Source organism: Podarcis pityusensis (assembly GCF_964106645.2).
Source record: "Podarcis pityusensis genome assembly, chromosome: 3".
Classification (NCBI taxonomy): domain Eukaryota; kingdom Metazoa; phylum Chordata; class Lepidosauria; order Squamata; family Lacertidae; genus Podarcis; species Podarcis pityusensis.
Genome location: NC_138026.1, coordinates 2173827 through 2295722, shown reverse-complemented (window position 1 = coordinate 2295722; position 121896 = coordinate 2173827). Strand labels below are relative to the sequence as shown.

The window sequence follows — 121896 nt, the reverse complement described above, 5'->3', positions numbered from 1 at the left end:
ATTGGACTTAGAAGAATAGTGTGGCTGGGGAACCCAGCCAGATGAGTGGCTTTAAATAATAAATTATTATTATTATTATTATTATTATTATTATTATTCCTGTTTTATTTTGCAAAGAGCTCTCCGCGGGCATCATTTTTGCCTTGATTACTCAGCCAGTTTAAGACAATTTAGTGGTACTGCATTCTTGGAAGGTGCATTTGCTGCAGAGCCCTTAGGAGAAAACAACTGGGAAACTGCTTTTGCATTAGATTTATTCGAAGATTTTGCAAGGCTGCTTATTGGATAGGTAGGATCTATGAAGGGGAGTCAAGGGTAAAAAGGATTCTATGCAACTGTAGCCATGATTTTTCTGTGTGTCCCTTTATGTTCCTTGAAAGTTAAACCATGGTGGGAAAATAAGTTCCCACTTTTTTTTCTTTGCTTTGCTTTGGTTTGAATGTAATTCCAGTGCAGCTGTTTTTAACTCATTTTCTGAAGTCATAGAAATGTTTGGGGGAAAAAGAAGTGGGTTTTGACTTGTATTCACTGCAACTCTAAGTAAGTGTCCTGTTAGTGAAAGGGTTGACTCTTGCTCAGTGAGACTTTCCTCCCTGAAGGGAAGCTTGCTTGATCAGTGGTGCATTGGATACAAGCCTAAAAGCTTATGTAGGCCAGCTCCTATTTGTTGGTTTTTGGGAAGGCTGGGGACTCTTGTGAACCTTCTGGCAAGGCTACTCAAATGATTTCTAGCCACATCTTAAATACTTTGAATGCAAATATATTGCAATGCAGAAATCTTATGTGTTATTCAGATAGGCCTTTGCTATTTGAATTCGTTTTACCAACCAGTACAGTGGTACCTCGGGTTAAGAACTTAATTCGTTCTGGAGGTCCGTTCCTAACCTGAAACTGTTCTTAACCGGAAGTACCACTTTAGCTAATGGGGCCTCCCACTGCCGCCGCACGATTTCTGTTCTCATCCTGAAGCAAAGTTCTTTGATATGATAGCTATGTTCAAATATATAAAAGGATGTCACATAGAGGAGGGAGAAAGGTTGTTTTCTGCTGCTCCAGAGAAGCGGACACGGAGCAATGGATCCAAACTACAAGAAAGAAGATTCCACCTAAACATTAGGAAGAACTTCCTGACAGTAAGAGCTGTTCGACAGTGGAATTTGCTGCCAAGGAGTGTGGTGGAGTCTCCTTCTTTGGAGGTCTTTAAGCAGAGGCTTGACAACCATATGTCAGGAGTGCTCTGATGGTGTTTCCTGCTTGGCAGGGGGTTGGACTCGATGGTCCTTGTGGTCTCTTCCAACTCTATGGATTCTATGATTCTTAACCCGAGGTACTACTTCTGGGTTAGCAGAGTCTGTAACCTGAAGCATCTGTAACCCGAGGTACCACTGTATTTATTGATACTGTAATTGTGTATGATGTATACTACCTTGCTATATTTTTGTGAATGTGTGGTTTATAAATATTTAAATACATGCATGCATACATACATATGCACAGAGATGAATTTGTATTGCAACATGGGAATAATCATCCCGGGTTATATTTTTCTTCCCATAAAATGCTGTAATACAGACACCAAGTAATTTCCATTTTAGGGAGGGGAAATGAATTGACTATGGCCTTTTGCAATGGTACAGTATGTATGAGCATGTACAAAAATACATCTCCATGGTATCCTACTGTGCTCCAGTATCCGTTCCTAATCTAATGTACAGAACCTTCCTAACTCACTTCCTGGCTCTCTTTTGTTTCTCCCAGTAGAGGAAGAAAACTGAACACCTTGTATACCTTGGTGTTTTCTTTTTTATTTAAATAAGCATAAACCCTTCAGTGCTGCAAATGCAAAAAACAAGGCAACAAAAAACAAACCAAATACATAATATATAACATGGAGGGAGAAAAGAACTTAATTGAGGGCAAATTGCATATTCCAAGTATCAGGTAAATGTTATGTGACCAGTTCATTTTGTTACAGTTCTACCAGACAGAGAAAGAGAAAGAAAAAACAAGGATTTTATCAAGTAATCCAACATGTAGTTAAGCACTTCAAAAAGCACATCAATTTAATTTGCTTTAGTTATGTTTTAAAACCTGCTGCTTTTCTACCAACTCAATATTGATTTAGTCTTTTACAAAATAAAGAAAGCTCATCTATCATATTCCCATCTCCTACCCTTTCCTGATCCAGAACTAATCTACACATCCAGTCAATGGATGCAACACACAACTACCATGCTACTCTATCCAAGTCACCTAGGATAATTTTTCATAGCAAAGATAAATAGAAAAAGAAGTTACTATACATGTTGCTCTATCTTACATGTTTGTATCCAAGCTGTAAACTCATATCCTTTTGAACTGATCACTTTCACCCCTCAATTATATACTTTTTAAAAAGACAAATTTTAGATATTAAAGGCATGTTATTCAAATCATTTACATTGAAGGCAAAGAATGTTATCTTTTCCATCTCAAAAATGATGGGCTAGGAACTACCTTCAGTCTGCTCCAGCTATCCACCACCAATCTTTCCTACATAACCAGCTTCATCCATTATCTACAGAGGAATTCACCACTTAAATAATAAGTATTCTTCATCTCAAAGTAAACTGTCAAAGCCCAGAGAATGAAATATAGTTGAATTTAAGACGGCAGTTCATTTGAAATTAGAATCTTTTAGCTTATGTATTTAAATGCAGTTCTCAGATAACACAAGTTAGTCAAGCGGTCCTTGGAAAATAAGTCTGATGTAGCCTTGTTCACCAGAAAGCTGATGTGCGCAGAACGGACAGGCTGCATGAAAAGTGTGGGTACCATGAGGAAGAGGTATTTGGGACCAATAGGCAGTTGTCTTTTCTGAGCACACATGTCCACATGGGCTGAATGCGTGAGTTGGAGGGCCAGCATCCACATAAAATCCAGCTTCACATCCAAGCCAGAGCGGCACATAAGGGCCAACAGATCGGCACATGGGGCATTCCCGGTCCTTCCCATCTCTCTCTTCTTTGTTCCCCCAGTTGTGGTAGCCATGGACATGGCCACAGTTCAGGTAAACCCAGGGTTGCTTTTCATCTACAACGTCTTTCCTCTTCATACTAGGAAAGGCTAGTGTGTTAAAGCCCACAGGGCACTGAGGTCTAGCGGCATTTATTTCCTGTCTTAGAGCTTCCAAGTGCTTCACGGTGGGAGTGCGCGAAAGGCCTTCTGCAGTGCGCCACAGTAATGTTGCTCCACAGAGGTCAATCAACGAACCATCCTGAAGTTGGTTTGTTTCATTTTCAACCTGGAAGAGAACACAAATACAAATTTCACCAACGATGACTTAATACTTAATGACTTACTTAATATTTAAGGCTGAGGCATTTAATTTAAAACAGGCACAGGCAAACTCGGCCCTCCAGATGTTTTGGACTACCAGTGGTACCTCAGGTTACAGACACTTCAGGTTACAGACTCTGCTAACCCAGAAATAGTACCTCAGGTTAAGAACTTTAGGATGAGAACAGAAATCGCGCGGTGGTGGTGCAGCAGCAGCAGAGGGAAGCCCCATTAGCTAAAGTGGTACCTCGGGTTAAGAACAGTTTCAGGTTAAGAATGGACCTCCAGAAGGAATTAAGTTCTTAACCCGAGGTACCAGGTGCTCATACTAACATAGATCCTCATCCTGCAAATATCTAGTAGCGGATTAGATGCTCGTGGAAATAGGGCAATGTACTCCAAATGTAGCAAGACATCTTCACGGACGCTGTTTACAGCTGTCTGGCAAACTTGCTATTTTCTCAGACCTACCATTTTCCCCCTCTGCTGAGCAGATCTTGTTTCACGAAGACTGAACACATTCCCACACACAGATATCTCCCTCCATACTCCGGGCTTGGAGTCTTCAGTGAATCCATTGCGCGGATGCATAACAAGAACCCCATTTGTGGTTAACCCGTCCATCTGCCCATCCAAAGTCTTCCACTTGGCAGCTTTCTCCTATGGGGAAAACATCAACAAGACAGCTTTCATTCAATGGTTCTTTGCAGATCAGTTGAAAAGCACGCTAATATGTTAAAACCTGCATTGAGAAGCAGAAGGAAGCAGCCCCTTACCCCTAGAAAGATGTTTTTGGAGGAGTCAAAGCCAGCGGCATATATTCTTGCTGTGAAAGGAGGATTTCGTTCACATATGATTCTGCAAGCAAACCTTGAGATAGTGCTCTGAACAGACTGAGTCTCTGAATTGCTCTGGCTTCCGGGAACAGTATCTGTCACTACGAAGTCTATAGGGCTCTCTGTTGATCGTCCAATCTGACAAAAACAAAATGGATAATAGATTTAGATACAAAGCACTCTAGTGAAAGTCAACAATTAATATTTCATCCCTGCCCTAACTAAGTCTCAAGCATGCTACCCTATCTCAATCATTTGACTTTTAGTGCTTTAGTACTGTAACGCAGACTCAAAGAACAGCCCCTTGGGATCTTTGGAGCAATGGGAAAGAATACTATCCATCTATTCATTGAAGAAAGCATGCAGAAATTCCCAATGCAGTCATTCTAATATGGCTGAGAACTACTGCCTAAAACTGTAGGGGAGGGGAGGTGCCCCCCGAAAAGAGTTCCACTTCAGCAGAAGAACTGACCTAAGACTGATATCTTGCATCAAAGTTATGGAACAGTAGTATGTATTCTCAAGTTCAAGATTTTTTTTTGTACTGGGTTGTGAATCCAAAGCTACATTCCAGCAGCAGTTCTTCAATTAATGCCCTTGCTGTAGTGAATCAGAGAGCACATGTATTGTTCAGTCTGAGAACCTGGACACATCCCCGCCACGTGGTTGGGGAAACGGTAGCCTGAAATTAGGAATGTTCTTTCAACACGCATATGGTCAGGACACAGATAAGCTACTCAGTTCAACATAAACACAGATAGCCTCACACCTTTTTTAATGGCTGAAAACAATGGGTTGCCAGCTGCTCTTGGCTGCAATCCAAGAATCCCCTATTAGGTAAAGCAAGCAACACTTTTCAGGTTTTATCAAAAGCTTCTGCAAAACCAAAACATTAATGCCCCTTAAAAAGGGGGGGGGGGGTATTGCAAGGATGTAGCCCAGCAGATTCTCCCCCAGCATAGCTGTTGAGTAGTTACTGAAATGGGTCCAAATGGGCTTTAATGTATCTATGTGGGCTTTATTGTTTTGTTTGTTGGTTTGCTTGTTTGTAAGTCACTTTGGGTTGCCTTGGGCAATGAACAGGTTTAATAAATAAATAAAAATAAATTGTTTGAGCAGCTATTGGAACCAGCACATCTTAAATGTTGTGTTTTTTAACCACCCTCTGTCAAAGTGACAGCCTCATTTCTGTCAAACCCACCCCCATTTCGAAAGCACCAAAGACGGCACTTTTATTTGCCCTGTTTTGAAGTGATCAAGAGCCAACAGGTTCTACAAGTTGGTCCACACCCGAAGGATCACAGGCAAAGTGTTTTGACACCCTCAGCCCATCATGTCAAACAGCAACTGCAGACCTCTCCTGCTCCTGTGATAACCTTTGGCCACTCACCTGGACTGTGTTCCTGGGCCAATTTATGCTATCAAAAGTATCAACATAGGGATAAAAGAAGCTCCTTTAGACTGAGTAAAAGCATTGGTCCACTTAGCTCAGTACTGTCTACACTGGGTGGCAGCGACTCTCCAGTTTCAGACAAATTTGAGAGCTTCTGCAAGCCACTGAGATGAAGCGCTTCAAGCAGCAATGCTTTTTACAAGGCTGCTTTGTTTCAGGCTATGATATGCTGGAAGGCTTTCCAAAAGATTAAAGTTCCTACAGATAAAAATGGATTATGATGGGGTGAAGGCTGGACTAGAACTCCTTGGTGTACTCATTTTCTATCTGATTTTCTTGTAGGGGATCATTTGAGGCATGCAACTGCCACTTGCAGGCTGAACTGGTAAATTTGAGGGGGAAAGCTTTACCACTTTGATTCTTCAGATTGTTTATGGTGTGTTTCTTTTGTGTTCCCTGCTTGACAAAAAAAAAATCTTATCAGGATCAGGTATGTGGCTTGCCAGTGTATTTCATGAGAATGCATTTACAGCAGCTACTTAATTTTGTAGTCCTGTGACAGGCCAGGGCCTTCTCCTGACACCTCACAGCTCAGCTTTCCTCAACATGGTGTCTTTCAGATGTTTTGGACTACGCCTTCCATCATCCCAGATTATTGGCTGGGGCCAGTGGGGCAGCACAACATCTGGAGGGCACCGGCTTGGGGAAATCTGGCACACTGGAGAGAGGCTGTTACCTATGAAGATTCATGCCACAATAGGACAGTTTGAACCGACACAGTACTTTTTGCCCTCTCCCTGCCGCAGCTATTTTTCATGGATCTGAATTTAAAAGTGCCTGTAGTCCACATTATAACTTACAAAATCTGCAATGTAAAAGTCCTAGGAAGGTAAGACAGAAGAGTAGTATATTTTGGGTGCCATTATAGTAATAGAATATTAATAGATCTTTGAGGAAAAATCATTAAGTTTAATCCAGATCAGAAATCAGAACAAAACTCAAATCTGAAGAGCATTCTCTCTTCAGAAATAGTTCACTGTACCCAGCAAGACAGCTTTTCATTAACGTGTAGTGATTGTTTTCAGCTGAGAGAAACCTCAAAATTTGCTTGTGAAGGAAGTTCCTTTATAGAAGGGGGGTGGAGGGTGATACACAAGAAAGGAAGAGAAAGATCAAATTACATGGCCCTAAAAAATGTTTACTCTGGCTGTCTGTGGACAAGAAGAGAACAAAGCCCTGATCCCCTGGCTCTTTACAGGGACTTCCTTCCCATCTCCATTAGCCAATAAACCCCCAAAGGTCTTTACTAGTTTTACTTTTCTCAGGGTTGTTGAGTTGCTGGTGTTATATTAGCGTTAATGGCCTGGGCAAGCAAAATAAAAAACCTTATTTTTTCATGTTACTGCAACTGTAGTTGCTTCTTTCAACACGAGAACAAGTTCTGATGGCCCCAGCAGTCTTAATCCCGGGGTGATCTGTAACTCAAGCATACTTTATATACCTGAAACATGTCTGTGTTGCTGTCATGCGTATATTCAACCACCACTGTTTGAACTCGAGATAAGGTGTAGGATATGCTGTGCTGGTCCTTGTTGCTTATTGCCTGTGGAAAAGAAAAGGTGTATTTTTGATTATGATAAACCAGACAGATAAAATAGATTAGCAAGAGCAATTCTTCATCCTAACAAAGCACATTCCTGCTAGAATAAGGCTGGTTTTAAGGCAGAATTTTGAATGGTTAATAGTTAACATTTTAAATGTCTATTGTTTTAATACTGTGTGAACTACATAGAGGACTTTGTTGATAGGGCAATAAAAAAAGGTTCAAACACACACACAGTTATGATTTTCCAAGTCTCACTATTTCAGATAAGTGTTTTACAGGTCACGTAATGAAACTGCAGTACTCCATCTCAACTTCCTAATGACCTAGGTTAGGAGAGAAATACTTCAGGATATGATTTCAGCCTAACCAATATGACCATTTAACTTCCACTATTACTGCTAAAAGGTACATGGGTGGCGCTGTAGTCTAAACCACTGAGCCTCTTGGGCTTGCTGATCAGCGGTTCGAATCCCCGTGATGGGGTGAGCTCCCATTGCTTTGTTCCAGCTCCTGCCAACCTAGCAGTTCGAAAGCACGTCAAAGTGCAAATAGATAATAGGTACCGCTCCGGCGGGAAGGTAAACGGCGTTTCCGTGTGCTGCTCTGGCTCTCCAGAAGCGGCTTAGTCATGCTGGCCACATGACCCAGAAGCTGTCTGCGACAAATGCCGGCTCCCTCGGCCTACAGAGCGAGATGAGCGCGTGACCCCAGAGTCGTCTGCGACTGGACCTAACGGTCAGCAGTACCTTTACCTTTTTATTACTGCTAAAACCTTCTGATATCTCAAGTTCTCAATATTTGGCCAAGAGCTCTGACATTAAATAATAAATAGTAATGTCACGACTTTCTTAATACATGCTAACTGCATACTTCTCTTTTAATTTTATGCTTATTACCAGCATTTTATCTCACTTACTCACACACACACACACACACACAGCCTGCCATGGCAGTGATCCTACAATATCACCCGACCAATGATATGTCTCAGCATGACCATGACTCTTCTTCCTTTTGTCTGTAATGGAGGCAGCTGATATTTTGGAGCAACCATGGGAAGATGGCCCATACTGTATTCATTTGAACCAGGGCTGGAGAAGCAGAGGCCTCACAGATGTTGTGGGATTCCAGTTCCTATCAGCTCCAGCCAGCACAGCCAAAGGTCAGGGACTACAGGAGTTGTAGTCCATCAAGAGCTGGAGCCAAAATTTCCCACCTCTAATGCAAGCCTTACTTTCATCGCTACCCAAACCTTTTGTCATTGCTGCTGCCATCCAGGAAGACTATGACACACCCCTCTCCTTACACCATGTATCAGAGAAGTGGGCTGGGCTCATGCTACGTTAAATTGCTGCGCATGGCAGCATCCTGCTCCAGCAAAGCCAAGCAAAACAAGCAGGAGGTTTGCTTTTACAGTATAAGGGGTGGAAGCACTCTGCTAACCTCAGAGAATTCATCTGCTTCAATGACAAATAAATCATTATGTTACCGATTGCTGTTATACTGATCATTGTGGCAGCAGCCTTCAGTCTCCTGATTATTTTTTGGCACTGTATTTTTAAAAATACTTTGATGCAATTTACCTGTTAATATTATCACATGTGTTTTTGTGAGCTGCTTTGCATTTTCTCTTTTTAGTGAAAAAGCCAACATGTTAATAAATATTTTAAATAAATGAATGAAGGCAAGGGCTATTGGTGGAGAAAGTCCGCATGTCCTCTGCTCTGTACCATGCTTAACATTTACTTTGGTTTTCTTGTAATCTTTGAAAACCAACCGTTCAAAGAAAGGGTACAAATAGACAGCTCAAACAATGCAGTGCTTTAAAGTCACCTTAGCTCTACCATTCTGAGTATGTTAAGCACATTTCTTGGTTACTTTCTTAAAACAGCAATGAGCACAACCCTAAGTTAACTGAAGATGACACACAGATGAGAGTTCAGACGTACTCAACATCACATACTATACCTCAACGCAGGCTTCAAGGAAGGAAACTAAGGCGCAAAATGAACACTCGAGCCCTTCAAGATCCCATTAAGCAGGATTGCTTCCCAACGATTCTTAAGGACCATCTGCTTTCAGAGTTCCCTATAACATCAAGGAACACTGGACCAAGCTAAAAACATCCTTTACTTCAGCCTGTGAACAAACCACTGGATACCAAACCAAGAAATACCAGGACTGGTTTGATGAGAAGGCCAGTGAGATTGAACACATTATTCACAAGAAAAGGAAGAGCTTTCAGATCTGGCAAAGAGATAGAAACTGTGCCACTAAGAAAAAAACCTATGCCAATGCTGAGGTTCAAAGAAGAACCAGAGAACTAAAGAACACCTGGTGAATAAAAAAAAGCTCAAGAGATCCAGCACTGAGCCGACATTCATGATGTACAGAGTTTCTTTAAAGCCACAAAGACCACCTATGGGCCAATAAATCATGGCACATGCCCCCTATGCTCAGCAGATGGTACCACACTTCTAAAAGATAAAAAAGCTATTGCACTGCTCTGGAAAGAACATTACCAGCATCTCCTTAACCACAACTCCCCCATAGCTGCTGAGGTCCTCCCATAAATTCCGCAAAAACATATTAGAGATGAGCTTGCAATATCTCCAAATCTGGGAGAGTTGTGTACAGCTATTAAGCAAATGAGAAACAACAACGCCAGCGGACCTGATGGGATACCTGCCAAAGTCTTCAAATTTTACATATCACTTGGGAAGAAAGGCAAACTAATGCCAGTGTACTGAAAAAAGGAAAAAATGTTGATTCTTCAACATCAACTTCATTGGACTGGTCATATTGTTCAGATGCCTGATTGTCTTCCAAAGCAACTACTCTATTCTCAAGAATGGAAAGCAAAATACCGGTGGACAACAAAAGAGGTTTAAAAACTCTCTCAAGGCAAATCTAAAAAAAATGTAGTATAAACACAGACAACTGGGAAACACTGGCCTGCGAGTGCTCCAGTTGGAGAACAGCCTTTACCAAAGGTGTCATGGACTTTGAAGACGCTCAAACTCAGGACAAAAGGGAGAAACATGCTAAGAGGAAGGCATGCTTGGCAAATCCTCACTGTGATCAACTCCCACCCAGAAACCTATGTCCCCGCTGTGGAAGGGCGTGTGGATCCAGAACTGGCCTCTACAGTCACTTACGGACTCACTGTTATGACCATGTTCATGGGCAGGCAATCTCACTCAGCTACCAGTGATAGAAGAAGAAGAAGAAGAAGAAGAAGAAGAAGAAGAAGAAGAAGAAGAAAGAAAGAGAGAGAGAGAGAGAGAGAGAGAGAGAGAGAGAGAGAATGAGAATCTAACCATTCTGAAGGCCTTGTTCTTGATAGTTTCATAACCTGCTACCCCCTGATGTTGCTGGAGTCCCCCTTCCAGCAGTCACAGGCAACATGGTCAATAGTTAGGGATGATGGGAGTTGTAGCCTAGCCCCTCCACCCAATAAAGGAGAGCGGCAGGTTCTGCATTCCCTGTTTTAATGAGTGCTGGTGAAGTGCTGCAAGGTAAGTCCATTTTGAGCAACTATGGAATGAAATGCTGCTATCCTCTCTGCACAAAACCCACCCACCTCCCTTAGCACAGCTTTGGAACACGAAGAACAGAGAAAACAGATTCATAAGAGTGCTCTACACATATTGCTTTTATTTTATTGCTAGACGTTCCAGCTCTTTCTGGAGATGCTGTGGAGATACTTCCATCACTACCAGCACAGAGATATAAAGCATACATTCAGAAGCCAGCATTAGCAGCCTCCTGTTGAGTTCACTGAAAGCCTGAACTCAAGAGATGCTAATTAGGTGCAGGTGTGTCACTTCACAACTATGAATTACAAACCTTTTTTTTTAACTGCATGACTGATCTATGCAACAAAACAGACCCAACTGGTCCCACTTACTGCTTCACAACAGATCACATGTTGCTATGGAACAAGCATATTAGTCATGCCTACTGTTAGCCATATGCTGGCCTAGACACCCCGAGTGATTAAGATCCTAAGGATGATTAAGTGTCACAAAGGATGAGACACAAATGGTGATGGCTGACAGAGCTTCCTCCCCCATCCTTCCAGCTATTACCACTGGGGACATGGGGAAGAAAAGTGGGGTTTATCAAAACAGGCCTTTTTACTTAAATACCCTGTGGTGATTAGTAAGTCACTTGGACAAAATGGGAGACGCTAGAAAACAAAAGGAAATAGAAATTTATTCAGTGCAGGTTGGAATAAATTAGCAAAGCACATTAAGCGTGCTATTTGACAGCCTGGAATTGGTGAATGTGATGGTAACTTGTTTTGCAAGATAATGCCTGGTTGTCTATAACTGATCAGACACAGACCACTGTGAGAGCTTCAAACTAAGGAGGGCTATATGTACAAAGCAATTCTGACTCTTCCCAGTTCATCTTTCACTCTGTATCTTAGTGCGTGGTTGGAAACGAACCTGCTCCTGCCATTTCAGCAGTCAGATCACAGTCAGCTTTCTAAGGAGAATACCAGCATTGTCTGTATCAGGGGTGGGTGGCCCTTTAGATATTGCAAAACTCTGACTCCCATCAGACTTAACCAAGATTGGGGAGGATGGGAGTGGGGAGTCCCACAGTTTCCTCACTCCTGGGCTATATGAAAAGGAGCCACACTTGCTAAAAGGACCATCAAAGCTCCCTCACTCATGGAGGTTAGTAGGAGCAGTAGGGCTGGGTGATATATCCCAAACCAGTTTGAAGTTCACATTGTGATAATTGTTTCATAATATTTGAACTGGCAATATATCGCGAATCACAATGTGTGTAAGGGCTAAGTGATATCTGGTTTTCAACATTGTGATATCACGAATCACAATGTGTGTAAGGGCTAGGTGATATCTGGTTTTCAACATTGGGATAACTAACCAGCTAAACACCGCAATGTTATCAGCAGCTAAACCTCACAATATCACCTACTAAACATTGCAATCCAACACAATGTCTGAATTAAGGATGGAACCATACAGGGGCGAATAGGACAATGTCCTGGCAACTGCTACTACTTAAGGGTCCAAAATGGATAAGCAACAATATTATCAATCATCACACAGTTTCATCAGCAGGCAAGCAAAAATGCATCCCAATAGGACTTTTGGTTTTGGGCTTGGCTACCAAATGGTGGTATTCAGGATAATCCAAAGTACGGCAATGAATCATAGTGAATACAAATAATCTGGGACTGCCAGACTGCCAGCAGGCCTGCTAGGAGGCAGAAGCAGCAGTGGCAGAAACAGTCTGCCATGACCGCGGTACGTGTCAGCAGTAGCAGCGACAACCTGCAAGGCCTCGCGGTGGTGGCACAATCAGTGGTGGCCCACGAGTCCTCGTGGAGGCGACGGGAGGGGGCAGCAGTAGCAGCGGCATCCTTGAAGGCCTCGCAGCGGAGGAACAAGCAGTGGAGACTTGTGAGGCCTCACAGCGGCGACAGGAGCTGGTGGCAATAGCGGGGGCAGCCTGCTAGGCCTCGCGGCGGTGATAGAGACGGCAATGATAATGGCAGCCTGCGAGGCCTCATGGCAACACAAGCAGTGGGGCTTGCAAGGCCTTGCCATGATGGCAAGAAGTGGCGGCAGTCTGCAAGTCCTCCTGGGGCAGTGGGAGGCGGTGGCAGAAGCTGTGGCAGCCTCCCTTAGCAAGGCCTTGCAGGCCACCCCTGCTTCTGCTACTGTCTCCTGCCGCCTTTGGAGGCCTTGCAGGCCGCTACTACTGCCACTGCCATGGCAAGGCCTCGTAGGCCGTCACCACTTTTGCCGCTGCCACAAGGCCTTGCTAAGGGACCACTACTGCCGACACCACGACAAGGCCTCCCAGGCCGCAGCTTCTGCTGCCGACACCCACTGCCACAGCAAAGCTTCGCAGGCTGCTGATTATTGTACCACTGCTGCCAGGCAGCCACTGCTTCTCCCCCTCCCCTGTCATGGTTGATTCTGCCACCACCAGGCTGCTGCCGCAAAGCAGGCCTGCTGGCTGTCCGACAATTGCAGATGATTTGTATTCACTATGAGCACCGTACTTTGGATTGTCCTGAATGCCACCATTTGGTAGCCAAGCCCCAAACCAAAAGTCTCATTTAGATGCATTTGTTGGCTTGCCTGCTGATGAAAGTGACTGTGAGGTGATTGATAATATCATCATTTATCAATTTTAGACTCTTTAGTAGCTGCAGTTGCCAGGACATTGTCCTGTTTGCCTCTGTGTAGTTCCTTCCTTATTTCAGATATTGTGATATATCAATGTATTTCTATGTTTAGCTAGTGATATATTGCAATATTGAAAACCAATTATCGCCCAGCCCTACTGAGAAGAGCATTTTCTTTAGTGGTCCTCCTCTGGGTGCTCCCCTCCATCTAACTGTACCGCTCGTTTCAACACCTCATTTGTGGAATGATCTCCTGGCACCATTACAGTGGCAGTCTGCTAGACAAAGATGACGGTGATGATGACGACGACGACTACTACTGCTACTTTATTATTAGTACCCCGCCTATCTGACAGGGTTGCCCCAACCACTCTGGGCGGCTTCCAGCATACTGTATATTAAAACATAGTAAAACATGAAACCTAAAAAGCTTCCCTATACAGGGCTGCCTTCAGATGTCTCCTAAAAGATATACAATTACTCATCTCCTTAACATCTGAGGGGAGGGCATTCCATAGGGAGGGCACCACTACCAAGAAGGTCCTCCATCTCATTCCCTGTAGCTTTACTTCTCGCAGTGTGGGAACCGCCAGAAGGCCCTCCATGCTGGGTCTCAGTGTCCAGGCTGAAAGATGGGGGTGGAGATGCTCCTTCAGGTATACTGGGCCGAGGCCATTTAGGGCTTTAAAGGTCAGCACCAACAATCTGAATTGTGCTCAGAAACGTACTGGGAGCCAGTGAAGATCCTTTAGGGCTGCTCCCAGTCACCAGTCTAGCTGTTGCATTGTGGATTAGTTTAACTTTCCAAGTCACCTTCAAAGCCCCACATAGAGTGCATCGCCACTCTGGTGAGGCAGTGCACAGGCAGGTAGGGTCTCAGCCTGTGTACCAGACGGAGCTGGTAAACAGCTGCCCTGGACACAGAATTAACCTGTGACTCCATGGACAGCTATGAGTCCAAAATGACTCCCAGAAACAATATTTCTGTCTTGTTGGTATTCAACCTCAATCCGTTGGTGGCCATCACTACCCTTTGTGGAAATGAATTCCAGAGGTTAATTAATGTGCTGTGAAGGACATTCCTTTCTCTGATTCTTCCAGCTTCACTGGATGGCCCCAAGTTGCAGCATCTAAAGAGAGAAAGATTCTCCCTATCCATTCTCTCCAAACCATGCATAATTTTATACACCTCCATCATATTTTCCCATCTTATTCACCTTTTTTCTAAACTAAAAAGCTTTCTTCACATGCAAATTGCTCCAATCTCTTAATCATTTTGGTTGTCCTTTTCTGCACTTGTGAGATCTTTTTTCAGGCTTGCTGACCAGAAATGAACACAGCAGTCCGAGTCGCAACAAATATTGATATAATGACATTTTGGTACTGGTATTTTTATTTCCTAGCCCTTTTCTTATTATCCCTAACACAGAATTTGCTTTTTCCACAGGTGCTGCTGTATGAGCTATAGTCTGATTAAATAAATAAATAAATCATATTTCCCACTGGCTGATTATAAAAAGTCATATGCATTACAACATTTATTTTGTGGTGGTTAGCTGAGCTGCTTTCGCACCACAGTCCAACGGGGTGGGGGCTGCCCAGACAGGAGGGCCTAGGAAAACATGAGCAGCCAGGGAAGGGGAACTACAAGTGGCACAGAAGAGGGAGGGGAAGAGTTCCAGGGGTGGTTACAAGAATTCAAAATTCAGAAATTAAAAACGGTTAAAACAAACTACAGTCACAGAAACACGGTGGGTCCTGAAAAAAACACATCTCAAGTGCCAAAGGCCAGAGATTGGCCAAGCAAATAAACTACCTGCTAATATTGCCTTATCCTAACCTCAGTACCAGTTTAAACACTGACAGAACCCCTTCAAAATAGGAGATGCATTGTTGCATTTCCCATACAGTACCCACCACAAGTGTTACATGAATGTGGGGAATAGTGAGCAGTGCTGCTTGAGAAAATGTTTACTCTTAAGAGTGAACGTTTTCAAGAGGCAGTGGGTTGCAGAGGTTGAAGCTTTGGATTTTGGCCAGCTTCAGATTCCAATCTCTCCAGGAGTTCCAGACAGGAGCGTTTTCCCGGCACTGCCTGGAGATGCCAAGCACTGAACCCGGGACCTCTACATGCAAAGCAGATGCTCTACCTCTGAAGCTCACTCGGCGGATCTTAGGACACTCCTGCTCTCAGCCCAACCTGCTTTGGCAGGGTGGTTGCAAGGACCAAGTCCAGGATTCACATACATGGACACTTCCATGACTTCAGTGGAGAAGCGCAGGATGCAAGTGTAAATAATATTATTGAAAATGTCTTCATTTCCATGAGCAAGATTAGCTTTTTCAGAAGAACTGGCTTTGCATTGCAATACTTCAGTGAACTTAATTATCAGAATTTGCTGCAAGTGCCGCTGCCATATAACGAAACAAATGCTGGCCTTTGGAGACGAAAGCTCATTAGTCAAGCTTACCTTTGCTGCCTGAGGCGTACAGGCAATGTGCACAGTGCTAGGTTTCACCCCATTTGCTTTGGCTCTTTTAAATAAAGCAAATCTGCTTTTTCTTCTTCCTCGATCTCCATTTGGCAGAGAGCCATTGTACCTGTGGAAAAAGGGTGAATGAAGACATTACAGAGGGTATTTGTGGATGGGTTGCCTCTGAATTAATTTGGACATATTACCACAAACCTGTGGAATTAAAGATCTTTTTTTTAAAAAGTGTAGGTTTTTTATTATAAAAAAGTTGTGCATCACTCAAGTAGATCTATGCCTTTATGGCTGAAATGAACTGATGTGGGCAAACAAACTGAAGCTTAGTCCTGACACGGTGGTCACAGTCAGTAGAACTGACTCAGTTCTTGGGGTTTAACCTGTGTTGGATGTGGCTACACTCCCCTTGAAAATGCAGGTGTGTAGTGTGGGGATTTTTCTGTATGTGGCCTGGACCCTGGCTGCCCAGGTGTCTGCCGAGGCCAGAAGTGCCTTTGCCAAGCTGAGACTTGGCCACCAACTGTGCGCCTGGAGAGGCAGAGCTGGCCATGGCACTAGCTGCATTACATCTGGATTACGGCAATGTTCTATACATGGATCTGCCTTTGAAGAGTCCATGGCCAAGTTGTTAAAATTGAGCATGTGCTTTTCAAACCTAAACAGCTGCAGTAGCTTCCAATTTGTTTCCAGGAACAATTCAAAGTGCCGGTGATTCCCTTTAAAATCCTTAATGGTTTAAGACTGGGATATCTGAAGGACCTCCTTCTCTCCTGTATAACATGATCACCATCAAAGGCCCTTCTGTGTGACCCAGAATCCCTTGCAGTATACTTGGTTAGGACTAAAAAGAGGGGCTCCCCCCTCCCTGTGGCTGAAATTCCCTCCCAAGAAAGTAACACCTTATCGTCTCTTTAATGGCATTCTGAAAGCTAGTAAAAACCTTCCTTTTTAAGAAGGCATTCGGTTTGTAACTGATTGTTTGCCAAAAGAATGGGCAGTGGAAGCAGGGCAGTGGAAGCAGGGCAGGTGGAGATATCTTGGCTACTTAGAATCATAGAATTGTAGCGTTGGAAGGGGCCACGAGGGTCATCTAGTCCAACCCCCTGCAATGCAGGAATCCTTTGCCCAACATGGGGATCGAACCCACGACCCTGAGATTAAGAGTCTCCTGCTCAACCCAAAATAAAAGTCTTTGTATATTTGGAATAATTTTTACTGCTGCTGTATTACTGATATTTGGCTGTTTAGTGCTATTTACCTACTGTTGCTTTAGTGTTTTAATTATTTTGTAACTGATTTTTAAATTGTTAATTTATAGTATGATTTTTTTTGGTTACGACTACTTGTGCATTTGAATGATAGGGGTGCAAATGATTTAAATATATACATATAAAACACCCCTGGAGATAGTATTACAAGTCTACTGAGGTCCTTCTAAAAATCATTGCAGAAATGTAAAATTTATGTGAAACTGTCAACTCAGATACACTGAAGGGTAGCCTATAAGAACAGATGCTCTCTCTTGCTAACAGGCCTGTTACTTATAGCCTAATGTACCATAAACCAAATACCTTCATAATAAATGACACAATACAGCCAACATTAAGCCCTATTGATTTCAGTGAGAAGCTTACATATATGTTAAATCTCTCCTGCTGGAACTGATGGAGCTTAGACATGTTTAGTGGTGGTTGGATCATGTCCAAAGTCATGAACAATAGTAAGACCATGAGGGCATATCCTAACTAACCATGTCGTCCAACATTAGTATGATGGCTTTAGCTTGAAGTCAGGGTGCAAGAAGAAAATGGCAGTGGAAATAATCTTCACAGGTCCAGATTGCATTGCATATAGTGACAAGCAAAACTGCTTTTCTTCACAGAGTTAAATACATGTTCACTGGGTCTCATTTTAATAAGAAATACTTACCCCAATACAATCAGTTCACCATATTTCACTGGTGCTTTTGACGGATGGTTTTCTTGATCAGGCGAAAACATGAGCCTAGTTAGTTCCTTTATCTCAAAGTCCACTTCTCTGATCAAGAACCTTGGCAAACCTTTTTCATTATTTCCTGAGGAGAGTGGAGAAGTTAAGACATAAATTGGAGTGGCTTAGGAGAAATTAGTTTCACCTATCAGTTTTGCCAAGCACTGCAGACTGACCAACAGTATATTGTTCACCTTCCAGGCCTACTTCATTCATTACAGGAGCTAAAGGGTGCCCTTTTTTCTTTGCTCAGCTTTTCTCTGTGGGTTGAAAACTAACTAGAGTCATGTACGGTGGTACCTCTGGTTGCGAACAGGATCCGTTCCGGAGGCCCATTCGCAACGTGAAAAGCCCACAACCTGAAGCGCTGTATCTGCGCAGATACGTGGCGTGATTTGATGCTTGTGCACATGTGTGAAGCGCGATTTAGCACTACTGCACATGTGCGAGCGTCGAAACCCGGAAGTAACTTTCCGGTACTTCTGGGTCACTGCAGGACGCAACCTGAAGAAACGTAACATGAAGTATGACTGTATTACAAAAAGAAATGACAACAACTAGCTTTCTTTCATCTGCTGTTGAGCCCACTTGTGCAAAAAGGATCCTGTATATTGCCCAAGCCTCCCATTCACAGGTTGCCTTGGATATCATTAATAATGATGACATTTGCCACACTTACAGAGAGACAGTGTGCTGTAGTGGTTACTGTGCTTTGCTAAGAATTGAGAGACTGGGGTTCAAATTCCGATTCAGATATTAAATTTACTGGGTGACCTTAGTCCCGCCACCATCTCTTAGCCTATCACACCCTGACCACATGGGGTTGTTGTGAGGATCAAATGGGGAGGTGGAAAACCATGAATGCCACTTTGAGCTCACTGCAGGAAAAGTGGGACAGAAATATAATTATAAATAAATGCAGTTAAGATACATGCTAGAGTAATCTTAACAACAGTGTCAGTAACATGATAGATAGGTAGACAGATAGATAGATAGATATAGATAGCTAGATGATAGATGGATAAAGGGGCATTCCCCCTCAGTCTTTTACGGCTACAGATCTCATCAGCCCCAGCCAGTATGGCTAGGTAGTCCACAAAGTAAAACCTACACCCACACCCACAATGTTTTAATCATAAGCATATTTATTCAGAAGTAGGTAACAGATTTATAACCAAATATGGATATTGTATACACAATCACACTCTGCTATTCTATATTCAGCCTGGAATCATGGGCCTATGAGCCACATTACTCTTTCAGTTCCTCCCTATTCAAACCTGGGTGGAATCTGAATTGCCTCGGAGAGTTGGGGCCTCTAGAACTCTCCAGTCCCAAAGGCAAAAATGCCAAAAGACAGAAAAGACAGTGTGCCAAAATGAGAGAATGGATCTTGAAGCAGCAGCTGCAGTCAGAGGAAGGGGAGTGGAGAGTTCCTTGAGACTCATTTTAGGCCTATTGTATTGGCAGCTGCTGAGGCTTTCCCCTCCCTGTGACCATTGATTCGTGCTTCTTTTTCTTCACCCTACCCCAAGTCAGGACAAGCAGCAATGGCTGAGAATACACTTGCCAAAACGCTCTGGCAGCTTTGGTGAATGGGTGTGTGGAATGTGGGCAAGGCAGTATGTGGACATCTGCGCCCCCTTAGCCCCTTGTGGCAATGCCTACAGACTGCAAATATCAGGGTGAAAACAAGTTTTAAGTGGAAACCACAATATTGTACTGACTTCTACAGGCAGCCACATCTGAAACGCAAGTTGGGTATGATAAAGGAAACTAGCTTGGAAGATGAAATGATATTTGCATTATTATGTAGTCTAAGGGGCTTAAAGAAAATAACTACTTGAGGACCACTTTCACAATTACTGTTTAGAGATGCATTTTTAGCTATAGTATCCTGCTTCTGAATGGTGCTAAAGGAATAGAAAATAGAAGATTCAGTTTTGAATTGAGTGCACATGTTACATTTGAAGCACAGAGGTGAAAAATACAGAAACCTATTTAAGAGCCACTTGTCAGAATAATCTCCATCTTACATAAAGTGATATAGGAAATGCACTTAACATATAGAACTGGTACAGATCTAATGCACCCTGATCACTAATAATCAATCAGTAAATGGGAACAAGGCATTGCATTCTTCCTCTTAACCATGATTTTTTGTAGTGGGGTGGAAACGAACAAATTATTCTACAGCCAGGATTTAGGAGTATCTTTATTGTAGTTAGCACAGGTCGTGTGAGGAAGAGGGAAGGCACAAGAAAGATATGATCACCCAGCCACTCCTGTGGCATAGTAATGTTGAGTTTTATGTCTGCACTGCATAACACTTGGGGAGTGTTATTTCTGCGCTGGAGAGAGAACAAGGCTTCTTTCAAAGGCTGCATTCAGATGTGGGATTTATTGCATTAGTATTACTGGATATGCTGCTAGTGCTTCTGTTCTGATTTCTAATGCTCCTTTTACACTGTGGTGCATGTTGTGTTATGGGATGGTGGCTTTTTGGTCCATATACCACCATCTCACACTAAATTTTGAACAGAAGGAAAGAACTGCATGCTGGGATACTACCCCAAACTTTATCATGTGAAATTACAATGATTTGAAATCCAGTGATTTGACAGGGTTGAACTGGATTTTTTTCTGGAAGCAATTGACAGAGAAATAAGTGCTAAACTTCTGCTAGATTCTACAAGTGGCTTGTAGGTTATTTGATAGGTCACATAAAGCATGAAAAATAACAAGTATTAATCAATCAATCTCCTTTACTGGCATAGAAAGAGTGTGTTGTATATATGGATCAGAACACAACATGGGTAATAAAACATAGTAAGAGGTACGTTAGGATAAAACCGTCCGGATGTCGTGAGATACAAAAGTGGCTCTTAGGACCTATGGTGACGGAATTTCATGGCATCACTCAAAAATCTTGCCACATTCCCCACAGCATCAATCCTACAATTATTCAGCAGATAGGACACCCTGGAAGAGTCAGTGTGATAGATCCCCTCCTTCAATAAGGGGACCAAATATTTATTTATTTATTTGCATAAAATGGGCAATGAAATAAAACATGTGTGATGGATTCGACCTGTTTTGTGCCACAAGGGGAGTGCTTTTCAGCATATGGGATTTTAGAGAATCTACCTTGCAAAACTGTAGATGGCAAAACATTAAATCTTGTGAGGGAAGAGCTCTGTGTAGGTGGGGATTGTAAAGATGTAAATATGGAGTGCCCTGACCATACGAGGATGGAATTCCTAACCCCAATGGGGAACGGGTTTTATTGGCTGTGCGGCTAAGAGTTTGGAATTCAATCTCTAGAATTCTACGCCTGATTGTCTAGAATGCTTCCAATTGTGGGAGCACAAGCAGCGACTCGAGTGACAGGATATTCGAGTGGTGGAATTCTGCTAGCATATGAAAAGTCAGACTTGAAATGTAGGCGGGGCCAGAATTTTATAGTGGTGAGTCACGCTTTGGTTTCCAGAAGCCCGTTTCCAGACACATGGCTGCATACAGCACACTTTGGCAGCCCCAGGATTTTGCACAGAAATTTTGATTGGATGTGTTTCAACAACTGGTTAACTGCACCAATCCATAATGGGATGCCATGCGTAGGTTTTGGGCCTACTTTTGCATTAAAGACCTTTAGTGCAGCTGGGATGTATTGATTCCCTCTGCTGAAGAAGAAACAGGTACCGTAATAGCCAGAGCAAAAGTATCCACCCCATTAAGTGTGAGCTTACAATGGTATTTTCAGGAGGCGTTGTATTGGAAGTGGGGTGCCTAGGTATTTCAAATTTTTAACCTGTTCCAACAGATTACCACTGATCTCCCACCTGTGAGGCTTCCAGATTTTGAAAAAACATGCACTTTTGATTTTGTGAAATGAAGTTCCAGGCTGTTAAGGTAAAGGTAAAGGTACCCCTGCCCGTACGGGCCAGTCTTGACAGACTCTAGGGTTGTGCGCTCATCTCACTCTAGAGGCCGGGAGCCAGCACTGTCCACAGACACTTCCGGGTCACGTGGCCAGCGTGACGAAGCTGCTCCGGCGAACCGGCACTAGAGCAGCACACGGAAACGCCGTTTACCTTCCCGCTATACAGCGGTACCTATTTATCTACTTGCACTTAAGGGTGCTTTCAAACTGCTAGGTGGGCAGGAGCTGGGACCGAACGACGGGAGCTCACCCCACCGCGGGGATTCGAACCGCCGACCATGCGATCAGCAAGTCCTAGGCGCTGAGGTTTTACCCACAGCGCCACCCGCGTCCCTTGTCCAGGGTGTTAGCTATACATTATTCCTGGCAGCAGCACAGAAGCTGCTTCAAGTCAACCCTTGTGCAAGACAGAATGACTGCACTGTTGACCTATAGTAAGATGGGAACGTGGATGGAGCTGAGCTTTGGGCAGTGGCCACCCACCCTGCGTAAATAGGTCTTTTAGGAAAAGAATGAATTAATATGGGGCTAAGATGCAACCCTGTTTTATCCCTTTGTAGACGAGGATTTTTGGGGTTAGCCTGCCTAATTGAGAGCATTTCACCTGGCGCCTCATGGAAGTGTGTAGTTTTCTAAGGAGAAAAAGTAACCTTTAAGTGGATGTTCATTTTGGACGGTTCATTCCAGAGCAACTCCCTCGGGATTGAGTCAAAGGCTTCTTTTAGATTCAAAAAGACGGTATAAAGTTTTTGATTAGGAACCCTAGAGTATTTGTCCACTAGGTGAGAAAGTATGACACAATGATCCAAGGTAGTTTTTCCTTGACATAAACCCAACTGCTCAGAGCCTGGTAAGGCAAATTGGGACATCCACTGGGTAAGCTTTCCCAAGAGATGTTTAGCATATAGCTTCCCCACTATAGAGAGGAGGCTTAATGGTCTATAGTTAGGTGGTAATGTGCACTCTCCCTTATTGTATATTGAAATGATAATTGTGCTTGTCCATGCCTCTGGCATAAGTCCAGTCATATCTACCCATGTGAACAGGTTGGCCAGCAAGGGGCCCCACCAGTCAGGGTGTAGTTTAAGAACATTGGGGCCTATCCCATCTGGGCCAGTGGCTTTCCCTTGCTTTAACTGGCCTATCAACATTTTTATTTCATCTGATGAAACTTGGGGCCACTTGGGGGCATCCATTTGAATAGAATGATGACAAGTCGCTCCACTGGAATGTTCCTCGTGCAGGACACCTGGAAAGTAGTGGTACGAACCACTAGGCAAAATGGGTGGAGGGGAGAGGTAAGTAGTATTGAATGCCCCAGAAACTAAGGACCAGAATCTCCTTTACTTGTTTGAGGTTATGGTATAAAGGAGCTGTTCCTATTGTTTGTTGGTATGTTCAGATCTCTTTTTTCAATAAGATGCTGCAACAAATTTTAAGACCTGAAATATTATGGGGATAGGGCGGTTGCCTCTTCCTTATGATGGTGTCAATAGATACTCCGGACGTGTGCTCCGAGTGCTCTGCATTCTTTATCAAACCAGACAGCAGCAAAGGCCTCCCTGGATTGTTTCTGCATCTTGAATTGTTGTTTTGAAAACTCATTTAGAGATCTTATTAGGATTTCAAATGTTTCAATAGCTTCTTGGGGGTTTACTGAGTTAATTATAGAAGCTCTGTATTCCAACATGGTCTCACTTTAGAACTGTTGGAGAAGTTTGTAAGGTGAGTCTGTGGTCCAAGGGATCCTAAGCACAACATCTTTGCTTGCATCAGGGAACAGAGGCAGAGGCGCAAGCGTGGGACTGTCAAATTTGGTGGCCAAGGTCAAAGATGAATAATCGCTAGTGGTGTGGTCGCTCACGGCAAAGTTCATGGCTCAGGCTGAGTCACTTCCATTGACAGGGGGTTCCTGAAGGGGGCACATGGGAAAGGGGGAGTTGATAGCTAAGATCACAGAGAGGCGACCGCTCTCCATGTGGTCTACCACCTGAACTTATCAGTGCTGAGGACCCTAAGATGTAGTCGAACACACTATTTCCTCGCCAGGAAACAAACGTGAACTCCCCTGGCAGGTCACCTGGTAATGAACCATTCAGGATCACCCTGTCAAAACACACACACACAACTTGGCAAGGCAAACTTCAGCATCATTTATAGGAGTGTCTTTGGAATGTTGCAGGCCAGAGAGAAGCTCAGGCAGGGGATCCTGGGTGTCAAAGCCCAGCTCTCTCGCAAGCTTGAAATTGTCATTAACCATCCTTGTGTGGTAATTAGCAGATCAATGGTGGGGAATTTGGTCTCCAGTTTTTCCAAAATTAAAACGTAAGTATCAGGAAGATGGAATAAAGAACTGTCTGAATGCAGCCAAATAAATTTCAAGCCACTGGCCAAGCAACTTTTCTGAGGAAAAGCTATAGCTTGCCAACACACAGTCTCCCCACCACACCCTTCAACAGGGTGCCTCCCATGCACCAAAATTTGTGGATATTGAGTTATCCTGATAGTGGTTATTCTTGAAGCATGATTTACAGAAGCACCTCAATGGCCACCTTAGTTATAACAACCATAGTTGTCCTAGGAGAGTTCAAAGTCACATTTTCAATTTTACAACTTTCCTAACAGGTTGTTTGGGCTAAGTGACTTGCCCAAGGTAAGCCCAGGGAGCTTCGCAACTAAGCAAGGATTTGAATCTTGGCTTCCCAAATCCAAAACTCTAACACTCTTAACCATTGCTTTATGCTGTTTTAAAACTAGTAAAGTCAGCCATTTTTACTAGATGCAACAAAAGGAGGGGGGTAGGAGGAAGATACAGCGTGGAAAAACCCAGTTTCTAGGAAGCTGCATTCCCCCCCCCCCTTTCCTGCCTGATACAAAGCTATAGCTCTTCAAAATGGAATGTAAGGAGGTACACATTTGTAAAATAGTTACAAGTATATGCATGCAACTTTCCTGCACTAATCCTGAGCATGCCCTTATTGTGCATGACAAATGTATAGGATATTATTTAGTGTTGGTTATCTTGTTTACTGGTGCTTTGGCTCCTTAAAAAGCTATTAAATGGTTTAAGAACATGTTTTGCTACTGGGCTTAACTCCACTCACATAATTCTATTTGACTGCATAAGAACTAAGCATGCAACATGCAAGGGTTTCACTTTGATAAGAGAGGTTGGCTTATGGAACTACACAACACTGGACACTATTAATTCCATTTCTTGAAAGTTCTAACTTTCAAAATTGTGCCAAGCATTTCTACTTCTTTGATTATCTGGTTCACATAACACTGCCCTGGAAAGTCCTTCTCTTTTAAACTTTCTCTCCTCTTGTCCCTCCTCTCCTCTAACACACTAACACACACACACACACACACACACACACACACACGCCCCTTTTGTTTAGAAGCATCCTGCATGTTCCCACCTCAGAAGCCTTTGTATGGCATAGCTTTAAAGTTACATTCCTCTTGTACAGTTCAGGTTGAAACAGCCTCAATTCACCCAGTGCAGGCAAGGTTTAAAAAGATAGCAGCAGTAGGTGGAAGTGGAAGTATAACTTTGACACCAGTAGCACAAATTCACCCTCTCTTCCCTTTGGAAGCATACTAATTTGAAATCTTTAGAACCTAAAAAGTCTCCCATGGCCCACTTTTGTCAGCCAAAAACAATATGCCAAGGGGAAATTCAATCACATATCTATTTAAAGGAATTCCTAATTCCTAATGGACAACACTGAGTTTCCACGCTGTTTTTTAAAAGTTGATAATTCAGTACCATTCTGCTGCTTAATTCAGAATCTGGCAGACTCTCTGAGCACACACATATGAGGGCGACAAGAAAAGAATGCAAAGCCCTAGCATAGCAACAAGACAGCCTGTAAGACTTGGCAGCTCCTTTGCAAGTGTGCTTGTTCTTCATTAGCATTGTGAGCCTACACCACTTGGCCAAGCTCCCGAAGCAACAAGCAATGCACTGGGACTGAGGTTTCGCACTGCAATGGAAACAGGTACTCCTCTTGCTGGGGAACAACCCTCCCCCAAAACCTATGCAAAGGGCTGCCATAGCCAGTTCGTTACATTAAGGGTTGTTCCTGCTAAATCTGTTCAACCTTATTTTGGGAAATTCATGGACCTGAGAGAAATCTGTAACATCCAGGCTAACTGATCCAAGTGGTTACTCTATCACAGTGGCCTACTTGATCTGTTTATTAGCACATGGCCACCACTGCAGAGCATACACGAATGCTGAGGTAGATGGAGCAAGAGGTTAACTCAAATAGAACTGCTGCACTTGTATTTAAAAATCAGTACCACGGTAATGACTCTGGTGAAGCAGGTTTCCTTTCTCTCTCTCAGTGTCTGCAAAGTGCCATCTCATAAAACAGTTTCAAAAGTAGGGGATGGCCTGACAAATTGAGGGAATCTCTCTCTCGATGGAGCCTACATTAGGTCCATGCACTGAACAAAGTTTGCCAGACAATGTGTGTGCATGTCAAACCACTCACCAGGGATTCAAACACCACCATGCAACTTTAGCCTGGTTTATATAGATTAACTTGCATTAGTTTATCCCACTGATACAAAAGAGGCACCTAAACAACATAAAGGGGCCCAGAAGCAAGTTGGAATCCTATCTTATCTTGCCCATCCTAGTTTGACATTGATTTGTCTTTTGCCATTGTCTTTTGCCGTTGCTCCATGATCACTGCAGATGGTGACAGCAGTCACGATACTAAAAGATGCCTGCTCCTTGGGAGACAGGCAATGGCAAACCTAGACAGCATCTTAAAAAGCAGAGACATCACCTTACCAACAAAGGTCCATATAGTTAAAGCCATGGTTTTCCCAGTAGTGATGTATGGAAGTGAGAGCTGGACCATAAAGAAGGCTGATCGCCAAAGAATTTATGCTTTTGAATTATGGTGCTGGAGGAGACTCTTGAGAGTCCCGTGGACTGCAAGAAGATCAAACGTATCCATTCTTAAGGAAATCAGCCCTGAGTGCTCACTGGAAGGACAGATCGTGAAGCTGAGGCTCCAATACTTTGGCCACTTCATGAGAAGAGAAGACTCCCTGGAAAAGACTCTGATGTTGGGAAAGATGGAGGGCACAAGGAGAAGGGGACGACAGAGGACGAGATGGTTGGACAGTGTTCTCGAAGCTACAAACATGAGTCTGACCAAACTGTGGGAGGCAGTGGAAGACAGGAGTGCCTGGCGTGCTCTGGTCCATGGGGTCACGAAGAGTCGGACACGACTAAACGACTAAACAACAACAATTGCAAAGGAGGAAAGGAAGAAAGGGAGCACACGTGTGAGCGAGTGCTACTGATTCCTCCTTTGCAGATAGAGTTTGCAGCTTGAATCTCCCGACATAAAAAGATGACTGACAGGTGGGCAGTCCCACTCCCCTGTCAAAGTGGCCTATGGAGGGTTGGCCAGATCCTATTATTCACCCCTGCTTTAGAGGTTGAGGCCAAACACAAAACCTATATAAAGTCTATTAACCCGGGAACATTTTGCTGTTATGCAAAAGCAACAGATGATCCTACTCTGAGGAAATCACAACACCATCCTACGTATTATCTGTGATGTTCTCAGCTTCCCACACACAATGTCACAGAATTACATGTATCTTTTTGCACAAGGTGGCTATTTTAAAGTCAGCAGTGTGCTATTACCATATACCTTTAACTGTGAGTATGCCTCTGTGGCACTTCTACCTACATAGTTCCTTGCCGGGGGGGGGGGGGGAGGTGCAGTTGGGCACAAATTTGCAGTTGGGTGGGAAGGAAGTGCAGATGGATCAACTGGGGTGGGGGAGAATGAGACACATTAGGTGTATGTGTTAAATGACACACAAATTACACAAAGGCTGAATGTGCTCCGTTTACATACTTAAACTGCCCAAACTATATTAACACACCTTATTTGGGGCTAGGGCCACCTCTACTTCACCCTCAGGCAGGTAATGCTTTGTCACCCATGCTAACACATTGCAATGGATGCAAAATTTCTGTTTCCACGGGCAATTGGGCCCTGCTTTTACTTTTGAGCACAACCCTTGCAGATTGTGCTGCAGCTGCTATAAATTGAGAGAAGGGAAGACCTTGCAGGCAATGAAGATTGGGCCTGTCTTGCGGTATTTTCCTAAATACAGAGAACAAACACTGAATCTCAGTGTAAGAATTTAGCAACACCAGGGATGCAGATTGAGCAAGAGGCCACTTAAGGACAGAGAACTGTAGCTTTTGGAGATTCTTTGCTGGCTAGGACAAGCACAAACCAGAGTCTGCGTTTGGCACAGCACAGGGATGTTTTCAATCAGGAGGGGGGGGGTAGTTATCCTGCTTTCTATTCCTTTTTTTAAAGCCACGTGTATGCCCTAAAACCACAAACAACCAAACAATAATAATACCACATGGCACCAGGAGATGTTCTCCTTCCTCTGTGAGCTAACAGTAGTCAGTACTAAAAGTCTGTACTACAAGCGCTACTGACTGCAGCGTAAAACGAAGCATCTTAAGCAACCAGCCAAGTTGAGCTCAGCAGGTAAACTTGGTGAAAGCTGGAGAAGTCCAGTGCTTGAGAGGTACCAGTTTTGGCCACACAATTCTCATCAGGCAGCAGGAATAGATATCAGGATGGGATGATCCAATGGACCTTCCACCATTGTGTCATTGAGTTAAGATTTACACCATTGCAAAGCTGTTGGATTGTCCTGTTAGTTACAGTATTGTAGATAAGAACTACTGGTTCCTATGGAGAAACCACCACTGACACAGACTAAGCAGGGAGCAAAACATGCGTTGTATTCATTTGACTTGGGGGGAGGGCGTGTCTCACAGGGAATTTTGCAGCTGGAAAACCTGATTTCAAAACACCATGGCTCCTTGGTGGCCAGCCTGCCATCAGGGCATGAAGGCAGCAGCCTTCCTCTGCTTCATGGCCCCAGAGTCTGAACATCTGATTTAGCAAATCCCTGGCAAACTGGCATGGAAAAACATTCCTTTCTATCCCTTCCCTCAACATATTGACATTACTTTCCAACTTACTCACTGAAAATACATACAGAATTGTCTGTAATCTAGAGACCAAAAGTGCAACTGAGATAGACATAAGTTATTAGAAGTATGTTTTGTTCCAATTAGTTTTATACATGATATGTCTACTTTTCAGAACTGTTGTACTTTCATTTTCATTCTTGTTCTAACCTCTCTTATTTCCACTATTGTTTATTGTTACTGTTATTAAAATCCCAATAAAGTACTTTTCAAGCGGCAGTTTGCTTTTAGCTCCATAAAGGTAAAGGAGCCCTGACAGTTGAGTCCAGTCGCAAACGACTCTGGGGTTGCAGCGCTCATCTTGCTTTACTGGCCGAGGGAGCCGACATTTGTCCGCAGACAGTTTTTCTGGGTCATGTGGCCAGCATGACTAAGCCGCTTCTGGAGAAACCAGAGCAGCACACGGAAACGCTATTTACCTTCCCGCCTGAGCGGTACCTATTTATCTACTTGCACTTTGACATGCTTTCGAACTGCTAGGTTGGCAGGAGCAGGGACTGAGCAACGGGAGCTCACCCTGTCATGGCGGGGATTCGAACCGCCGACCTTCTGATCGGCAAGCCCAAGGGGCTCAGTGGTTTAGACCACAGCGCCACCCGCGTCCCTGGCTTACAAACAGTAAATAACAATAACAGAACAGACCATCACAAATACAGCACAAATCATATAGAACAATTAACAAATTGTCAGTAAAGCAATTACAATCCATAAAGCACCATCAGCAAAACAACTAAAAAAAAAGCTAAACAACACAATTACAAATGATAAATTATAGGATTCACAAAGGTACTGTAACATTTATAATCTACAGAACACCAACAACATGAACAAAATAGCAACCAAAAAATAAACCGAGCACTGCTGAGTTCATACACACACTCTCCCCACCCCCAAGACTCATAACCTTTCACTCTGTTCAGTGATTTGAGCGCAAAGCTTCACTCCAGTCAGAGGAAGTATGCTTCTGAATACCAGCTGCTGGGTATCACAAGTGAGAAGAATGCTGTTGCCCTCAGGTCCTGCTTGTGTGGCCCTCCTGTTTTGACCTGATCCAACAGGGCTCTCCTTATATTCTTAATTCCCCCTTGTGTGCTCTGTGCGAATATTTGCCAAGTTAGTGTAAGGGGCATATGTGCTACTTTGGTTCTTCATGTAGATGTATGGATACTGTTGTGTGGTGATGCCACTTTACTTTGCAAATAGGCCAAATATGGTCTTGAAGCAAATTCCTGTTGTTCAAGATCTGTGGAAAGCATTATCCTGAAACTCTTTATGCACAGACATTATACCCACCAACTTGGGGAGCTCTTTAGCATGCTTCCCCTGCGTGTGTCATGGAATGTCGTGGGTGTTCAAACATGGGTAGGATTCAGTAGCAAAAACACTGCTTCTTCTATCCCTCCGCCCCCACGGCTGCCAAGTTTTGCGTGGTCGAGTGTCTTGTTTTTAAGATAGTATCTTTTGGTAAAATATAGGGGGGGGGAATTAAAGTAGAAGTGACAAGGGCAACACCAATATGATTGCAACAACAAAAACTGTGCTGAAGTTAAGAAAATTGAGGAGGGAGGATTGAGTCGGGGCTCTCCATTCCGTTTCAGTACTCAAAATAAATTCCTGGGTTCAGACTTCTTATAATTTTACACATGTGCTTTTTGCAACTGGCTCCAATTAGTGGATCTGTGGATTCTCATAACCAAAGTATTGTGATAATGGACGCCTTTTTAAAAGTGTTTATTATCACACTCATTGATCAGGTCACAGTGGGGAGACATTTCTCATGTAATAAATGACTGAGTTTTAAACTACTTGGTCTTAGAGCCAGCAAAAGGAAAGGTAGTACTTGATTTAATACTGAGTGGTATCCCGGCCCATGTTATAGTGATGTAATTGTTGTTTACCCACTTTGAAATAACAACAACAACAACAACAAAAATGAATGTAAAGTGTGGGAAGCTGTCTGGAAAACACATCAACACATTTAGTTTTGGGAGGGAATATATGAGTTTTAATTTAAAGCAAGTTGAAGGAGAAAGTTAGGAAGATAATATATTTTTAAGATGTTCAGAAATTATTGTTACGAAACCCTGGTGCCTGCCCCTCTCTTTGCCAAGTGGTGGCAAGAGCGCATGGAGTCACAGGCACACACACAGGATCTGTGTCCCTTTAGAGAATAGAAGACACGGCGGAGACTGTCATGCCTTAATAAATATGGTTTATTCACCTATTTACACCTTCAGTCTGCATGGAGGTAGTCCAGAGCTCACAGCATGACCCATGGCATTGCAGGCAACCTTTCATCTCCTCCTCCAAGATGGATCTCAGCCTTACTTCCTCCTCCTTCTGCCCAGAAGCCCCTGTTTCAACACTCCCCTTTTCCTGTCCCTCTCAAACACACAGTTCCCCTGGGCAACCTTTGTGACATCTCACTCCCCAGGCCAAATGACCCTTCTGTGGCCCATCAGCACCATTTTGTAGTGCTAACAGTCTGCTCTTCCCTCAGCCAGCCAAGCTGGATTGCATAACTCAGCCCAGGAATTCATTTGCAGCTTGCATTCTCCCTTCATACCACAAATAACAAAAATCATAGCATTTATTAATTTCTATGTTTGTCCTGTCTATAACACTATTTAAAACCACTATAACAGAGGCTCAGATTAGGAATGTTTCACACAAGTCCAAATGGATGCCAGTGTGGCTAAATAGCCGTGTGAATGAAGCAATAAAAGAAGTCGTCCTGTGAAACAGGGGGAAATTGAAAAAGGATAATAAACTGGGGGGGGGGGGTGTAAGTTGGATAATAATATGACCAAGTCAGGAATTTTAGGAGCATATCGTTGAAGGTGCAGAATCAGTGAATATTCCTTTAAATATATGAAAAGCAGGAAATCAGTCAAGGAGGCAGGATTTTTAGAACGTAAAAGTCTGAATGAAGTATTGAAGGAAAACAGGGAGATGGCAGAGAAGCTAAATGAATCCTTTCCCTCAGCCTTCACTGTGGAAGTGTTTGGAATATTTTGTGAACTATTTTTGGAAGCCGAATGTCTGACGGGGCTTCCGCGGCTTCGAATTGGCTGCAGAAACTTCCTGCCACCAATCAGATGCTGTGCTTTAGTTTCTGAACATTTTGGAAGTCGAACGGACTTCCAGAATGGTTTCTGTTCGACTTCCAAGGTACAACTGTACATGCATAGGCTATACTAAACATCAATAGGGATGACACTTGTTACACTGAAACTCCTGAGTCCCCAGTTTGAAGTTGGCACATGCTGGTCACTAGCCACAGGCACTGCTACCATACTTCAATGAACTTCCACTTAGGAAATGTCAGAAAAAGCTCTGTGTGTGCAGATATAGGCATGGAAAGCAAAAGGAACCCTCGCTGGCATGTATATCTCTATATGTACAATGAGTTTTTAACAGTGTTGTGTAGCGGTTAGAGTGCTAGACTAGGACCAGAGATACCACAGTTCAAATCCCCCTTCAGCCATTAAACTCATTGGGTGACCAACCACCATCTCTCAGCCTAACCTACCTCGCAGGGGCTGTTGTGAGGATAAATTAAGGAGTGCAAGAACCTTGAGCTTGTTGGAGAAAAAAGTAGGATATAAATGCAAAACATTTTATTTCTGGGATCGTGGTGCTAGTGTGTATATATGGGGGTGTATGCATACCCTTTTAAAGAAGGGTTAAAACATTCATGGAGGATGGGTTTATCAGTAGCTATGGACACGGGTGGCGCTGTGGTCTAAACCACTGAGCCTAGGGCTTGCCAATCGGAAGGTCGGCAGTTCGAATCCCCGCAATGGGGTGAGCTCCCATTGCTTGGTCCCTGCTCCTGCCCACCTAGCAGTTCGAAAGCACGTCAAAGTGCAAGTACATAAATAGGTACCACTCTGGCGGGAAGGTAAACGGCGTTTCCGTGCACTGCTTTGGTTTCTCCAGAAGCGGCTTAGTCATGCTGGCCACATGACCCGGAAAAACCGTCTGCGGACAAATGTCGGCTCCCTCGGCCAGTAAAGCAAGATGAGCGCTGCAACCCCAGAGTCGTTTGCGACTGGACTCAACTGTCAGGGTTCCTTTACCTTTATGGAGCTAAATGGCATTTCCGTGTGCTGCTCTGGTTTGCCAGAAGCGGCCACATGACCCGGAAGCTGTATGCCAGCTCTGTCGGCCAATAAAGCGAGATGAGCGCCGCAACCCCAGAGTCATCCACAACTGGACCTAACGGTCAGGGGTCCCTTGACCTTTACCTTTTGAATGAAATTCATTTGAAATTAATTTGAATGAAAAGTGCCATAGAAATATAATAAACCCAATCAATCAGATCACTTCCCTAACTGTACCACAGGAATAAGTCATATTTCAACAGAATATGATATGACTACATAGTGCTAAAACAATTTTAAAAAACCAACAACTTACATCCTGCCCAATTTTCAAAAGAAAGTCATGACAGCTAACAAACCCAAACATTGTGCACTATTAACATATATTACAACCCCCACAGCCAAAAGCTAGATTTTTAAATCTGCCAGATTTTTATTCTGCCTTCTCTCTATACATGTGCAAATATGATTGTGGTTCTTGTGCTCTTGTCACCTAATTACCTGAAATGGGGGCCTTACAAATGAGGTGTAACATTTATGGTAGTGACACAAGGGCTTCTGAGATGATTGTTAGCAGGGTTGATGACTGAAAATGACTCAATTGTTATTGCAACCCCTCTAAGTAAAATCACTCAACGCTCCAGTTCCAAAGAGTGTAACCATCCTTGGTTAACATCTTAGACACACACACAATGCTATCCTGCCTCTGCTGTTAAAACAAAGCAAGCAATTTTATACTCCTCTGCCATTCTTCCTCAGTTTTTCCTATCCACTTATCTTGGCACCTCCCCTTCTCTCAAACTCCACCCCCACAAAATACTGCCTATTTCAAAGGTAGGCATTCGCTATCCTAGATTTTTGAAATGCTATAAGGATTCAGTGGCAAGTTATCAATTCTGTCAAGAAAGGGAAGTTACCAGAAACTGGGATAGAATATGAGACTCTTAATCTCAGGTTTGTGGGTCTGAGCCCCACGTTGGGCAAAAGATTCCTGCATTGCCTTGCAAGGGGTTGGACTAGATGATCCTTGTGGTCCCTTCCAACTCTACAATTCTATGATTCTATTTAGACAGACATTCATTCTGGGGTAAAAAAGAGACAGATGCTTCAAATGCTGAGTACAAGGCTTGATCTGGAATGTAAACTTCAAAGAGAGAAAAGAACCTGGTGTAATATCTGAATTACATCTCACGGGTTCTGTAACATGATGGTTCTCAATTTGCTTTGTTTCCCTGTGATCAATGTTTATTCATTTTTAAATTCCTTTGAAATAACCAGCCTAGACAAAGAACTGCTATATACTTCCCAATTCACCAGTAACAGCAGATTCTCTTACAAACATATTAAGAGCACCCTTTTCTAAAGTAATCAATTTTTAAAACATGCTTTCCCCCCAAAAGCTACTGAATACTAACAAGCTTACAGTATGCAATCATTTCATTAGAAAATTGCTTCCCCCTGCTAGAAATCTCACTCATACATGAGAAATGAGATAGAAATCACGAAACCTAAATCCACTTAGAATCCATGGCCCAATTTTATTGATTTTGATGGGATTTACTTTTCAGAACATGCCAGGATTGTGTAGCCAACCACATACAAAACATTTTATTCTGGTAAAGACAAGAAAGGGGGGGGGGGAGACGCACACATTAAACAGGTATCTGTTGTCAGGTCACCTTTTAGCTAATCTTACAATATATGTTTAAGCTATCCTTTGTGCATTAAAAAAAAAAAAATCTTCCGGAGACAGAAACAAGATATTACAACAAAGAGACTTGGACTGAAACACTTACCAGCGAGCCTCGCTGTTCTTTGTGCTGTTTGCCCAGCCTCCTCCACGCAGAGAGACATTCACAATATGCCAGCAGAAGCAAGAGAGAGAAAGCCAACCTCTTCAAATTAAGAAGGGGAAAGGAAGAGAAGTGTGAATTCCACACAATCCACAGGTACGTGGCCGGCTGGCTCCCAAGCTAGAGTGCGCCTGCCTCCCTGTTCTTTTACTTTGGTCACTGGAGTTATACACGCCACTTGCAAAGGAGGCTGGGCCCAAGCTACGCAAAAGAGGTAAGCTCTTGGCAGAAGCCCAATCCTATTGGCTGGAGTCAGAGCTAGCATCTTGCTTACCTTCCCAAAATGAATCTAGAAACTCCAAAAGGAAGAAAAGGAAGTGGAGGGAGGGTGTGGAATACACTCTTCTCCACCCCGAAAAGACATACTGAATTCCCAACAGCTTGTCAGGTTTGGAGGGAGGGAGACAGAGAGACTGTTCTATTTCCTTGTCAGCCTGTGTTACATAACTGTACCAATATATGGTACACTATGGGGCTTTTTTAAAATTAGAATTTACTAGACCAACTAGCTTTCTTCACCTCCCACATCATCGGTGACTTTCTCATGCAGGTGGTATTAGAACAGCAGCAGTCAGAAACGCCTCGAGCACAGGCAGTTTTGAAACAGAGCTACAACACGACTTCCAGCAAACAGGCACACGCTGTGGCCACCCACTTTTAGAGAGAAACACCTGACTTGAGGGTGTCACCCCTAAAGGCAATGTTTCTGAATACCCGTTGCACGTGCTATGCAGGTTTTCCCATGGGCATCTGGGTGGCCAATGTGAGAACAAGACACTGAACTAGATGGGGCATTGGCGGATCCAGCTGCCTCTCCTTATGCTTTATGTTCTTAGGGCAGGGATGGTCAGTACTGTATATGCAGACATACCACTCTCCAGTGTGAAGGTGAGTCCAGATGGTGGGGGGGGGGGAGTGTGCCTTTTTCCAGGGCCCTTCTGTGTTTCTCGGTTGTGCCCCATGGTATCAAACCAGGAACACATTGAGCCAATCACTTTCAGAAGCCATCTCCAAGGATACCTGAAGTTGAAACTGCTTTCAGAGATTGGTAGCAGGACATTTGGGCTACATCTTGCCCTATGTCCAGATGTCCAGTTCTCAAAAATATGCAAGGCCTACATTTTAAGTCTTAAGAATTTAAGACAAAATCATCACTTGGAACCAAGTTAGGAATCAGTGCTGACCTTGAAGCAAGTGCTCTATTTTGACCTAAGCAGCTTCTGTTTCACACAAGATTCACAAGACACTAGAGAAAAAGCACTGGTGAGTTAGGCACACTGTAACCAAGGTAACAGCAAAATGTGGACTTGCTATAATCTGATTTGTCAAGGTCTGTCCCCCCCCCCCACAAAAAGTGGGAAAAAAAGCTACTAGAATCACAGAATTGTAGAGTTGGAAGGGATCCCAAGGGTCATCTAGTCCAACCCTTGCAATGCAGGAATCTCAACATATGATAAACCAATACTGACCAGGAACTAGATGACTTCATCAGAGACTTCTGATGAAAACTCTGCTATCACCAGGTACGAAGAAGACAAAAAACTGATAAAAACTTCCATAGATCTGCTCTCAACTGCCGTCACCACCACAAACCCCTATATTTATAAAACAAATAGGAGTTTTACAACCATGACTCATGTTCACAAAAGGAAAGTTACCTGCAACTTCAAATAGGCATACAACCCTACTCTCCATAGGACCTTACCACATCATTCTTGGCTTGTTCCATCTTATCAGCATTTAATTTTCATGTGTTTGATAGAACAAAGAAATGCAGCCAAATCTGACACCACCTTGAATGGTCTTGCACCAATGCACTAGACATGCTTGGAGCAAAGTAAACTTTCAAAGGTGTTCCTGTAAGTAAAATCACTCTAACACTCACATCAGTTATTTTTGCTTGAACTTCCAAATCAAATACATTCCAAAAGACTACAGGCAATGACTGATTAACGCGCATCTGAATGACGCACGATTGTACATGCATGCAGCGCTGAACCCATGTCACCTGAAAGAATCACTAAAAGGGCATCACTAAAAGGGGAGCCCTAACTGGGGTGGGGCTCCATTGATGTGTGCAAGGGCCAGGAACAGAACCCCCACACGAAACGGACATTGACTGTAGTAAGTTTCTAGTTCTCTTGCAAGCACCACATTTATTATATCCTGAGTGCTAGACTTGGGTGCCCGTGAGTGACTGTCTCCATATGAGACTTGTTTTTTGGGGGAGGGGGCAGCTTGCAGAATTAAGTCTTAAAAGTTGAGGGCAGCAAGTTTTAGGTAAGCCTAAAATGTATTTTACTAGTCTTCATATATCCTTGCTGCTAATCCATAAAGCCCCATTCCTCTATTTGCTCTAATATTGCACCATTTGCAAGTAAGATAGCAAGCAGCCGCCAAAATGAAGTTTATGATTCTGCTGATGCCGACTACCACCTGTGCCTGATAAATAAAATTTGTCTGATTAGAATACAAATTTCCATGATTTATGAAGTTTATTGTAAACAGCAATTTGATGTGACAAAATTTGGGCTTTTGGCTCCAGTTTCTGGGTTCTGGCTCACTAGTATATAAAACGTTTTTGCAGCTACTCACTATTCCATATTGTACTTTCATGTTTAATATACTTGTGCATTATGAATACACTGCTCCAACCAGGATGTGTAGCTTGCAGCCCTCTGGACTACAACTTCCATCATCCCACGTGATTGACCATGCTGGCAGGGGCTGATGGGTGCTGGGAGCTCAACAGCATCTGGAGAGCCACAGAGGAAGGTTCCATGTGGCACTATCCTACTGCAGAGGTTAATAATGTCATGCAGCAAATGGCGTATTATGCAATGTGTGTGTTTTCTGTGATAGTCTTCTGAAACTTACATTCAAAAGCAATTTAGTTCTTTGTCAGGCTAAATCAGTGAGGTTTTTCAAAGGGACAATCTTGGTCCTGGCACCAGAAATTGCCAGAGACCACCACACGTGACTGAGGCTTGCCAAATAAATGAATAAAGGAAGGTTTGGAACCAAACATTTCACCTGGAGTCCTAGAACTGCAAAATGGCTGGAATAAATCAAAACAACTTGATCAGCACCAATGGCTGCCTTGTAAAACAGTGAGGAGCCACAAGAGCACATCTGGTAGGTATGTTTTTGTACTGCAACACTATCCTAATATGCTAAGAAGTGTGGTGGCTGCTGGTTTGGTCCTCCTCAGTAGCGAGTAGGCCTGGGCAACATATCCATATATCACCCAGGACCAGCATTAGGGGCAGACTGTGATGGCTGCTTCAATCAGTGGTACACTGCTGGTGAAACCACCGCCTCCTGAGTCCCTCTGCTCCCAGGGCCCAGTGCGCTGAGGGAAAAACAAGCTGCAGCCAGCCCTGGAGGCGGAGGGACTCAGAAGCAGTGGAGGTTTCACCAGCAACATACTGCTGAATGAAACTGCCATAACAGTCTGCCCTCATACTGCTGCAGAGGCAGAAACAAGCTGGATTGGCAAGGCGCAATACAGCTTGTTCCTCTCTCTGCTTCAACAAGGACCTCCCCGCCCCCAGTCCCTCCAGCTCACCAGTGGGACATGGGGCTCGCTCAGCCAGGGGGCAAGAAGGCTCAAAGAAGCCCTGCTACCCCCAGCCGAGCCTCACCAGTCCCACTTGCCTTGGGACGGGTGGGGGGAGGTGTGAATGGGCTGCTTCTTCCATCTCGGGGAGGGAAAGGCAGCCTGCTCGCTCCCCCACCCCGCCGGTGCCAAGGCAGCAGATGAGGCAAGCTTATGAAGAGAGTGTTCGCATACCTGCCTCATCTGCTGCTGCTTTGACTTGGGCTCCTTTCCGACATTGTGATATACCACCATATTGTGGTGTTTAGTTGGTGGTACATTACGATGTTGGAAAGCAGTTATCGCCCAGCCCTGAGAAGAGCAACATTGAGACTAAGGAGCCCAGAGTGGCTGAAGCAACCTGGTTAGATGGGTTGCAATGGAGGAATCTTAGCTAAAGCATTCATGACAGACAGCTATCCAACCTCTTCTTAAAAGGAAGGAAGGAGAGTCCACAACCTCCTGAGGATGTCCTTACTGTCAGAAAGCTTTTCCTGATGCACAAATAATAAAATTAATCATCATCATCATCATCATCTACAGCAGAAAGGTAAAGGTAAAGGTACCCCTGCCCGTACGGGCCAGTCATGTCCGACTCTACGGTTGTGTGCCCATCTCACTTAAGAGGCCGGGGGCCAGCGCTGTCCGGAGACACTTCCGGGTCACGTGGCCAGCTTGACGAAGCTGCTCTGGCGAGCCAGCACCAGCGCAGCACACGGAAACACCGTTTACCTTCCCGCTATAAAGCGGTACCTATTTATCTACTTGCACTTAGAGGTGCTTTCGAACTGCTAGGTGGGCAGGAGCTGGGACCGAAAGATGGGAGCTCACCCCGCCGCGGGGATTCGAACCGCCGACCATACGATTGGCAAGTCCTAGGCACTGAGGTTTTACCCACAGCGCCACCTGCGTCCCTTACAGCAGAAAGGTAGGCAGTCTTTAATACATGATGTCCTTACCCTGGAATTGTTAACTGAAAGACAGCCTTCCAAAAGAAAAATGAAATCCATTTGAATATACAAATCTTTCAAAACAAACCAATACTATTTTAACTCTCCTCCAAAGCTTTTCTATAGTGGTACCTTGGTTCCTGAACGGCTTTGGAACCCAAACACCACAAACCCGGAAGTAAGTGTTCTGGTTTGCGAACTTTTTTCAGAAGCCAAACATGCTCCTGTTTGAGTGCCACACTTCTGTTTTTAGTGCCACTTGCCAGCAGTTGTAAACGTCAGGGCAAGGGAAGAACAGCCCCTCCCCCCCGCTTGCGCCAACCGAGAATTCAAAGCTTCCCCTCGTCACCCTTTCTGCCACCCTCTGCCCTGCTTGCCACGTTCAGTGAGGGCGAGGGAAAGGCTGCCCAGCGGTGCCGTGTCCCAGGCCAGCCCCGGCACTGAGGGAAGGCCGGGCTGGTCAGCAAGCATGCGGGCAAAGGATGTCGCTGTCTCCCCCCAACGCTGCGTCCCTCCACCACCGCCACTGTAGCAGCAACCACCTCCGGCAACTCCTGCTGCCTCTGCCCCCCTCCAGTTCCGGATGTCACCCGCAGCTGCCGCTCCAGGTCCCGGATCAATGGCAAGTGGCTCGGCCTCAGCAGTGACTGCTGCCACTTCCCCTCACAGGGCATGGGATGGCACAGGCAGGATGCAGGCGCTGCCGCTGCAGTATGAGTTCTTCACTGAGGAGAACGTGCCCAAGTGGCAGGGGCTGCTCATGCCAGCCCTGAAGAAGGTGAAGAAGGGCGCTGGGTGGGTGGGGGGATCCAGAAGGGCTGGCTTGAGGGGGGGAGAGAACTTTTGCTTCCCTTTCCTCCCCCCCTTTAAACTCTCCCCTCCCACGTCCAGTTAGCCACCTCCTTCCACACACGCACCCCGCATGCACTCCTCATCCCTCCAATGACAATGGGTAGATCACTGCCAGTTTGTGATACTGGGTAGATTGCCGTTTATTGCTTTCATTTTATGGATCAATGCTCTCGATAGATAGTAAAATTCATGTTAAATTGCTGTTTTAGGGGTTGTTTTTAAAAGTCTTGAATGGATTAATCCATTTTGCATTACTTTCTATGGGAAAGCGCACCTTGGTTTTGGAACGCTTTGGTTTTGAAACAGACTTCCAGAACGGATTAAGTTTGAGAACCAAGGTACCACTGTATTCCTCAAGCATTTTTTGTAAAGAGAGGTGGAAATTTAGATATCCATTAAGAATGCCAAAGTATCCAGGAATCTGATAAGAGGATCTTTCATGCACTGGCTATCCTCTTTCTTATTCTCTTCTAAAACCCTCAGTGCAAATCTGTTTCATTTGCTAGGAAGTTATGTTACATGGTGTCCAGCAGCAGTCACCTTCTCAGCAGAGCAGCTTAAAAACCTCCTTAAACCTATCATCTATGACCTAGCTAACTACAAAAACAGGCTATGTTGCCTTCTCTGCTAATATCCTCTGCAATGCTGACCTACTGCTCAACAAGCCTAACCAGCATTACTTGAAAACAAATTATATGATTTGCAATACATAGTCAGGTACCAGTTCAGCAAGCTTCACTGTGCAATAAAATGTAGTGCTATTCGTCTAATATGGAATGTCAACTTTGATCCCAGTTCTTATATTCCAATGGAGGCCACAGGCAACTAGGCATCTGCCTCTTGAGCTCCTATTAGTCCCTGATATGGCACTAGCTTGGCTCCCTAGGATTTTACCTGCTGGGAATTTGATCCAGTAGGACCACCATTTTAAAACATCAGGGTTGAACTAAGCATGTACTCCAGGTTATGAATGTAAATTAATTAACAATTTCATTTCATTACTAATAATTCTGTTTACAGTGGTACCTTGGTTTACTAACTTAACCCATTCCGGAAGTCCGTTCTTAAACCAAAGCGTTCTTAAACCAGGGCGTGCATTCCCATAGCAGCGGGGGACTCAATTTGCAAATGGAACACACTCAACATGAAGCGAAACATGTTCTTATTCCAAGGCAAAGTTCACAAACCAAGACACCTACTTCCGGGTTTGCAGCGTTCTTAACCCAAGTTGTTCATAAACTAAGCTGTTCTTAAACCAAGGTACCACTGTATATCCCACCCTTTCTGCTAAAGGATTCCAGGGCTACAAATGTATCAATAATACAAAATTTTCTATAAAGTATTCTAGAAACGGTTAAAAACACTCTAAGCTAGTGATCTCATGGTTTATATGCAAAGACAGGGCAAATCTACTTGTTTCTTTTATAGTTGTAACCAAACAAATATGAGATGTTAACACTATTTGGCTGTAAAAGGGTCAGTACAAAAGCAGCAAATTTATTTTTAAATGATAGTACACAAATTTTGCACCTCCAAGTGACCAAACCACAAGTTCATATTTTTAAGAGCACTTGAGTTGGGACTAAAAGCAAAGAGAATAAGGATGCTAAAGAGTGTCCTGAGACCTCCGGGTATAGGGTGGTATATAAAATCAATCAAATAATCATAATCATAAGTATGCCTAGTTCTGTCTAAGCTTCCTACAATGGCCAGCACTAGACTATTTTCACATTTGACCTTATGAGAGATTCTAACAACCTGCAATCACTTGCAGTGCAAACGATCCAATGCAGTGTGTGGACCATCAGCCCCCACCATTCTTACTCCACCACCTACTCCTTCTTCAGCAGCTGCCCAGGAGGCAAGGCCTACACACCACCTGCTTCAAGACTGTGCAAAAGAACCCAACTCTCACTCATTCCTGGTGAAAGGTCTGGGCCTCGGCTTCCCATCTCTGCTACTTGCACAACATATAAAAAAAACTAAACGTACTCTCTAGAACTCTTATGCCAACACGTAATCTAGGGACTGGCCATAGAAATGACAAACTCTGGTTAGCTGAAAATGGAGACTCTTCCAATCTCCTCCTACCTGACCACATCACTGGAAAAAAGGGAAGGGAATGTAGGAGCCAGAGGCTCGTTCACACACCGCTAAACTATGGTTTAGTGTTACATCCACCGCTAAACTATGGTTTAGTGTTACACAGCCATTGGGCAAGATTATATCAAGGCACAAGAAGGAGTCTTAAATATTTAAGTAGAACTGTTACAAGTGAGTTGATATTGTCTCATTTTCTACAATAGTAATTCAGTCTGACAGAAGCTTTACTAAGTGCTTCTCAGTTTTAATTGTACTTGTGATTTTCTCCTCTTTTGCAAATTTAGAATCTTTGGAACAGAGTGGTAAGAGAGGGTTAGATTACTGCCTCTGAAGACGGTTCAGAAACTTCAGCTAGTGCAGAATTCAGCGGCCAGGTTGCTCACCGGAGCCAGACGGTTTGAGTATATTACACCAATCCTGGTCTGACTGCACTGGCTACTAATTAGTTTCCAGGCCCCATTCCAAGTGTTGGTTTTGACCTATATAGCCTTAAACAGCTCAGGACTGCAATACCTCAAGGACCACCTCTCTCCATTTAAACCTACCGGGACCCTGAGATCATCTTCAGAGGCCCTTCTTTGTGTGCCTCCTCCTCGAGAGGTCCAGAGTGTGGCAACATGAGAACGAGCCTTTTCTGCAGTGGCTCCCCATCTGAGGAATGCTCTGCCAGGGAAATTCACCTTTAGGCGCCAGACAAAAACATTCCTTTTTAATCAGGCCTTTGGTTGATTTGATTGACATCCTATGCCCTTTTAAAATGTGTTGGGGGGTTATTGGGTTGCTGTTTTTATTTTGACTATTTTATGGTTTTATATTCTGATGTTATTCTGTGAACCACCCTGAGACCTGCAGGTATAGGGCGGTATATAAATTCAAGAAATAATAATAATAGTAACAACCAGCATATATCAATGGCTATGAATATGCAGAGGGCATTCATGCTGAAACGCATGCTGAGTAGCGAAGTCATAGATACCAATTCACTGTCAACATTTCCAAGGTCCAGCAGCATGTTCTTGAGAGTTCTCCCAGCAACCATGAACATTAGAAATTTACTTTCAATGAAGTAGTTTAGATTCTCTTGATACTGAACTACAGAGGCAATCTATTGAGCTCCTTGGTACAAACCCAGTATCATTAAGTATGCAAACATACGAGGGAGAGCAGAGGCAAGTACTAGCCAGGCTCCCCACTCGGGCACTCAACTTTCCACAGATCTCTTGTACTTCATGAGTTAACATGCGACACAGGGATCCTCCTCTACTCCATGGAGGTTCTCCACACTATTTAGGACAATCTGTGACTAAAATGGTCTGAACAGGGTAAAAATGTCTATACATTTTTGAGGTACATTTGCCTGCATTTCTTATTGGAGGCATAAGGTTAAGGTATTTGAACCTCTGTATAACTGAAGACTATTTCTGGAAGAGAGGCGAAATTGAGAGCAAGATATGACTTCCATGCCTCCTTACAGTTACAAAATAGAGTGAGTTTGCTGCATGCAGGTACTGGTAGCCTAACAACAGCCATAATAATGGATTTCTAGTCTGCATTCTGAAGTGACACAAACATCACGATATATCACCAGCTAAATATCACAATATGTATATCTACGACGGTGGACAGTCTTGCCAGGCCTTCCTGCGGCAGCAGAGGTCCCTCTGTACCGCCCCGTGGCAGGCGAGGGTGCGCCACTCTTCCCCACAGCAGCCAAGGGCCTTGAGGCTCCCTGTAGCGGTGGAGGGCCTTAAGGAGTAGTAGATATAAAAAATATATTAAATAAACCTGAAGCGTATGTAACCCGAAGTACCACTGTAGGCATACATTTGGTTGAGCTGCTTACAAAAAAACACACATTTCCCATCATTCTCACATGGTACTCAACCTCCCATTTCAGCATAAGGCAGCCAGCTAAATCTTCTCCCCTTCACCCCCCGAAGGGCCCCCCCAAAGCCCCCATGCCACCAATCTCTCCGTTTTTATCAAAGGGAGGGCAAGCAAGAAGATAGTCTCCTTTAAATGTTTTAAAAAACCTTCCTTTTTGATAAGGAGGAAAACTATTTAGGGGGAACCAACAACATAAACTCCACCATAAAATGAAAATAAAAGCATAGGTCCAATACACCTAATTGCAAACCATATTGTGCAATTAAGGATTTCCATCTTCTAGTAGCCGAAGAACCAGCAGCCAATAACCAGTACACAGCAGATTTCATTGAATTAGGCTGGGATGTGCAACATGTTTCCCCAAATGCTTTCTACATCTCAAGCCCAGATTTTGAAAAATAAAAATATTCGCTTTTATTAATACAAACCCCTTTTCTAGCTTTTATTGAAATTATACTGAAAGATGAACAAAGTACAGTACACACAGTGTTCTGAAATGGGCACAGAAACTTATTCCAATATGTGTTCCATGTTAGCACTACTGTCTATGCCAAGATTTGTTAAACACACATTTCAGGGGGGAAAGTCGTCACAGAATGCCATACATTTTAGCTACCAAGGGCTGAAATACTGAGAACCATTTATTGGAAATCTTGCTTAAAACAAACAAGAGACAAAATACTTCCAAAACAGTTTATTCTCTAAAACCACATCCAGCGTTCTGTCAGTTAGAGCTCACACTTCCATGAAAGCCATGAAAATCCTGAAAGTTTTGGATTCTGGAAGTAGATTAATTAGAATATTACAAGGCAGTCCTGAGATGACATATGTAATTAACACAGTGGCATAAGACTGACTTTATTCACACAGAATGAGATGGGAATGATGTGGCAAAATAGACCGTACCTCCCATATCATATCATATCTGGCATATCAAGAGGTAAGTCTGCTCTTCCCCTGCCCTGCTATTTCTTATGTGCAAGGAAATTTTATTTTATTTATTAAATTTCTATACCACCCTTCACCAAAAGATCTCAGGGTGGTTCCTTGACACGCACACCCAGCTTAGTCACCCCACTCCCCTCGGCTGGGAGAAGGAGTCCTCTTCTATGGTTCCCAGTTTTGTTCACTTTCCATTTGAATGCATGGTAGCATTAAAAGACTAATCTTCCATCTGCATTCTGAAGCGACACAAACCCATTTTACCACCTCAGCCTGCAACAAGATTAGTCCTACTACATCCATCAGTCAACATGTTTCAAGTGACTTCTTTGCTGATTGTTGGAAGAGGCAGGAGCACAGCCAATGTCTCCCAATCACTTACGCAGATAAAACAAAAACCTAAAGAAAAATAATTGGCACGCAGTCGCAGTTGAGGGAGAGCACGCAAGCCAGATTGGAAGTCACTGTGAACTGTGGCTGGACAAACCAGGAAGTGTTCTATTAAGCCAAGGGCACAAGGAGAACGGGGTGGGAGGTGGCTGCACAAGTACAACTCATTTCAGATCTTCCAGACCATGGTTTAGTTGTATTTTTTGGACATCTTAACCACCACCTTGAAGGGGAAATTTTGTCCTAAAAGGTAATAAAAAGCAAACAAACCGAAGTAGCATGTTCCTGATTCTCCAAACCATGGATCAGGAGAGTAAGCATGTTGCATGTTTACATCTGAACTGACTCCTTGTGCTTCCAGGAGGCAAATAACCAAATAATAAGCAGGTTACAGTTGTAACCAACATTATATTTTTTTCTATATTTACAGATGTATCCCTCCAGGATCTGAAAAAAGCCCTCAGATGTTTAATGGGCAAAGAAACCCAGTGCATAAATCATCATACCTGAAAGAAACACACACAAAATATACTCAGGCTTGAAACAAAAACTGTCCTCCAAAGTTGTGGCAGGGATAGTCATTGATCTCCAGACTTTTGAAGGTTTCAATAGTCTCCAATAAAACAATGCAATAAGCAAAACTACCTGTTTAATTTTGTCATGTTGCTATGACTCAGGACAACTAGATACTCTGAATGATGTTTCACCACAGAGAAGGCAAGGCAAGGCAGGTGCGGCCTTACTCATTTTCAGCCTACTTACCATAGTCCCGAAAGCTTTTAGCAGCAATGTTATACTACCAATTAGTCTGTAATGAAAAAAAACAGCCTGGTGCTCTTCAGGAATTTTGGACTGCAATCCACATTATTCCCAGCCAGCATAGCCAATGGTCAGCGCTGAGGGGAGTTAAAGTCCAAAACATCTTGAATGCACCAGGATGGGGAAAGCTGTCCTAAAGCTTTTAAGCAAATAAAAAAAGACAAGTTAATTGGTAACTTAATGCAATACAGTGGTACCTCAGCTTAAGAACTTAATTCGTTCTGGAGGTCCGTTCTTAACCTGAAACTGTTCTTAACCCGAGGTACCATTTTAGCTAATGGGGCCTCCTGCTGCTGCCTCGTGATTTCTGTTCTCATCCTGAAGCAAAGTTCTTAACTCAGGTACTATTTCTGGGTTAGAGGAGTCTGTAACCTGAAGCGGATGTAACCCGAGGTACCACTGTAGTGTCTATTAGCAGAACAAAAAACCCATGTCCAATCCCTTTTCTACTCTCCATAAATTTTAGAGTTAATACAGTGGTACCTCAGATTACAAACACCTTGGGTTACTTGGAGCAATTAGCCCAGATGTCCTTGCTGGTATGATTCACATGGTGAAAGAGTAATGGCTTTTGGTAACCCTCTCTAGGTGAGGGTGTGTGACTTAGTTGAGTCTGGCAGGACCGTTTACTCTATAGTCTTAACCCGTTCATGCATTTACTAGAGCTAAGCATGCTGATTATAGGAGGCTAATATTTATCTCACACTTTTGATGAATTAAAAGAGATAATGTGTGTGGCGAGGTTCAAAGACTATTTTATTGGATCATGCTGGAAGCTTGTGCTAGTGGAAGGATACTTTTTTTAAAAAAAGAACCCTCTCCACAAAAATCTTCTAAAACTATGATTATGAATAAATTTTGGAAATGCAACCATTCCTCATAATAAGTGCATTTTGACAGAATAATGATCAGCAGCTGCCTTGGCTCCAAACGTAGAGCAGGTTCTACAGAACCTTTGAACATCTTTTCAAAACATTAAGACCTTTCTTTTTAGAACAACCTTTGGGGTGGCAGAGTTAAGTTTACACTCAAGTTGCTTTTCTCCACTACCAACTTGTCATTAATACATACCTGAAGTTAGAACTGGGCCTTCACTTACATTACATTTGACCTGCCATTCTCTTTCCTAGTTTGGAGAGCTTCCTTGGTTTGAAACCTTACAAATAAATAACTCTCTGCAAACTTGGTTATCTCATCACAAGATCACTTGAATAAAGAAGCAGTTAAAACACCACATCTTAAAACAAGAGGCAGGTACAATCTTGAATGCAGTCCACAGTTCAACTGCTGGTAGGTTTCCAGTGGCTGCACCCAGAGCCTGAAGTTCCCCACTCCATTTTACAACTACCACAGCCATTACAATAGCCATTTTACTACCATCCCAACACTCCCCTCACCTGATGCAGACCCTGGTTGCTGCTATCCACAACAAAGCTGTTTCCTAGTTCTGCTGGATCCCTCAGTGGCTTTTGATACCTTTGACCACGGTATCCTTCTGGACTGTCTGATTCTGCTCCTTCCTGAGCCGTGTCCAGAAAATGGTGTTGGGAGGTGAGTGTTCAGACCCCTGGGCGCTCACTTGTGGGGTGCCTCAGAGCTGTCCTCTCCCCCATGCTTTTCAACATCTTTATGAACCCGCTGGGAGAGGTTGGGTTGGGTGTTCATCAATATGCAGCTCTACCTCTCTTTTAAATCAGAACTAGTGAAGGCAGTGAATGTCCTGTGTGAGAATCTGGAGGTGGTTGGAGGATGGATGGCAGCTAACGGATTGAGGTTGAATCCTGACAAGAAGTATTGTTTCGGGGGGATGGGGGCGGGTGGGTGTGGGGTACTCCCTGGTCCTGAACAGGGTAACTGTGCCTCTGAAGGACCAGGTGTGCAGCCTAGGAATCATTTTGGATTCACAGCTGTCCATGGAGGTGCAGGTCAATTCTGTGTCCAGGGCAGCTGTCTACCAGCTGTACCTGGTATGCTGGCTGAGACCCTACCTGCCTGCGGACTGTCTTGCCAGAGTGGTGCATGCTCTAGTTGTCTCCCGCTTGGACTACTGCAATGCACTCTACATGGGGCTACAACTAATCCAGAAAGCAGCTGGTGACTGGGAGCAGCCGCCGGGACCATATAACACTGGTCCTAAAAGATCTTCACTGGCTCCCAGTACGTTTCTGAGCACAATTCAAATTGTTGGTGCTGACCTTTAAAGCCCTAAATGGCCTTGGCCCAGTAACCTGAAGGAGTGTCTCCACACCCATCGCTCAGCCCAGACACTAAGGTCCTTCTGCCAAGGGTCTTCTGGCAGTTCCCTCACTGCAGGAAGTGAAATTACAGGGAACCAGATGGAGGGCCTTCTATGCAGTGACACCCTCCCTGTGGAACGCCCTCCCATCCAATTTCGAGGAGATAAAGAACTACACAACTTTTAGAAGGCATCTGAAGGCAGCCCTGTATCAGCAGGTTTTTAATGTTTGACATTTTACTATGTTCATGTCACACAGAATGGCTGGGGAAACCCAGCCAGATGGGCAGGGTATAAATAATAAAATCATTATTATCTTATTATCAACTGTTTGCCCTTCCACTTTCCCCCAGGAAAACCCACAGTTTAACAGTGAATCAGAACAAACTGCAATCAAGTTTTCTGCAAATTGCCATTTGTTCTGTTTTAGCACTAAAGAACGGGTTTCCTGGGGAAAAGCAACAGGGAAAAGGCAAGACCACTCAGACCCAATGCCTAGAAAGCACAGGGCAAGTAGAAAACCACGCAGACCTCTGCTTTCTAGGCATGGGGCACACAGAAGTGTGGACAAACCCTTTAAGCAGTCACTCCAGTGGCCAACATTGCTTTCAGCCAGCGGAGGTGACGCCAAGCTAAAGGAACTCTCAATAATGGCCAGGTGGAACTGCTGCTGAATGTGGGCCTCTGAGCAGCCAAGGTAAATGAATACGTGCCTGCAGGTATGGCAGATGCATCAACAAGCAAGATGATATCTGCCCAGGGGCCAAAGTGTTTGGGATCTTTGTTGATGGTCAGAACATTGCCCAGAACAGTGGGACGGGGAAGAGAAGGGGGGAAATTCCATCTGGCAAAGTTAGGTGCTTGCACAGATGGAACATTCATCATAGCACAATGTTCAATTCCACCCTATGAAAACTAAATCAGCTTTTTTTGCACGTTACTACTAAATATATTCAATAGCAGACTTTTGAGCAGTGTTAGAAACTCAGATATATAAGCTAGGCGTCAAATGGCTCCTTAAGCCAATGTTACAGTCGCTAAAACAGAATGTCTAGTTGCCATATTTGGGATAGATGGCTCTAAAGGCTTATTTTTCAAATGATGGCCTGACTGTAATTGATTATCAGTTAATCATCTGGCTAGTACATTTGACAACCTTGAGCTACATTAAGAATCTGAGAACTGAAAGAAAAAAAGTCACTTGATCCAGCGACAGTCCATATATATATATATATATATATTGGCCTATTCCTACCTCTTTTTCTTAATGGTGACATGGATCATTCATACAATGCTCTTCACAACTGTGAGCAGGGCACTGGGGCTGGGTAAGTGAAGATGAGCTACAATAATTAACTATAACATTGTTCACTGCTCCTGCTCAGGTGCCATCCTGGTGCAACATGCGCCTGGCTACTTTCAAACACTGCCTTTGAGCCTTGCTGTGAAACTTGCCTCCAAGCTCTCCATCTCAAAATGCCACCCCTGGTATTTCAGACCACCTGCAATTATTCTGAGGAATAAAATGTGACATGAGGCAATTTTTAGTAACTACCTTATAGACCTCCAAAACAAAGATTGTGCCTCAATGTTTCCCAGCCATAAAATGTGGTGGGTAGGGGCGTACCACAGATTTAATGGCTAACTTCTCCTCTTTCCGCTTCAGAGTTCATCTACAAAATGGTACTATTCTCTGTGACAAGGTCTTTGCCCAGCTCCCAGATGCAAGTTTAGGGTTTGAAATCAGAATCCCTAACTTGCAGGTATTCAAATGAGGATTTGTTCTTTATAACTAGGTCATCCCAGTGGCTTATAGGGTACAGGCTGGCTCTGCCATCACCACTTGAGGATGTCAGTTGGTGACCAGCTTGGACAGCTAGATTATGGAGCATGAGAGATCACGGAAGCCACCCACATCCAAGTTTAACAATACATATTTTCCAGTCACTTATCTCCCCCACCTCTTTACAATCTAGTAATATGGCTATGTTCCTGCTTCAGATGCATTTAATAAGTGTATTGCGAGCACTTCAAAAAGTCTTGGTGCCACTGTGTGGCAACTGAATAAATCTGCTGCCTCTGCGTTCCCGCCCGAACCCTGAGTAAGCAGCTGCTGGCCCCATGAAGTGCTGTTTCTCCAGCTGCGACACAAGTCAGAGAAAGCCTTGCATGGAAAGCAAGCACAACCCCTCTGCTCCCATGCCTTGGCTAGGCCAGCTGCGCACTTTGCACGTGCTCTGTCCCGGTGGAAGCACGAGCACCACCTTCGAGGAAGCAGTCAGCTGCAGCCCAGCCCGGGAACCAAGAAGCGGGCACCATGCCAGTCTGACACACTGGTGAGACAGCTAACGGATCCTGCAGGAAGTGCTGCTACTGCTGCAAAGCCCGGGGCGTTTCTGGTTCCCCGATTATCTGCACGGGAGGAGAGGTTAAGCCATTGCTGCTGCTGCTGCTGTTGACGCATCCTCTCAAACAGGCAGAAGGGGAAGTGACAGGGCCCACCAGCTAGTTAAGCCTGCACCAAGTTAACCCTGCACGCCTGGTCTAAGTCTTGGCACCTCTTGGCAAGTTTTATTTCTGATGACTGTTGTAGAAAATTTGATTTGGTCATATTGGTCCATTCTCAATGCCATCCAACAGAGAAATTATTTCATTTTGCAGAACTGAATGGAGAATGTTGAATAACCATAATTAGAAATAATGAAGCTACTGTTAATTTCACAGTTAAAACATGTAATTAGTTATCTATATGCTATTTTTTGCCAGCACTGTGCACAAGTATAGAAATATATATATATATATATATATATATATTTCAGTGCATAGCAAATAATGTACGTAGCTTTTAAAATCAAGCTTCTAATCTAGTTTCTCATCTTCTTTTATGTGTTTGTGTTTAAAAAATGGATTGTGGATATATATTGGTAATGGATTGTGAAACCCCTAAGAAAGTGGGAGGGCGCTTAGTAGGAATTGTAGTGAGCCAGGGTTATATTGTCTGTAACTCCTTGCTCCTGCCTGCGACTACCAAAGCAATTTCAAATTCAGTTTTTCTTGGCAAATAGCATGGATCACTATGCCATAGAAATATAAATATGGCCTTGGGAATACAGTTATCAAGAAAAATTTGCATAGGTCACCTTTTGAGGCATAGCTTGTTCATGGTTAATTACACAGCAGGAAAACACAATACAAAAACAATAACATCGGTATTAACAATCACTGTGATACTGGTCTGCCTTACAGGGCGATCACAAGGATTACTGAAGTGTGTGTGCTTTGAAGCCTCAAAGTATATGTTAAGGAGAGACAATATGTTAAGGAGTTTAACAATAGGAGTAGAGTGCTGGATCTATGCAGAAATGAAAGTGGTAATGCTCTGGAGAGCTACTACTTATGGGTCTTATTATAAAATGGATAAATTTTTACTTTAACATATTGTTACAACTGCTATGTACTACCATACTGATAATAGAAGTAGATGTAATCAGTAGAATAGATATCAAAAGTAAGGTGAGAGAATGTTCCCTAAAAATTTAATTACATTACTAAATAAGAAAAGTCAATTCAGTGTCACAATTTTAGATATTCAAATGTAATTCACTACTGAGTCTTATACATCCTACAACCTCAGTTATTTTCTTTTCTGAACCAGACCAAAATAGTAAGAATGGAATGGATAAATTTGAACAGAACAAAAGATTGTTAAACAATATATTCATATTGCCATAAAAAAATTTCATTTCTTTTATAATCCAGGCCAAACCAGAAGGAATGGGTAAAATTTTACAGAACAAAAAAAAATTAAATGAAATTTACCGGTATATGTTTTGCAAGGAAAATTTGCGTTTCAGCATTCTCTGGCAATACAGACGCCATTTGTCTTTGAAGAACATTGCCAGCCATTCTGAACACACTTTCAGATAGCACACATGTTCCTCAGATAGCTCAAAACCTAGTTGCAAGCACCTTCAACATTGGGAAGGATGCTTCATGTCTCTTCCACCATGTCAAAGGGCATTCTTCAGTGTTCACTGTTGGCAAATAGACATATCTTTTAGCTTTTTTCCTGCTTTTAATCCATCATCTGCCAGTGCCAGGTCCTCCACTTTTTTTGTGGTGGAGCATGGTGAGTATTTGGCTCTGCAGAAGCAGCACACAGACTTCCATGCAGCCTGTCATCATCTTTATGGCATCCCGTCCGACAGCCTCAGGAGCCTCCAAGAAATGCAGGCGTTCAGAACGCTGGGTCACACAGAGGCTACAAATATGAGATATCAAAGGGGCAAGAGGAGAACTGAGAAGAGTTCTAGGGTAGGGAGTGGGACTGGAGGAGAAAATGGGGAGAGAGACAGATGCCGATGGGGGGATAGAAGAGGTTCAAACAACAGAGCAGGGTGCTTTTCTTCTTTTACTCTGATGCAACTTGCAAGCCAACAAGCATCTCAAGAGTATTTACCTCCTGCTTGGATTCAGGAGCTTCATATGCTAGGTTAATTAAGAAACCTATGGGCTGCTTTTGCCCCCCAAGAAAGGCGCACACAACAAACACAGGGGGTCCCCCTCTTTTATTCTGAAGCAACTTGCAAGTCAAGCATGGGGGGGGGGAGTTCCCTCCTACTTGGCAAGAGAGCAAGAGCGCAGCAGCATCTCACAGAAGTTCCTTGGAAGTTCAGAAGGGAAACACTTAACACACACACACACACACACACACAGAGAGAGAGAGAGAGAGAGAGAGATCGAGCGCAACAGCACAATCCCACAGAAGGGATGGTTTTTGCTCAGCTTTTAACTAGTTCTCAAAGGCAAAAGAGGTTGTGATAACTGAAAGAGGCTGCAGTTCTTTGTGTAGCGATGGCAGGGAAGAGCTGACTGAGGCGGAGTTAGCAAGGGCTGAACACACAGGAAGAAGCATTGGCTTCCCAGTTAGTCCAATATTGTGCTTTTTGAATACCTCACACACAATTTGCAATATATTGCAGGGTCATTTTTTTAAAAAAGTTATGATTTGATTTAAAATTTGCTATCAGACGATACAGTATATCAATTTATAGCACAGCCCTAGACATATTAAGTTATTCCCTTCCCAGTTTACTCACTTGTGTGAAGGCAGGAGCAGAGCAGAAGGGCTTGAGCTGTGTGCACCACAGAGCTTACTAAACCTAAGTTTAGCATTACATGGAAACGTAGCCTTACTGGCTACCTGAAACAAATAAAACTATAGGCTAGCCAAAAGTTTCACAGAATTAATTGTCTCAGCTTTTTAAACCGCCTGGGGAATAATTGCATCATGATGTTAAGTACAAAACTGAACAAAATCTGGTTTGGGAGCTTTCAGTACATGCAATACTCTAAATCAGGCACAAGTCCTGCAGAACACGAAGTACTTGCAGGCAGAGTCTGCCAAGAGCCAGGAATATAGCAGCTATGGCTTTGAAGAACAAAAGCAGAACTTGCTAATCATTTCCACTTGAAGCCCCCATCCCCCAACCGCCCTTTTAAAATACCCATCAAGGTGATCTCTGAAGGAAATATTAGAGTTAACTGGCAAAGCACGACTAAATGCTGCACATGGCTTGGCAGAGGACCAATATCTGCCATTTTAAATAGTAGCACAGGTTATGAAAAGCTGCTAAACCCCATCATGTAAGTTGCCTCATAGAAACAATATACAATGCCATTCAGCTGGCTTACTCAGGCAGCTGCCACATGAACTGTGCTACAGAGATCAGTGAGCTGAAACACCGCAAGAGCCAAAATATTTTAAATGATTTAATAAGTACAACTCATCAAACTGACTCATAATTGAATGAATTATTATTTACATGCTTCTCGTGATCTACATTTGTTTATACACAGCACCTTGTGAACATTGACCATGACCAAACCATGCTGCCACCCTATAAAGTAGCTACAATCTTAATTTCTGATATACAGGTACAGTGCAGTTTGCCTTTGGTTAGGCAATCTGATACGCTAGCAAAAGAATGCATTTATTTCTCCCTATACAGATTCAAGGGGATCTGGTCTATGAAGAAGTCACAAAACTATGGACAAATGCTATTTTCACTTTAACAGAAAAGGAAAATAAAATGCAAAGGTTTAGACTGCACGAAAACTAAAATAAATAAAAGTCAACAGCACACATAAGATGCCTAATTTTATGCTTGTTCCCCAAGTTTACTAGACAAGCTTTAAGCCATTTCCTTTTATTTCCTGGAATCAAACAAGTAACCACGGAAACTCTACTAACTACATTTGTTTTTTCTCATTCTGCAGAGGAAAACCTGCATGTACACAACAGCCAAAAAAGAGGGTGGAGCAAAGTTTGCAGCAGATGGTGGGAAACTGAGGAACTGACATATTTTTAGAATTAGCAACATATCCCTAGTGGTACATTACAGAAGTGGAATGAGCTATGACTTTCTCTGAAAGGAATATATTTACAATATAGGAAAAGCTACATATGTAATGAATTTCAGATTTTTTTGCTAATCACATACAAGCCATGTAGTTTAGCTCCATGCTTTTTCAACTGTATGTTGTCCTTACCTAGCAAATTGTTATCATTCACTTATATAGCAGTTCAAACAGTCACACACCTAAATGCAATGGTTTGGCATTGAAGGTAACCTGTGTCTTCCTGGATCTAAGAGAAACCAAGGGGCTGGGACATATTGACTCACAACTGAACTTTAGAACAGACTCTGTTGTAAAGTTAAGTGACATCAGGCAATATGAAAGCTTGATTGCCGGTGTTTAACCTGTAACAGCTCATTTACAAACGTGAGCCATTGCTTGAGACTGCATACCATGTAAGGAACAACTGCACCTGCAAGCTGCATGCGGAATCACCCATTACACACTTTACCTCTGTGAACACGGATCTGAGTTTACTGATGCTGCCTGGGATGTGGGAGAGAAGCCTCACCTCACCTGCCTGCGGGTGGCAAAGTTGTAGGTGGCAAGGAAAGGCACTGCAAGAGGCAACCTTTCTCCTTGCTCTTCCCACAATTACAACAGTATACTTGACCAGGCCCAGCCCACGGCCCTTTCCTCCTCCTACCCATCATTACATAATGCTGGTGACTTTTAAGTCTTCATTAGAATCTGATGCATATTCAGATCATAGGTGTTAGAGTCAGATGCACACAAGGACTGATACAGTCCAACAAAAGCACCACATTTTCAGCTCACACTATAGTTTTCTTCCTGTCCACACCAGGAAGGAGGCTTTTGTGACCATGGAGGGATGAGAAAAGCAGCAAGTTTTTGCATGAGTAGAATGCATGCTTTTATTTAAAATGCATCTCTGGGTTATTTGTGGGGTATAGGAATTCATTCATTTCCCCCCACAAAATATAGTCCGTCCACCCCCAATGTCTGAGGGACAGTGGACTGGCCCCCTGCTGAAAAAGTTAGCTGCCCCCTGTTCTAGCTAGTTCTTACTGATGTAATCAAATGAGCAAGGAGAAGATTCCCCAACAACACTATCTCAAGGCAATGGCAAGCGAGCATCTGTGAGCACTGCACATACATTCTGAGCTGACTGACTGCACAGGCCAATGGGAAAATGCTATATCTTTCTTTCAAAGAAAGGACTCCCCCCCCCCTTTCATGTGTTATTTCCTTCTGCAAGAATCCTGGAGTGCACATGCCCATTTCTTTTCTTGCTATCACGCCAACACCTTCCTTTGCTCCTAGGTGGCATAAGAGATAACCATCTTCAACGAAGCTGTAGAAAGGCTAGTTCTGTTCTGTTTATTTTAAGAGAGGCACATGGCAGGAAAGTCCACTATGGTATAGTCCAAGGGCCTTAGATTTATTATCAATTTGGGTGATGGTCAACTATGGCCAAGTTTTACTTTACCATGAAATGATAAATTGAAAAATGCCAAATCACCAAATTGTTAACTCGAAAATTATTAATAATGTACACACACACACACACTCTCTACTATGGCAAGCCCATGCCTATGCCTTACAATCTAGAAACCTAGTATGTTGCTGAACAGCACATATTTATGATGCCTAAAAGCACATTAGGGAGATCTAGGACAGGGGTCAGCAAACTTTTTCAGGAGGGCGCTGGTCCACTGTTCTTCAGACCTTGTGGGGGGCCGGACCCACCGCCTCCTGAAAGCACCTCCCTGCCTATGCCACTCATGCCACAGCTGCTGACGCTGCCTCGTCTTTGGGAGTGTCGGCGTTCTCTGTCTCGGCGGGGCACAGAGCCCATGCTGCTGGTCTCCACGCCGCTGCTGCTTCCTTCCTGCTCGGCCGCTTCCTCCCGCTCGGCCGCCTCAGCAAGAAGGAAGCCAATCAAAAGCCATGCCAATGTCACTGCCCGTCCAGAGGCATCCGCGGCTTTTAATTGGCTGCTGGAGCTTTCTGCAGCCAATCAGAAGCCAAGCCGTGCCGCAGAAGTCAGCCTCCGCATGGCGAGGCCTCTGTGCCACGCCTGTTCAGAGCGGGGACTGACTGAGCGGGTGGCAGGGTCTGTAAGGTTTGCGGGCCAGATTAACAAGCCCGGTGGGCCGTATCAGGCCTGCGGGCCTTAGTTTGATGACCTCTGATCTAGGACATCACTCTTGAGCTTTGTTCCAGGGTAAGAACCAGCGTTCGAAATTAGCCAGGCGCCAGTCGCATTTTGCAACCAGCCATTTGTGACTGGATGGAAATGTCCAGGCGACACTATTGGTGCCTAGCATCTCCACCTGCCTAGCTGCAGTCAGCTGGTCTGCCAGCCACAACGGAAGCAAATAACATGCCTCTTTTGCTGCTGCGCTACCCCCACCAAACACCTGATTTCCCCATCACTGCAGCAGCAAAAGACATGTCTTTTGTGCAGTTGCAAAAGCCTCTGTTTCCTACCACTACTCTACAGACCACCTGATTCACCAGGAGGCTTTTTTATTTTTGCTGTGAGGCTGCCTGGTCTGGTGGAAGGGCAGGAAAAAAATGTGCCTAGACATTTTGTTTTGCCACCCATAACCTAGGTCCCAGGAGCAGCATGAGTCCTACCATTCCTATGCCAGTTTCTAACACTGAAAGAAATACAACACAGATGAAATAATGCCAGTGTTGGATCTCTTGCATGTTTTTGTGTACAGACCTAAACACAGGTTGAGAGAAGCACAACAGGAATCAGATTTTTAAATTTTCCTTCCTCCTTTCCTAATTACACAGAATCCAGACTTGTGTAGCTGGAGATCTGCCTCTCAATGGGAACCTACTGAGTCTGTCCTTTGATGTCTTCCAAAAATAGGAAATGCCTCAAAAGCTGTAGCAAGGACAAGCTAAAGGGAGTAGATCTTTGCATATTTTCATCCTCAAAACTATGATCAACAAACAGAGAATCAAGCAGAGGTACACAGTTCCTTTTTTGGTCACCTTTTAATCTACCATTTTAAAGAAAGCAGGTCAGCAGAATAGAATACATCTTCAAATATCTTCAAGGGAACATCACATGGAAGATGGAGAAAGCTTGTTTTCTCCTGCTCTGGAGGCCAGAACCTGAACCAATGGCTTCAAGTTACAAGAAAGGAGATTCCAACTAAACATCTGGAAGAACTTTCTGACTCCTTTCTTAAGAGACTCCCGCTTCTTGATCATGCGAGGTTTTTAAGCAGGTGGCCATCTGTCATGGATGCTTCAGTTAAGATTCCTGCATTACAGGGGGTTGGACTGCATGATCCACAGGATCAACTCTACAATTCTGTGATTCAGTATTTGCCTGATTACAGTACAGATATGAAGGTGGATTCATCTGACTTCCTGCAAAGAGAGAAAACCTCCAATTCTACACCCTAGCTAGCATAATATCCATTTAAAATCTTACCAATCTAAATAGCAGAACATCTGTGTAGTAAACTACTGTAGTTTGACTATCACATTCCTTTTTACATAGCAATGGGGTTTTTTAAGTGCTTTAACTCTGTGCTCAATTTCATCAACATTAATTGGTGGCATAATATATGAATTAAACATAACCTCTACCTTATTTCTGAGAATGAAGCTGTATTAGACTTCCAATAGCTTTGGGAATTTAGGTCTGTATCATCAAGCTTATGAAAATAAATTATGTCATTTTGAAGATACTACTTTCCCTTCACAAGCTATACAGTTCTGCCACTGTATCTAAAGGCTGACATAAAATCTCTTTATATTTACCAGCTCTGGACATGCAAACTCACACTTTTCCTGACTTATGCTGTTGGAATTTAGTACAGGGAAACCAGAATTATTGCTGGGAGCGGGGGATGGGGAGTGAAGTGGGAACCCAACAGCATTTGAATTGAAGCAGCTTCACCTACTAAGCCTTGGCATTTGTGCATCACAACAAAAACTCCATTCAAAGGTGACTCTACTTGTGTTGAATCCATGTATTGTCCGCAACAAACATTTGCTTAGGCCTATGACTTTTCCTCATGCAGGTCAGGTTGCACTACACACCCACATCCGGTCCAATACATGCAACTGCAATCCTTCAAAACTGGAGCAAGGAAGAGGGTCCTGAGAGCCCTGCTAGATCAGACCAAAGGCCCATCTACTCCAACATCCTGTTTCTGCAATGGCAAATCAGATGCCTCTGAGAAGCCACCAACTAGGGCATGAGGGCAATAATAGCACTCTTCTGCTGTTGCTCCTCAGCAACTAATATTCTCAGTGACTCTGATCCTGTAGACAAGTACCCACTGATAGCCTTATCCTCCATAAATTTGTCTAAACATTTTCTAAAGCTATCCTAGTTTGTAGCCATCACAACATTCTGTGGTAGCAAATTTCCATAGTTTATGTGCTTTGTGAAAACTTCTTTTTGTCTGTCTTGTACTCCATAAAACTCAGATTCATTGGGAAACCTAAGGTTTTAGTATTAGAAGGTTTTTTTTTGGGGGGGGGGACACAACTTCCCCCTAACGACTTTCTGCATGCCACACAGGGTTTTATACACTTTTATCATAACCCCACTTTACGTGCCTTACTTCTAAGCTAAATAATGCCAAACAGTGTCACCTGTCCTTTTAGGTGAGTTGTTCCAGTTCCTGATCATTTTATTTGCCCTATTCATAACCTTTTCCAGCAGTTCTACTACATCCCTTTCAAGGCGTGGCAACCAACACTGTACAGAGTATTCCAAGTGTGGACTCATAGATTTGCTCATTCTTTTCCTAATGATCTCTAATTTATTGTCTTTTTCACAGCAGGCCCACACTCAATCAACATTTCTTTTTCTTTTCTTTTAATTGTGTACTTTAACACACCAAAAAGAAAAAACAAATATCCATCAACACAGACCAAAAAGAACATTAATACATTAACTAATAATCTCAAAACTTTAAATTAACGATGGTCTTTTTCTATAGACCCAACCTCCCATCTACTCCTTACTTCAATTTCTCATCAGTTATTCACTGACATAACATAATTATATTAAAATTTAGTAATCTTTAGTCTAACTTAAATTCTACATCATACTTGAAACTGCTACTGAAAATTATTTGAATGCTGCAACAGAGTTTAAACCACAATTATTATTTTTCAGATAAATTTTTAAGATAAATACCTGTTTTAGTTTGTTTTTTATTTTTATTTTTTTCTGATTTTTTCACTGACTAATCCACCACAGCTTCCAAATCCCTTTCCTGCCCGGTCAGTCAGACAAAGAGTGATCACCATTCAGACCAGGCATATCCACATTAGGCTTAAAACAGTCATAATTGATTATATCTGAAGCTGAAGCATGTACAAGGAGCAAGTAGGACCACCTATAAAGCAAAATCAATATATTCTCCACCCTGGGAGTGGGGGGAGGGGGGGGAGAGACAAGTGAAGGCTACACATGATGAAATTAGGAGTAGATCCTCTTTCTACCTTTATTTGCCAGTTTAGATTTTTTTTAAAAAACTCCATTAAGAAGAAAATCCCTGACCACAATGAAGTCTCTAAACCATTTAAACAAGTTTTCCAAGAATCTCTCACGTAAGCTCACAAATAACAAAACTTTTAAAAAACACCACTGACGTGCACGGGTGGTAATAAAACCTGCTGACAGCTCAGACTTCAAAAGTGGTGCATTTGATCTTGTGCCTCAAATACAATACATTTTGAAACAAGGGACTTGGATTCACTTGAAACTACTTCCCAGTCGATGTATGTAGTAGTTGGCCTTGGTGTATTCATAGTTTTTCCATATTCATCAGTCAATAATTCCAAAGATCAACAGCAATGCTGCATTTATTTAATAGGGCCAAAACCTCAGGAGCACTTTTTAGTATTAGTATCAGTATTAGTTCTCTTAAAATATGTTCTCTGAATATCAAACTGGGAACACAAGCATGAAAATATATCTTGTCAATGGACCAGATGTTTGGGTAATACTGACAGTTTACAGGAAGTATCAATTTATATGAGACATATTAAACCCAAAGTACAGCATACAGGCAAAAACACCCTAGACTATAAGCAGCACATCTAATATAAACATCCAGCATGCTACTATACCTTTCATTATAATATGCTTTGTGAGATACAAAATAGAAAACAGGAAACTTAGCTTCACTCTCACTTCTGGCCACTCCACTTTCCTTCCCCCTTACAAGTTAAGCATAGAAAAAAATAATTCCATTGCTGGACAGCTCAGATTCAGAACAGATAAAACTGGAATTCAGCTGATAGAACGCCAAGAAGAGGAATCACAATGATTGTACTGAAAAAGTCAGTTGACTCCCAGCCAATATAAAACATGTAGCCTTTTAAAAGGTAATGTGATAAAACACTTCACAGAAAAGTACAATGTCATAAACCAAGACTCATGGAACTATGTTTTGCAGGTTTTTAAATGAAACAGTATAACACAGAACTTCAAATTAGTAGGAGCAGGTGTAAAAGATTTCTCTTTAAGAGATGACACACTGACAGATTAAACCAAATCATAACTAAAGCACAAAGATGACAACATCAAAACCCTCACCATCTCAAATCACTGTACTCCTCTTTTGATAAAAACAAATAAGAAATTAAACAACACCTCCTCCTCTATCTTAGCCCTTTAAAAGAAACTGGAGAAGGAAAATAACTTTGCTACAAATACATCACACTGGGGTTAATTGAGACCGAGGACACAAGGCCAGTTTTTAAAAGCAAATTTTAAAAGGATAAACACCACACCAAAAACTTATGTTTCCTTTTAGAGGTGGGAAATCCTTTGGTGGGGACATAAGAACACAGGAGAAAAAAGCTTTTACACATTAGCACAAAGGAATACTACTTACTTTGTTCTGCCTTTTTTATTATTCAGCTAACGTCCAGGACTACTGTACTTTAGTTAGTCCTGGGCAAACCCAGCTTTAGGAAACGCTTCGGGCTCCCCCTAAAAAGGAGAGATTTCCCCTAGAAAAGCTCCATGACAAAGGCACCCCCCCCCGCCCGCCACCCCAAAATAAATGACTGCAACCATAGCCAGGTTTTTGCCAGAGGAAGAGGCGGAGGACGTGGGGCTGCTGAGCAATTTCCCTTTCCCGGAGGACAAAGAACAGCCCGCGAACCTCGAGACAGCGACGCAAGAGGCGGAAAACACTCCAGGGATACGCGCACACACACATTCGGGGGGTAAATACCAACTGATTCTTCTCTTCCTTTTACCGTTTAATTCTTCATTAAAACTGCCTTCCCCCCTTTCCAGCTTCCTCGCGTCCCGGCCAAACCCGACAAGCGGTGATTGGAAGCCAAACCCGGAAGGGAGCGCCCGGCTGCTCACCCAGGACAGGCCCCGCGGCGTTTTCCTCCCGCGGACAATTCTCCTCCCTCTGGAAGCAGCCGCTCCGAAGCACCACCGCCGGGCGGGAAGCGAGGCCGCGCGCCGAGGCGGGAGCGCAGTCCGAAGGGGCCCGGATCCCGCGAAGGGGGCGGAAGTCGCTGGCCAGCGAGGAAGAGGGCGAGGGCGGCGGGCCAGAAGCCGAGCGGAGCCTCCGGGGCAGCGGCAGCACAACACGAAGAAGCAGCAGAAGCAGAAGCAGCAGCGGCGGCCGCTCCGGCGCACAGACACATATAGCCCGGGAAGCGGGCGGGGAGGCGGTGACCTCATAAGAGCGCGCCGCCCCGCGGAGGATGACGGGAACTGTAGTCCTCCGGAGAGGGAGGCGCTCCGGGAACAAGGCCCCGTCCGCCGACAGGGCGCCGCCCAGAGTAACTGGACGGGGTTTTGTTTTGTTTTTATTACAAACAAGGTTTTAAATCATTCCAACAACTCAGATTAATAGCACCGTAAACCCGCAACTTGCGCGCGTTTAATTTGTGCGCATTCAGCTTTCGCGCTTGGCTTTTTAAAAAGTTAAAAGGGGGCGGGGGGCGTCGAGAGAAAAGACTTTGGCAAAACACCCCCCCCCCGCGCGCTTCCCATCTGTTTGGATTATACGCAAATTCGGCTTTCGGCGCGATCCCTGGAATGAGCGTTGCCGCCTTCGGTCCGGCAAAAGAAGGAACATGGGCGGCGGCGGGGGGGGGGGGATTGGGCGGCTACAAATTACTTGACCCGGAGCAGAGTGAAATGACTTCCAAGCAATCCATTACAATGGCCAGACTCATAGAGTAGACCCAAGGAAACCTACGGCTCTAAGTTAGCAACGCACATTCATTTCAGTGACTCACATCCTCCCCCACCTGCTGAATTTCTACCTGTCAAAAGAATGGTAAATGTAGAAAACCAGCCAAAGAAAGAAAGAGGTGGAGATAGCAATAAATTCTGTTTCTTTTCCAAACAAAACTTTGCTTCTAACATCTCTTTCCACATACCTGCTAATGCCAATTCATTCTCTCTCTCTCTCTCTCTCACACACACACACACACACACACATGTGCATCACAGTCAGACATGTTCATCCAACCACTAGGGTTACATCTCTTCTTGTCATATATTTGAGACATTTTAAAATAATTCATCTGTTGCCCATAGGCATTCATAGAATCTTAGAATTGTAGAGTTGGAAGCGACCCTGAGGGTCATTTAGTCCAACCCCCTGCAATGCAGGAATTTTAACTAAAGCATTATTTAAAGCACTCTTACACCACTTTAACAGTCCCCCAAAGAATCTCTCATTCACACACACACACACACACACACACACCTCTATATATCTATATCTATATATAATATCTATATATAATCATATATGGATATAATTTTCATATTTTTCATTTCAAATTAAACATATTTCATACCATACATTCAATGACTTCCCTCCCTCCCCTTTCAAGGTTCTATTAGATTATCTACCATTCCTGCATATTTTAATATATCCATCTACTTCAGTTCTCCTATCTTGCATCACTTTTAAATATGTTATGCTATTGAATGCTTATTTTCTACATACTCAATGAAAATTTTCCACTCCTCTTTAAATACCTGTTTTTCTTGTTCTCTTATTCTACTTGTAAGACCAGCTAACTCTGCATATTCTATCATCCTGAGTTGCCAATCCTCCTTGCTAGGGACCTCCCTCACCTATTTTGGGGCTAACAAAATCCAAGCTACCATTGTAGCATACATAATTAGGTTTTTCTGACACCTAGGAACCTTTGTCTGGACAATTCCTAACACTAATGCCTCTGGTTTGGGGGGGGGGTTGTTTTAAACATTTTCCCATCTCATTAAATATAATTTCCCAATATTCTTTAACTCTTTTGCATGCCCACCACATATGGAAAAAGGTCCTTCCATTTCTTTACATTTTCAACCCAAATCGGATTCCGCTTTATACATCCTAGCCAATCTACTTGGAGTTAAAAACCATCTATGAATCATTTTAATGTAATTCTCTTTCAATGTGTGGCATGCCGTAAATTTCAAATCTTTTTTCCAAAGTTTCTCCCAGAGGTTTAGTTCTATATTATACAATATATCCATTGCCCAGTGGGGTGTTTTCCTTTCCATCAAGTTTTTGTATTTCTCCCAGACTCCATAAAAATTTCTCCTAATGGTTCATGAAACACTTATAAATTTTAGCTTTCTCATACCAAAGGCATGTATGCCGGCTGAATTTCGTATTGTGGCCTTCCAAATCTAAAATGTGTGCATTTCCCAATACAATCCATTCCCTTAGCCAACACAAACAAGCCGCCTCATAATACAATTCTAGGTATGGCTGGGCAAAGCCCCCTCTTTCTTTTGTATCTATCAAAATTTTATGTTTAATTCGAGGCTATTTCACATGCCAGATGAATTTAGAAATATATTTTTTCCTTTCCTTGAAACAACTTAAGTTATTAACAATTGGGATTGACTGAACAATCGGGATTGACAACATTTTAAGGCAGTAAATTCATTTTAATGGCTGAGATTCTACCTAATAGGGAGAGTTTAATTCTTCCCCAAATCTCCATCTTTTTATTATCTTTCTACAGTTTAATATAATTATATTGAAATAAATTGAGATTTCTCACTGTCAGACAAATCCCTAGGTATTTCTTACATATTTTTAAGCCACTTGCCATTTCCAAAACCTTTTTCGACTGGTCGTCCATGTTTTTAACCAACGTTTTAGTCTTTTCTGTGTTTCTTTTAAGGCCTTCCACTTCTTCTAATGTCTTGGGGGCACTCTCTGTTGGTTGTTCCAATGTTCATACCACATTGTCAGCAAATGCCTTTAATTTATATGATTGGCGCCCCACCTCTATACCTTTTATTTCCCTATTTTCCCTTATATTCTGTAACAATATTTCCAATGTCAGGATAAACAACAACAGGGATAAAGGGCAGGAGAAGGGCCAAAAACAGTTGGCCTTTCACAGGGCTGGCCCAAGATATTTTGGCACCTAAGAACAGACCCCAAGATACTGATGCCCCTCCCTGCCAGGGAGGAAGGGGGGAGGGAATATCTACACATCAGGAACAAGGGGGAAAGAAAGATTGACATTGGGAACTGCTGCCCCAGGGAATCTTTCTGCCTGAGGTAGTTTCCTCCCCTTGTCTCATGGGTGGGCAGCCCTGGTCTTTCAGCAAAGCCCATGGAATAGCCCTGCTTCCCTTCTCCCCCTCACATCCTGATGTCTGCTGCTAGGTGACTCAAGGACAGCAGGCTTCTGTGGCAGAATTATACAATTATATAAACTCTACTTCTATAGGAGCTCCAGATGATTATATGCTGATAATTTTAATGGTATCCCATATATCAAACAAGTAACAGAAGGACCACAGCCATGTGCCTGTGTCTTTGAGCCCAGGGCTGATCTAGGACAGTTTGCTGTCTGGGTAGAAAGGACAAGATGGTATGTCCCTTAGTTCACATGTGGAAGTTAACTGGACCAGCGGATTAACCTTGCTTCAACTCTGGTGCTGAAACAACATCCTCTACTGCACTTAAAAACAGCAGGCCAGATGAAGGTAATCTGTATGGCAGGCACAGCTCTGTCTTCCAAAACTTTGGCCTGACTTGTTCACTCCACTACCTGCACCTGTCTGCTGCTTGAACAAACGAATGTTGCAATGCAGGAATGGAAATGCCATGTGTCATGTGTGCAGACAACATATGTCATGTGTGCAGAGTAACATGTACACACACATGATGCCTGCTAGAGTGTGTGATCTAGTTTGGCTACTTCTCTGCCATCTTGATCAGCCAGGTGCCTTTCAAAAAGGTGGTTCCTGTGACATTTTGGAATAAAGTTATTGCACCAGACAGACAGACAGACAGACAGACAGACAGCCTGGCCAGGCTAGTCACAAGCAAGCAAGCATTGCCACCTAGGGCATCAGCTCTAGAAAATGTCTGAACAGTGGTTTTATATAGACCAGGGCTGTGCAGTCTATTTTCTGTTCAGGGTCACATTTCCTTGGGGATAATACAACATACCAAAGCTGTTCTAAAAAGCAAGTGAAAGTAACTCCTTTCTGACTGTAGTGTGCTGTATAAATACGCACACCTGCATGGCTGAAGCCAACCAATTTGTTCTCAGAGAGTTGAGAGGATGGAACCCAACTCGTACAAATGGGATAAACTTATTTTAAAAGTTTTTTTAAAAGAAATTAACCACATACATCAATTAATTTTGTTCTGAAATTAAATAGAATGAGGGAGAACACTTTTAAAAGCCAATAAATATAAAGAAGAAATGTTAAGCAAAGAAGGGACTCTGATGGAATGGAAGAATCGGGTAACTTCAGGAGCACATAAAATGAGGTCAGAGGTGCATTTATTTAGTCCTATATTAAAATGCCAATTTTTTCCCAGCTGAAATGTCGAGATCAGTACCCAGATCTGCTTAACTGCAGCAATGTGACTATAACATCACATGCCTTCAGATCATGTCCTGGAACCTGAGACCACCTGCAGCCCACCTGCAATGCAGACATTAAATAGCACACAAACACCGAGGAGCAGAACTATCGCCGCCCCCAGCATTACTTTCTGAAATCTAACTCCACCATCACCATATAAGAGCAGAACGACTGGAGGCTTCCCCCAATACAGAAAGGCTTAGACAACATTTACAAATAACATCTACAATGCTGCTGTTCTGGATGTAAATGACAAATTATTTCGAAATAATGAGCCTAAGGCACATGCTTCCTGGCATAAAAACTTGTTATTTTGTATGCACTTCAAGTACAAACCCAACAATCTTGCAAACAGGCTATTCAGTACAGGACAACTCACAACGTAGCAGAAACATTTTTAAAAAAAACCTTCTGCATGCTTAGAGGCAAGAAGAAACTACAAGAGCAAGCAATGTCTCTTGAGTGTAGAAGTTCTCTTCAAGAGAAAGTTGAGGAGGTGACAAATGATTTGAAGATGAAAAGGCGAGGTGGTGGTGATTTCTGTAAAATCAATAGTGCTGGATGTGAGCTCTCACAAATTGTGAATGATGAGGAGTGAATTCCGCAATCAGATCAAGCCCACAACTGGTTTTGAAGAAGCAGTAGAGCTGAAATTTGGTAACTTTATTTAGCTCCTTTATGTTGTGAGAAGCAAAGCAAATTCTTTTTTGCCCTGGGCCTCCAAACGGCAATACCAGCAAAATATAAAATTATTTTGAATTAAAAATAAAATATCAAATACATTAGCCGCTATGAAAAATATCTGATCACCAATGCAGGCAGAGCTGACAGAGTTACATGTTCAAAGGAGATCTGTGTTTTCCTTTGCAGCAGCTGTCAGGTTGCAGCTATATTCTGGAATTACAGAAGCAGTCAAAATATGTTAAGCCATAGCTTTTCCTGAAAAATTAAAGGGCATGTTTCTAGTCAAGCCAAGGGGTTTACTAGCACCAAGGGACATCGTCTGTCAATAACATTTTTTAACAGAGTTGAAAATGTTGTGAAAGAGGCCTCACTTCCCCTGGTGTCTGCTTTTTGTTTTTGTTGTTCTACCGTCACTTCTGGACTAACAGGTTTTTCAGTTGTTTGCAATCATACAAAGAGAGCTCATACCACAATCAGTGATCCAACTCTCCTAAATACTTTCAATTTTCTGAAAAAAATGTCTTCAACCTTAGACTTGCAGGAGGAACTTTCCCAAGCAGGTCTGCCAGCACATTTACCCAGGGGTTTCTAGTCAGCCTTCTGTAATATACAGGAAACACAGAACTTGTGCTGAAGTAGTTGCTATAAGAAATAAATTACTTCTGGCCAAGGACTTTTGCCTGGGCTGCAACTAGAAAAATGGTCAGTTCAAAGTTGCTATTCATTTTTGTGCACTCCAAAACAGAGACCTGAGTAACAGACGCTGAGTTAGATCCAACTTAAGTCAGCAGACCCATTGAAATCAATGTTCTTAACTTAGGGCTTGTCCACACTTCCCTTTGCTCTGCACTTTCCAGGCACAGTCCACCCTTTAAAGCTCCCTATCCAAGCACCATTTTTCCTGCTCCGGAGTCTTCTCCATGAAAACCTGCTCTTTAAAGCTGAATCAGAGCAAATGGCAATCCGTGGAAAACCTGAATTGCCATTTGCTCTGGAGCAAAAAGGGAGCGGGGGGGACACTCAGACACGGAGCTTTAAAGTGCAGACCATGCTTTGAAAGAGCAGGGCAAATGGTAAGTATGGATGAACCCTTCGTCCTGCCCATTGATGCCAGTGGCCTCTTCTGAGTATGACTTGGTTGGACCTGCAGGACACCCGAGCTGCCACGTCCCTCCCATTATGCCCTTCACCCTGAACTTAAATTGTTATTTTGCATTTCTAATTAGGGGGACACTTTCTGGATGAGTGCAAAAGGAAGTTCACCCACTTATTCTGCTGCTTCAGATGTTTTTTCCTTTATTTTGTCATCTTAATAATGCATTTGGCCTTCAAAATGTATTTAGACACTGTTTTGCCTGAAGGTTGTATGTAAGAGAGGCATGTTTGAATGGCCTTTGAGAAAGGCCAGAAATTATCCATGATGCTTCTTAATCATTTTGACTACTCTTTGCTTCCAGTTTTACCACAGTTGAATCTATTAGGAAATATGGGTGTGGGAATGATAGATGAATGCAGCTGGCATAGCCCTGTATTTTTGTGATCCTGTATTTTGTTTGGTCTCAGCTTTTTTCAAACATGGCGAGAAGCCTTTTTAACAGCTTGTTTCTTCATTTCCTGTGAGTCACAAATTCTGTCTTAAGGTTGTTGCATGACAAAGTTCCTGTTAATTGAGCATACTTCTTTGTCATGGCTCATGTCAGGGCATGTGAACAAAACGTGAATAAGATGTTTGTGAGTTATTGAAGGAGTGGGGGGTTGCACATAGATGAAATCCAAGAGAGTAGCCATGTTGTAGTTTGTTGTTGTTGTTATTTACTGTTTAGGCAGCACTGTTAATGCATATGGGTGCTTTATGGAATAATATAAACAAGAATGAAAAGGTCCTGCCCCCCAAGGAGCTTACAGTCTCTGTTTTGACTGTGAGATAGATAGCCAACCGAAGGAGAAGAGGGATGAAGGTGAGCAAATGCACAGGCTGCTGGCCAAACAGAGGTGACACAAGGAAACATCTTAGGACTCAGCTACATTGACAAAGAAAAAGCGCTTGAGATGTGTTGTTTATGCATTCTAAAAGTGTGACACCAGATGGTGTGTGGAGTTGCTTTTTTTCTGACCCGATTTCTCATACAAAGTTTGCAAAGCGTTTAACAGAAACACTTCTTTGATGTGTCGAGATCCAGCCTTTGTTTCAAGCAAGCTCGTTTTCTCCTGCTCCGGAGTGTAGGACCCAAGCAATGGATTCAAGTTACGAGAAAGGACATTCCGACTGAACACCAGGAAGAACAGGAGCTGCACTTCCTTTTGGCAGTGGCATGCCTATACCCTGAGAGCCCAACGCGCCCCTCGCAAAAGCAGCATGGACCTGGGCTTGCAGCGCGCCTGAACTGCTGCACACACCCCTGCCACCTGCCTTCTAAATCCAGCCCGCGGATGGTCCGGGAATCAGATTGTTTTTACATGAGTAGAATGTATCCTTTTATTTAAAATGCATCTCTGGGTTATTTGTGGGGCATAGGAATTTGTTCATTTTTTTCTTCCAAAATATAGTCCGGCCCTCCACAAGGTCTGAGGGACAGTGGACCAGCCCCTGCTGAAAAAGTTTGCTGGCCCCTGTAATAGGACTTACAGTGGTACCTTGGGTTACATATGCTTCAGGTTACATACGCTTCAGGTTACAGACACCGCTAACCCAGAAATAGTGCTTCAGATTAAGAACTTTGCCTCAGGATGAGAACAGAAATCGTGCTTCGGCGGCACGGCGGCAGCGGGAGGCCCCATTAGTTAAAGTGGTGCTTCAGGTTAAGAACAGTTTCAGGTTAAGAACGGACCTCCGGAATGAATTAAGTACTTAACCCGAGGTACCACTATATTTCTGATGCTTAGGATCAGGTTGTAAGAAGAAGGCATCATTCAAAAATACAGTCATACCTTGGGTTGAAGTAGCTTCGGGTTGAGCGACCCGGAAGTAATGGAACGCGTTGCTTCCAGGTTTCGCCGCTCGTGCATGCACAGACACTCATGCACGTCATGCGCATGCACGGAAGCGGCGAATCACGGCACGTGCAGACGCGGGTTGCGTTCTGCTCTGGATGCAAATGGGGCTCTGGAACGGATCCCGTTCACATCCAGAGGTACCACTGTAGTCGCATGCAGTTAACGCTAACACTAGTTCACCTGTTCAGGAAACTGGGCCTAAAAAACAGAGCAGTTAAAACTGACCTCAGACTATTTTTAGGGGGACATAGAGAGGGCCTCCTTGTTGTCGCAATCAGCACACTTTCGTGCATATGGAGTGCAATCAAGTAAGAGGATCTACACAAAAGTCTGCAAAATCCACCCAGTGCAAGCTGTGATATGGGAAGGAGAAATTAAGACTGTTACCACAGACTTAGTCAAAATGTGTGTTTTTAAAATTTGCACTGGAGATCACATTTCTCCAGACAGGATGATTAAAGGGTCAGAAGTTTCAGACAAGTTGTGCATTAGCATTTGTCATATGCTCATTGTTATAAGGCCAGTGAAAATTGCTAATATATTTATATAATGTAGTGGATGTTTATACCATTGTACATCATTACCTAATTCATTGCACTCAAAGCATCTGTTAAATTGATTTATAATTTCATTCCATAACTGCTTAAAAGACAATGAGGAATCAGATAGTTACTGATATCCAAGTGAAGTTTGGTTTGAAAGTGAAGGCAATGGCAAAATCTCAGCTAGGTTAGGAGTTTTTGGATTCTGTATTGTCCTTGGTTAGCCAGGGTAGATTTTTTCTTTAAGTCTTTTGATATTGCATTGGTAAGAAGCTATTGCCTTGACTGTGATAGCCCACCTTGCATCTGTGCTTCCATTTTTGACAGGAATAGTTGTGAATTTCAAGCTGGTTTCCAAAGCAGCACTACTTATGTATGCCATTTCTGATTTGTGTTTATTTGCCTGTATCAGAAGATTGTAAACTATCTCCAAGTCCCAAGAATCCTGGACTTGTTTGAGGTGAAGCACGACAAGTACAATGGGCCCTGAAACAACGTCTGTCCTGACTTCTGCCAGGAGCTCAACGACAGAAATTTACTCTTAACCATTACAATAAATAATTACTAAACTATCATCAATAAAAACAGCAGCAAGTCACAATGCACAAAAACCCACAATACATACAAAGGAATGTATGGGACCCCCTGGGGTACAGTTGGAAGCAGTGGTATAGGTAGCAGTAGCACTGGTCATTTTAGCTCTTTTGTCACCAAACTCAAAACACCTTCACTGCTCCCCCTTCCACCGAGGAAGCTGGCTGTGCCAGTAGTGGAAGAAAGCAGCAGAGTGTCGCCTGGGATCACTTGGAGTTGGTGTTACCACCTGCCTTCATTGCAGGAAGCAGCTGGACAGGGGGAAGGGGCACTACACCACCAGCAGCCCACCTTGCAGCTGTGCAGGTGGCACCAGTCCCTCTCGCTTGGGGAAGAAGCAGAGTCAGATAAGTCAGGCAGGAAGCCTGAGAGGGAAACAGGGGGGGAGGGGGGTACACTTTACCAAATGCAGCAAAGATGTTCTTTTTCTCAATTTGGATCATAACTGGGTTTTTTTGGGCAGGGGTGGGGGAATGCATCAAAATGTAGAGTTTCATAAGGAAGAATGGGATAAATGCAGGATTGATATGGATTGTGACTAAAGTTGTGTGTATACCACTTCCCAAACCAGTGGTGGGAGCGCACTGGATGCAGAATGAATGGGAGTGGGCACGGCACACAGTCTAAGAAGTTCCTTTTGCTGCCGAGCTTCTACTCTCTAAAGAAGCAGAAGCAGCTTCAAGTGAGTACACACTGGCATTCAGTGCAGGAAGCAGGTGCCATTTTGGGGATGCTGTACATACAGCTTCATCCCCGTATCATCCCTGTCCTACACTGTTTGTCAATCCAAAGCACATTCTGCTGAAACAATCAGTGGTGGACCTACATTTTTGGAGCCCTGAAGCTTGAACTGATATGGGGGCCTCTTCACAACCAGCAATTAGGTCTGAGTAACCACTGCTATCTTCTTCAATGAGGTTGTTCCACAAAAAACCACCATATTATTTTATTTTTTTTAATAGCTACTACACTTCAGATTTTGATTGAAATTGCTGTACTAGATTAGCTCACATGTCAAAGACACAGTTGTGAATAAAAATGTCCTATGCCTTAGAGTTTTTGAGCTATGGAGGGATGAAAATTAGGGGAAATTAGGGAAATGTTACATACACGCATGATGCACTTTTTAAAGCAAATGTGGACAAAGTCACTTCTGGGGCGCTTCCAAGATTAGGGGTCCTGAAGTTTCGCCCCTGGGATCTGCCCCTGGGAACAGTTATAACCCATTTTGTGCCAAGAATGCCCTTCGCCAGCACTTGCTGCACAGAGAGCACTTTCTCAGGTCATTTCCTATTGGGACACACTTGCTGAAGCTGCAGGGCTGTGACCTCCCCTTCAACATATTTGCCTTGCTTATGAATAAAATAAGCAAAACGGGACATGTATTGAGATACATATATATGTGGCACTTACCCAGTTTGGGGTAGGTGCTGGGTGAGGCCTCTCGCCCTCCTGTGCTCTGGGGGGCGGGGGGGGGGCAAATTAATCTCCTTGCAGTCTGCCATTGGGCTTCTCTGTTTTCCCATCTGGCAAACTGACTTCTGAACAGAATATCTTGTGTTCTGTGCACACCCCAACACATATGTGTTCAGAGCCATTTTTATGTTGAAATCTGCCCTAAATCTTAAGAAGGTTATACCTTAAAGCAAACAGCTAAATCAGAAATGTGATAGAAAGCAGGAAGCTTGCAATGGCATTTTGTTTAGGAAGTCCCCCCCCCCCCGACAAACATACACATTAAGGGGAGCTTAGAGAACTGATACATGGGAGAAACACTGTTCCACAATCATCTTTGATATTTAAACAAGAGTCAATTTCTGTTTCATGACAGGCACATTCTGTTCTGGCATCAGTGTCTAACTAGATTTTCTGAGTCATATATGCAGAATAAAATGATAAGTGGTGGCCTGTGTTGTTTTCTACAGAAAACATGTATTATTTCCCAGCATATATTTGAAACTGCTGAAGTCATTAAAACAGCCATGAGTTACAAATGTTTTTCTTTTTCTTTCTTTTTTAATGAGATGCTTCAGACATCATTATATGGTCACATGCTAATCCCAAGTCCTTGAACAATATGCAGATATGTGTTTAGGTATGTATGTACCGCATGCTTACCTGTTCACCAAGGAGTCATACCTTAAATTGAACTGCATTTTGGCAATACCTTTTCAGTTCATGGTCACAGATCTGCTCTGCATGGTTCTTCCGTCTTCCACACCCAGATTTGAAGGTAGAAGGTGTGAAGAGTTACTAGCAGAAGCAGGAAGTCTTCTTAGAAACAGGACATCTATAGAATATTGAATCATATTTATGAAGCATTAGAATGTGCCCCTGCCTGTTGTCATGTTTAGAAGTTGACTCCAGATGTCATAACTTTGTAGTAGTTTTAGGTCTGCCAGAATCTGGAACAGTTTTTTTGTTTGCTCAGTCTCTCCCCAGTGTATACCTGGACAGGAACCTGTCAAAGATTCTGGTAGACTTTCCCAGTCTATACTTCTGCTTGCTTCAGAGTTGTTTTAATCAATCCAATTCTTGACCAATGCCTTTTCTGTAAATTTTCCATGAAGCATTTGACACCTAGTACTAAAATAATAATAATCTACAAACAGCTGCCACTGCTGCTATGTTTTATCACAGACTGGATGATGGTGCTGAAGATATGCAATGATATCATTGGGTGCTGACCAGCCACATTAAAATATGAATCCAGAAGTTAAAGGCAAACACTTTAAGGGAAGTGTAATCATTGTTGTCATACGAGCCGATATTTAAAATGTAAGTGGTGGCTGATGTAAGTTATAACTTGCTTCAATTAGCAAAGACGAAGCCCTTTAATTATAGTAATTACTGGGTAGACTTCCTACCTCTGCCAATGTATTCCAAACCCCATAGAAGGTTCACTGGTTCCATTAACAATTCAACTGAAAACCCCACTACAAATTATGCCAAATTTGAGGAAATAATATCTATTGTTACCGTCTGCTTGCCCCAGCCCCTTTACTTTGTACTGCCTCCAAGTAACACTGCATTCATATACTAAAGACAAGTAGGTGGATGTGTAAATTATTGCAATCCATCTGAATGTAGATTTAATTATTTTCTTTGGAACCTGTTAGAGATGCAGTTTATCACATGCTAATTAACAAACTTTAAAGCTCTATAATGATCTAACCTTCTGAACCATATTTGTAGATGCCTGAAGTAAAAAAGACCATTATGGTGGCAGAAGGGGAACAATGATTTTAGAAAGTGGTACAGAATATTCTGCTGTTACCTGTTTAGCAACATTCTCTGCTATTTTGCTTATATTGGGTGCAGTGAAAGCCAGTCCATTTGACAGTATGAGGCAGGTGCATCAAAAGATCCTAAGGTAATTGGGTGTGTGGGTGGCAAGGCACTTAAGCATAAGGTAGTGACTGAACTCCAGGTATTCAATACCCTTTTCACTCTGGTTTCTAACCCAGATTGAGGACTGAGCCATTCTTTATCATTCTGGTGGGCAGTACACCAGGAGCTAGAAAAGGGAGAGCACATTCATATTGGTTCAGTGGACCCTTTCAGTCCACTGGCTTTTGATTCCACAAACTGTTAAATCCTTCTGGGTCACCTGTCCTGGGTGGGGTAGATGTTCAAGTGATATCAGTCCTTGCTGGAAGGTAGCTAGTTCTGAGTGGCTACTCTTGAGTTACGAATGCCACACAGATTCCTCTTATCCCTATGTTGTTTAACATGAAACCACTGGGGGAGGTTATTTGTCACTGCCCATCTTTCTCTTTCCTTTCCCTCTGTTTCCAGGGAGGTGCTGGAAGTCCTGAACCAGTTCCAGAGATTAACAATGGGTTGGATAAACACAGGAAAGTCCTAAGTGTTTTTACTCAGTAGGAAAGTGCTTCTGGTACTGTCTTTGCTTCCAGATAGCGCCTATGTCAGCTTGGACATAGTGCACCAACTGCACCCTCTCCCAGAGAAGGCAGATCTTCTCACTACACATATACATTGGTTGGGTCCAGGCTGGATAAAGGTACGTACATGGGACTGTCTTTGAAAAGAGTTAGGGAACTTCAGCTTTGGTCAAGCTCCTGTCCCCAAACACTACAACAGCAGCTTTTACTTGTAAGTAAGGAAGAGATATTTATTAAGGCAAATAGCAATATGGGCTCAGTAGCCAGCATAAAGTCCATAAGACAAGATTCCATGGTAAAAGGTTCATAACTGAACGGAAGCTACAAAGATGTCCCAACAATTGTCATGCCTCTCCTGCTAAGGTTTTTAAGATGAGGTGGGGTGAGCTCGCCCATGAATCTGTTGCATGCCTACACATGCTCTCAGTAGGGGTGGAGGCATCTGAACCCACCTGTGAAGGTGGCACCTGGCTCTCTGCCTCCAGCTTTGCCACCACATCCTCATATTTAGTTGGCTCTCTCCCTCCTTAAAGAGGCTCTGCACAGGAGGCACAGAGGAGAGAGACAACAGATCTTTCTTCCCTGACATTGAGAGACATTGAGACAGCCTCTCTTCTCCAACCCTGGGTTCCAGCTCCCCCCTGCCTCCCCCTCCTGGTCTGTCTGGAGCAACCAAACAATGCCAGATTCTGAAGGAACCAAAGGGCTTGTGACAGCTTTTGCAAAATGTAACAGCCAGCATTTTGAATGGGTGTGTGTCTGTATTGTATGTCAGATCACGTGACTCCAATATTCTACCATTTTCACTGGCCTCTGGACTAATTTGAAGCACAATTCAAAATGATGATTGTTTAAAGTCCTACATAGTTTGGGGCCATGGATTTTATTGGGTCCCTCTTTTCTCACATTAATCTGCCCACTTCAGCCGAGCCCCCCGTTCCATCAATAGTAGACAGCTCATGGGTATGTTGGGCAAGGCCATTTCTGTTATGACAACCAGGCTATATAACTCTCTCCCTTGGAAGACAACCTATTGGATTCATGTTGAAATATCTGGATTGTGGTCACATTATAAAAGAACTCCTAGAAATAGCAACGAAGAATCAAAGCCAGTGTTGCCCTCACCATGATCTCTGCTGGGCTCTTAAGCTGACAAGGAGCTAGGGAAGCCCCGAGGGAAGCCCCAGAGGAGGAAGGCTCTGAGCCGGAGGATTGGGGGTGGGACACTGAGGAAAGGCCAAAGGGAGAATGGGGGGAGGAATGGTTGGATGCTGAAGAAGCAACAGGCTTTAGTGAGTAAGGAGAACCTGGGAGCAGCTCAGAATCAGAGGATGAAGCGCAATCCCAGGAGTCTTACTCTGCTGCTGTGACAAGTTCCTCTCCCCCCTTGTCTCCAAGGGCACACAGGGCAATGCTGGACAGAGATTGCAGGTGGGCCACTGTAGTTTGAGGCTGCTTGGGCAATGCCTGGTAGCAGAGGCAGGGACCAGCAGTCCTGGCAACTGCTGTATAGGGGCAAGTCCTATAGGGAGGTATTGCTGAGCTGTATGCTGCTTTCTTGAAGAAAGAATTAACTATAATGCTTAGCTCTGCGTCTTGTGTGCTGACCTGCATTTGACCCAGCTCTGATAACAAGTGAGTCTTCAGTGGAGAGGGGCATCTTCCCATTTTGCCTCAGGTGGCAAAAAGGGATGGGCTGCCCCTGCCCACAACTTCCATCCTCCTGTGCTGGCTGGAGGTGATAGGAGTGGTAGTCCAAAATATCTGGTGGGCAGCAGGTTGGGGAAGGCTGACATAGCTCTTGGAAACAATGTTCTGAGTCTCCATGCACTCTGCGGCCAGGCAGGTGTAGTTCTTATAGAGAAGCCAGATTCAGTGGCATTCTCCTTGCGGCTGCAGTGAGTGCCCCAGTCAAAAGCATGTTATGCGTTATGACCATCCTAGACAGTTGAATGATAATGGAAGGCGCCTAACAGATGGAGCCAATAATCTCTTGAAACTGAGGAGGTAATAAGCCCTGCCTTTGGCCCTAAAGATTACTATTTCAAACCTTGCGAACTTTTGGTTTTCTAGTATGTGGACCTTATCTAATGGCAAGGTTTCTTTCCCATGCTTGTCTCATCAGATGATCGACATACGTCAGAACCACTTCACACCTGATTCATTCTAATATAGAAAAGTGATTCAGAACCAGTTCTGAAGCTTCTCTGACCACAAGGCTACCAAACAGGTTTAGGTTTACATCTGTGCCATGGGCCACATTGAGCATTCCCAGGTAATGTTTGCATAGACAAATCACAGGGAGATGTACAATATATGAGCCTCAGGCACCATAACTACCCAGCTTCCTTCCTTCCTTCCTTCCTTCCTTCCTTCCTTCCTTCCTTCCTTTTGTTATATTTCTTAAATTTTTTACTTTTTTATCTTGCTCTGGGCAACCCAAAGCAACTTACAAACACCCCCCCATAACCCCCCCATAAAAACCAACAGTGGGGGAAATGCATTAAAAATCTCACCTACTTCTAAAGGCCACAGATAGTTAAAGGCCAAGGGCCTGGTTAGTATAGAGAAAGGTTTTTGCCTGGCACCTGAAGATGAAGGTGCCATTCTTGTGTTGCCACCTCGAAGCCTCTCACGGAAGGGGCATACGAAGGAGGGCCTCAGATGATGATTGCAGGGTCCTGTCAGTTCATAGGGGGAGAGGTGGCCTTTGAGGTATTGTGGTTCTGAGATGTTGAATTGGGCCCAGATTGGCGGCAACCAAACTAATTGGCAACCAGCAGGTTTGGGACAGGATTGGTGTTATATGCTGAAACTGTCTCGCCCTGGTGAGCGGCCTCATACCCTCCAACATTTCTCCAATGAAAACAGGGACTTTTGTCAATGCCCAATGTTGAGGAACTGACCCTCCTCAGCCTCCCATTTTTCTGCCCCCCTCCAAGCATTTCCCATCAGAAGCACATACAGAAGCACATAACCCTCCACCGTCCTGAGAAAACCCTTTAAGCCTGAGTTTATTTAATTTTAATCTTTGGTAGATTTACAAAAAGAAAAAGGCACACCAAAAAAAAAATTTTTTTTAAGGGACAATATAAACATGGACACACAAAGCATTTTTAAAAATAATAACGATTCCTTGCTCTCCTCCCCCTTTTTTCCTGGCCCTGCCCTCTGCCTTTCGCAAGGCTGGGCCTCCAAGGCAGCAGCCTCTCCCCCCCGCCCTCTCCGGCAGCCCCCACCTATATTATAGAATGTGTGGTGTATGTAGTTTGGATCCATCACAATTGGTGTAAACAGCAGTGGGATCCACTGCACCCCCTTTGTCCATATTCACTCTCCACTTTTAGCTCAAGTTTAGCTAATGTATCCACAGTGCTTTGAAAACAAATTGTTGCAGTTCAGTGAGTACTGAGCCTGATTGTTATATTGTTACAATATCACAAGCTTCCATGTGTCAGCTCACAGATGGCGTCATTCTAGCAGTGGTACACTGTGCATTTGCTGTGTTCACTTAGGTGCGTGCTGCCAATGCCACACAAATGGAGTACAGGAAGTTTCAAAGGAGGTGGCTGTAAAAACTGCATGAAACTGGGAGGAAGGGCACAGGGGGGTAGGAATCTGTTCTAGGTTTGAGTCTCTAGCAGACACGTAGCATATGCCAAGGTATTTTGCCTGCATCTTGTCAACATGATTTTTCTTAGATTCAATTCTCATTGATTGGTGGCATTGTGAGAACCATTCCCCGTCTTGAGAACTCTGTTGTGAGCCTAAGGACCAGGACCAATGGGGGACAGAGTTGCATGTGGTCCTTTCCCCCTGATTGTCTCCTGGGAGGGAGGGCAAAGCATTTGGGTGGGAAGAACCACAGATTTAACTGCCAACGTAGTTCTGGTATTCAGGAGCTTATGAAAGAGATGTGAGCTATTGCTCTTGGGTTTCTCTGGTGTACCTATGGATAGGGCTTTACTGCATCGTCAAACCAGTCGAGAGGTAATTAATTAGTTCTCATAACAGCCATCCCAGGCAAAATGTTAAGTTGTTTCATATTAATTACAAGAGAAGAATGAAGCTAAACTATGGGAAACAAAGGAAAGTAAACACTTTTTCACTTGGTGCACAGTTAAACTATTGAAATCTCTCCCACAAGATGTAGAGATGGCCACCAGCTTTGGTTGCCTATGCACATTAAAAGAGGCACTAAGAAGGTCATTGTGTCAGCGCAAGCATTTTTGCTTTCTCAGCAAAATCATCTCCTGACCCTCCAGAACAGACTGGGGGGGGGGACATGTGGGAGGAGGAGAGGGAGAAGAAAGTCCCACTGCACCAACAGGTATTGTAGTGCTTCACCCAAAGAATTTTGGGAACTGTAGTTTGATAAGGCTGCTGAGAATTGCAGCTCTGTGAGGGGTAAACTACGGCTCCCAGGATTCTTAGGGTAAAGACATGTGTTTTAAATGTATGGTGTGTACACACCCTTAGGTGTGTTTAAAAGGGGATTAGACAAATCCATGGAGGATATGTAATTTTATATTGTAATTTTATATTGTGAACCACTCTGAGATCTACGGATGCAGTATACAATTTTAATAAATAATAAAAAATAAAAATATATGGTTAGCAATGGCTACTAGTACTGAAGGTGATATGCCACCTCATCAACCTGGGAAGGTAGCCCCTCTAGGATCTGATCCTAAACCTCCACTGCTTTGTGGGATATATTTGGAAGAAGAAAGGGCTAAGGAGTAAACCCTACACAAATTTGGAGTGAAGTCTCTAAGATAGTCAGATGGCATCTTGAATGCCACCTTCCAGCAACTTCCACAGCCCAGCTGGTGCCAAACATTTTGCTCTGCTTTCCTTTGGACCACATCAGCGTGGCCGAGAGAGGGGTCTTGTTGTCTGGGCAGCCCAGGACCCCCATACACACTGTCCAGGGTTGCACCCCGGGGAAGTCATTTTGGTCCTGCTAATGCTGTGGTTTTACTCCCACACATGTCCTTGTCTCTCAAGACAGACAGATGCCGACAGTACACTACTTCCAAAATCAAAGGCACCATGGCTATGAATGCCAGTCACTTGGGAGCAACAGCAGTAGAGACTGTCCCCATATGTCCTGCTTGGGAGCTGTCCAGAAGGATCTGACAGCTATGGGAAGCAGGTTGTTAAGACTAGGCAGGCTTTGGTCTGATCTAGCAGGGCTCTTATATTATGTTATTCTAAGCTAAGTATAGAAGCAAGAAACTGTGTTAGCTGAATTTTCTAGGAATCAGAACCATTGACATTGGTTTGACTAATATTGGGTGGGAGGGAGGGAGATATACTGAGCTAACTCATATATTGCTCTGTTTGTTTGCTTCCTTCCCTCAAGGAGCTCAAAGAAACAACAAGTTCTGAAATGTTTAGGCTGAGAGACAGAAAGCCTGTGTTTCTGGGGCTTAGAGCCCTCAGGGAAAGTGGTAATGAATACCAGAGCCTTTACCAGTCTGGTCCAGCAGCAGGGCAAGGCAAGGCAAGGCAAGAAGGTCAGAAGAGGTCATGTCAGGACCAGATTCTGAGCAGCTCCCGCTGGACTCTGCTGGCTGAGTGTGCATCAGCACAGGATTAGGGTCATCCAAAGTCTTCAAAAGTTCAAGCCCTTCCAGTCTCTCTTTCTCTCCCCCCTCCCCCCGAGAGCTGCTTGCAATATTTTAAAGTCCTGCAGCCTCGTCTGCAGCTGCCTGCTCTTGTGTGTTGGTGGGGCAGGAGAAGCCACAGCAGAATCACTTTGAGTGTGGTTGAATAGCCATGTGCTTAGGCCAGGGCGATGCAGAAAGGGGTGCTGAGAGCCAGCGTGGCATAGTGGTTAGAGTGTTGGACTAGGACCTGGGAAACCAGGGTTCAAATTCCCACTCAGCCAGGTAGCTCACTAGGTAACCTTGGGCTAGTCACTGGGGGAGAAGACCAATGTACACTACTTTGAGGTCCTTGGAGGAAAAGGTGGATAAAAATGCAATAAATAAATAAAGCAAATCTTCCGCTCTTGAGGCAAGTGGTGCATCATCTGAATGAGAGTTGTCCGCAGGCCAGCACTGGATCTGGAAGGCAGGGGAGAGTTTTAGAGCTGAACTACAAATCTTAGGTATGTTTTCCATATAAGGGTTGCTTCCAACTTGACTGCTACTGCAGTCAAACTGGATTACTAAACAAGAAGCAGGCACACAATCAAAGAACAAACTAACATGTGAAAGAGTGCAAAGACTTGTTTCACTTCACATAGATCTTCCATTCTTAAGTTCAGGAAGCTCAGAGCAGAAGTTCAGAGAAACAGAAGGTATGTGCAAAAGGTGATAGTTTATGTTGACTAAAGTTACAGCTTGCTGTATAATGTCCTGCCTTTCCAGGAGTGCCAACTTGAGTAAAACTTTTTGTGGGGGCCCATGTAAAGCCCTCCCTGCATAATCAATCACATGACACAGTGCACACACTCTAAAGTGGTACCTCAGGTTACGTACAGTGGTACCTCAGGTTACAGATCCGCTAACCCAGAAATAGTACCTCGAGTTAAGGACTTTGCTTCAGGATGAGAACGGAAATCGTGCGGCGGCGGTGCAGCGGCAGTGGGAGGCCCCATTAGCTAAAGTGGTGCTTTAGGTTAAGAACAGTTTCAGGTTAAGAACGGACCTCCAGAACGAATTAAGTTCTTAACCTGAGGTACCACTGTATTTGAATGAGAATATCCATCAACTTTGTGGGGGCCCAGCCCCCTCAAATATTTAAGCCCCCACGGCCCCTAGGAGTTGGGGCCCCTAGGAGTTAGCACAGTGGTTTTCAACCAGTGTGCCATGGCACCCTGGGTCAGGAGTGGCAGGCAACACTAGCCTCTGTCCCTCTTTCCTTTCCTCCCTCCTCGGATGCCCTCTTGCATCTCTGCCTCCCAAAGACTTGCACAGCATTTTGCTGCAGCAGCCTTGGCTACAAGCTCCTCAGGCAAATGGTGCCTCTGGGGCTAGTCAGGATGTGCTTCCCAGGCCCCTGTGGGGCAGGGTGAGGAGGCACCTCTGGGGGGGGGCAGCTCAAAGACCAGGGGTGGCAGCAGTGGCTGCCCAGAGGGCTCCCAAGGAGAGGGGAGAGGAAAGGAGGCCGAGGGAACATTCCACGGGGAGGGTGTTTGAAAAAGGGTGAGAGGCTGCCAGCCCTGCAGGCAAGGGGGGATATAACTGGGCTCCTGAGCCCCACAGGGGAGCCGCAGGAAGAATGGAGTTGGTCAAGGGAGCCGTGGACTCAAAAGGCTTAAAACCTCTGTGTTAACAAATTGACTAGGCCATTTATGAGAAGCAAAACAACAGAGTTTATTAATTGCTAAATTCAGTGACTGCCATAAAAATAAATTACACCACCCTGAGGTAGGCAGACAAACTCCTCTTTTTGTGTACTGGTATCCAAATATATATACATATTTTGACACCGTCACACTATTTTTAGTTTCCTTTTGGATATGTTTAGAAAGAGCCCTTAACTGTTGCCATGCTGCCATGGAGACTGTATCCATGTGCACTGATATGTTTATAATCGTTTTAAACACTTTCAAGGGCAAAGTCAAGCAGCAACATTGTTTTAATGCTGCTTTAAAAACTATTATTACAATGTTTATTTGCTTCTGAGCTTCATATGGTCTTTGAATTTTGGTGATTTGAGGACTTTGCTATTAGGTAACTGACTGAACGGCATGTCCAAAATAAATACCCCCCCAACACCAGAGGCTCAGCTCCCTAAATACAAATTATTAGAGTTCATGCGTGAAGGCCCATTTAGCAATTCATGAAGTCAACAGAGGCTCATATGCGTTAATAAGGGTGCAATTACTGGAACATCTAACAGTTTCAGCAATAGCTTCTTGCATCCAGCCTGCTATTCCAGAACTGCATGCCTTGCTTGCTTATGCTTTACAGTGTTGAACCTGACTTGAGTTTCAGGCAACACTTTCTAAAAGTAGATATATCTTTGCCTCAAGATAGGTCAGTTCTCCCTAGCAAGTTATTTCTTCCTTTTACTATGCATGTCAAAAAAAAAAGGAACAGACTTGCTTAAACTTAAGATTTGGACTCAGAATAACAATTTGGTTTCTTACACAATCCTCAGATATATATTGAGGTGTCCACCCCTCCCTATTCCCTCCTTTCCAATTCCTTTCGCGTGTTCAAAAATGATTCAGAATCTTTTTCAGTGTAAAAGGAACAGAAAATCAGAACATGTAGTTTATTTTTAAAAATACTTTTAGAAGACACTCAGCAGTTATTGAGCTTGTACTCAAATATCTGAAAGTCCACCTTCTTTCCTGCATAACTTATGTGGTGGTAAGATCAGCATGGTGGCCCCTCTTTGTAGTTCCTGCACCCCCAGAAGCTCTTGGAGAAGCATTCTGCGTGGCAGCATCTACGTTGTGGAAGTCCATCTCCACAGAGGTGTGTCTGGCATCTTCACTAAACTGTTTGCTAAAATGCGCCTCTTTACCCTGGCCTTTGAGGGGTGTAGTTTTAGAACCAATCTGATTTTTGCCATTGTAATCTGTTCAGAACTGTTTCGAACATATTTTAAATTATTGTAACCCACTCTGATACCTTAAGGTGAAAAACAGGTTAAAAGCAATAATGTTATCCTTTATCGATATAGAAGGCATAATATACCATGATATCCCATAGTATGTGATTACAATGGAAGTGGTTGTGCAATATCTATCTGCAGAGCCGTTATCTTTTACCCTGTTACACACAACATATAGTTATGGAATTCAGTGAAACAATGATGCAGTGAATGTTCCTGGTTTGTTAGATGGGTTTTAAAAGAATGAGACAAATTCACTTAGACTAGGCCTCACAGCAGCTGTTGGCTGTGGAAGCTGAATTGGGCCTCCACATTTGGAGGCACATTTATTTTATTTTTATATCTCTGACTATAAGGTAAAAAGATAAAGGAAGCCATTGCCTTCCTGTCTTACTTCAGTTGTAATATGCATACCTTGATGATTCAATAAAACAGGTACACTGTAGTGAGTGAGCCAATTGCCACTTCCATGAAGGATGGCGGCATGTGTGGTATTAATATATTAACTTTGTACTATTTTGACATGCACACCTTTTTGTCAGCTTGGGAATTTCAAAATTCACTGTGTCAGATCTGGTTTCCAAATAAGACAGAGAGTATTCTGACAGCTGAAACAGTGATTGGATCCAAACTGATCTCAGCCCAGCTGTCATCTGGGGGCAGCCATTCCACCCGGCTGCCTCAGTGGGCAAGACAGGAAGCAGCCAGGTCACATTTCATCAGTTCTGATAGAGGTCCAGCTCCATCCAACACCTCTTGGCCCTGAACTGTGCCAGCTGCTCATTACGGGAACATCTGATTAGAAACTGGTACTGCTTGATTTTGATTTTCCTCTTCTCTTCCTGTCCATTTCCCCATGTGTCATGGTCTTTTTGGGTTTTCTTTTTTAGGATGGTAAGCTGGAGATAGGAACGGTCTTGTTTTGATTCTATGTAAATTGCTCTGGGAGTCTTTTGGGCTGAAGTGTTGGGTACACATGGTCAACATACTACAAGGCATGAACTTGGCTCAATTTCTTTTTACTAAGGGAACTTTGATGCACACATGGAGCCGAGACACTAAGAAGAGCTTCAGAGGCTGAGCTTACATGTTATTGTGGTTGTTGTAGTTCTTGAAAATGCTTCTAATGTAAGTTGAAGCTATGGAGAAGCTTCAGTCTTGCCTTGGGAAAGCAATCCAATAAATCACATGAAAACACTCGCAAGTATTATGCCAACTTTCATTATTTATTTGTTGTCTGTCCGTCCGTCCGTCCGTTCCCCCCCGTAATTTGCGGAGGTTATCTGAATTAACAAGGGAATGGCAATTGTCTATAGCAATGAGTTCTTTTAGACATTCAAAGCATGTTAGCCTGATGTCTCATCTGGATTCTAATCCACATTTCAAAGTCTGCTTCCTTGATCAAGAAGCTTTCTAACAAATGTAGTACTTAACCTTACTAAAGGCATTGATTGCACATATATGCATCAGTTCCATTAATTTAAATGTGACTTTATTAAATAAAAGGCAGTGATTAGCATTGATTAGCCATAAACATTAAGCTCCTTCCCTATTACTAAATATGTTTATTTCATAATTATTTCAGAATGTTACTATTTTATGAGGTACACAGTATAAGAGCAAAAGGCCCTTAAGCTTTTAAAACTGATGCAATTTGGTGTCATATTTTGCCTGACACACATACACCAGTAAATTATCACAAACTGTATATTACAGGACTAAGAAGAGGAATTGTGGCATTGCTAGCCCTAGCCAGGTCACATTTAACGTAACTTTACACATGACTAAAGAGGTGACCAACTGCAGGTATGTTGCCATATTAGCTACAGATGCATCCAGAAGGATGGGGCAGACCCCCCCCCCCTTGCAGGAGGGCACGTCATCCCAGGGATTGGAGATGAATAGGTGAGGAGCTAGTCTGTTCTGGTCTCTCTGGAGACCAGAGGTTTCACTTGTTCTCTCTTCTTGAAACCAAAGCTATTACTTTGGGGACCCCCCCCCCAACCTAATGGGGTAGCAAGATCTGTTGGAGTGCCAGTGCTATGAACCTTTCCATCTTGTGCACAGCCTGGATATATATGTGTAGGTGCGTAAATAAACAATATACCATGGAGATAACCAGTCTCCAGTGACCTATATTCCAAGAAAACCAGATGTGAGGTATGTTTTGGCCCCCCTGAAATCTCTCACTGCTTGGAGATTGGAGTGTGTATGCCATTACGGTGAATAGCTATTTATGGTTTTCTGAACAGATATTGCTCAATTGCAGGATCCTATTATGCTTTTGAAATTTTGTCACTTACTGTGACTTTAAAAACATTTAATGAGGAGGAGGTATTGTATAAGAACAGTTTTCTGATTGCTTTAGAAATGTGATAGATGCTGCTTTACCATTGCCATGTGTTGCTATGGGATTTTTCAAGTGTGCATGAATGCAATTGGCAGAGAGAGACAGAGACAGAGACAGAGACTGCTATTCCTGTGCTGTTAACTTACTGCAAAGTTACCAGGGTGAGTCATAACAGAATTCCAGCTTGATTGGTTGAAGCTCAGCAGCAGGATCCCAGCTGGAGGTAATGGTGTTCAAGAATGACGAAGAAAAATGCCAGTGTCCCAAAAGAGAGTTTCAAGCACTTTATGACAAAAAGGTTAATCCTACAGAATAATGGCTAGGAGTTGTGCTGTCAAAATTACACAGCAGATACATTGACATAGAGTGGCCTTATAGTCAGATACAAAACAGATTATCTGACAAAGTGTGTATTACACACGAAAGCTCATGCCTTGAAAGCTTATATGTAGTTGATCTTTAAGGTGCCACTGGAATTATTAAAAAAGATTTTTTCATCTTTCATCTTGTTATTTATTATGACTATGACAGATCAACACAGCTATCCCCCTGGTTTCTCCCCAAAGTCATGCTGGAGGCCGGATGCAACCTCAGAGGCAACGTCCAAGGCCTGCTAAGCCTGGGAAACTGCTTCAGGGACAAACTGGAAGTTGTGCTGGAGGTCTTGCGAGGCCTCACAGGAGCCTCCAAGGCCCTGGAAGCACCGCCGAGGTAACTTGACTTTACGTTACGTCATGGGTGCTATTGGGACCCATAATCTGGGACCCAAACCAGCACCCCTGATGCTCCCTAGCTGGTCAATATGAATCCTAATGCTGCTTCTTTCTAGTTTGCCTGGATCCGAGGGAGCAGTGGAGAGAGAGAGTTTGCATTATGGACCAGGGCCTGGGTGAGAAAGGACAGGAAGGATGCACTGAAGCAAGTGGAGAAGCCTGCCACCTGCAAACACTGTAGTGCAGTGGGTCCCAGTTAGGGGTCCAGGGATCCCTGGGGGTCCACAGGATACACACAGAGGGTCTGCAGCACCATCTCTTGCTGGGGGACTCACTTATCTTGTTAATTGAACAGGGAAAGCCTTCCACAGATCATCCAGTCTCTGCTTGCGACCAGTGCCTGCGAAAGGGTTGCTGGATGGCAAGGGAGCTGGGACTGGGCACAAACCTCTGACACAATTTCTTAGGTCTCTTATGAGTGAAGGGGAGGGAGAGAGACAGAGACAGAGCACGAACTGTTTGCTCCACATGCTTATCATTCTTTTTAAAATGTAAAGCATTCCTTCCCCTTATTCTCTGCTTTTAGCTGAAAATAACCTCTACAGTAATTGCTTTCAATGACTGTCAAGTTTAGAGGACTCTCCCACAGCTTGTAGGTTGGGTTTTAAGTGAATCTTGCCTTATGAGTTTAGGATTCATGTCTCATTTCCAGCAGGGAAAATAGCTAAGCAAATAGACACTATGATTAATACAACAGTTCACCCTCTGATTATTTAATTCAGTGCAAAAGGCAGCCTGTGTGGATTTTGTTTTATTGTTTTCTATGGGAAGTTATGTGGCTACACATGGGGGTGGGTGGAAACAGAAACCTAATAAATTAAAAAGCTGGTTGTTCCTATTGGGTAATCAGTAAGAATAAAAACCTCACTCTAAATAAGTACTGTATTTAACTAATTAATATATTTAAGCCAGTGATGAAACTTTGACACAGAAGGAAATAATAATAATAATAATAATAATAATAATAATAATAATAAATTAATTCCTAAATACAATTACTAAAATACATTACTACTACTACTACTACTACTAAAACTTGGAGACAGAAGTGCATGGGCTGTCAAGCAATTCTTTGAGTCATGTGATGCAGTACAACTTTTTCTGACAGATTCAAAATTTCCATGTGATCAGTTGAACAACTTTGCGGGGCTATGTATATTAACCTACTTAGCAGACATTTTCACATACTTGATCACTCTCAACACAAGCCTTCAAGGTAGTGATGTGAGTATTTTTTACGTTGAAGATAAAATTGAGGCAGTGATTAAAAAATTATGGGCAAGCTGCATAGAAGGTGGTTGCCTCACTAACATCACAAGACTGGAGGCCACTGACGTAGAATTGATACCAGAAGTAAAACATTACATCACTGAGCACCTGTGTGATTTAGCAACTGGCTTCAGAGATTACTTTCCTGCATCAAATCCTGAAAACTCATGGATAAGGAATCCTTTTGATTCTCTATCTGCGGAAGAGCAAGATGCACTTGTTGACGTGACTTGTGATGAATCACTGAAATCATTTTTCAAAGAATGTAGACTGGACCAATTTTGGGTTTTTGCTGATTATAAGAAGTTAGGTGTAAAAGCTTTGAAATGTCTAATTCCATTTTGTTCCACATGCTGTATCTTTGTGAACAAATATTTTCAACATTTTGTTATATGAAGAACTAGCATAGAAATCAGCTTGATGAACCAGTTTTGAGAATAAATGTAGGAAATACTGAACCAGATGTGTAAGAGATTGTTCAGGACAAAAAGAGGCATGATTCCTCCCATCACATTTAGGTTTCATGTGTTTTTAACATTTTGTTGGGAGCCACCCAGAGTCCCTGAGGCAACCTAGCCAGAAGGGTGGCATATATAAATAAATGGTGGTGGTGGTGGCTGTGGTTTAGGAGCTGCTAGACATGTCATAATTTGTTCACTTGTACAATATGCATTAATAAAATTTAATTTGTCTTCCCTCCAACTAAATCTTTGTCATTTTTGCATGGCAATATCACAAATGTTATGGTCTTTTTTTAGTATACCTAAAAGCATTTGCTTATTAGGGGTTACCTCATATTTTCTTCAAATATTGCTTTGCACTGGTAGCTACCATGGAGTTATCAAAATTTTCAAGAGTTCTGGATTGGCTTTTGAAAAATAGGTGATTTTGTTTGTACAGGGGGATGGAAATGGTTAATGTAGATTGACCAATGAGAAAGCTCAGTGGCAGAGCCTACCTGGTGTTGAGGCTCAGCCCAGGGGTTTTACCATGGGGAGATAGAGGAGTCCGAGTCAGACAGAGCCAGTGAAAGTCGAACAGAGCGGTTGTGACAGACAGAGTGAGAGACAGGGATAGAACTGAGAGAGAAGAGTGTGACAGTGGGAGATAGTGCCACATCTAGTTAAGGGCGTGCACTTGAGAAACCGTTCCGAATATATTTAAAACTTGTTTGTTCTTCAATAAACTTTAATCTTCATTGTTGACTTTACAACCTGACTGAGATTCAGTATTTCACCAGAAGAAACCTGGTGGGTGGCAGCAGAAGAATAAAGCAGTGGTGTACAGGTCAATAGTCCGTGAAATGACCGTGGGCTCTGTACAAATGCCACAGTGCTCCTCAGTAATTAGCCAGTTGGGAGCCACTGCTGTCATGGATTCTTTTCTCTGGAAATAGGAAGCTAACAGGGATTCATTGCCTGGGGGCCCAGAAAACCTTGGAGATGTCTTCCATCTGCACTGTCCTGAGAATTGCAGTCAGTCAGCCATCTCCATGGACACTTAGAATAAGAGAACCACAGAACTGTAGAATTTGGGTCCTCGAGGGCCCTTGCCCTCTGCAATGCAGGAATCTCGACATGTGGTTCTACACAATATATTTGTCCACATGAATGTGTGCAGGAGGATATCTGGGGCTACGCTTGCATGAATAAAGTCTCTTCTGTGAACTATTCACTGTAAGCTAGTCCTGAAGCTGATGAGAGACTTCCATCTGTACATATGTACCTTGTTGTGTATGTTGAAAAGATGCAATCCTATTCACTCCAGTTTTTGTTTAAAGTGCATCTGTGCCTCCTGCAGCTGCCAGGTGGATTATTCACCTTAAATTCCCACCATAATCAAGGCAAATACCTGACAAGTCAGCAGTTTGAACACACCCAGGTAGCAGCCCTTGCAGCCTAAAGTTGCCTTTCGTGTTCAGTAATCCCGAGTTGTAGAAAACACCAGTTTATTAATAGTCTGCTAGACAAAACAGAGGATCGCATGATTCTGCAGGTGGGTTGGATTCTCACAAGGTACATGGGGGGGGGGGGAGTGGTATCACTCAGCTGCAGGCGGAACTGATGGAAATGTGCTGTAATTGTTACTTCAGATTAAGTGCTAGAGATCGCACCACTCAGCTTTCCCTGCCACCTCCAGTTTGTCGTGCCACACTCAAATTTGCATATTGGATGCAAGTCCTCCCACACATTTTCCAAAGAACTCCCTTTTATGATGCTGACATCTGAAGTTCTCTCTGCATCTATTAAGGACAAGGCAGGTACGTCTCCTTAATGCTTGAGAGAGAAAACACATTCTAATTAATCAAACCACGAAACCCAGGCTGAATTCCTAACAAAGTCCATATTTTGATATAAAAAGACCAGACCTTCCCACCTCCAAACTGCAGTGGTGACTAGAGGAGGAGGATGCAGACAGCGGATCATTAAGAAAAGCTTAAGGAAGCTCATAAGTAGGACCTGAGTGCAACAGCACTTCTGCCACTTGTGATTCCCAGTGACTGGTATTCAGAGGCACCATTCTCCTGACACTGTGTCATGGACTGGCTGGATGCAAAAGAATGGTGGGAGGCACCAGCTGGGGACCCCCAGGAGACGAAGGCTCAGAGCCAGGGGAGTGGTCAGAGGAAGAAGAGGGAGCAATTGACTAGGCAGAGACAACGCAAAGCATGGCAAAGGGAGCCCTGCCTTGGTTGGCTTTAGCAAGAGCTTAACAGTGATAGTTCCCAATTTCAGCCGTGAAACTAGCACCATAGTTCATAAGTGGCACACATTTTCCCTGGTATGGAAATATGTGCTGTGGGTTTCCCTGCCCTTCCATCTCATTGTCTGCTGCTGGAATCAGCTCCACAAGAGGGGAGCTGCCACTCAGAAGGCCCCGCTTTCTGTTATTGGTGGCTTGAACACAGAGCAGGGGTGGGAGGATTGGTCCTTTAGGATGGCATTGTCAGTGAAAATATGTGCCCCATTAGTCAATATAAATCCATCAATTAATCAGATTAGATGGGAGGAGTTTGAAGTAGATTTCCCACCCTTAATTTCTACATATTAATGACCACATGTTACTTAAATATACAAAAATCAAATTATTGGCTTTCTATGGTTTTAGATCCTTGATTATAAGAAAGCTGGTAACCCCAATTTTCCTATTTGAATGTAGGAAACTATAGTTGGATGTTTCTAGGGTTGATCGCTCTTCACAGCAAAGGGAGGAGAGCAAAAGGCTAGTGAATATCTTGGCTTAATAAGCCACTATATAGTTTGAACTGGACCTTTGAGTCTGCAGTGGAGATAACACTTTGTTGCACTGTTTTTTGCCTATCCTGTCCTGGCCAAGATGTTAAATTGCACTTTGTACCAAGGTTTTTCCAGTTGTACCTTTGCATAGAAATATTTTAACTGCTCAGTGATATTTTATGCCCTTGCACATGAGTTAGGACTACCAGAAGATCTTCGCTTTCTTGCAACTGATTCTATTATCATTCTGTTTATTTAAATGCAAAGAATGAATAAAGCAGGATTGCACATAGGACAAAGGGTGAGAACAAAATGGTGGCTGTCTGCTTTTCAAGATTAGCATCCTCTCTCAGTCTCCCCCACACATAACATGGAGGTGGGCGATGCTGAGATGAGAGGACACCATTCGATTAACAATCGGAGACACAGTGATAATTTCCCAGATTGCTTAGTCATTTATAAATGCTTATGCATAATGTGAGGTATATGTTTTGAATGAGTCATCCATGGATGCTGCTGAAATGGTAGAAAAAGGCAGCAGGGTTTCTAACAAAACTTAGATTCATCCCCCGAGTACCTAAATTAATTTGGCACATAGAAGGAGCTGGCAGTACTTAATGATTACATTATCTTTTAAAAGATGTGGTGCAGCAGTGAAAATAGATGACAGTTAAGTATTAAAAGGGCAGCAAATGCTTGCTCTGGCTCCTTTCCTGTCTGATTAAGGGCTTCATCATTTGTGTAACCTTCCAAAGCAATCAGTGGGCCAGCCGTGTTACATGGGTATCTTTTCACGCAGAGACGGGGTCAAGTGGGACCTGAAGAGCTTTTGCTGAAGAGCACCCTCTGAAGTTCAAATGCTGTCCTCTGAAGCAAAAACACACAGTAGATTTGCATACAGAACATTATTGGCAGAACAACAAGCATTTGGGTCAGCTATGGTTAAGAGACCACTAAGAGCGAACAATAATTTTCAGTTCTGCATCAGCTCCCTGCCAGGCCAGCCAGCCCCCCAGGCTGGAAGTATCCTTGATGAATGCCAGGTTGGTCTGGAGTAAGTCATCACTTATCCATTACTGGAGCTTCAATAACTACAAAACCCAAATCTGGGATCCCATCGAAACTGATGTCAAAGTTTGGCAAAAGTTTTGCAGTGAAAACCCTGCATTTTAAGAAGCCCCACAAATGGCTTCTTTTCTATTATTTTTGAAACCACCAGAAACTAAAAAACCTTCACCTGAAAAGAAGCAAAATCACCAGAAATGCAAAAACCAATCAAAACGAATATAAAGGAAGCAAAACCACCAGCAACACAAAAAAGAACACACATACACTGAAATGAAGCAAAACCACCAGAAACACAAAAACTAAAACTAACATATAAGAAGTAAAACTGATAGAAACCCCAAAACTATGAAAGCCCCTTCCCAGCAGAGGTGCTGCTTGTTTCCTTTGATGGTGCATCGTAGGATAGTAAAGTCTTCACCTCTCCATCGCCGTTGGACTATTTCCCATGCTTATCAAGCAATTGTTCCACAGTGATCTGGAGGCAGAGGAAGCCCTCCCCAGTGCTGGGATTCTGCTCGGGTATTTCCCTGTCAGGAATGGCATCCCGATTCATCTGGTAAAAACAGATTTTTTTCTTACTGTGAATTTCAGTTTACAGATTGGGGGGGATGACATTCCACCCTCTTCTATCTTCCTCTGTGTTATGTACTGAGTTGAACAGGATCCAAAATGCAACAGTCTGATTGGTCTGCAGGAGCCACCCAGTCCAGCTCCAGGTGGAAGTGAATCCGCAACCTGATTGGCCTACAGGAGAATACCGGAATTAGCCAAACACGTGCAGCCCATTGTGTAAATAATGTATATAAAGCAGATATTGTGGGGGAACTTTCATTCCTCGCTACTATGAGCTGAATAAAGAGCATGGAATCCACACTCGACTCCGAGTATATTTCACTCTGGTTCAATGCATTGCAGCATTTGTCGCCTCTAGTGGCGGCTCTTGGTTTATATACTGATAAGGGAATGAATCTGAAGGCAGCCCAGTTTAGGGAAGTTTTTAATGTGTGACATTTTTAATGTATTTTTAATTTTTGTTGGAAGCCGCCCAGAGTGGCTGGAGAAACCCAGTCAGATGGGCGGGGTACAAATAATAAATAATAATAATAATAATAATAATTATATGGGTCATTACCGCTGGCGTTGCTGTCTAACCATATGTTTTGTGTATGAGTGTCCTTCCCTTCTAGGACTCTGCTCCAGTGATTTGGATGGTGTTCAGGCACCTGTTTAAGGGCTGAGGTGTTATTCCAGGCTGCTACTCCATCTGGAGAGACAGGATGACTCCTCCCCTCTGGAGAGGACGTTGCAAGTTGAAGACCCTGCCTGTCTCCAGTAGGGGGAGTCATCCCTATCAGTAATATCACCCCCACCCCAAAAAATCTGGAAACTGAAATTCACGGTAAGAAAAAGTTCCATTTTTTGTGTTCATATATCGCAATATTCACTAGGTGGTGCTAAAGTCACATTTTATTTCTCCTGAAAACATGCTCCCCCATCTTTGAAATGTCACAAAGAATCCTGAGAATTGTAGCATCAGTTTTCACTCCTCACAAGCAGTAAATGGTCCTTTAAATCACACCATTAAGTAAATGATGCCATCAAGCAAAGGACACTTGACGAAGGCATCTTCAAACAGAGACTTTGTACCAATGATCATATTAATTCTCTTTTAATCAAAATGGCAAATTAGACCACTTTCCCAAATTGTTGTAAGAAGTGCGAAACACTATTAACTGTACATGTGTCATGTAATTATTAATCGGCTGTTCACCATTATGGCCGGTATGGCAGAAGCGGATTTAGGGCAGCACTTCACTGGGTGCTGAGTCGAGGGGGGGGGCATCACAGAGCGTCACAACTATGACATAGTGCATGCACAAAGTGGAAGGCAAGGGGGGGGGGAGCACCAAAATTTGGCCTCGCACAAGGCACTGCTGAAATTTGAAAGACCAAAGTCTGCCCCTGCTTGTGGGACCAATAATAAGCATGGAAGGAGACCTCTACACCGCAACCTCTTGTCAGTTCAAGGGATCCAGGAATATTATATATTGTATTTAATTTGTATACTGTTTAATTGTACAAACCTCCATGTGGTTTAAATAATTTGAATGTATCAATAAAAGCCAGAAGTTAAAAACAAGTTAGTCTGATTCCCTCCTATTTAATAAAACCAGCAGTTAAAAATATATATATTATGAAATAAAAGTACATATTAATATATATGCCCATGCTACATTCCTGGACAAGCTTGCCCAAAGTAGCAAGTTTTTATCAGGAGCTGAAAGCAATACAGTGGAGGTGCCTGCCTCATATCAAGGGGCAGGGAGTTCCACAGGGCAGGTGCCGTCATGCTGAAAGATCAATTCCACACAAGTATGGAAAGACATTATCAGGGTAGAGGCTAAAACTGTTCCCCATTCTGAATTGCCTGCTCTCCCAGCTGGCGCTGAGCAGCACTGGGTCTGATCCAGGCCTAACTGCGGCCTCAGCCTGAAGCTCACGCTGCGTGCCCCACCTGCTGCTGCTGCCGCCATGAGCGGCCAGACTGGGGGCGCAGTGTTAACGCCGCCATGCTCTAGGCGGCAGTGGCATCAAGCAGTTTAGATTGCAGTGCCTGTCTGCAATTTTATGCACATTTACTCATAGTGGTTCTTCTTTCTGAGTAAACATTTTTATTACTCAAAACTTCAATCAACTTAGACTTTGAAAATGCTCTGATTTCAACTTTTACAGGTTATTGTACAAATTTTGTTATTAAAAGGTATGGAATTTTGTGTATTTTACAAGGGAGGCAGCAGAGGGGAAAAGGGGAAGATGGAAGGCAGGAAAAGCAGCGACATGGACAGCCTTTCTTTTCTTTTCTTTTTAAAAATCCATTTATGGGCCACATCCTTTGATACATCTTGGTTTAACTACAAGAGCTTCATTCATCTGTTCTATTTTAGCAAATTCTATAAAAGCAATTGAAGTAATTGCATATATGAAAATGATTTCAAACCCAATACAGATGTAGATGGGGCCAGAAGACTTGTGGATGGCGCGCTACTGATGTGTGACAGGAGAGCTCTCCAAATAGTAGGTGCCACAGCATCACATGGAACAGATCTCCTGCTTGATTGGCATCTGTCTTTCTCAAGAAGCAATGGAGGAGTGTGCCTTTGGATGGGAGGTCAAACCTTTGGAGCAGAGCTTTCCAAACTGTGTGTTGTGACACATTAGTGTGTCAGCAGCATAGTGCATGTGTGTCACACGAACGCTCCCTGCACTCTTCCTGGGGCTGGAAAGGAGTAACTTTTAATCTCCAGTTTGCTTGTTAAATTGAATTACTGTGTTGTGAAATGATGCATGTCTAAAAAGTGTGTCATCGTGAAAAGTTTTGGAGAGTTACAGTACAGTGGTACCTCGGGTTGCGGGCGGGATCTGTTCCGAAGCTCCGGTCAGATCCCGAGGTTTCCATAACCAGAGGTGCCTGTTCTGTGCATGCGCGTGGCATGATACAGTGCTACTGCGCATGCTTGTGCGGTGAAACCCAGAAATATACCGGTACTTCCGGGTTTGCCGTGTGCGTATCGCAAAGGATACGTAACCAGAGGGGCACGTAACCAGAGGTATCACTGTACCTGCTGTGGCTGCAGAGGTGAAAAAGGGAGAGACATGTTTTGCTGCAGCTGGGGCAGATGAAGGTGTCTGGCTGTACTGCTGCAGATGCACCATGGCGCTTCTTCTCTCTGTGCTTCTCCCAGCAGTGATTTCTCCTCTGGTCACTGCTATGGATGTCTCACCTGAGGGTCAGTCTCCATGGTCAATCCTGGATACCATGGGGGGGGGATTTCCAGTGCCTGGAGGCAGACAGTTCTTCACCACTCCCCTCCCCCATGTTCATGCTGGCAAGTAGGGAAGCCCACGCTAGGATTTTTGAACATAGTTTCCAGTTTATGTTTAATCTTCAAATTTCAAGTCCAGGAGAAAAATTTAGTTTCTTGAAAAATGTCATCTTTAATAGAGCAGGAATTGCTTGCCTGGGAATTAACTCTCTTCTATCTGCATCTCTAGAAGGGACACGGGTGGTGCTGTGAATTAAACCACAGAGCCTAGGACTTGCCGATCAGAAGGTCGGCGGTTCGAATCCCCGCAACGGGGTGAGCTCCCGTTGCTCGGTCCCTGCTCCTGCCAACCTAGCAGTTCGAAAGCACGTCAAAGTGCAAGTAGATAAATCTGGCGGGAAGGTGAACGGTGTTTCCGTGCGCTGCTCTGGTTCGCCAGAAGCGGCTTAGTCATGCTGGCCACATGACCCAGAAGCTGTACGCCGGCTTCCTCGGCCACTAAAGCGAGATGAGCGCCGCAACCCCAGAGTCGGTCACGACTGGACCTAATGGTCAGGGGTCCCTTTACTTTACTTATCTGCATCTCTAACAACTTTACTATGATTCCTCAAAGCCAAAAGAGCTTCTCTCCTTCTGTGCTATTCTGTACCTTGGAAGTTCAAGGTGTTTTAATGAAATCTGAATCACATTTGCTCAGGATTAAGTACCACTGAGTTTAATGATCTCAGTTTAAGGGGGGGGGGCGTATCAGTGCACTGCTTAGCAAGGTGAGAACCCAAGATGTGAGGCAGCTGAAATACAAATACATAAACTGAAAGAGTTGCTGAAATAGCAAAGCCATGGGTGCAGACCAAGACTGTTTAATGCCAAATTAGACCTTTTTCTGGTATTCCTTGATTTCCTCTTTCTCTCCAGGTGGAGGTAGAGTTGACTATAGCAGAGATCATTCCCCCTGTGCAGCTTTGTGGGAATTAGGAGCATCCCAAGTGCTGGTGTCAACTGTTCTAAAATGTCATTGCTGGGAAGCCTGAGGCACAGCATTCTGCGCTTAGGAGTTCTTCTGTCTTGGGGAAATTGCATGCTTTAGTCAGCCTTGAGTTGGTGATCTTTAGGAATGGATGGAGGACGCATCAGTTCAGCCTTGCTTCTGCTGGTCTATTGGGAGTTTAACTGCAGTGGCTTTTAATAACTTTGTGGTTTTAACCTTTTAAAAAATGCTCATATGAATTATTTACATATGCGTGCACAGAGAGCATTGCGACTCTGTGTGTATTTTTAGGTATCTCTATTAATAACTTTAAATGGTTTCCCATGCTCTGGCAGTGCACCCCCTGCTCATTTTAATACATCTCCCTCTGTGTTGTCCTTGTCTTTCTTGACAAGAGGACCCTGCACACCTTTTCTTGACATGAGGCATTAACAGGATTTCCCTTTTTCTTTTTCTGTAGTGTGGCTCAAGTAGGTCAACAAGATGGTTTCCTTGCTGAATTCTCTATCATATGCCTAAGCCTTCCCAATGCATCTCTGAGAGGCTCCCTCGGTAGTATAAATGGAAGTTTCAGTCACATTAAGTAGCACACTGCCTTTGCTCTTGCTTAGAGGACTTGGTGTTTTGCCACCTAGCTTGGCTTTAGAGCACAGCTAAATACACACAGTGTGGTTTCAAGCACTTGGGGGCTTATTCTGGAATTCTGCCTTGCTTTAGTTCATGTGCATTATATGGTACCAAGGTTAGACCTTTCATACTTTAAATGCCATCACACTACTGTAAAAAAGACACTTCCCCATTTGCCCAGATCTTGACCCAAAAAGCTAAGCGTAGATATACTTCCAACACACTGAATCTAAGGGTGCTCAATGCAGCAGCAGCAGCTTCTTCTTTAAAAAAAAGGTTTATTGAGGTTTTCAATTAAATATTGACCAAACAAAGTGATTCCTTTTTAAACATTACTTGCACCTCCCCCTCCCTCTGGTCTGGGATACAGGAGACAGATTTGGCAAAAAAAAATCAATTAAGTTTTCTATTTCACCAGTGGCAGTTTCTGTTCTATGAAATCTGTCAAGGCCTATATGGAGTATCTCAGGGAAAAGCAGGAGACTTCCCCTTCTCACAGACAATTGTGCACCTTGAGCATGGGAAACCACCCCCAAAGAGACCACACAGCTTATCCTTTGTTAGGGACTGGCAGGATGAGGAAGACTGGTGGCTGCTCCCCACCCAAGAACCACCCCTCTCAGAAGAAGAAGATTTAGACCCAGGACACTGGAGACAGGTTGAAAGAGGGAACCAGCTGGGAGGTGGTTGAAGCAGAAAGTGAACATGGGGATTCAGAAGAAAGCCATTCTGTGCCCAGGCGCAGCCCCCCCCCCCTCAGGAGTCAGACCTTGGGATCAAATGGGAGACACAACAACATCTTTGGGATTAAAATGGCCACAACTTTATTGAATTTCAGATGTAGAAAAACCTTGCCATAGGCATTGGGTGTGTATCCCTCTCAGCCCCCTGCTGGGGGTCTGAGGCAAGTCAGGATCAAACAGGAAGATGGGACCACTGCAAAACGTGTGTTTACGCACCTGGCTCCCATGTTGCTGGGGGGAGTTTAATGGCCCGCTTGTTGTGCTCTTGTGGACAGAGACTCCCCTCAAGACCCTTCTAATGGGGTACCCTGATATCGCCACTCCATGAATGTGCTAAAGGTCTCAAAAGCGGCACAAGCTATGGAGCATCCTATGGGCATGGCTTTATCGAAGTACCAATGATCCTGGAACTTGAAACCCACCAACCAGAAGTCATCCAGGTGATCTGGAAGTAGGCAGAATGCAGATTCAATGTCACACTTTTCCAGGAGGACACCAGGGCCACACTCCTTAATCATTTTAATTGCATGATCCAGTGATGCATATTTAACTGAACACTTCTGCGAGATGGCATTGTTTACTGAGCCACCTTTGGGGTAAGACAAGTTGTGAATCATGTGGAATTCGCCTGGGACCTTTTGGGGGACTATTCCTAGAGGTTACAGTATAAATTTCTTAAAGGACAGGCAAGGGAAAGGACCCGAAACCCCGTCAAGGTTGTGGTCCTTTTGAATCTTCTTCTGGGCAATGTGTGGCATTTCCCTCACTGACTTCTGGTTGGGTGGGTTAGTCGGAATCGGAGTGCTTTCAGCAGGGATACAAAAACCATCACAAAATCCCTCCTCCAGGTATCTTGCTGCCTCCCTGTTGGGGTATGTGCACAAGAATGTATCGTAGCTGCAAGAGAGACCGGAGAGAGGGCTAGAGAGAAAAGCAGGTTATTTTTGGGCAGCTCCTTCTGCTGTCTGGGAGCCCAAAGTTCTGGCTGTCACTCTAAAATCCTTCTTTCCATATGTGGGTCCTGAATTCCTGGAGCTGCAAAAAAAGAAAAAAGGTCCTGGCATGAAAACATTTTGAACGGGAGTGAGATCCGCTGCAGTGCTCATCAGCCTTGAGGATGATATGCTGATAGTTAAACAGGTGCCATCCCCTGTCTGGGTAAGCAGAAGATACGACTCCCACAAAGATGGAGAACCCAGTCATCCAATTGCGGAAGTTGCGTCTCATAGTTATCTTCTTTTCCTTCTTTTGCTGCTTGGCAGGTTTTGATTTTATACTACAAGATGAGGCCATGGACAGCAAGGAAAACATGTCTATAAACTGCCCATTGAGGATGCGCTCAAATATTTTTTCGTGCAAGCAAATCCCAGGAGGCTGATCCGTACATTTGAAATTAGACTTTCCAATGCGTCCCCTGGGGTCTAAGCCCTCCTCAATGCAAGGGGCTAGGGTACCATTGCCACTCCTGTGCCTCTTCTTTCTCCTTCTCTTCTCCAAACTCTTCTTCTTCTTCTTCCTTCTCCAGACCCATTTTGGGAGTCCAGGCGATTTAGCTGTTGTGACCCATTAATCTTGTGGGGATGTTCAGGATAATAGGCAAGGAAATATTTGTGAAGTATTATCCATCCTTCACTAACGCTAGTGAGTGATGTAGCAGAGCAAATCCCCTCTATATTCATGGAAGCTAGTTGACAGATTTGTTTGAATCTCTACAAAGTGACTAATCCAATCTGGCTTGCCCAGATGGATTATCTCTGGTGCCCCCTTTTCTGCCTCTTAAAATACAATAAAGACTCATGAGTCTGTCTTTAAAAGTACAACAATAAGTTTGCTTAGAAGTTGTTCACAGTACACATCCTAGAAGGCAGGCTTTACTCTTCAGGTTACAAACATATAACGTGGCTCACATCCTTTGTGAGGATGGTCCCAAGTGCTGCTGGTTGAGAGCCAGCAGACAACAAAACGGATGAGACTTAACTGAGTGTTGAATCGAACAGAGCCAAAATGGCTGTGTGACTCTGCTTTTATAGAGTCACACTCACCTGCTGAGTCACTTACAGCAGGAACAGAAAGTTACACACCCCTGTCTCTGTCCACTACAGGAAGTAAAGCATGTTGTAATTGACTGTACTGATGTAACATATCCCACAAATCTGGTCCTCATAGTCTTTATCTGAGGAGTCAGACCTACCTGAGGAATCCAGTGAATCCGAAGAGTCCCGTCTGGACTTAGGTCCTCTTCTCCTGGTTCTGCGGGATCTTTTTCTCTTGCGCTGTGACCTATGCGGTTCAGGGCTCAAAGAATAGCCTGATAGGTTACAGGGGAAAGGAGACCTACTATTGTGCCTAGCCATCCATGAATGGCGGTAAGGAGAACGCGATCTACCCATGCAAGCCTTGGCCCCTTTCAGATGCTGTTGCAGGCGGGCGACAGTTCTGTCCCTACTGTCCCTAGAGACTGAGCAGGATCAATATTCACTTGAAGAAGAGTAATCAGGGGAAAGGTGGGGGGAGGACTCACCCAGCGCCTGGAAGAAAGTGCAGGGCGCTTGGTTGTGCAATGCTTTGCGGCCGTCAGGCTCCTAGAAGTGGTGAGATGCCCCACTGCCGAGTTCTTGCCTCCAGCTACTTGGGGGGGGGTGATGTGCTTCCTCCCCACCGATAGTACCCCATTCTTGATCTTTTTTGCCACCTGCACAGCTTGGCTGGGAGCTCCCCTTGCTGTGCCCTTACTCGTGTGGGGTGGAGAAAACAATTTCCTGGGTTCAGTTGTGCTGGCAGGTGGCATGCTGCCACTTTAGGGAGCGTGTGAGGTTGATATTGGGTTTCTCTTGGTTTGTTTGCTTTTGTTATTATTATTATTATTGGCTAATTATATTATTACTGGACAGAACTGGACAGAACTAGGGAGTGATATAGCAAAGAGTTACAAGGAGAAACCACAGAGCCACAAAGGATAAGCATGCACTTAAGGAAAGCTGCAAAATAAAACAGAATGCTGTTACCACATGGATTATCCCACAATCAGGTTGCCAAGGGAGTTTGAGGCACCTTCGGTAGCCAGCCTGGCCCAGCACGGGGAGAAACGCTGTCAGGATATACAGTACCGAGGCTGGGCCCAAGAGCCCTCTTTGGCTAATTAATCCCATGAACAATTAAATAGCTCAGAATTCATTGTGCGCAAACCCTAAGTTTAACTTACATTACTCAATTCATTCAGAATATATATGCAAAGGATTTTTAAAAGGTATTATCATTATTATTTCTTGTGTTTATGATCACACATGCACTCTCTCACACAGCTATGAATGTGCATACTGCGTACACACACACAGCACATGCATACACATGCACGCACACATGTATGCATATATGCAAACCACATGCCCACCGCGCACGTAAGCGTATATAATAAACCATGACAATATGAACTGACGTACCAAAGGAGTCCAGCATCAGAGCTGGGAAAGAGCCTTGTCATCTAGCCCAATCCCCCGGCATGCAGGGATGTGCACCAGTCCTGTATGGGGACCAAAACCTGCAACCTTGGTATTATCAGCAACATGCTCAAACCGACTAACCATTTCCACCACCCATGCCTTAAATGCCCCACCTAAAAGTCTTTGCCCTCTGAGGACTGAATGCTAGTTCAAACATGGGGCAGTTAGCCCATTAATATGCCTTTTCCGGTACTAATAAAAAGTTATGGATTGTCAGAACCGTTTTGACAATTAAGGCAGACCCAATTGCCAAATTATGGTGCTGAACACAGATTGTTTCCATTAAAGGTGCTGTACTTACCCCCTCAACCAAGATCCAGCGATCTTGGTTGCCTGTCTGGGCACTCCTCCAAAAAGCAACAGCTGATTTCCAAGTTAAGGCCCGAGGTGGGAGCCCTATCTATCAGAGCTTTTGGCTACAGCTGCGGTAGGAGCTTGAAAGGCTAAGCCAACTCAGTGCCTTCAGCTCTCCTAGAACTGGCTCTGGCGCACCGCTCAGGCAGACTGCGTGTTCTGCCCGGAAAAGCCGGATGGAAAAAGGCTAATGATCCAGCAAAGAACCTTTCTCTGGGTCTTCTTCTGATGATGTCCCTTGATGTTGGCTCTGGGGCTGACTGCGCTACCAGCATCAGCTCTGGCCCCTTTTTAATGCTTCTGGAGCGGACTGGAGTGAAGCCTGCTCCAACACAGTCTGTTTCTCTTGCCTTGCCCCCCCGGGTGCCGTGGACAGGCAGAGCAATGGCTGGTGGAACAGTGTGGCTTCAGGAGGATGGAGAAGCTGCGCGCCCTGCTGCAAATGCCACCCACCGCTGGACCCGGTGAGCAGCCACTCCAGGACAGGGCTGGGTGCTAAGGGTCTCAGTTTGAGCACAGAATCTGAAAGAGAGGACAGGGGGAGCTGGACGCTGCTTCAGTTTCACAGCAGCGGGTTGGTTCCTCTAGAGCTCTACTGCCCTCCTCACACCAAGATCACGAAGATCCTTGCACATTGTGTTGTTTGTGCTGTACTTTTGTACTGTTTTATTGTTGTTAGCCGCCCTGAGCCCAGCTTCAGCTGGGGAGCGCGGGATATAAATAAAATTTATTATTATTATTATTATTATTATTATTATTATTATTATTTTATTATTATTGCTGAGCAATGGGCCAGACAGTCCCAGAGAGGGTGTTACTCCTTCTTGCTGTAACTTACGTCTGCTTGGGAAGAGTCCAGAGGAACAGGGCTAGACAGGGAGGGGCCAGATGCTAGTCCCAGCAACATCTTCACCCAGGACAGGCCGATTGTACTTTGAGTCTCGAGTCTTCCTTTTGACCTGTGGATGAACCTGCCTTCCTGACAGCCCCCTGACATCCTCTCCCATTGCAAGGCATGGGAACCTTGGTCAGGTTTCTGGTTTGGGTCAGGTCACTGGAACAGACTACTTGATCTTGGAAGTGGATTTTCCTTCTCTCAGCACCTGGTGCCAAGAAGCAGAGTGGCCACTGTAAAAAAACCCAAAAAACCTATACATTTATCGTCAGTTCACAAAGAAGATGTTACACCTTGAATGAACAGCACATGGTGGGGGGAGAAACTACTGAAACACTATTTGAATTGAAGATATTTATGGTGCTGGCAATCATCCAATGTGTAAATCTAGCATTTATTTGTTCCTCTTCTGTTTTCTCCAGATATTTTCTCAGCCTTGTCAACTACATTCCGTCATCATTTTGAGAGTTTTGTTGGAGACTTACTTTGTATGCTGTTAAACAAGACATTCTTGTTTATGAAAGCTAGATGCTATCTTGTGTAAGCTGCTACATGCATTACTTATATCAATTAGGTAAAGTGGGTGTGCTTGTTTCCAGTCATTTGCAAAGTGTTGTTTTTCTTCTGATTCATGTTAAGCTGAAGCAGTCTTGTTTCTGCTGGTATGTTAATAAACAGGTATGTTATGTTATATATGCAGGTAGGTTAAGTCAGATATGGCCACCTGGTACACCATGTTCTAAAGTGCTTGGTCTGGGCCTCAGAACCTCATCCTCATCACAGGATCCCTTGCCCTGCCATCATGGATTCCCTGTTGTGCCTGAAGACTTCTTAATAAACAACATAGTTACATATAGTGATATTTTGCGGGGGAGGACAGTGACGGACTTTTTCATTTGATTTTCTAGCAACTCACTAGAAGGTCATAAAAACTAGGCAAGCTCTCTCTCCCCCCCAAAGCAGCAAGTCTAATGGGGCTGTTTTGGGGCCTCCCACAGGCACTTGATGGGGCACTGTGGGAAACAGGGTTGGTCTTTGTTTTCACTTGTGAGCAACTGTATCTAAGATCCTAGGAGATCTAACAACGCCATCAGCTAGTTTCTCTGTTAAAAAGGGAGTGAACAAAAAAGGCATTCTAGAGAAAAGGGTGAGTTTAGTGTGCAATCAAAACTTCTATAAGACCACCAAGCTATAAACTCTGAATAATGGCAACTTATGAAATCACATTTCTAATTTTGCTTCCTGGAAGCCCAGTTTAAGGAATGAGAGAGAAAATTGGCTACAGGCACAGACATCTTCCTAATGGGTGAGTCCGAGACATGGGTGAGTCTGGGTGAGTCCCCGGAGCTTCTGTGCTACTCAAATGTCTCAGCCCTGTATCTGAGCAGAAGTACCATCAAAAGAGGCTCTGAGTTTTGGCTTCATTCCATTCAAATCCCTGGATCACTTCCTTTTGTCATGAATGGGCCACAGACTAACTGGGAGAGGCTGAGGGCTCTATCTCTATATAAAAATACTACCCAGAAATACAGATTTGTATTTAGCATGGGTTAAAGAAAAAGATATCCCTTGACAGTGTCCATTTATTATGAAGAGACACTGAGCCAATAATGGGAAACCATTACAGAATATGTCAAGAACAGATAAGCCCTTCACCTGTGTGGAAGCAAGTTGCACACGGCTGTTTCCTGAACCTGAATAAGGCCTTGAAACCTACATCGTTCATGGTATCTCACTAAGCTAAGTCTTGCCTTCATGGTTTGGTCCCTGACGACCTCGGTGCTGTTTGTGCTTTAGGATCCTAGTGCTCTAAATGTTGTTATATCCGGAGATATGTTAATATCTGACAATTGTGTCAGCGCAGTCACTATTTTTGTTGTTCTTGTTGCAAGGCAGGAGCAAAATGCAGGGCGGATTAATTTTCCAGGTTGTTACATGATATCAGTTCATTAGGAATAGGAATCTAATGGATCACATGGGCCTAGCCTGGCAGCGCCACTCACTATACTATTAGTGCAAAGAAAAGGACACATAGAGAGGTGACTGTTGCCGTCATATTGGGCACATTCATACTGTAGATCAACACAAATGTAAAGTTCAGGAGGGCGGCTATTGTGGTCCATGCGGCATAAACTGTGATTCCATTTTGTACCTGCCATACATAGAAGTTAATGTGGAAAATGAAAGTGAAGAGAAGCAACCATAGCACATTGATTAAAGCCCAAGTCAAGCATTTTCTTCTTAAGGAAAATTAGTTTGCAAGTCCACTGACTGCCCAGGCTACTGAAAATCTGCCCAAATGTAGAAGTGAAATAAATGTCAATTATGACTTAATAACTTTGTTCATTATTGGGCATGTCATATTACACCTCATTTCTGTCTCCCTAGAGTCAAACTTTCATAATTAATATATATATATATAAATCATACCAAAATCCGGATAAGCCAGAGGTCTGCTTTGCTATACTTCAGTAACCAAAGTATGTGAGGGTACAAAGCTCGGTGTGACATGAGGAGAGCAACAGAACTGGTCGAAGTGAGAAGCAGCAGGACATACAAGGCTGCAATGCCTGGAAGAGGAAGCCGGCAGGAGTCCATATGGGGAATCTCTGATTAGAACTGTCCTGCTATATTAATTCTCCAAGACTTCAGCAAGGACATTTTAACACACAATGACCATGATTCTTCACACAGGAGACTCAGTGTAATGTAGGGCTAAGCTGTGGTACTCCAAATGACTACAGCTCCAACCTTCCATGCTTCTGAGCTATGCTGGCTGGGGGGTGCCAGGGGGGCTGGAGCCCCAGGCACACAATTTTTGAGGGGGTGTGAACCAGGTGCTTCCCCACAGGTGACCCCAGTTTGTGGGTGCAATAGTCCACTCCCACTCTTGAGCCCCAGCATGTACTGTGCAGAGGCATGGGGATGCAGGCTACGGCACGGGCCGGGCCATGGGGTGGAGCTGACAGAGCAGGGTGGCTTCCCTTGGGTCCACTTCCTGACCTTTTAAGCAGCCCTCACCTGAGGCCCTACCTGATTTTCCCTCATCGGGTTTCCCACCCTCCCTCCTTTGATTCAAGCTGATGGTTAAGGACTTTGCTGTGGCTATGGTGGTCACCGTTTCATGGGGCTGGGTAGGAATTTGTCCACCGGGCTAATTGGCTCCAACTCGGTGGTTTTGTCTACCTCACAGCAATCGTCACAACTGGTTGGGCACTGGGGCAATCCTTTGTCTTGGATGGAGGGTAGGTTGTAGTCTCTGCCTGCCCCTCCAAACGCTGGGGTATCGGAATCGGGGGGAGTGGTCATGTCCGCATGCCCGGGGGGGGGGGGGGCAGGACCGAAAGCACTCCCCCAAATGGCAGTCCCTGCGGGGATCACCCTATTTAATGCAAGTCTTAGGAACCCCCTGCCTGGATTGACTCACGCGTCACTTCTGGTGGGTGGGCCGAAGTATTTTGATTGCCGCATGCCCAAGTCAAACCTCTTTAATCTGTGGCCTGTTTCGATCCAAACCAGTCTATTTTGTCCTTTATTTGTCTGCAGGTTGGGGACAGGGGAGCCAGATGCCTAGACCCACAACCTAAGCTATTGTTCACCTGATCACTTATCATGAGATGAAAGTGAAGGGAGTCCTCTCATTTTGTCAAGGTTGTTGACATTCTTCCCTTTCACTTCAACCCTGTGATTCACCCCTTGAATGTGGTAACAAACCAAGGACTCAAAACACATTGAAGAGTGTTATCTCAGCAGAAAACAGACCCCCCTGGCCATGTTGGAAACATTAAAATTTTTGCAAGAAGGCGGTTCATTAGGACTGATTTACACATGTGTGCTATTCAGTTGTTTACATTTCTCAAGGAGAGAATTGCATGTGTGAATGAGCGAACCAGAGCTGCCCTACCCATGAGGCAGGGTGAGGCATCTACCTCAGGTGACGGAAGTGCAAGAGGTGGCATTCCACCCACCACACTGCTTCCACTGCTGCCAGAAAGCCCTCCCCTCACTGCCAAGAGGGAGCCGTATTGGTGTGCGGAATTGCCACCCGTCTTCCCTTCTCTTGTGGCAGAGAAGATGAATGGCAACGGCATACACAGGATGCCCGGCTCCTGCCAAGTTCAGTGGGAGCCAGAGCATTCCAGTGGCGGAAGAAGTGGGGGGAAGGGTGAGCTGGCAATGGTGGCAGTGGGTGGGTGGGCCAGTGGGGAGGCTGTGGCAATTCTTGTTTTGCTTCAGGTGGCGAAACAGGACATGCTGCCGCTGGAGCCAACACAGCTAAAATGTTACAGGAAAAAAACTTCCAACTCTTCTGGAAGGCACCAGGGCCAAACTAGACATGGTGCTGTAGATCCATGTTTTGCCCATGAGGCAAAACACAGAGGTGCCCAGCTTTTTCTGGGATCATGTAAGTAGAGCACTGTGGATGAGACCAAAGACCAATCTAGTTCCAACATGAATGCAATAGCTGTTTCCTGTTGTTGGTCCGTCCCCCCCATAGCTGGCAATTATCGAATCCACTTTTAAAACCATCTAAGTTAACGGCAGTCACTATATCTTTTTGAGCAGTGAACTCCTAGTGGTGTCCAAACTTTTTTCAAAGAGGGCCAGATTTGATGAAGTGAAGGGCTGTGAGGGCCAACCAAAGTCATTAACCTTTTTTTAAGGATTGAAGTTGTTGAGCTTCTTTTATGATTTTACCCCAAGTTGTTTTGTTGAGCTTTTTTTAGGATTGAAGTTATTGAGGTTTTATTAGGATTTTACCCAGGAAATAAACTGCCACAGGGGCTGGATTAAACCGACTGGCAGGCCAAATTAGGCCCCCAAAATGGGTATATGTGGCTTTGGACATATGTGTTTTGCGAAGTTCTTCCTTTTATTTGTTTTGAATGTCTCACCAGTTGATCTGTGTACTCATGCTAAGAGAAATCTCTCTCTTTCCACTTTCTGCACACCATACATAATCTTATAAACTTCTATCAAGTCTCTATCCGCTTTTTCATTTTTTAATGTGGAAATACAATTTAAAACCTTGGTATAAAAAGAGTTATTTTAAAACATTTGGTCTCCTGTTGGGCTTAACACATTTATCATTTGAGGATTTTTTTAAAAAAAATTACAATTGCATTTAACCTGTTTGTATTGTATGAAAATATTAAAATAGCTTAAATTAAAATATATATGATGCTTACATTCAAGAATATAATAACTATGCACACACACACACATTTGTTGTTTAGTTGTGTCCGACTCTTCGTGACCCCACGGACCAGAGCACGCCAGGCACTCCTGTCTTCCGCTGCCTCCCGCAGTTTAGTCAAACTCATGCTGGTAGCTTCGAGAACACTGTCCAACCATCTCGTCCTCTGTCGTCCCCTTCTCCTTGTGCCCTCCATCTTTCCCAACATCAGGGTCTTTTCCAGGGAGTCTTCTCTTCTCATGAGGTGGCCAAAATCTCAGAGCCTCAGCTTCACGATCTGTCCTTCCAGTGAGCACTCAGGGCTGATTTCCTTCAGAATGGATAGGTTTGATCTTCTTGCAGTCCATGGGATCACTACTGGGAAAACCATAGCTTTAACTATATGGACCTTTGTTGGCAAGGTGATGTCTCTGCTTTTTAAGATGCCGTCTAGGTTTGTCATTGCTTTTCCCCCAAGAAGCAGGCATCTTTTAATTTCATGACTGCTGTCACCATCTGCAGTGATCATGGATCTCAAGAAAGTAAAATCTCTCACTGCCTCCATTTCTTCCCCTTCTATTTGCCAGGTAAAGGAACCAGTGGCCATGATCTTAGTTTTTTTGATGTGGAGCTTTAGATCATATTTTGCACTCTCCTCTTTCACCCTCATTAAAAGGTTCTTTAATTTCTCCTCACTTTCTGCCATCAAGGTTGTGTTATCTGCATATCTGAGGTTGTTGATATTTCTTCCGGCAATCTTAATTCCGGTTTGGGATTCATCCAGTCCAGCCTTTCGCATGATGAATTCTGCATATAAGTTAAATAAGCAGGGAGACAATATACAGCCTTGTCATACTCCTTTCCCAGTTTTGAACCAATCAGTTGTTCCATATCCAGTTCTAACTGTAGCTTCTTGTCCCACATAGAGACTTCTCAGGAGACAGATTGATCAGAGGTGATCAGGCACTCCCATTTCTTTAAGAACTTGCCATAGTTTGCTGTGGTCAACACAGTCAAAGGCTTTTGCATAGTCAATGAAGCAGAAGTAGATGTCTTTCTGGAACTCTCTAGCTTTCTCCATAATCCAGCGCATGTTTGCAATTTGGTCTCTGGTTCCTCTGCCTCTTCTAAATCCAGCTTGCACTTCTGGGAGTTCTCGGTCCACATACTGCTTAAGCCTGCCTTGTAGAATTTTAAGCATAACCTTGCTAGCGTGTGAAATGAGTGCAATTGTGTGGTAGTTGGAGCATTCTTTGGCACTGCCCTTCTTTGGGATTGGGATGTAGACTGATCTTCTCCAATCCTCTGGCCACTGCTGAGTTTTCCAAACTTGCTGGCATATTGAGTGTAGCACCTTAACAGCATCATCTTTTAAAATTTTAAATACCATATTTTTTGCCCCATAGGGCGCACCGGCCCATAGGACGCACCTAGTTTTTTGGGGGGGAAATAAAGAATTTTTTTTTATTTCCCCCCCAGGTGCGGGGCTGGGGCGGGGGAAGCCCGAGCTTCCCCCGACCCCAGCCCCCAGAACAGGCTGCTATCCGCAAACCGTGGGAGAGCTGCGCGACTTCGCGCAGCTCTCCCACGGCTAGCGGAGAGCTGCGCGAAGCTGGAAGCCTGGGGCGTGCTGAGCTCAGCGCGCCTCAAGCTTCTGGGTGCAGGCAAGCTCTCCACTAGCCGTGGGAGAGCTGCGCGACTTCGCGCAGCTCTCCCACGCCTAGCGGATAGCTTCCTGAAGCCAGGAGAGCAAGAGAGGTCGGTGCACACCGACCCCCCTCGCTCTCCAGGCTTCAGCGAAAGCCTGCACTCGCCCCATAGGATGCACACACATTTCCCCTTCATTTTTGGAGGGGAAAAAGTGCGTCCTATAGGGCGAAAAATACGGTAGTTCAGCTGGAATACCATCACTTCCACTGGCCTTGTTATTAGCAGTGCTTTCTAAGGCCCTTTTGACTTCACTCTCCAGGATGTCTGGCTCAAGGTCAGCAACCACACTACCTGGGGTATACGAGCCATCCATATCTTTCTGGTATAATTCCTCTGTGTATTCTTGCCACATCTTCTTGATGTCTTCTGCTTCTATTAGGTCTTTACCACTTTTATCCTTTATTATGGTAATCTTTGTATGAAATGTTCCTTTCATATCTCCAATTTTCTTGAACAGATCTCTGGTTTTTCCCATTCTATTGTTTTCCTCTATTTCTTTGCATTGCTCGTTTAAGAAGGCCTTCTTTCTCCTTTCTATTTTTTGGAAATCTGCATTCAATTTCCTGTACAGTGGTTACATACGCTTCAGGTTACATACGCTTCAGGTTACAGACTCCGCTAACCTAGAAATAGTGCTTCGGGTTAAGAACTTTGCTTCAGGATAAGAACAGAAATCGGGCTCCGGCGGTGTGACGGCAGCAGGAGGCCCCATTAGCTAAAGTGGTGCTTCAGGTTAAGAACAGTTTCAGGTTAAGTACGGACCTCTGGAACGAATTAAGTACTTAACCCGAGGTACCACTGTATCTTTCCCTATCTCCCTCGCATTTTGTTTGCCTTCTCTCCTCCACTATATGTAAGGCCTCGTTGGACAGCCACTTTGCTTTCTTGCATTTCCTTTTAACTGGGATGGTTTTCGTTGCTGCCTCCTGTATAATGTTATAAGCCTCCATCCATAGTTCTTCAGGCACTCTGTCCACTAAATCTAAAACCTAAAAACTGTTCCTCACTTCCACTGTGTATTCATAAGGCATTTGATTTAGATTGTGTCTTACTGGCCCAGTGGTTTTTCCTACTTTCTTCAGTTTAAGCTTGAATTTTGGTATAAGAAGCTGATGATCTGAGCCACAGTCAGCTCCAGGTCTTGTTTTTGCTGACTGTATAGAGCTTCTCCATCTTTGGCTGCAGAGAATATAATCAATCTGATTTCGATGCTGCCCATCTGGTGATGTCCATGTGTAGAGTCGTCTCTTATGTTGTTGGAAAAGATGACTAGCTTGTTCTCTTGGCAGAACTCTATTACCCTTTGCCCTGCTTCGTTTTGAACTCCAAGGCCAAACTTGCCAGTTGTTCGTTTTATCTCTTGACTCCCTACTTTAGCATTCCAATCCCCTATAATGAGAAGAACATCCTTCTTTGGTGTCATTTCTAGATGGTTTTGTAAGTCTTCATAGAATTGGTCAATTTCAGTTTCTTCAGCACCGGTAGTTGGTGCATAAAATTGGATTACTGTGATGTTAAAAGGTCTGCATTGGATTTGTATCGAGATCATTCTGTCATTTTTGAGATTGCATCCCAGTACAGCTTTCGCCATTCTTTTGTTGACTCTGAGGGCCACTCCATTTCTTTTACGGGATTCTTGCCCACAGTACTAGATAAGATGGTCAACCAAACTGAATCCGCCCATTCCTGTCCATTTTAGTTCACTGATGCCCAGGATGTCAATATTTATTCTTGCCATCTCATTTTTGGACCACATCCAGCTTACCAAGGTTCGTGGTTCTTACATTCCAGGTTCCTATGCAATATTTTTCTTTACAGCATTGGACTTTCCTTTCGCTACCAGGCATATCCGCAACTGAGCAACCTTTCGGCTTTGGCCCAGCCACTTCATCAGCTCTGAATCTACTTGTACTTGTCCTCCGCTCTTCCTCAGTAGCATGTTGGACGCCTTCCGACCTGAGGGGCTCATCTTCCAGCGTCATAAATTTTATATGCCTGTTGACTTTGTCCATGGAGTTTTCTTGGCAGGGATGCTGTAGTGGCTTGCCAGTTCCTGCTCCAGGTGGGTCACATTTAGTCAAAACTCTCCACTATGACCTGTCCATCTTGGGTGCCCTGCATGGCATAGTTCAGAGCTTCTCTGAGTTATTCAAGCCCCTTCGCCACGGCAAGGCAGTGATCCATGAAGGAGCACACACACACATATGCATAAGTATGGCTATTGTATATGTATGTATGTATATTTGGGATACCCAAAAATTTCATTCAGTCTACAATTATTCAGCCACCTGATTCATAGTAATTTGTGGATCCCCCCCATTTTTGCACTTATCTCAGTTTTTTATAAGGTGTCACTGCAACAATGAATATTTCAGAACAAAATGTGTACAAAAATCGTGAATTTTCATGCTTTTTTGGTTTCAGATTGATACAGAAATGAGATGGAACAAATTTATGAATGAATACATGTAAATAAACACACACAAACATCTTGTAGACTCTCCTGTGGAAGTGAGATATTTTAATGAAATAAATTAAATTGCTCCAGAAATTCTTAAAGAACTTAAATTTCCTTAGAAAATCCTTTTAAAAAATGAATACTGAACAAAGCTTAATTTATCTGCATCAAATTGATGGGGCCGTTTGTGAACTGATCTGGCCTGAAAGAATGAATGCCTGTTGTTTACACATCAATGAATGGTGTCTCTGTGCTTTGTTCCTGGATTTAACAACATAGGAAAATGGAGAGGAGGGCTGGTTTTCCGCCTCAATGCAACAACAGTGTGGTTTTGTTAAATCGTTCCTTAATGTGAAATGCCCTTTTATGTCCAGTCCCCTTCACTCCAAGTCAAAGACTCTAATTTGCTGTCATTCATGTTACTCCAGCAAAGGTATTCTGCATGAATCTACAACCGTGAATCTGGGATGGAGATCTCTGACCTGCCCAAACTTGGCTGCAGCATATTTGAAAGGGTTTGTTGTTGTTTTTCACGCTGAGGAAGTCAGTAAATGTGGAAAATGAAAGTAAATATGATTTCCTATTGCAAATGAAACTTCATTGCACAATATCCCCTCTCTTAGGAATTTTTTTTCCTGCAAAAAAAATATATTCCAACATTTTTGAAGATCACATCTATTACATTTACTGTACCAGAGCTTTAAATGTTACTTACACTATTCCTTTAATGTTACTTACACTATTCCTAATATCTTTCAGAAATATATTTCTGCATTGATTGAATTATTTTCCAGATTGACTTTGCATTTGAACTCTAGAAGATGTGCTTCTTAGAATTTTGCACATAGAAAAATGGATGCAGTGCTGGAAACCCATTCCTTAGATAGTTATTTGTTATTAAATAGCTCGTTCAGTACACTGTATTTATTGGAGCCTCTGATTGGCTGGAGCAACTGGGAAGCAACAGCTTATTCAACCCACAGCTTCTGAAATCCTGTCGCAAGCAGGGATAGTAGCCAGGAGCACACAGTGTGCAGAATGTCTCTTCTTTTATGATTTTCATAGTTAAATGCTGTTGTGAAAGGAACTAGGATCCGATCACTTTTGACCAGCTGACTTTTATAGGAAAAGATAAAAAAGGACAACCTGAATTATTGTTAACATCTGTGTTTTTATGTTCGATTCCAAAATCCAGTTTTTAAGCCTCTTATTTGTCATTTCCCCAGTGGCATTCTGCATTTTTGTTCCTATAAAAATATTGAAAGGAACATTATGTTCTTGCTGCAAATAGATTTTGCCAGAGCCCATTCCTATTCCTTTTTGTGCAGCTGATTGTGTCTTTTATAGGGTAGTAACACACCCACCCACACCCACCCCAGGAAATCCCATTTGGGAAAAACCATTTCTGCTGATTTTTGTAGAATCATAAAACTGCTCCATCATGGAAGCAAAATGCTCCTCCTTAATCTATCAATTTTCCATGCTTGTCTGTGATTCATCCAACCAAATGAACTTAAATTCTAACTGCATGGAGTCAGCTGTTTGTGGGTATCACTTACCATGCTGGGTTTTACGATACGATATGATACGATACGATACGATACGATATCTTTATTGTCATTGTCCCTTACGGAACAATGAAATTGAAAACTACATAAAACTACATAAAACTACCACAAAACTACATAAAACTACATAAAAACTACATAAAACTACTACAAAACTACATAAAACATTCAAAAACCCCTAAAAACTCTAAAACCCCATTTTAAAACACACTATACTACAGAAACCCCTTATGCTGCGTTTAGAACCAGAATTGCATTAGCGTAGAAACTGTTTTTCAGGTGGCTAGTCCTGGCCTTTATAACCCTATACCTTCTTCCAGAAGGCAGAAGCTGAAAGAGATCATTTCCAGGGTGCGTACTATCATGTGCTATCTCTGCCGCTTTCTTATGGCACCTGGCAGCATAGTTTTGATCTAAGGTGGAAATAGTGCACCCAATAATTCTCTCTGCAGTCTTTACAACCCTGGATAGCATTGTTTTTTCCCTGGCCGTGCAGCTCCCAAACCACACGCACAGACCATAAGTTAGTACGCTCTCTACAGTGCAATGGTAGAATGCCATCAACAGGTCCTTTGAGAGATTGTTTTTCCGGAGGATTCTCAGAAAATATAACCTCTGCTGTGCTCTCTTCACCAGGTCTTTGCTGTTCTCTCCCCAGGTTAGGTCATCTCTCAACTCCATTCCCAGAAATCGAAACACTGAGACCTGTTCCATGCACTTCCCCTCAATAATAAGTGGCTGAATATTCAATTTACATTTCCTAAAGTCCACAATGATCTCTTTTGTTTTCTTTAAGTTAAGCAGTAAGTTGTTTTTCCTGCACCACTCCCCCAACTGCTCAACTTCCTTCCTATAGGCCGTCTCCCCCTCTCCAGCAGTAATTAAACCAACCACCGTTGTATCATCTGTGAACTTAATGATCTTATTAGTGGGGTATTTGGGGACACAGTCAGCTGTATAGAGCGTGTATAAAAGCGGGCTCAACACGCAGCCCTGAGGCGTCCCCGTATTCGTGATGAGATCTGCAGAGACGTGGGAACCCAACCTGACCCTTTGGGAACGGTTTTCTGCGAAAGAGAGCAGACCACCTCAGTGGTGGCCCACAAACTGTGGAACTCCAACCCTTGGCATGTTCTCCTGGCACCTTGTTTACTGTCTGTGAGACAGCAGGTTAACTAAATCCTTTTCTTGTGTGTTTAATGGTATTTGATTGCTCTTCATAGGATATCTAGCCAGTTTTCTTTGGTTACCTGCTGCACCTATTACTGTTAATCTGTGGGGTGCAGAGGGCTGCAGTGGGGAGGAAGGGATGACATTGCCTCTTCTTCTGCTAACTTCCTTAGTTAATTTACTTTAGGGCCCAAGACTGGCTTTGGATGGTTCTTCACTCCCTCAGCAACTCCCTGTGCCCAATCCCACACTCTTCAGTCAGGTGCTGCAAAACTCTAGATGGACCTCTCAAGGGAAGCAAGTGCTTGACACAAACAGGAAAAGATGGTAAACTTTCCTTGCGTGAACCTCCTTAAGCTATTTTAGGACTGAAGCACTTGTGAAGACCATGGTCTACCCACATAAGGAATCTGTGCTTCAGCGTGTCTCCTGGATGACTCAGCCTTGCTGCATATTCTTTAAGCCTTATTGTCCAGGTTTTTCTTTTGCCCTCGTGGGATAAACTGCCTAATCTGAGTCTTTCATTCTTTCTACTTGGCCTTGATTTCTGATCCTGGATTTTGGCTGGGATTCCAGGCCTTTAAGCCTTTGGTGTTCTCTTCAGTTTCCTGATTGAGATCATGAACTACTGTGAATTCCACTTGATCTGATGTTTAAGTGACTGATTTTCAAGCAAACTCACTTAATACAGATTTAAGTTGATTTGATTTTTTTTAAAAAATGTTTTTATTAAAGGTTTTCTTGGGTTACAGAGGTACATACAACGTCTCCACATTCAGATTACAAAGTCCTTTTTACAGATCAGCTATATTTGATGTGAGATTTCAGTGTTGTACACTTTAAGGTTGGGGGAGAAGACAGGTGGGGAGAGAGAGCGGGAAAGTCGATCTGGCTTTTAAGTGAATGACTTAATTATCCTTTGGATTTCACAGTTGTCAAAATTTTCGATGCAGTTCTTGGTTAAAACAACAAAAACATAGTGCGCTGAAATGCATATTTTAGAATAAGATGTATTTAAAAATGTGTTGAGGCAAAATATGCATTCAGGTGTGTATTTGTTATTTTTTTCTCCATACAGACATCTTTTTGTAAATCACAGAAACAGGATGGAAAGAAATATGACAATGACATGGCATGGAAATGTACTAAGCCATCCATCTCCACCTGTTATCATTTTCAGCTTTGAATATCTTAGATCAGCTCATATCATGGACCTTGATGCTTCCGGAGCTAACTGCTGAATCATCCTCAGACAACCAAGCATGCCCCCACCACCCCCCGCCAAGGAAAAATAATAAAGGAACAGAAAGAGAACCCACCCAAGGGACGCTGACACACAAACCCCACACATACACTGAGTAAAATAATGTAAGTTTTACCAACCCAACCCCCTCTCCCCCTACTTTATGCTGTATACAGTCAAACCCTGGTTCCCAAATGTCTCTGTTTTGGAACGTTTTGGCTCCCGAACCCCAAAAGTAAGTGTTCCGGTTTTCAAATGTTTTCCGGAAGCGAAACGTCCGACGTGGCTTCCGCTTGAGTGCAGGAAGCTCCTTCAGCCAATTGGAAGCCGCGCCTCAGTTTGCTGAACATTTTGGAAGCCGAACGGGTTTCCAGAACAGATTATACTTGACAACCGAGGTTTGACTGTACAACATGAATGTCTCACATAGAATGTAACTGACCTGCAGAAGACTCTATGACTTGAAAAAGCGACAAAGCATGTTGTTTTGTAACCAAAGAAAGTATTTAATAAAGTTCAGCCACAGGGTTCCTGTTCCGCAAAGGCAGTATTTTTAAACATGAAGTTTGATTTCAAAATTTAACAACAATCAGGCATCAACAAGAACATCTCACATATCTTCGGTGTTAAAATTCTCTGGTTTTGTTATTTGACTGTATAAAGATACAGAAATAAAGAACAGTGACAGTAATAGTCTCTCTCAGAATCATTTCCCTTCCTCAGGAACTCAGTCTACATAGCGCATATTCCACAAGCTCTTCCTATGAATGGTGCTTTTACTTTCAGTGTCAGAGTTTTAAAAGGTCAGTTCCTCAGCACAAGCCAAGCATCCTTGGTTGAGATACGACCCGTATGAGTTCTGAAACAGTCTTAAGGTAAAGGTAAAGGGACCCCTGACTGTTAGGTCCAGTCGTGACCGACTCTGGGGTTTATCTCGCTTTATTGCCCGAGGGAGCCGGTGTAGCGCTTCCAGGTCATGTCGCCAGCATGACTAAGCCGCTTCTGGCGAACCAGAGCAGCTCACGGAAATGCCATTTACTTTCCGGCCAGAGCGGTACCTATTTATCTACTTGCACTTTGACGTGCTTTCGAACTGCTAGGTTGGCAGGAGCAGGGACCAAGCAACCGGAGCTCACCGCGTTGCGGGGATTCGAACCGCCGACCTTCTGATTGGCAAGCCCTAGGCTCTGTGGTTTAGACCACAGCACCACCCGTGTCCCTGGTCTAAACCACTTAATTCCAGCTTTTTAACCCCCCCCCCTTTTCTTTCGAGCCCTTGGACCAGGAGGAGAAGGAAGAAATATCAGTTGCTCATTGTGTGAGATGGAATCACTGTTCAGAATTCGTAATCTGACTTAATCTGCCAGCAAGCTTGCCTTTCAAAAGAAACTAGTTCATATAGCTTACTGCCTCAGATAACTTTAATTTCTTAAAAAATTATGCATTCTAGATGGGCAGTCATGGGAGTCTGCTGTGGAAATGTACTTACGTTAAACACTATTCAATGTCCATCAACAAAGAATAAAACAGAGATAGGGAACCTGAGTCCCAGGGGGCAAATGCAGCCCCCAGGGCTCTCAGTGTGGCCCTTTAGACTCTCCCTAGGCCACACCCCATTACCCTGGATGCGGCCCCCTCCCCAGGCCATGCCCCCTCTTCACGTGCATTGTCTGTCTGGAAGGTCTCCTTGGACTGTGATAATGCCTCTTGCTTGCTCACATGGCCGATGGAGAGATGGTGTCTCTCTGTGTGTAGAAACCTCTGGCTTTTGTGTGGGTGGGATGTAGCCTACAGTGCAAAGCTAGACACCATGTCTGTTGCTCCAATTATAGTTGCCTCTGGCATGCCCACCACTGGCATGAGGATCCCCTACGAGTTGCCCTTTGGCTGAAAAAGTTTCTACATCTCTGCATTAAATGTTAAAACATTACTGTCCATTTAGTTAGCCACATAAAACCCAGTACAGCAGCATAAACTCAGCAAGGCAATCAGTTCCGGGGACTAACACATAATTTTAAAAGACCTGTGAGGATGACTAGGTTTGCTAATTGTTAAGTCATTGCACAAACATCAACAAAGGGTGATAAGTCCTCATGTTAGTGTTCTAGCCTCCAATAATTTTCACAGCAAGTTCAAAATTCCATGGCCTCAGCCTATAAAAAGAGCTCAGCATTAATCCTCCACTCAGTTAATCTTGGTGCTTTTAGTGACACAGATTAACATCTTTGTTGGCTGCATGAGATGAGATTGGAGTTGGCTTGCTGGCAAGGGCAGGATGCGGAGTTTAGTGAATCTAGGTTACCTAGATCCTTTTAGATTTAGTTTTGGTGGCATATAACAGGAGCTGGTTTATATTTATCATGGCTGGATGTGAATGTATTCTGTCTTCTGGGCACATGGAAAGAAATCTGAAGGAAAGAAAACACAACCCATCAAAATCTAGGGCCCACTTTCTAAAAGGATGCCTGATGAAAAACTCACTGGATTTGCTCTACCAAACCTTGTGTTCATATTCTGAATTGAGTGTGTTGACTAAAACATAGCAATAATACATAATTCTTCTTCCTGTTTTCCTGTGAAAAGAGCAGTGACATGTTGCCAGCTATATACTTTACAAGAGCAAGAAAGTAGGTTGTTTAAATTACGGTAGTTACTGCTTTTGGCCTGGGATAGGAGAGTGAAGGATTTGTAATCCAGCCAGGAAGGAAAGATTTTTGTTTTATGCTTAATCTGCCAATAGAAGCAGAAACAGAATGCGTGATCAAAATCTACATATTATGTCATTTCAGATTAAGAATTTAGAATGTGCTATTTCAAATACTTTGTTCTTCTTTCCTTTATATGTCCTCTATCATGACATGTTGACTTTTATTGCAAAGAAAAATGCAAGATAGCTAACATAAAAACAAATGGAGACACTTTTCTGAGGGTGCAGTTAAGGAGCCTTCATAGTACACATTTTTGTGGTCACTTTGGAGTAAGAAACATTTTAATTGCAATTATTTTTAAGCTAATGCTTGTGAACTTTCCATGATATCCCAGAATCTTAGCTAATCACCACTGGAGACCCTGTACAGTCCCTCAGAATAACTGCAATTAGCACTAGTGATTTATAAATTTCCAGAATCCTATCTTCTCCTTTCAACCTTCAAATGTGGAAAAGATAATCTCTTCAAAACACTTCCAAATAATGAAAAAAGGATGTAAGACGTATGCTGCAAGAAAGGTGTGACAATTTAGTGCATTCACACTGCAAAAGTAGGGTTGAACATTTTTCTTGATTTTATTGTCTTATCTTTCTGTAAACCGCTTTGAACATTTTTTTACAATCAAGCAGTGCTCAAATTGTATGAAATAAAATATAAATAAAAGCTTAATTTGGTATGTCCTTGTACCATTTCACTACCAAAAAATATTTTTAAGTAACAATTATTTGCTATTGGTGTTGCCTTTTGTGGTAATCTACTCTTTTTATATTTAATAATTTTAAAAGCAAAGGGTAAAATTTGACCTTCAGTAGAGTTAAGAACTTGTTATTACTTCCTTTTTTAACAAAGAGACATAAACAAAGGCCGTTCCCTGTGGATAACAGCTGTCAAATCTGGATTGAATTATACAGATGTAAACTGGAAATTAAGTCTAGAAATCTCAGGAGTTCTGGAAGAACACTTTGTGAAGATTCTTGGTCAAGACAAATACTCTGAAATCAGTTATCATTTTCAAAAGGCAGACATACTTCTTTCATTTAAATTGGTAAGAAAGGATATACCTGGAGGATGTAGCTCTGAAAAATGTAAAGACTTTGGTGATATCCTACTACTTGTAAGTCATACTCAGGGTAGACACAGGACAAAAAATTATTTGGTCTGCATTTTAATGTGAGCCTAACAAATCTGAACCAATATATGAACCCCAAACACAGCTCTCCTGAACTTTGTGTTTCTCTGACTTTTGCAATGCAGTTCTGCAATACAAGAATGAATAAAAATGTGCATATTGGTATAAAGTGCATGCAAAAGGTGTACAAATTTTCACAAGGCCTTTTTATATAAAAATGCAAAACTATGCAGAAATGGGACAAATCAAATTTAAGATTGGAAAAATGAGAAACTAACCCCCCCCCCCAAACTGATGGACTAGTCCAAGTGTGACTAATGCATTTTTTATGTGCCACACTGAAATCTATAAGGAGGCATTTTCACTTGACGGCAGTATCTGCCAAATGCAGGGCAAGTGTACCGTGTTCCCTAAGTCCTACTGTGTTCAGTGGCCTTGTGCCCAGGACTGCAGTTTTAAATATGATTCCCCGTGACAAAGCAAACATGTATGGCTGACCACACAGTTTGATGAATATTGATATATCGTACAGTATGTGGTTTGTTTTCTCTCTCTCTCGGTGCATCACTTTATTAATATTGACTACATAACATACCCTCAAGGTATGAGCTTCTATTTTTGAAATGGCAAACACTAAATGACAGACTTAGCTACGATGTCAAATCCATGTATTCCAATGACATTAGGGGGCATGCAGTTCAGACTCAACTCCATGTCATTTCACACTGGTCTGAACATGCTCAGTGCCACAAAGTGCTTCCTGACGGTTAAGGTAGGGAACAGGCGGGCAATGGAATGGAGTTTTCTGAAAAAGCGCTCCATGCGGCAGCATTCTGTGGCAGGCCCACTATGCATCTTTGACTTGCCATATCATTGGCATGGGCAGTGCCTGGCAAACATGCATAATCAGCAATGAGGAAAGAGGTTCTGCACAACATTATTGTGGTGTTAGATTATTACATAATTACAAATCCTTGATTGATTGATTG

At 43.5% G+C, this 121896-nt stretch overlaps 1 protein-coding gene and 1 long non-coding RNA gene across 4 annotated transcripts; one reads left to right on the top strand and one right to left on the bottom strand.

Annotated features, from left to right (window-relative positions):
• Window positions 1-1884: 1884 nt before the first annotated feature.
• On the bottom strand, window positions 1885-62473 carry PELI1 (pellino E3 ubiquitin protein ligase 1). 3 transcript variants are annotated; one of them, XM_080997446.1, is made up of 7 exons: window positions 62305-62473; window positions 17747-17891; window positions 15800-15929; window positions 7049-7150; window positions 4095-4292; window positions 3790-3978; window positions 1885-3283 (listed from the first exon to the last, which is right to left on the bottom strand). In XM_080997446.1, the coding sequence occupies exons 2-7, from the start codon at window positions 17815-17817 to the stop codon at window positions 2717-2719; spliced, it is 1257 nt and encodes a 418-aa protein (XP_080853572.1). In that variant the 5' UTR covers window positions 17818-17891; window positions 62305-62473; the 3' UTR covers window positions 1885-2716. The 3 variants fall into 3 exon arrangements, with proteins under 3 accessions (XP_080853572.1, XP_080853573.1, XP_080853571.1); XM_080997447.1 differs by lacking the exon at window positions 62305-62473 and adding an exon at window positions 62190-62210; XM_080997445.1 differs by lacking the exon at window positions 62305-62473 and adding an exon at window positions 34712-34909.
• Window positions 62474-107815: 45342 nt separating this feature from the next.
• On the top strand, window positions 107816-108845 carry LOC308474787. Its single transcript, XR_013984962.1, has 2 exons — window positions 107816-108389; window positions 108481-108845. It is a non-coding gene; the product is annotated as an uncharacterized lncRNA (long non-coding RNA).
• The last annotated feature ends 13051 nt before the right edge of the window (window positions 108846-121896 follow it).

Bases quoted from the DNA above. Each gene is read 5' to 3' on its own strand.
- PELI1 (XM_080997445.1), bottom strand. From the start codon at position 34,769: ATGTCTCTCTGCGTGGAGGAGGCTGGGCAAACAGCACAAAGAACAGCG. The intron at 7,151-15,799 runs GTAAGCTTGACT...TCTTTTCCACAG, and splicing joins GTACGCCTCAGGCAGCAAAG to GCAATAAGCAACAAGGACCA. The intron at 4,293-7,048 runs GTATATAAAGTA...TGTTTTTGTCAG, and splicing joins GCAACACAGACATGTTTCAG to ATTGGACGATCAACAGAGAG.